The sequence below is a fragment of the Ammospiza caudacuta genome, chromosome 2, assembly GCF_027887145.1.
Source record: "Ammospiza caudacuta isolate bAmmCau1 chromosome 2, bAmmCau1.pri, whole genome shotgun sequence".
NCBI classification, from domain to species: Eukaryota; Metazoa; Chordata; class Aves; order Passeriformes; family Passerellidae; genus Ammospiza; species Ammospiza caudacuta.
The window spans coordinates 26,662,870-26,805,075 of record NC_080594.1 but is presented as its reverse complement, the minus strand read 5'-3'; the positions used below and the strand labels follow the sequence as shown (position 1 = coordinate 26,805,075).

The following is a 142,206-nucleotide window of genomic DNA, read 5'->3' as shown; positions in this document are numbered from 1 at the left end:
CAAAGAAAAGAAAAAAAAGGAGGTGGACAAAGTGAAAGTCTCTCCAAGTTTTCCAGGGAAAAGCATAAGCACATCAGTAATTAGGACATTAAAGAACAAACAGTAGCAGGGTCCCATGTAGCACTGGCTGGGAAATAATCTAGGCAAGACAGTCACTGGTACTGGCCAATCTCCAGTGCCTCTGGGTTACAAAATAATTCACAAGATTCTTCAAAAGCTCCTTGCCAAACTGGAGTTTCTTAAATCCAAGAAGTGCCTCTGGCAAGACAGTTTCTCCTGGAAGTAGCCAGCATCCACACAGCTTCTGTTTCTTAGCACATTTTAAATTAAAACAATGGATTAATCTCATTAAGGAGAAATGACAAGATCTCCTTCACAAGTGGTCTCAAAGCATAGAGAAATTCTCTATTCTAGTGTCAGGGTGAGAACTGAGGAAACCCTACAGTGCAGCTCCAGATCAGATGCACCACCCATGCAGGGTTGGTGTGTCAGGGTAAAGACTAAGGACAGTAGTAAAAATGGTGATATAAGACTTCTTCAGAGTCCTTTATCCCACCCCATGTATATGATACATGACACGGAGAGGAAAGGGAGAATATAAAATGTATGGAAAAGAGTACATGGCTGAGGCAAGATATATTCACCAAAACCATGCTTCCTTGAGGTAAAGGAAATTGTGGTCCATGGTGTAAAGGACAGTAGTCATGCTTTGCTCAGTCCCTGTAGGGAAGAGCAAATCTTTGTAAAGTTAGCCCTTTAAGTTTACAAATAAATTCAAGTCTGGATGAAAAGATAGAACAAGTATCTTTTAAGGCACAAGGTCTAGGCTCAAAGTAGAACATGTTCTCTCAGTCAGTAAAGAGCAGATATCTGACAATTTGCAGACATGCCAGTGAGACCTTATGACACCATGATCCTCCTGTTTGGGAGAGAGGCTTAGTGGGGACAAAAGGAAGCCACTGTCCCAGCTATGCTGAGCAGCCAGGCAGAAGCAACAAACATGACACATTCTGAAGCACAACAAAGGGCCTTAGAAAGATGCTGTGCCTCCCACCACAAAACTCCCAGGGGACTGGATCAGATGACCTCCAGAGGCCTCTTCCAATCTAAATTATTCTATTGTCTTGTGACTTTACAACTCCATGAACATTGGAACATGCACCAGCATTCTACAGATTGGGCTCATAGCAGTGCCACTGCACTTAATCAGGAGAACTGGTATCTCTCTTTAAAGACTGGAATACACTGTTTACTTTAAAAACCTGCTGTTTCTACTAGAATGTTTTCAACAAACCCAGCCATTGGGTTCGTTGGCCCAACCTTTTATTGCTGTTTATTTGCTCAATCAAAAGCAGCCGTGCCAACCTAAATAGTAGAAAAACTAGGAGGAGTCCAATGGGAATCTTAGTTCTTCCCGTACTGACATTAAATGACTATGCTTCTTCCACTGTGGGAACTTCCTCTGTCCTGCAAGAAAAAATAAAAGATTCAGGAACAAGGAAGGATGAAAGAAAATCCTATGTCTTCCTACCTGCTCTGAGCACCATAACAGAAACCATTTATACATATACACCTTCCAGCTGGAACTAGAATTGCTCTTCCCTCCACAACACAGAAAGGAAAATGGTAATGTGCAACATACAGCCCCTCAAAATACTCCCACTTGGTAAAATTCTGCATATGTGTGATAAGGGACACTTAACATTTTTTGATTTAAAAGAATCTTCATTTTTTTTCAGGAGGAATACACTGTCTAATTTGGAGATTAGCAATTGGATATGAAGCTTTTCAGACTTAGGTTGCTACCTGAAGTATAATCCCAGTGCAAACTGACAAGAAGAGCTGTGAACAGTAGCTGTTGACTGCCCACAAAAGGTATGTTCAATTCTTAGGAGTCCAAACAAAGGAGTCATCCTCTCCACCTCACCTACAGAATGACACATTTTTCATCCATGCCACCCATGACCTCAAAGCTTATTTCATGTAGCTTTATGGATGTTTTCCCATATGTGCCATATTAAAAATATCATGCACATTTTAAAAGAAATCACAAGTAAACCAGCACCAGAGATGGTTATAGAGGGATGGATGCTGCTGCCTAGTCTGGAAGTGCTTTCTCCCCAGTCAGCACCATAACAGCTATTTTAACACCAATATATACACAGGTTCCCAAAAGCCTCTGGATGGGGACAGGAATATAACATGTCACCCTGTAGGGGACTTAATTTATTTCAGAATCACAGAATCGTAGCGTGGCTTGGGTTGGAAGGGACCTTAAAGATCACCTAGTTCCAATTCCCCCACCCTGGGCAGGGACTCCTTCCACTAGGCCAGGTTGCTCAGGGCCCCATCCAGCTTGGCATGAACACTCCCAGGGATTTGACTTTTTACTTTGCCCCTAAACGCACTACATGCAGGCAGTGCCTGTCAAAAGGCAGCCAGGACAGCCTGGGTACTCAGCAGCCTCTTCAGAACCATGCTGTGCAGAGCTCCTTGCTCCTTCACCTCTGTTTGAAAGACAACAGGCCACAGAGAGTAGAAAACATTCCCTCTCACTCCCTAAACTCCACCTTTTCCCTCAGATGGGAAAGCACAAAGGCAGCTGACTCACTGAGCGGGTCCCTGCGCTGCCTTTGTGCTTCTTGTCCTGAGCTGGGATGATTTCTAGAGAGCGGTAACTGGGCGGTTTCTCTTCTGGCCACTCCCGGGACCTGCGGTTCCTCCGCCTGCGGTTTGACACCGGCACCCGGACGTGCTCTTCTGAGGAGCTCCACGAGCCCCTGCGAGACGAGGGCGGGGAGTAGCTGTGCCGCCTCTGGCCAGAGTAATTGCTCCTCCCAGCATGGTGCTCGTACTCTCGCCTTGCCCCGGGCTCCTGCCTCCCACCACGATGGTGGCCGGAGCGCTCCTTGGTCTCCTCTGGATAGAAACTGCTGCTGCCCTTGCCCCTCTCAGCCTGGCGTGGGGGTGACACATCCCATCTGGAGTGCTGGGGCCTGCCACTGTAGCCCCCTGCCCTCTGCCTCTGAGGATGATCCTCTCGCTGCCTGTCCCAGGGCTCCTGACTGTAGCTGGAATGAGAATCCCCACTGGAAGGCAAGGGCCACCTCCGGTTTTCCCTTCTGTCCTCTGCAGCAGAGTCCCAGAGCCTGGGGGTGCGGGCAGCTCTTTGTGGCCGTGAGGAGCTGCTGCTCCCATGGATGGAGGAGATGTGGTCGGCAAGAGGAGGGGGCACGATGTCGGAGCCCAGCGAGGACAGCAGGCTGGGCTGCACAGCCTGCCGCTGCTGGGAGGGCGGCCGCAGCTGGGACATGTTCAGGTTCTGGATTTCAGACTCCAGATAGTCCAAAACACCGTTGTTATGGGAAAGCTGGGCTTGTGGCTGCACCAGTGGAAGACTGTTCTGCAGAGATACATCTAAGGATAAAAAGACAGGAGAACACAGCAAGTCAACAGCAAACACTGAAGAGAAGGCCCTTCTGCACTCATGATCCTGGCTGAATTGCTTCTCCTCTGCTCCACCTCACTGCAAGAACTGCACAAGTCTCAGGCACTACAACCAGCACATCCAGACCACATGAGGTATGGTGCAAAGAGTAGTAACTAATAAACTGCAGCATGACCTAACATGTTTTAGGCAGTACAGAGGTAAGAAGTCCAGCATACCTGGAAATATAGTCTGAGTGTTTAGAGGAACAATTTTTTCCTACAGGCTACAGAAACCGTATTTTATTTACAAATAATCAGAGAAAGACCATAGTGTTTCCTTTTGCATTTCATTGAACTGGGAGAAATACTGCAAAAATAAGAAAATTTTTATATGTATGCACACATACATACACATACATACAGATATAAGCAACAAATGGAGAAGAAAATTCTTCCTGGTTCATTAAAGAGTCCTTCATTTTTTGCTGCATGCAGGCTAGATCTGTTGCACAGAAGGCAGTTTGCCCTTAATCATTTGAAGACTAGACATTTGATAAGAACTCAAACAAATTGCACCTCACTTGTCCTGTCAGTTTTGGCTATAAGGAGTTGACCGTGACCAGCACAGCAGAACAAAGAGACAGTACCCTCCTCTGCCACACAAAGCAAGATAAGCTGGGTATATTTACCCTGCAGTCACTGGGGTGTAGCACAGATACACCTTAGTTAGTGTTAAACTGATCCACCCAGCACTGAGCCCAGCAAGACACTTAAGATGACAGGCTGGTTTTACGTACCCAGACAAGTTTATGGTGCGCTGCAGATGCGGCACAGCTGTCATTCTAGGACACGCAGTCATGCTAGGTACATCTCTCTCTCTTTTCTTGTAGAGAGGCTAAAGCCTCAACTTCCCAAAGAAGTTACTTGTTTCTCACCCTGATTTCTCTCTGAAATGATGCCCATGGCCTCACCTTGTTGCAGCAGGGGGTTCAGCTGGTAAGAGGAAAGTTTTGAGTTCCTGTCACCAGCTCCATAGAACATGTTGTGTGATAACCAAGGTGCAAGTGCCTGAGCCCGCTTCATGAACTGGTGCCGTTCCAGCACTGCAAAAGAAAAAGAAAGCTTACAGCACCCCTCCACAGGGCACAGCTTGCAGATCACACACCACTTTGCTTCAAAGGCTGTAGCCTTTGGATACAGGAAGTTCACAAAATTAAAATCTCTCTCTGCCCCATGATGAAGGTAAAACAGAGCATAGGGAATTCCAATACAAAGTTGTACATCTTCAAAAAAGTACCTAAAATAGAAGAAAGGCTTTAATGCCCAACATTCTGATTCCAGTCGTAGCAACTGGGAAACAAATAACAGTATGATTAAGTATGCAGCACACAATAAGTTAAAACTTCTACTTGCCTTGTCATTACAGAGTAGAGCTGCAGAAAGATGGGAAACAATGTTTCATACATCAAGACATGCAACAGTTTTCTTTCTCTCGAAATTCTTTCAGCTCATCACTGGTCCTTTCCCCGTTTGGCTTTGATTTCCCAGTAAATGAGACCTTTCCTTGCCACCATTATGTGGATTCTGTCCAGATCATATTTTCCACTCTACACTTCATCATTTTCTCTCTGTTTCACAAAGAGGGCACTCAGAGGTGCACTGTCCAGCTTTCCCTTTCTAGTCTTTTGACCACTCTTCTTGTCACTCCATAATTTACCTCAGAATGACTGCTAAAATTAAAACCTCTAAGACAGTATGGTCAAAGGGGTGAACAAACTAAATTTCCTGCTTTCAACAGCAATGTCCAGGGTGCCAAAAGAGCAAACAGTGGAAATTTCTCTCTTTCACAGAGTTTCCACCCCTACTAACTCCAGACATCTATTTGTGGGGTTAGATTCCAATTTCACTTCCCTTTTTTCATCATTTCTATCTCACCTCAACACAAACAAATAACTAATAAACTGCTCACTTGCCCTCAGAGCATAGCTCATTGCTGCTTCTCTTGGGGGAATACCTAAAAACATCTTAAAGAAACTTATTTCTTTTACCACAATCAATCAAAACTTAAGTTTACAAGCAAGTAAATTCTGCAAGTCCCTGATCTTACAAAGTCTGGTTTGTCTGTTATTACTGGCTGTAGCTTTTTTGCAACAGTGCCTTAAAAGGCTGGCTGATGAAATTAAAAGCTATTGGAGGGAAAGAGACTAGGGATAGACAGACAGGTTGACTGCATAAGATTTACTTCTTTAAGAAACCAGGCTACAGCTAAGCTCCAATTAATTCTGTCCCCTGGGTTCACTGCAGTAGGCAGCATTTAGACTGCACAATCTTTGGGACTGAGCCCTCCACTCTAGGTAGCACTCCAGTTATTAAACATAACCTTCAGCTGTTTAACTGGACTTATCCAGAGCACCACTTGCAGCAAAAGGACTGACCATGCCCCTCAACACATCCTTCCTTTTCTCCAGTTTTTCCAGCTCCACTTAATTCTCTACTGCAATCTCCCTCACTCTCCCCAGTCCGGCTTCAACCAGAGGGAACTACAAAGCTGGAAGGTTCAGGAGTTTTAATCCTAATAATCTGGTATCCTCAAAGTTGTGTGGTCTGAGGTAGGAGCCTCCAAGAACTTTATGTCAAACTTGATTTTTTTTTTTTTTTTGTCCCAAGGGATATCCTTCCAGTTTACATTTCAAATTTAGAGGATGAGAGAAAGAATACGAAGAAGTGGGATAAACAGAAGGGGAAGGCCTTATCTCTCCCTCTCCTATTCTTCTAATACCCTAGAGCCTGTTGAGTGTGTGTCCTGGGGTTTTGACCTTGGTCTTTGCCTGAGGAGTAAGAGACCCAGCACCTGTGGGCACACCTGCTTAGCATTCTCCCTCTTAAGGTAGGAAGGCTGTCACTAGGACCAAAGTCATCCTCTCCCTGTCATTTCCTGATTTCTCCCTACAGCTGAACAAATCTGGAATTAGCCCTGGTCTTCCTTCACTACCATCAGCCCTTCTTCCTTCCCCAGATACTTTGTCTTCCAATTTTAATCCAATATATACTCTGATTTCCCATTTTCAAAACAGAAGTCACAGATCTTTTTGAAGTGAACGTATTTATCTGAGGAAGGTCAGATTCACCCTAATTCCAAAACTCCTACCCTGCTTTGTCAGAAAGTTGTGTTGCTCCCTCCATTTACTCTGTTGGAAAAATCTGTTCTCCATCTTTGACAGACTTTAACAGCTGCTGGACCAAGTATAAGAATAAAATATTTTGCAACTTAGTGATACACAGGTGCAAGTATATCCTATTTTCCCCTGATTCATTACTGGAAGAAGTCCACAGCAGAAAAGGAACAAATAGGAACAGAAGGAGGTCGTAGGTATATTTACTCTGATGGGCTTTTCTCAGAGATTTCCACAGGGAATGTAATTGGCTTGCTTCTGGGCATTTCTAATAGTTCTGTATATCAATCCTGAATTACTCAAACAATGCACTCCTTTTATCGCTCACTTCAAACCCATGCTCGTTAATGGCGTGATTCACAGCACCCAGGATTATCCTGCGCCTGCCTCACTGGCACCTGTGACTGTTCAGGAGATCCACGCTGTCCTCTAGTGGCCAACGGCGGGGAAGGAAGCACCCATACTCACCCTGTGATCCTACACAGGTGAGGATTTCTGCCTTTTCTTCAGCTGCGTGGAATGTCATTCCTCAGCACTGTTTTTAAGATTCCCCTGTCATTCCTCAGCACTGTTTTTAAGATTCCCCTGAGTCTATCTTCTTGTGGTTTTTTAAGGCCTTCAGTTCATTTCTTGGAGTGCAAAAAAGTAAGTAAGAGGCAGGAAGAAGGAAAGAGAAGCAGTTTAGCAGTATTAGCAGAGAGGAGCAGGCACGTGGATCCTTTGCCAAGTGGATTCAGAGGGCAGGCAGCTTGGATGGAAATCACAGACAGAATCCAGCATCCAGTCAAGGAGGCTGGACCTCTCTGTACCTTCTCTCATGAACATGGAGAGGTTTAGAAACCCTGCAAGAATTCCTCCTCTTTAGCAGGAGGAAATAACAGCAGCAGTCTGGAGTGAGCTATAATCTGCAGCACAGAAAAACAGAAAAGAGTTCATGCAAACTCTGAATCTCTTTTTTGCTGAGAACTAGGAATTCTGGAGGTGTGAGTCTTTCATCTCCATCACCTCTCTCCCCCTTCACAGAAATTGATTTTTCTGCCAGATTTCCATAGCCTTCTCAACACTACACATTTTACATGACAACCTGTAAGGCCTCCAATGTTTAGTTTTTCAGTTTTAGCAACAGAAGGGATGTTCTGCTCACTCTTTGCAAGGGCTAAGCAAATTAAGCTTAAATCTAAAACCCTCACAGTTTACTAACACCCAAGCTAAAATAGCTGTTTTGAGGGTAAAGGTAAATATGAATCAGAGATCCTTGTTCATAAATCCTCTCCTTGTAGCATCTGGGAAAGAACCTGGGGATTTCAATGATAAATAAACATTTGTTGCATTTTGTTACTGTCAGACTGTATAAGCTTCAGGGTGACTAGTCTACTAGTTGCTAACCAAGTTTCAGTTACAGCAATGCAGAGATTATATGAAATTAACAGCCAAAATTCAATCTGTATTCTTACTAAATTCTTACTAAAAGAACAGAGTCTGGCTTCAGAAACTTTATTACTGATAAAAGCAAAGACAAGAAAATTTCTTTTGACCCTCAAAACTTCAGAATGCACTTGCAAGGCTGACCAGCAAGAGAAACCATCTTTCTCCACCTTCTTCTCACTTCCTTCTCCAAAGAAAACCAAACCAAACCTTTTTCTAGTAGAAGGAACAGCTCTGAAGAAACATACAGATAAAAAATTTCCAATTTTTATGTAATTTTTCTCAGAGCAACATACTTGAAAGAAAGACTAGATTGGAGACTAGTACCAAGGTATTTTCTTGCCTTTCTCACATGCACAGGCATATGAACCACAAGACAGGAAAGAAAGTCCTGAACTACTCAGGCAAGGGAACTGATTGTGCTCTGGATGGTGAGACAAGCTGGTAACAAGGTGTGAGTGGGGAGAAACTTCTGATAGTTGGACACAGAGGAGCAAGATAGATTCCATCTATCTGAGATCCCCTCCTCGAATTTCAGATTAGCCGGTCTTGGAGGTCACACTGGCCAAAGAAATGTCTCAGTTTATATGGATGCTAAACAAAAGAAAGGAAGTGGAGCTCAGCAAGCTCCCAGCCAAGCTTTTGTCTTGACAGAAGCTATAAATGGATGCACATTTGCTTGAACCTCACCTTTCTGATTACAGCAGCACCGTGTTGGACAGCAGCCACACTGGATGTGGCAGCAGCAATACTGGGGGCAGCACTGGCACCAGCAGATACCGATCAGCAGAAGGAGGAGGAGACCACCGAGAACGATGAGGAGTACTGTGAGCCAGTCTGGGGGAAAAAAAGAGAGAAAAAGGATTGTTCCTGATGCATCTGACCATGGTAGCTTACTGAGCACCTCTCCACTGCTGGAGATGTCTTGGGGTGGAGGAGAACAGGAGGAGATATCTTGGTAACAAAGCACAGGCACTTACGGAGAACAATCAGCTTAACTTCTTTGTCCGCATCACCTGAGGTATCTCCTTGTGCTTCCACGCTGCAGTAGTACATACCATGGTCCCACCACATGACCTCACTGATGACAAGGTCTGCTCCTGTGGGAGAGGGACCAAGAGATCAGTGGGCTCTTTGTGACTGAGAGACACTACTTTCAGGCTCCTCCTAAAAAGAGCCCTCTGCCTGCTGGAGACAGAGTACTGCATCCCCCCTCTTCCCAAGCATAGCCATTCACCTTCAAACTATCTCATTTCAGTCCACTGAGAACTCCTACAAACAGCATTTACTGCCAGTCCATGTTTTCTGTGTTGCTGGAAGCCAACCCTACTGGTCTTGGAACACAGATCACTGTCCCTCTTAGGTCAGCAATCCCAACGGCTCTTCTGGTGGAGCAATATCTAGTGCTCCATGGACAGCAGGGAGCATATAACACACCTGGACAATTATGCAGTACTTGGAAGAATGAACTGTTTTCTAGCCTCTGAGCTCCTCAGCTGTTGTGCTCTTCAGCAAAATGCTCTGGCATCCTCAGCTGAGCCTTAGGTTGTAGTACCTCCAAACATCCACAGGCCAGCTGGGAACAGGGCCCTTCTTATTCAATTTCCATATGCAGTATATAAGCTACAGATTACACTAGCCATGTATATGCTTCTCTTCACGTAGCAGACCCAGATACTGGATAATTCCTGAGTTCACTGCCTGCCTGGGAGGTCACTCACGGTTCTGAATGGTGATCTTTCGCTGCTGGTAGTCAGTGCCCAGCACAGGATCCTTCTGCCCGTATTTCTGGATGACAATGCGCACCTTCCGCTGGCTGTCATTGCAGTCGTCTGAGGGGTCCTGGCCAAGGGCTAAACCAGCCTGGTATGCTACAAACACACATCATCAGAGATGGCAAAAGTTATTTCAAAATGGCAATTTATATCTTCTTGTGAGCAGTAGAGAAATTCTTGAGTACATTGTGTGCAATTGCTTTAGTTTAGCAAAACAAACCATGGCTTCAAACCAGAAAGTTGCTTTGGAGTACTCAAAAACAAACAGAGGTAGAGCCACAGGAATGGCAGAGATTTTGAGAATGCAGGAGCTGCAGAGGAGATGCCTCCTGTACTCACAACTGAAAGAACAACAGTAGAAAGAAGCTAATGGTGGTAGCCTGGAAGGCAGCTCCCAGTATGAAGCTGAAAAGAAAAAGTCAAAAAAAGTCATAAAACCAGGAGTACTAGAACTAAAACAAAAGGGTGTTTATCTACCAAGCAAAATCTCCACACATACATGAACTGCTCTGTGGATTGTCTCCCTTTCCCTCCTGTATCCCATTACATGTTGTGGAGCTCATGAAGACAGAAAACAATCCATCACCTGATTCCAGCTAAGGATTAAATGTAAAGATGCACAAGAGAATTAATGGAGAGCTAGAGGCAATTTCTATACAATACTGTTCTGACAGACTCACATCATAAACCAACATTGAATTTCCAAGTATTTAGGATCTGAGATTTGGGGAAATGGCTGATTCAGTTCAGCATTTTCTGTAAAGAGCTCACAGTGAAGAGAGATGAGGGTAAAGCTTGTCAAAGGCTCTTTCACTGCTATACGTAAAATGGAGTATGAAGTCCCTTTTGGGGACTATTAGCTTGAGCCTGGGCCTAAAGCACTCACATTCTTCTGGGATCAGCTGAGCCAGGCACCCACTTGCTTGTGAACTAGGCTCTAGAGCAGTTGGAAACGTGCCTACCCAACCCATCCAGACTGCATAAAAGAGAGTTTGGGCACAGTATCCACTGTGAGCTCAGCTCTAAGTGTACGGTTATGCTATGGCTGGCTAGCTAAACATTCTGCAGGGTTTACAAACAATAGAACAGAGCAGAATAGTTCAGTTGGCAGGGATGTAAAAAGGTTATCTAGTCCAAATGTCTGATCACTTTAGGATTGACTAAAATATTAAGTAGTATACTACTGATGCAGTATTGAGCCATTCCCACACATCTGTCACTGGATACTAGGGAGAGGAGAGCAGCACCTCCCTGTTCACTTCCTCTTCTCAAGGAGCTGTAGAGAGCAATGAGGTCACCCCTCAGTCTCCTTTTTCCTGAACTAGACAAGCCCAAAGTTCTTAGCTGCTCCTCACCAGATGTGTCTTCCAGATATTTTATCAGCTTTGTTCCCCTCCTCTGGATGCATTCAAGTACCTTATTATCCTTAAATCCTGGGACCCAGAATCACGTACAATACTCCAGCTGAGGCCACACCAACACTAAACATAGAGGGATTACCACCATTTTGGACCAAGTAGTTATCCTGGGATACAGTTTGTGTACCATATTAAACCCCCTTGAATTAAGCTGCCTGCACCAGAACATCTGCACATGAAGTGCTCCCACCACTACTAAATGCTATTGCTTAGAAGTCTTCATGCCCTTCAAAATGCACGTGTTTCTTCTATTTCCTAAAATCAGTAACATCTGGTCACAGGTATGCAGCTCCAACCACAGGACCCCCATGGAATCCTAAAGCCCACCTGTTGCAGGCCCTTGTGGTTGACTTGTGTCAACCACAGCTGAACTGTCCTGTATTCTGACTTGATGACAAGGAGGACAAAAGAGCTGCTTTGGTTGGGATTTCTGTCATCTCATAAGGCCTTGACATTTCAAAGGAAATCATAGATATGACCTGCATTTCCTTGGAATGCAGGGAAATGTCACAACCCGGTTTTTGCATAGGAAGGGGTCACTGTGAAAAACCTGTACTACCCCAGCAAGTCTACCTTCCACTTTCTTCCCACTTGAAGGAGGATTCCTTGCAAGATGAGCCTAACACTTACAGGCTGAGTAGTAGTCAAAGATGGGGTCCTTGCAGAAGGATTTGAAGCGCCAGGTCACCACCACATCCTGCAGCTGTGCCGAGGTGGTGTAGTCACACTTGAGGATGACAGTGGCAAATAAGGTGGTGTAACGCTCGACATCCTGCACTGTCACCAGGAGTGAGAGGCACCCTGCAAACAAGAACACAGGAGGCTGTCAGCTCTCAGACTCCTCAGGCCTCCCATCACAGTATCTGCACCAGAGCAATGAGCCAAGTACATCTCCTTTGGCCCCATGCAGGACCTGCACCTACCAACCTCCCAGTGCCTCTGGTGAAGTCATCCAGGGTTACAAACCCTGGTTGGAACAGGAGCCCCATCTTCCCCTGACAGAAGAAAGCTTCATTGGCCCTCTTTACACACTGAATTATTTTCTCCAAAGCACAAGTAGCCATTGTGCAGCACATCACTCAGTGTTCTCCTTCTACATAGGGAAAACTGTCCCAGAAGCACATGGGATGGGACCTCCTTGGCTTTTAATCCTAATCAGAAAACTTCTGCAGTGCCTTATGTTTGTATAAACACCAAATGAATTTTATCAAGGTCTTGCTCAGACACTCATCAAATGTTATCTAGTGGTGACCAGGATTAAGACAATACAACTTTCAGGCTGTAGCACTGCAGTTAATTGTTTATTGCCACTTCAGAACAGTACACATCAATTACTCCCTTTTTCCCTTTTAAATAAAGCTATCATTATGTATTCATTACAACAACCTCCACAGCACTTTCCATCCAAGCAGCTGAACATACTCAGTGAGGATTTGCAAAGTTTCTCATAAGTTATGCTGCAGTTCAGCTATACTCCAGAAACATCTCTATCTTATTTAAACTTTGATAGTACAGTAAGTTGTGCTTGTCATTAACAATAGCAAAGTTATCACCACTTGCCTTTGATAAAGGAATACAAACAGTGCAGGGCAAGTGTGGGATGCCCTGTTTGGAATACATGCCAGAGAACCAGGCAGGGACTGCAGTGCTGTACTAGTTGCTTCTTAATTGTGGAAAACGACAACAAGAAAAGGCAGGAAGGAAAGTGAGATGCTTGAAGGTACCAACTGTACAGGTCTCCATGAACCAACACTTGATTTTTATCATATATTCAAAGATTTTCCCTCTAGTCCATGTTTTCAGGATGAGAGTAAGACAACAAGTTGCTACTGCTATGTAGTAACATCTGGAACACAACTGCAAACATCACTCTTTGTCAAGCATCTTTCAGTGTCCTTTTAGGCTGCCACCTCCACTCTTCATTCCAGGCAAATATGAGCTCACACAATTTCCACACTGTGGAAAAGATGCTGCAGAGGTGCATGCTGCCTCAGCAAGTCATTCTGCAGTAGGGTATTGCCAATGCAGCACTTGCTCAGCTTCTGGTTTGAAATGGGACTCCTTGTCAGCCAACTGAAAGCACAAGCAGAGCAAACTCATTTGCCTTAAGAATACCACACAAACACGGGCAAAGCCAGGGACACCCCTGAATCCAAGGCTTTTCTGAAAAATAAGATATACACACATGCACTTAAACACAGAGCAGCAGATGTACAAACCTTTGATAAACGAAATTTTTACAATGCTGTAGCACTGCAAGGTCCAGACTGCTGACAGGTAGTTACAGTTGCTCTTATTCAAAAGCTCTGTAGTTCTACTCATCTTGTTTCAGCTTTCACAGTGAAATAGCTGACTCTGGGGTCTTAATGAAGAAAATCACAAGAAACCAATTCAAACTCTCAAGATTGGCAAAACCGTGATTTGAGTGTCAATTAAATGAAACCCATATGAATTCTGACTTGTCAAGGCTCATGGGAACAGAGCTTTCCATGGATTTTCTACAACAGCATCTCTCCAGTAAGAATAAGACACTCAAAATCACTGTGTGCTTTTTACCAACAAGACCCACATCTCTTTACGGAAGGGATGCTTTCTCATTACCTCTGTTCTGCAAAACAGCCAGAGTTGAAGGGTAAGTTCCTTATTTTCTAAAGAGGCTGAAAATCTACTGTTCCTCTCGAGCTGTTGCTGCATGTTCAATGTTTCTCATTAACCTCCTCCAAGAAAATGAAAAAGTTGTGAAACTGAGGCTGGGTCCTAAATGTGGACTGCACTACTCCACTGCAGGACAGTATCTTTCTTGTCTTAGTTGGAAAGAATAAATACAGACACCACCAACCTAGTAAGTTTTGGCTACATCTATGGCTTTGCAATGAAGACACGAAGCTCTGGAGCCAGTGCAGCCCAGTTTTGGCTAGAGCATCTCCCAGGAACACAGCTGTCAAGCAAGACAATAAACAAGCATACCCTCCATACTTTTTTGCTTCCTTCAGTGGCTCTCCGTGAAAAAAATTAACTTTAAAGCCATATCATCAGCCAAGACCCAGGCATCCAAGAAGCCAAATGGCTGCTTTATTTCCAAGGGTAAGTCAGAAGCCATCAGGCAACCCGCAAAGCTTGGCAGAGTGAACACTGCTGGCTGAAGGCTGCCCGTGGGCAGCGAGGGGAGCTCCTGCAGGTGCCCAGCAGGTGCAGCAGCACTGCAGCTACCCCAGAAATCCCCAACAGGCTGAGGCTCCTGAGCCAGCAGCAAAAGCTCGGCTGGGCGTTTGCGAGAGGCCAAAGGGGATCCCCCCATGTCCGAGCCCAGCGCCCAGGCCCCAGCCGAGCTGGCCGCACGCGACCGATACTGGAGGCTGCCAGGAAGCAGGAGGCCACTTCCTCCTAGGAGAGGTCAGCCGCACCTTTGGGGAGCGAAACTGTCTCCGCACGGCTTCCCGCCGAGCTCGGGAGAGCCCCGCGGGCGGGAAAAGGCACCGCGGGGGAACAGCGTCAGGCCGGACCGAGCTGCCCTTTCCCCTCACCGCGGGGCGGCCGCCGCTCCCCCGACCCCGCGCCACCTTAACCCCGGGCGAAACCCGAGGGCGCCTCCCGAGTCCCGGCCCCTGCGCCGCGGGGGTGACCCGGGGCAGGGCGGGCCGCGGTTCCGGAGGGGGCCGTGAGCCCCGGGCCGCACTCACCGGCCGGCAGCCAGGCCAGCAGCAGCGCCCACCGGCAGCGCCCGCGCGGGGCCATGGCGCGCTCTCGTCCTCCTCCTCCTCCTCCTCCTCCTCCGCCCGGGGACGTCGCACCCACTGTCCCTCCCCTTCCGTGGCACCTGTCCCTGGGCTGGGCGCTGCCGCCGGCTGCAGTCCCCTCCCTCTGTACCTGCACCCTCCGCCGGAACGCCAGACAAAATACCAGCCGGCAGTTTCAAGAACTGCTTTTAATATACATATACATATGCATATACATATACATATATATAATATATAAATAAAATGAAAAATATATATTTCAAAACATGCATTTATTGCATCAAAATTAAAGTGTATATATATATATATATATATTCTGAACACACAGGTGTATGGGAAGTTAGCCGAGCTGTGCCTTCCCGGGCCAGTGCGCCCCAAGCGAAGGGCGCATGGGAGCGCATGCTGAAGACTGCGGGCAGGAAGAATGTCTGGGGAATTCACGGAATGACAGAATCGGTTCGGTTGGAAAAGTTGGAAAACACCTCCGAGATCCTCCTGGCCAACCTGTGACCTAACACCGCAATGTCAACTAGAAGCACTGAGTGCTTCGTCCAGTCTTTCCTTAAACACCTCTGGGGACAGTGACCCCATCGCCTCTCTGGGCAGCCCATTCCAATATCTGATCATCCCTTTTGTGAAGAAATTCTTCCTAATGTCCAACCTAAACCTTCTCTGGCGCAGCTCAAGACTGTCTCCTCTAGATCTGTCACTAATTTAATTTTCCCGCTGAGTGCTGAAAGGACCGCAACCGTGGCCAAAGCAGAGGTTACTTTAAAGAAAAAAACCGAACAACCCGAAGTAAAACAACCACCAGCCCCTGCAATTGGCCCGGTAGCGCCGCCGACCCGCCCGCTGGCTCCGCTCCCGGGGCGCTGCGCCGCCGCCGCCGTTGCCTGGAGACGGGAGCGCGGCCGCTCCGGGGCCAGGTACGGGGGGCTGTGGGGAGGCCGCGGCCGCTCCGGGGCCAGGTACGGGGGCTGTGGGGAGGCCGCGGCCGCTCCGGGGCCAGGTACGGGGGCTGTGGGGAGGCCGCGGCCGCTCCGGGGCCAGGTACCGGGGCTGTGGGGAGGCCGCGGCCGCTCTGGGCACAGCCGCCCCCGGCGGGCCCGCGGGTGCCGTGGGTTGTTGCCGGTAGCCCCGCTCCTCAGGGCCCCCTCTGTTCCCGCACTCTCCCCAGGGCCCCGCTGAGGCTCCCTCCCCTGAGCCCCGCGGAGCACCTGGTGTCCTTTGCCTGCCCTCTGCTATCCCCGCTAAACAGCAAGGAATGTCCCACAACAGGGATAGACCGTCCCGTACTTCATCTGAAATGTGGGACTTGTTGGGTTTTCTTCGCCATCTGTGAGGCAGTTAATTTTATTGCCTGTTGCATTTGTGGTAATCCTCTCATACTCATTTTTATGATTTTTTTTTAAACGCTGTAAGTTAATCAGTAACTAGTGATGTCACCTGCTGTTATTTCTGCTTAGTAGAAACCTGGTAACCTTTATTCACGGGACAGCTTTAATAGACTTGAAACTTTTGCTTGCATGTGTCAGAGCTAGGATACCTGGATCATACAGAGGGCTACTTTAGGTGTAAGATTGTAAATTTGAGTTAGATTTATTTCTCCTATGAAATAGGAAAATACTTTGCATGTGTACAACATAGTAATAGTGAGGAGAACAATAGCAGGGCTCCAGTCCATCTCTTTTTTTCTTTCTGATGTGAAAGAAAGGAGACAATGGGGCTATGATAAAGCTAACATGTCTAAATCCTGCTTTATCCTTGCTGTCTTGGTCTCTGACTAGTAAATAATTTATATACTTAACTGCTGTGAGAATTGATACTTTTTGTTATTCTCCTTGCTCTCAAGTCTTCAACATGTTGTAAGAGCAGCCATATTCTCTAGTACTTTTTATTTTTTTCCATGGGATCTTGGGTTGATTACCTAAACTGGCTTTTATTACTAATTTTCTAGTGCTGATGGATAATGATATACAGACAGCACTAGTTTCCATGCCTGATTTACACTTGGATATTTTTCTTTCTGTATATAAACACTATAAGACTTTAATTTTCTTTTTTTTTTTAAATGAAATTAAGTTTTACAAGACTCTCCTGTTTGCCCATTTTGCACTCATCAGCAGCCCAGTAAATTGCTGATGTACTCTGATGTGGGCTGGAGGCAAAAATGAGTGCTGAGAGAGATGTTTGATGGTCTGCTGTTTTTCAAAAACAGATGAAAGATTAAAAAAAAAGTGCTGAGGAGACCATGGTTGAAAGTGAGTTAAAAAAACAGGACTTGGCAGATGGGAAGAGACCTGGCACATCCAAAGCAGAGCTAGACTCGAAGAAGAAGTCTTACCCTAGGAGAGATGATCAGTATGGCGTTCCTCGTGGCAGACATCCCCCAGAAAACCCAAAAGCTGCAGCTGTGTTTTAGATCAGTGCTACCCCCAGGTCAGGGAGAGCAAAGAGTGCAGCCTGGAAGGCTCACAGTGCAGTGCTAGGAGGAGTCAGGATTGGCAGTCCTGGGACAAACTGAGTTCCTTCATGTGGAATGAAAACAGCTAAAGAAATAACAATCTCTGCTGAAAGAAAGACCAAGTGTCTTTTCATTTTTATCTTTTCTTTTTTTTTAATCCAAAGCCCACCAATGGGTAAAGCTTTTCTACAAAAAAATTAACACATTTTGAAAGGAAACATAAAATCTAGCAGAAGTAGCACAATGTAGAGATAATTTTTTAATCTCTTGCTTATTGCTGGTACTAATAGCATTGCAGTTTTATTCTGCAGTAATAGTTCCCTATTTCTACACAAATTGAATTAGTGGTCATAACTTACGATCACTCTTCTGTGGATGTAAAAGCTGATAGGTGATGTCATTTAAGCACACTGAAGCAGTTCATGATGGGGAGAGACACCTTAAAATAATTGTTAGATATGTTCTGTTTTCTAAAGTAAAACTGTAGGCTGCATTTTGATAATTATTTAGTTTCTTGTATTTTATGCAGTTGAAGTGTCAGTCACAAGGTTTATGATGGCAAGAACTGCATTTATGAGGTCTACACATTTAAACACCTTTTTTTCTGGAAAGAAGAAAAGTGTAGGATGACAAAATAGAAAGAAAGTGGTGTCATCTCACTGAATTTGTTTATGTGTTAGCAAATAAAAAAACCATTTGATTTAATTATGCTGTATTTTGAATAAATGAGACAATTATCTGAGATGAGAAATGACTTAATGTCCAAATTTACTGAGAAATTTTGAGAGGCTTCCATATATAAAGATTTTGTTTGGCAGCAAAATTGACAAAAAACCATTTTAGCTTTGAAATAACTGAAGTTATATGCCTGAATGAACACATTTCTCCATTCTGTGGCTTTTGAGAACATAGCTAAGAAAAGGGCAGTTTGAAAGAAAATGAAACTTTGCTGAAATTCCCAGCTTGTAGCACTTCCACTGAAACAAGGATAACCTGAATTCAGTCCTTACTGGGAATAAGTTCCTGAGTTCTTGGAAATGATGAAACTGACGTGGATCTGGTACAGTATTTCAAGTCAGTGTCTTGATTTACCAGGACCCGGAGGAAAATGTACTGCCCTGGTCAGGCATTGGCAGAAAAATTATGATTGCTGTTTTTTTTTTTTCTCACTAGACTTATCACACCAGTTCTACTTGTCATTATCTCAGTTTTCAGTACCAAAAGGCTTAAATCTTTCTGATTTAGGAAATCTGTTGTAAAAAAAACCTGCCAATTCCCCCCAGGAAAATAAAATCAACATTCAGAGAAATGCATGCCTTTGTCATGGTGAGCCTGCACAAGAGTTTTCAGGATCAGCCAACTCATGAAAGTCAGAATCTGCAGCCAAAGTAGACAAAGTTATCCCCTTGAGCCTCTTCTGAGTCCTTAAATTCAGAATTTGCTTTGGTGCTTGAATGCCATCACAAAAGTGTGCACAGTGGGCATTGCAGTATCTTTCTTTAACTAGAACCCAGATATCAATGCAAGTGGAAATGTTCATATCCTCTTTCAGCCTAAAGCATTTTCCAGATAGGAATTAATTTATACTGAAAACTATGATAGTCTTAATTTTTAGAAGATAAATGATTGCTAATTAGTTACAATAATTTGAAATTTTATAGCTCTTTTCTCTGTGGGTATCAAAACACTTTGCTAAGATGGGTAAGTATTATTATCTAATTTTTCACAGGAGATAACTGAGACAGCCAGAGGTAAAATGGCTGATACAAACTGTGCACATCATTATTGGGTTTGGAATTAGAATTCAGGTCTCTGAACACTCCACTATCTATTTATGCAAATAGTCTATAACTATTTCTTCAACTTCAGTGATATCAGTTGTGTTACCCCATTAAAAACTCATGAATTTCATTTAAATATATTGAGATGTATTGCAATTGTTTTCATTTGTTTTCTAAATGTAAAACTTTCTGCTTGTCTGTTTTCAAGTTTTTCTCACCACTCCTAAAGGATAAAATCTCATTCATAATTCTTATGTGAAATTATGCAGGAAAGTCAGATTACAGAAGACGCTCAGGACTCTTGGATGAAGATTGGCCATAGAACAACAAGAATGACATATCTGAAATATTTCTTTGTCCTCTTTGTCCTTCTCATGGGTGGCATTTTGTTAAGACACTTTGCATTTCCTGAAATATTGGAAAAGCCTGAAATTCCTCAAAATATTTTTTCCAAATGGATTCTGACCAAGAGCTGGGAACAGGAAATGCATTTTTAGGGACTTAGTGGTATCAAATCATGATAACAAATGAAGAGGTATTTGCTTGCATCCTGCTCATATTTCTTATTCTGAGTATTCATGTTTCTTTATATACAACTTCTCAATTTTCTGATTTTGGATAGTTTTTTTCATGCTGTAATATTGATGCAAAGTTGCTCCAATGTGCATTTTGAGGTGTTTCATTTGAAAATGGAGAACACATATGAAATCAAAAGGCAGAATAAATTTAAAGTAAGAGCAATGCTTATGCTTTTTTGCTTCTTTTTGAGACTTTTATAAAAATGGTCAATGTGTGTGGTTTTTATATGACAAATGTGGACCTTTTCCACTTCAGAGGAAAATAGTAACTAGTGAAAAATGTAGCACCCTGAAAAAGATGATCTGAAAGATAAAAATCATACAGGGGAGGGGTGTTATTAAATAGTTTAATTAAAAAAATGGTACTAACTTTTAGATTTGTTTTCTATTATCATCAAATGTTTTGAAGAAAGTGCTTTTTTTCCTCAAGGATTCATCTCTCTTGTTTTTCCATTCAAGATATTAGGTGATCTCAGAATGTCTATCTCCAGATATTTTTGTGAAGTCCGTCACAAAGGTGAAGGAATAGCCTTGTTGTCTCAAAAGCAGATCTCATCCCAGTGTATTAAAGAGAACCTCAACACATTTAAATCATGTCAGTTCCCACCATTATACAGTGTTTAGATGAAAGTCTTGCTGCAGCAATTTATTCAGATCCTGGAGTCCTAAAACCTCAGCCAATGAATTCACTCTACTAAGTAGGACATATCTTTAGGTTATCCATATTTGTATACAGGCAGAAGACAAAGAGCATCTTTGGGAATCTCAAAGCATTTGAGAGGAAATGAGAATGGTCTAAATGGCAAATAAAAGCAACAATACTAAAGGTTTGTCTTTACCACTGCCAGGGAGAGAGAACATCCACCTTTTCCAATGGAACAGGAACCAGCACAAGATGCAGAGGCAGAACTCAGTGGTGAGCATTTCCCTGTTATGTCCTGATTTCTGTACTGAACCTACAGTAACTTCTGGTTTCTTCCACCATTCTTCCACCACCCCTTTCTTACTTCAACTCCAGTTCCTGCTCTTGGTGTTTCCAAATTTTATTTTCACTCTAGTCATAGTGATGGTCTGGACCAAGCCATGTGCCTGCTGTTCCTGCTGTGCCTCAGCTCTCAAAGTCCCTTCCCTGAAAATTTTTGCTGCTTAGACCTGTCTCTGTAGCTAATACTGAAATCAGGTTTTTAACTCCACCAGACTCTTTCAGTCAGAAGCCAGTATTTTTCTTTTTAACATATTTTTCATCTTGAAATGGCTGTCCAGTGTCTATTTGAATTGACCTGCATGTCATCTAACACACTAGATCGAGGTAGCATGAATAACAAATCCACTTTGGAAGGATTTTTTGATGCATTGCTGCATTACTTTTGGCATTTGTTTGATCTTCCTCTTACACCTTTTTTCTGTTATAGGAGGTTTGTTTCTTTCCTTCCCCAAAGTTTTAAATTACTGGTTTTTGGAAGCAAACTTCTCCTGACACTTAGTGCTAAGCATCAGGAAGTCTGTTGTTGGGCAGAGGAGGTTCTTTTACTACTACAGAACTAAATATTTATTTAATATGGCATGTATGAGCAAATTAGTCAAAGGAATTCATACCTAAGAGAGTGATACCAATTATACTTTGCAAAAGAAAACAAAACTAGTGTTTCAAGTGAATCACCAACTGCAGAGGAACAGGAGGAAGAAGGGGAGCAAGTGGAATTGGACATTGAGAGCATTGCTGAGGATGGGTGTTCACTGAGGAGATGGTGGTACAAACATAAAACCCCCTGTATGTTCTAGTTTTCATTGTTTTTACAGTTGTTATTAGCAACAGCCTAACAACCTCAGACTGTATTCATTTACAGTGATTGAGTATTTCTGCTCCCTGTCAGTTGGCTTAACTTTGCTCCTTGCTTGGCTGGTCTCTGCCCCCTTTGCTTGTTTCTCATGGCCCACCTAGGAGAGAAAACAGTCAGGATAGCATGCAGTGCTTACAAAATAGATTTAACCTGAGATAACCAACTGGAGACTTCTTTTAGCAAGTGCTAATGACTAGTTGGAAGTCAATTGACAGTAATTGTGCATTGCAATCCAGTGAGGAGCTACACTGGATCACACATTGGCAGTTTGCTTTCTTGAGGACAGGGGTGTCTTCTGGTGGTCCATTGTAAGTGGTTTAAATAATTGTTTTGTGTAACAAAACAATGTGCATTCAATAGCTAGAGAAAACAGACACTTTAAAATTTGTTTGGTTTCTAAAGTGGAGACCTAAATATCAAACAAACCTCAACTGAACTGCTTTAGTAAGTATTAAAGTTTTAAAACCAGTATTTTTCAAACAAATTTTTTTTTTTGTTTAAATCCTTCAGTTTTGAATATTTACAGTAAAGTTTTTAAAAGCCTGAGGGAGTGTTTGTTGCAGTGTTCCAGTACAAGTAGTTGCTAAGACATGGAACCCTTGTTTTGAGCTATGAAGTATTGATTGCTTTATCAAAGGGGGTAAAGAGTTGTGACTCCTTCCCTTTTTATGGTCAGGTGCAAATATCAGCAACTAACCCAAAACATATGGTGAATATGAATTTCTGTTATGTTCTCACTTCTGAGGTGCAGAAGCCAAATTGGAAAAACAAGATAATACTCAAGTATCTTCAAAACCAGAAAAAAGTCCTGCGGAGGTAAAAAAGAAAATAAATGAAAACTTCTTCTACACGTATGAAGATGTATATTCAGGACCATATGTCACTAATGACACTGAGATATCCACCAACCTTCTTGTTTTTAAGTATCCTTTCTGTTGAGCTTGGGCGAATTCAAAGCTAATGATATTTAATTCTCAAAATTGTATTGGTCGAATTTGGAGTAGCCTATGTGGCATTAGCGGGATACCTTTGGTTGAGACACAGGTAAAAATCCTGGCCAGTTATGGTCCTGAGTGAATTTAATCTTAAGTATTGTCTTGACCTCATAAAGATTTCTTACTGGGCATAGTGCTTCCTGTCATAAGTACTCCTGTAGAACTAGATCATGGAGAAGCTAATGTGAGCAGGCACAAGACTGGCATAACAATACACCCTGCAAAACTCTCCCTTTCTCTGTAGCCACACTGGTGTTCCCCAGGAAGCTGAGGGGAGAGCAGAAGAGCTCCTGTATACCTCATAAAGGAGAAGTGGGGAAAGAACCAGGTAGATTTGTATTCTGGTGCTCGGGAGATCTAAACTCATAGAATGAAGGAAGTGGTGCCCATCAGTTAAGAGCTGCAATAAGCTCTTGGGTAGGTATGGTCAAGTAGGGTAGGATATGATGTGTGACTTTTTGTTTATGCTGGTGGTTTTCTCTGCAGACACAGTTCAGTTGCTATTGAAGACTGCTATTCCCTTTTTTACATCTGCCTGTAAACAAGAAGTGAGTTTGAAAACTTGCTTGATCTTTGTATAACAGTTCCTGGTAATCTGATGCACATCTTTTACATTTCATTTGAAAAGAGAACACAGATAAAATATGAATTCCTTACAGCCCCAAATGATCAGAAGCAAGAGGTGTACCCACAGTGGAGGTGAAAAGATGGGCTATGAACTTCAGAAAGCCTTTACTTGTGCCTTCCTTTCAGTTATAGAGTCAAGATATATTTTACTCTCACTGTATACTGAAGAAAATTATCTCCTGCCATCAGGCTTAGTCACTAGTTTCAGTATTCCCATTTCAGTTTCAGTTAAAGCATTTCTATCCACTTAGTAAACTGTCTAGAAAACCAGTGTCTAATCTTTTCCTTATTGGACGGTTCCCAGACATTCTTTTGGATATGACTGTACCAGACCTGTAAACCTGATGGTAATGGATAGAGATACTGTAGGTTATGTAGCAGGCAACCAGGTGATCCTCCAGAGCCTGAGTACTAAGCATCAGAAACACATCCGGAGCAGCTGTGGCGGTGGCATTGGGTTTATCACAGTATGGCTTTTGTTTCTTGTTTAAAAACTTTAGTCACTTCCTAGGGAGAAAATGTTTGCTTGGTTATGGTTGCCAGGTATGGGAGACTTCTATAGTTGCACTTTAATATACATAAGAAAGTACATGGTATTGATTAAAGGAATGTGTGGATCATGCAGCATGGGCTTCTCATCCCATCTATATAATTGGCAGAGAACAAGTATCTGCACACCTTAGTCCCAGGCTCAGCTACCTAAAAGGACTGACAAGTCCAGCTGGGATTATTTTTACATTCTTATTTAAATCTTTTGGCTCATAGCAATTCTTTTATTTTTTCAACACTTCATTGGTCCTAATCAAAACTGATACTAATATAGAGTCCTACTTGCAATTAAAATTTAGAAAATCAAGCTCCCAGACAAATAAAGAGAAAAAGTGTCTGGTTTCACTCTAATAAATTTATCAAAAGCTTGAAGTATCAAGTTCTGTCTCTGAAGTACCTTACCATGTGAAAGCTCTGCTATCTCTGTTTTATTGCACATGAGCAAGGCTTTCAGCTCCAGACTGGTAGTCCTGCTTCATCATAAGCAGCCTTTTCTGGGGAATCAGTGTACATATTTAGACCTTCAGAGTAGTGTCATTCAGGATAGCTCTTCTGCAGCTGTCTGCTAAAGTAGATGGCTGCTGACACAAATGCTGCTATGGAAAGATTAGCTAGTGGGTTGAGTGAGGTAGGAATCGTAAAAGGATGGATCACAAAGTAGATTGTTTTACCATTTGTGATGATTCCACAGTATATGTGGGATATACCATTTTGTGTGCATAGTGGCTTCACTCTGATATTGAGCCATAGATTGACAGTTGTTCAGAATAAACACACAGAAAAATGCAATCTAGTATTTATGGCAGTATGTTTTGACTAATGAGTGGGTGAATACAATAACTCAGTAACTATCAGGATAAAGACAAAGGTGTTATTACAGCATGCAACAAGACTTCTGCTTTTTCAAGGCACACCCTAGTAAGGAGTACTTTGCAGTAGGAGAAAAAGGAAAGAAGCCAAACATTGTCATCTACACATATCCTTTGGTGAGGCCCTACAGAATACTGAAAGGTAGTGTAAAACGTTCTATTTTTGTTTTATACAGATGGACTAGTGTTTAAAGATCCCAGCAGATGGAGTAGTGGATCATTTTTAGTTTAGAAGGAAATAGAATCTTCTGGTCCTTCACAGCAAAAATAGAAAACATTCGTTTCAAGTTTTTATTGCATGGGAAGAAACTTCTATTTGATAGAGATAGCCAACCTAAAGCCATTACCTATTGAATAAAAAAATGATTTCAGTGAATGTTGAGCTCCTTCTGAGTAGATTTTTGTGTTGTTTCTACCTCTTTCCTGTGCATGTGTTTTGGGTCTTGTACATTTCTTTAGGTGGAACAGAGGTAGCTTATGTTTTTGGTGATTTCAACCGTACTGGCTCTTTGCTGGCCAGTGTTGGGAGCAGCCCTGACTACATGTTGACCATCTGGGACTGGACACAAGAGGAGACTCTGTTGAGGTCAAAAGCTTTTGCACAGGATGTTTACAAGGTCATGTTTTCTGCTGAGAATGAAGAGCATCTGACTACAGGTGGATTAGGACACATCAAGTAGGTTTGCTGTTTAGGATTAATACATAACACCTCTGCAGTCATAATACATAGTAGATGATTAACAAGAATGTATCATTAGCAATCGTACCAATGAGGAATGCTATTTTACCTGGCCCTTACAATTACAAAAATTAGGATTTTCAAATTCTTCAGCAAGTCAAACAAGTCTTTCAATATCTTTGCTGTCCAAATAGGATGATGCTTGATGTTAAATGTCAGTACCTCTGGCTCCATTCTTCAAATTTCAACAAGCACTGGGAAGTAATGAAAAATTCTTAATGTATGTATGTCTTCTAGCTGGTAACATAGGATATTTACCATATTTACCTTCTGTGCCTTCTTTCTTTCTTTCTGTGCTTTCTTTCTGTCTTTGATTTTTGAGCTCATCTGTTCCTTGGGCAGCCATTGGAGCTGGTTGCCAAGTCATGGATCAGAAACCCTCTGATCACACCAAAAGCCTACAAAAGATGTTTCCATACATTCCCCTCCCTGCTTAGTTCATGGCTTCTTTTATAAAACAGGGTCAAACACCCAACGACTTTAAACTTTCTTTCTGTGTTCTGTGCTTAGCCAGTACTCAAATGTTAACACAGCAGAATCTTATGCTATGAGTGGGATTCTGTTGTAATAAAAATGATATCTTTAAAATGATAATGCATCTTAAGTTTCTTTGTATTTTAATGGGGAAATCAGATAAAAATCTGAGATTTGCTTTATAATTTGGTTGCAAGGTGGGTCTGAAATAGCAAATTATTTATTTAGACACAGAACAAGTGTAGTTTAGAAATCTGACTAAACAAAATCTCTTATAAACTTTCTTTTGAGCTGAAATACTACAAATAACCTCTGATACAGATTTTATTACATGATAAACATGACCTTTCACCCAAATGTGGACTCAAATTACAGTTTCCAACAGTCATCTTAAAAGTAATGTCTCCTGCACACACAGGAGACACTAACATTTAAGATAAAGCCTTTGCCTCAGTGAGATTTTATAGTAGAGTTTAATTCCACAAGAGGACTTGGATGACATTTAATGAAGTCCTTAGAGCCTTGGGTTTACAAAACTGAGCATTATACACCCCACAGCAAAGATAAAATAGATATTCCTAAGTATGTGTATGAGCCGGAAAGATGTAGATGTGGATTTTACACTTCTTAATTTTTAATAGTAGTTTAATCTTCATTCTGCTTATTCCAAATCCTTTTCCTGGCTTTTTCGTAGGAGTGGGATAGGGAAATGTTTGTGTAGATGTAAAGCTTTATGTCATTTTCAAAAAAACAACCCCAAGTTCTCCTGCAAAAAGGAGTAATACATGAGTAAGGCATGCCTGGTAAGAGTACTGCAATGTCTAAGAGCAATTGAACAGTGTTTAGGAAATCTTGTATCAGTGGGGGGTGTTTTTTTCTGTACTCAGGTTCTGGAAGATGGCTCTCACATTAACTGGTCTCAAGTTGCAAGGAGCTTTGGGCAGGTTTGGGAAAACAGCAGTGTCTGACATTATAGGTTTTGTGGAGCTGCCTGATGGGAAGGTAAGTGAGAAAAAGTGGCCAAATGCAAAAATATTATGTACCCTTTTAGGCTTTGATATAAAGTCTGCTTTGTAAGTTAGAGAGTTACTATTTGCTTAAAAATGTTTTTAATCAGGCCCGTGATGCACTGTTCTGAAAAGAAAATATTGCCATCAATTTGCCCAAAATCCCAGTCTTGCTTTGTAATAATTGGAAAATAGTTAGTGTTGTAATTCCCAGAATAAAGATCTGGGTTGGCTTAGGGCAGAGTGTCTTCTAATGTGAAAACATTAGTGTACAGAAATACAAAGAGACTGTTGGTCCCAATCTTCACCAATTTCAGTGCATGCAAATTATGTCACATTGCTAAATAGTTGAACCTCCTCACCCTTTACATCTTCTCTTGCAAATGTCTGTACTTTGCCACTGCTTTGATGCTTTCATGGAAGGAAGCCACAAATGTTGATTGGGTTCTTGCCTGCTTCTGCACAATTACATGCAGGTACTTACATACTTATCTTCATTTGCATTGAAGGTTGTCTCAGGAACTGAGTGGGGCAATTTGCTGCTTTGGGAAGGTGGCCTCATTAAAGTAGAGCTCTGTCAAGTTGGACACAAGCCTTGTCATGAGGGCCCTATCAGCCAGTTAATTTTTGATGAAGGAGACCTTTACTCTGTTGGAAAAGATGGTGTCATTCGGGTGAGTTTTTCTTTTGCTCTGCCTTTAGGTGTGCACATGTATGGTCAGCAGGTAAGTATTATGTATTTCCTTTACCAGATTTTTGGAGGATAGTTTATTTCCAAAAATTATTTGGTATAACGAAGAAAATAAGAGCACATCTCCACAGTATATGTGTTTGAACTGGATAGCATGGCATGCAGTTTTCCTTGTTTAATAGTAATAAATAAATCAGCTTTTACTTTAGTAAATCAAAACAATCTTCAGTGGTTTTCTAACAGCTTTGTTCCTGACTACATTCTAGCATTGTATAACTTCCAGGCCTATTAACATGTGGTGTTATCTAAAAGATAAAAAACAAGCTACAGGAATATTTGAGATTAATTTTCTGCATGTTTAAAAGCTCAGATTATTAATGTTAAAATAACACAGTAATTAACTAGAATCTCAAAGATACATGTCCTAAAATGGCAGAAAATTAAAGAAAAAGCATCCTGAAGTTAACAAATAATTCTATAAATTAAGGTCAAAATGTTTTCCTTATGCATCACACCACTTTCTGATCTCACCTGTCAATGATCAAGAATTTTGCAATCTTATTTCCCTGTTCTTTAAGGGAGAACATGATATGTCTTCTGGTGATGTGTGGAATGGCCAGCATAATCAATGGTATACTGACCTATAGACAGTGGAGGGTTACAAACACTGTTGTTGTTGTATTTTACAGGTTGGTGTTTTCCCTTAGGAAAATTCACTTGATTATAAGCGTGCTAACTGATGTGGTGTCCTTATCGTACAGAGCCGAACATGGAAGGGTTAGACTTCCCATTACTGTGTGCTGCCTCAGTATGAGCCATGCTGAGTGCCCACAGATACCATTTATTCTGCATAGTTCTGAAGTTGCCATGTACAGCTCTGCTAGTGTCAGGGCTGAATTGAAGCTCCAGTCACTGTTCTAGTTATGTTCAAAGCAGTGATTTTGCTTTCTTAAAATTTTGATTTTCCATCTTTATTGTGTATGAAAACCACCTGGTCTTATAAAAAAAGCTTTTTTTTTCTTCTTTTTTTAATGCTTCCAATGCCATGAAGATGTGGAACTTTGAGATAGTAGATACTGCTGATCCTGTGGATGACACAGGGTTAGTGGAGATGGAGCCTATGAATGAACTTTGGCTTGGCAAGAATGTCAGCCTGAATTTCATTACAAAAATTCATGACCAGGGACAGTCCTTCTGGTTGGCTCAGGTAAGACACACTCAGGTACATGCATCTCTGTGGAGAAGCACAAAATGAGGAACATGCTGGTAAGTAATAGTAGGAGTCTATTTACAAATCAGAGTGTTTCTTTTTAGTAGAATTCAGTCTTCTAGATATATAGAAAATATTCTTCTTATCTACCTACCTACCTACCAACAGGTTTGTTGTTTTTTTGTTTTTTTGGTTTTTTTTAAACACAGAAACAGGCTTCCTAGAGAGGTTGTTTAAGTTCCAATCCTGTCAATGTTTAAGAGGCATATATAGAGGACTTTAATAATATAGTTTAAATTTTGGTCAGGCCTGAAGTGATCAGGCAATTGGATGAGATAATCCTTGCAGGTCCCTTCCAATTGTATTATGTTATGTTATGCTGTGCTGTGTTTTTACTGTATAGTAATGTGTGAGACTCTAGCATAAGAATAGGAGAATGCCAAAAAGTATTGTCAAGTTCTATTACCTTAAAGTGATGAAAGGGATTCTTAAGACCAACATAATTGCATTTAGTAATTTTTGTTTCACAGTGATAATCATTAAGGACTTTTTAAGAAGTCACCATGTGCACTTTTATTTCCAAATTGAGTCTGAAAATATTCAATTAATGTGTTTTTTTCTTCAGGATACAAGTGGATCAATATGGAAGCTGGATTTGACTTTTTCAAATATGGTAATCTTGTTTTTTATTTCTTCTGATTTCTTCAGTTCATTTGCAATAGGAACCATGTCCTATGACATCCTGTAACTATAATGGTTCCATCGGGAATGAAATTTGTGTTTTGTGAAGTTGTATGGTAGAAACTTGTAGCATTGAAACAGATATTTTATTTCCTAAAGTTTTCAAACATAATTGATTGTAATGATTGTGCAGGATGGTAAAGAGAAATTTGATTTTTGATTCCTGAAATTTCAGCTGCCAAATTCAAGTTACTTTAAAGGAGTTTAATTCTGTAAACTGGTAATGAAAGCTGCATGGATGCAAGAAATGAGTTCAAGGAGTGTTGCTATTTTCTCTATAGACAGGTGTTAAAACTAATCCTTACTGTAGTCTTTAAATGACAGAAAGAACTAGAAAAAAATAAGAAGAAGATGAAACACATTTGAAGGGTTTTATCCTACTAATAACTAGTGTTACTGCTGGGGATGTTTTTCATGGAGAAATAGATGAGAGAGGTGAAAAAGTGGTATTTAATTTTTGCTCTGGAACATAATAAAGTTAATAGGAACAATCCCTTGTGGGGAATAGAATTCTAACGTGAAAAGTAAAATATGTTCCAAGAATTTTACGGTGAATAAAATACACATACTATACAAACTAATTGTATTTAATGTAAAAAAAAAAATGTTGCAAAGTCTGTAATGTCTTGGATGATTAAATTATTTCCCAGGCAGCATAAGCTCAAACTGGTGAGCACAAGTGTAAAATGCAGCATAATTTCTCTTCTGTTTTGCACCGCAGAGCCATGACCCAGAGCGTGTGTGTACCTTCCACTCTGGGGGGATTGAGGCCATCGGTGTCTCTCCCTTTACATGCCTGATGGCCACCACAGCTCTTGACCGTGAGTGCACTGTTCCTTTCCTCTCATGCCACTGCCATTATTGGTTTTGAAGGGCAATGATGCTTGGTTTGGAGCTACTGTGTTTTGTTTTTGTGCTTTTGCTATTGCAAAGTCACTGTACATCCAATTGTTATTCCTGGGATCAGTTCTTTAATAGTTAAGGCAAACCATGAATGTTTTGAAACAATACTTTAAGACTCCTTCATCCTAAAAGCCTGGGATTGTAGCAATGGAAGTTTTTAATGAGAAACTTCATGAATTGTTTGTTCTGAAGGAATGGCTGGAAAGGTGAGACATCTGGTGTGAGTAACAGTACTTGTATTCAGTGCTGGGTTTAATAAGTTTTGGGATTTTTATCTTGTAAGGAATTACATGCACCTGCAGCATTGTGTAAGCCATTGCAAATATTAATGTTTGTGTCTTTCTTAGAAAATGCAATACCTATTATGCTCTCATGAACAGATAACAAGCAATTACAGACATATTCACTTAACTTGTATAGATGTTGCTGTTTAGGCCTCTCAATGTTAGCTTTATTGTGCTTTGAAAGAAGAACTACTGGCCAGAACACTAACAATGTCATTTACACTGTTCAGAAAACATTACAAGGTCTTTTAATTAAATTCTTGTCAGTACTGTCTTGTAATTCGTCTGCATTATGCAATGCAGATATTCTTCTAGCCTGAGGACTAACTCCTACCAGTTGAGCAAACTACGTTTCACATAAATGCTAGTTGGAAGGGAATTTTATGCAATCAGTATGTGTGCCTATGAATCTGGTTATTTTCCTCTAATGAAATCGGATCTTTTGTGGACAGTCTCCTATGTTTTCTTCCCTAGGCAGTTCTAAATAGTAGCCTATCATCTTTTCCTATTTTGTCAGTACAGATTTTCCGTAGAGTATGCCACAATTCTGTGCTCACTTGAAAATTACATGTAGATTGTCAGCCTGGGACTTCTTATTACAACCCTCAGCCTCAAAAACTCTTTGTTCTGTATAAGTTGAAGAGTGAAGAAATCATGTATTTTGTTCATGAGCACCATGTTAGCTATGGTGCTCTGTAACCATCAGTCATCTTTCATGCCAACATTTTGTTACTCAAAAGAGAAAACATACATTTAATCCAGATTTTAATTCAAATAAATAGACATTTCTCCATAAATCCTAACATGTAAGTGACATTGCAAGAAATAAATTCTTACTGTCTCCTTTCCACACAGGGACAGTGCGCATCTATGATTTCAGCAGCAACAGCCAACTGAGCTTAATCAAGTTTAAACAGGGAGGAACAGCGCTGGCATGGGCACCGGCTATTGTGAGTGTTTCCTAGCCTCTTAGGCAAAAATTCATCAAGGAGCCTATGAGCCTGCCAGCATCCAGGAAGCTGCTCAGCAAACAAGACATTAGAGCTCACTTGTTAGGCCATGGTGAAATTCACTGTAGCAGGATAGATAAGTTTGTGGGGTAGTATGTTTGTATACAGTATGGGAACAGTTTAACTTTACTATGGGTTTTCATAAATTTTCCTTCCTAAAATTTTAAAATCAGATTTCTGTGTGCAGTATGGGAAGTAGTCTGAGTTTTTAGACTAACAGCTTCTATTTAACCCACACAGAGCAAATGTCAATTAACATGAGTTAGTTAACACATTTTGAAATGACAGCCCAGACAAATCACAAACATTTGGAGATAAATCATTAAAAACTGTTGCCAGAACTGATCATTTGTGGAATGTGGAGTCTATCACTTGTAGGCATATTTGCTAATTTTAATTAGTGTCTAGTCATGTTCTTGAGAAAACATAGCAACCTGGTGGATTAATAACAAGCAAATTTAGGAGGCAAATAATTGAATGTTCAAAGTGAGGGTTCCACTGGGAGAGTGCCTTCATTTTATAAAAGTTATTATTTCATAAAAATGTAATTCTGGCCATGCAGGCTTTCAGAGATGCTGTTAAGTGGTTACCTGTACCTTCAGGAGGCAAGATGTCTGCCACAATAAATTGTACAGCATCACAAAACTGACTCAGTTCAGTTTTATGAAAGTTATTACTTGACACAATCTGAAAAACAAAAGGCACTTAGTCTATCCAGCTGCATTTAAAATTGCATTAGGTACTTGGTCACAATTTAAAAAGTGCAAATGTATTTTAAAATCTCTGCTATTAATCTAAGAAAACTTAGTCCAACGTACTTTGAAGCGTCTGTATACCATAATCTCCTCATAGGCAAGCTAGCAGTGTCTTTGTTAGATAAGTGAATAGTGACAAGTCAGCTCATAATCGCCTTCAAAACATTACCACGTATGCCAAAATATCAGCTAAATCCACAAGTCCAGCTATATCCAACTATATCCAGCTAAAACACAGGCCTGTCTCTGCTAAGCTTTATCACAGTTCAAGCCTCTCTTAATTGTTAGCAATTGGCTTACCTACAGGACTTACAGTAAGGACTCCTCCTTTCCATCTCAAGTGGCATTCCCTGTTGACTGCTGTACTTTCTATGGACTCAGCCAGACCCAAGCCTGTTCCCCGACCTCTTAAAAAATCATACTTACGTTTGGTGCCCCATATTATATTCAGGGAAACATAATTCTTTGGTTTGAGTTTCAGCTCTTTTGCTTAAGAAGCTACTGATATATCTTTATGTCAGTATGAATTACCTCTTCCTCTGACATTACAACCACATTCTCATTAACATCTTCAGTTCCAGTGACATGTTATCACTAAAAAAAACTAAAACACAATCCAACCCAAAAATAGGCCCTAGTCCTCTCTCTTCCTTTGTGATATCATATTACAGATGATAAATGACATTTCCCATGTATGCAATATTCTTTGTGCTTTAGCAACACTTCCACATAAGGTGAGTTTAAAGGTAAACAACAGAGCATAATATGGATTATTCTTTGAAGCTCTCAGATGTACGCTGTGATTTTTTTCTTTGTTTCACTTAAAGGTAAGTCCTGAGGGAGGTCTGATTGCTGTGGGGTTTGAAGATGGTGTTGTCCGCATGATTGAAGTTTATGATCCCACACTGCTGCCCGGTCATGAAGGACAGGCCAATGAGATTGCAGAGATAAATCTGAAACAAGTTTTCAAACCTCATGCTGCTGCAGTCACAGCCCTGGCATATGAACCAAAGGGATATGTGTTTGCCACAGGGGTATGTATCATGCAGTTTGGTTGGTTTTATTAAGCCACAAATGTAGAGCCTTTAAAAGGAGATAAGGTACAAGTTTGTTTACTGACAATGCAGTTTTACTTCTGTTGCTGCTGTTGATTGCTTGCTGTAGTTCTCTGTGCAGGGAGAAGGATCTGTTTGCACTCACACCTGTTTTTCTGAAGGAAAGCAACCATGCAATTCACACAATTAATTTTGTGAATTACTGGACTGTTTAGTGTGAATTCTGTATTCCCTTTGAAAATGGATTTGGTTCATTTGGTTCAGGAATTAGTTTACTAGGATCTTGGAATTAGTAACAGCAAGTCCGTTGGTAAACCACATTGGCAGCAATCCAGCTGCTACCCAGCACTGCTTGGCCTTGCCACAGGGTCGGTCAGTCATTATGCCTGGTGGTCTTTGAGATGGTTTCCAGTTAATGTGGTGTCTCTTTTTAAAAGCTTGTCCTTAGCCATGATCAGTTTGCATTTGCAGTTACACATTCCTTAAGCTGAATTCCCATGCATTTAATTTAGTGTAGGATTTAAGGTAAAATGAATCATATTGTGTGCCAGTTTTTGAACTTCTTGTTATCTGGGGAAATCAGCTTGTGCTGCCTTATCTGAAAAATCAGGCCTGAGCCTGATATTTAAAGGAGCTCTTGGGGCAATGGGCAGAATGCACATGGCAGGTAATGCCAAAGGAGGCCATTAAGAGATATGGGTGCAACATGTTTCTTGGAATAGTGTGGGCAGGGTTTTTATGTCCTCCCAGTAATCATCATGGAAATCCAGTCCTAAATCTCCCCTGTTTAAACACAAAAGAATGGAAGTGTGTGCCTATGTCATAAAGTACTTAGAGTCTTTTGAATTTTTGGTCAGCTGTGATTCAGTCATCATCTTTGCTTGTTTGTTTTTCCTCAGAGTAAAGACAAAACAGTTTTCTTTTTTGCTGTTAAGAATGAATACAGGCCTATTGGATTCATCTGTGTCCCTGGGCCTGTACAGGCATTACAGTGGTCTCCACCTTCTCATGTGAGTAACACATATTTGTTTTCTTTCCTTCCCAGCAGTGTTAACATATAATTTTAAAAAGAATTTCCAATCAAAATGGATGAAGATCCACGACTCTAGTCATGTCCTCTATAGACAATACAAATAATGTTTAGCTCCTTTGTTCTTCATGCTGCTGCAGCATGACAGAAGGTTCTGTATAGCGAAATCTCTGGTTCGGTCACTATGGACATATTTTGGGCTTTGGATAATGCAAACGACAAGGTTTTGGTATGCTTTTTGAGCCCTTGACTTGAGGAAACAATCTTATTCCTTAGCTTTTGGAAGAACTGATTCTCTTTGTCAAAAAGTTATTTGGGCATTACTGTCTGTGACTCTTGCCCCTATTAAAACAGGCTTTTGAAAAGCTTTTTGACATTAAGAAAGATTTTGGATCTTGAAATTCACATTCTGTGTTTGAAATGTGTCAGGACACACCAATGTAGGTTTTTGCTAATATTTAAAAGTGTTCTAGGGTTAGGATAACATTTTAAATTTTATTTGGTCCAGTAACCTTATTTAGAGGAGAGACTATTAATTATTTTTAAATTCTAGCAAGATACATTTTGCAGGTGCATAGTGGCAAAGTGTGGTTATTTCCACTTCTAAAAGCTGGCAAAATAAGTCTTGTTGGTATGAATTCTGTCTTACTGCAGAAACAACAGATCTTGATCTGACAGTTGCATTTTGAGTCCTTTCCTTAAAGACAAGGTACTTCTCCTTACTAAAAAAAGCACCTGTTGTGTCTTGGGTGTTAGATTCTGCCTGAGTAAGTTTCTCTACCAGTATCTGGCCTCCATTGCTAGATAAGAACATTTGCTTAACACAGTGCCAGCATCTGAGTGTCACACCTCTTCTTTTTTTTTGGTTTGTTTTAAAGAAGCACTGGTTATTAAATACATTACATTTAATGAATGCATTTTTAAACTGAGATCCTATGGACACAGGAACCATATCATACCTAGTTAGGGTTTCCATAGCAACTCTAAAATGTCCTCTTTGCACATTTTTAATGATAGGTCAGATGAAATAAGCCTCTCTCTCTTTTCTCCAGTTAGCTTATGAAAATTGAAACTAAATACAAACTTTTCTTTTAAAAACTCAAAACACTGAATAATTATTACCTTCACCTCACCTATTCTTCCTAACTTCCCATTTTAAAGGACTTGTGAGGTGCCAACAAAAAACAAACTGTAAGGTAAGTAGCATTTGGCAAGACTTTGAGCCAAGTTTTGATGATATAAAGGATTTATTAGTATGGAAATATGAAATTATCAACCAAAAACCTACTATGTCATGGGTCAAATCCATCTTTTAATTTAACCAAATTTCCAAAAGATCATCATACTGCTTTCAAGCTAAGCAGTGTCAGAATTTCAGCTGGTTTGAACACAGCAAGTATTTCCTCAATTCCTTAGCTTTGCCTAGCATAAAAGAAGCTCACTGACTTCTGATGTCCATTTAAAAGTGTACATAGAAATAAGAGCACGGTAAGTGTGGCTGGAGTTTGGCTTTATGCCTATGCATCTGCCTAACCAACTCTTCCTCCCGTTTGTCTCGATTCCATTTATACATCTGCCCCATTCTTTGTGTTTTTGTACAGGACAAGAGCACGCTGCTCATTCTTTGTGAGAATGGCTTTGCTGTCCAGGTTCCTGCCCCTCACCATGGGAAGCTGTATACAGTGACCACCTATCACATAGTAGACCTGCCAACACAGTACTTCCATTTTTATAGTGTTAAATCCCAAATCAAGGTAAAAAACTCTCCTGTGGCAGAATTTCATCTTCTTTATTGTGCCAGGTGACCAAACTACACAGAAGAGTTTCTAGTCCCTGTATGTCATCACAGGGTTTTTGCTAAGCTCCTTGAAAAGGAGTGGCAGGTGAAAGCCATTTGTGGCTTGAAATTACAAGTTGTTTTTGGTTTATTCAAACCTACATGATACTGAAAGCATGATGTGAATTTTGATTATAATTAGAAGACAGCATTAGAGAAAGTGAAAGGTAGTGCATTAGTTCTCAAAATATTTTAATTTTGGTAATTTTGACAAAAAGCACTGTTTCTTGTGGCTGATATTCACCCTATAGGAAATTTCTTTCAACAGTTATTAAACTGCCAGGTAGTCACCTTGAAGCAAATATGAAACATCTCTTTTTTCGTTTTAGCAGTGTTTCTGGCTTTTAAAAAATCTTTTACGTTTAAAGGTGTGCATTTAATTTCTGAATGGTACTTAGTATTTAAAAAGATTGTGTGGGGCCAAAGGAAAAGAGTTATGTCAAGTCACAGCTACAGTTAGTTTTGTGAAACTAAAAAACAAGCTGATGTTAGACTCAGAAGGAGAACTCCAGTGAGCAGGCTCTCAGTTCCATACTCAATCCACTACAATGCAACAGCCTCTCTCGTTCTGTTCTTAACCTGTGATTTCTCTGCCTTCTCTGTTAACTGCTCCTATATTACTGAAGGTCAGGCAAAGCTTCATTTTGTCTTATAATTTGGAGGAAGTCAGCATGCAGGAGCAAGATCTCTAGATGCTTTTTCACAGCAATACCTGTAAGAATGATCACAAAGCATGCATGAGAAAGGAAAGATTAAAATAATATGTATTGAGTTTTGTTGGTTTTCTTGATTGTTTGTTTTTTGGTTGGTTTTCTTTTTGTTTTTTAGTCAAATTAGAAGAATAATGTTGAGAAACAATCACTAAAAATAAAAAATGTTTCTACAGAGAAAAAGAATATTAATGGCTCTCTTTTTACTTTGTAATTAGATAAATAATTAATAAGTTACAAAAAGGATGTTCTAATGCAAGGAAAGATTTCTCCCAGTAAGGGTGGTGATAAAAAAAGTAATTTTTATTATTCCTATCTCTAGAACAGGAGATTTTTTAAAAGGTATATTAGACAAAGATCAGCTGATAATATTTAAGGCCTTGCTGGTTCAGCTATCTAATATCTTCTTAGGAAGCTATTGTTTTAGAGAATGTTTGGTATTTGTTTATGCTGTAGTAGGCTTGGATGGAAGAGAATTTTGAAGGTTTGATAAATCTTTCCTTCATTGTTCAGAAGTTAAGTCAGTTACAGCTTCTCTCCTTTGCTCCATACCAATCATGCACTAGAACTTATTCGAGTTCAGCTTTCCAGTTCTTTTCTTTCTCCAGGGCAGGCAGGGGACAAGACTTAGGATTTCTGCAGGAGTAAGCATAGTGGTGAAGATTTGGAATAATCTCTCTGAAGAAATGTTGAAATCTACTTGTCATTCAAAATTATTTCTGTTTCAAAGGAGCAAGAGTAGATACTTCAGAGGAGGGAAAGGGGGGAATTTCACTGGCGAGTCCCATGAAGTCTGGTTGATCTCTGCTAAGTTGACAGGAGATTTCTGTAGATATTTTGTATGTATAATGCCAGGACCACCTTGGATTTCATGTATGAGACTCCTTCAGTCAGTGATGTGTGGAGTGCCTTGGTTTCATGTCTTGGTGTTTCTCTGCTTGTTGTAATAGCTGAAAGACGAGATTGCTCGGAGAGAGAAAGAAAAGGAAGAGAAGGAGAAGGCAAGGCTTGAATGGATAAAGCAGCAAAAGGAGCTGGGAATTGAGGTAGAAGAAACTAAAGAGGAAGAAGCTGAAGAGGAGCCATTGCCACCTGTCTACATACCAGAGGAGCCCAGTCCCATCCTCTGTGGCTTTTATTCAGCACCTGGAAAATTTTGGCTTTCCTTGGTAAATCAGTTTTTACTTCGTATTGATTGGGTTGCATGATATGACATCCTTTCCCTTTGAAACCTGTCATCCCTAGGACATCCAATTCCTTTCATCCTTGACTGGTTTCACTGGTTTTTGTGAAGTATACCAGTAGTGTCACTCTGATTCAGATTGTTTGGTTAATATCCAGTAGGTGCCCTTCTTGGTGGTGGCTGAATGGGCACAAAGACTGAGCTGTTCCCTCACAAGCAGAAGGTAGAATTTTAGCATAGTGGTAGAATGGCTTTTAATGCCAGAGATCATGACAGACTTCTGTCTGTGGATAAATAGGGTCTCTAGGTGTTTGGAGGTAGCATTTTCTAACCTATCACAGGTCCTTAAGAAAGGAAGAATTATTCTGAAATTTGCATTTTACGGGTCAGTTGCTTCAGTTCTCTTTTGTCACTATTTCCTTATGGTCCTTCTCTTCTTCAGGGTGGATACGACTCAGGGTTTCTCTATCATTGCGAATTCTCACATGGTGGCGAAGAAGACCCTGAGAAGAGGAAGGATGAACCTTTTGAAGTGATTCCTATGAAGAACACTGAGAACAATCCCATTCACCGAATCTCCTTCTGGTAAAATACTGTAATGTAAGAAATAGCTCTGGGATAAAGCTTGATGAAATTTAACTTGGAAGGGGGAGTGTATGCTCCTTTGTCCCTTTTCAATTGTGGCTCAACTCTAGTATACACGAACTCTCTCTGATTTTCCTGGTACTGAGTTTCACTTAAAATTCCTAATGGACATAGCTGAGCCATGTGTCTGATAGAATAATTTTAAAAGACCTTCAAAGAAGAAAAAGTGGGATTTCTAAGTAAGTACGGACTAGAACTCAACCACCCTACATTGTAGAACTCTAGGAGAACCCTTAGAAGTCCCTGCATATAGTGATCAACAGAACAGCAGTTCTTTATCATAGTTAACAAAGAGAATTAGAACATGGAGCAGTCAGTCTATCCCTCTAGTGCTAAGAATATAGGCTTCTCAGGACATTCTGTGAACTGTATGAATGGAAAGGCTGGATTCTTTTCAGACTCCCAATATTAGGTTCTCTGTAAGAATATGCATGTTCTGCATCAAAAGGAGGCAGGTTTAATTCAGGGTTTAATCTACTGCTGGCTGTATTCACCACCATCTGTACTAAATGGGGAGCAAGGGCTAAAAATCTGCTTTTCTCGTTTTTAACTTTGTGTCTGCTACACTGCCCAGCTCAGGGCTAAGAGTAGTTCTAAGATACATAGCAAGTGCAGCCAATTAGCTGCAAAACACTTCATAGTAGAATCACACATATTTTAAATGGTCCAAATACTTTGCTTTCAGCTTCCAGACTTGGGAAAGTGATTTCTATTAAACGAGATCAGCTCTTTTAATATTTTGAGCTTGCTTGTTAGAAGTTGCTGCTATTACTCTTTCTTGTTGTTTATTTACCAGTACCCAGCCCCCGCTGATGCTCTGTGGGATGCAGGATGGCTCCCTGCGTGCCTATCCTCTCAAGGAGAAAGGCATCTCTGAGGGTGCCCTCAAGGACTACTGGTACCTGAATGTGCACGACAACGATAATGGGCAGATCCGGGGGATCTGTTGTAGCCATGATGATGGGTGTCTGATAACCTGTGGTGGAGATGGAAACATTTTTACATTTGACCTCTTGTCAGAGGAAGAGGTTCCCAAAGAGCTAAAAGTCATGATCCCCCCTCCTAGGGTAAGTTGGTACCCTCTTTCACTGAATTAGGCCTATTTGGAATGAAACAATCCAGATGGGCAAACGTGGTTCAATTATTTTCTTAAAGATCTTTCACAGCAAAAGCTGAAGTTTCCCCAACTCTTTAGAAGAATAGCTCTTGCAAAATGTTCCCTAATAAATTTGCTCTGGGACTGCATTCTTCCTTCTCAGTGTTTTGTGTTTTTCTCCAAATAAACATAGTATGTCTTATTCATGCGTAATATTCTGCCAGTGCTTTCCCACTCAAAGGTGTAGTCATGCATATTCCTGGAATTAAAAATTGCAAGGATTTCTCATACTTCATACCTTTCTTGGGTTTAATTCCAGTAAAGTATGATTCTGCTCTGGATGGGGATTCTAGAAATGCTATTGGAGAATATCATATATGTACTTTCTCCATACATCTAGTACCATTCATCTAAAATTCACAATGGATTTTTTTACATTTGCAAAAGAGCACAACATGATGCTGATGCTGTTGCTCTTTCACTCTTGGGCAGCATTAGTAGTAATGAATTTACAGGTGTCCTGCACTCACTGCAGAACTGATCATCTTTAGCACATTTAAACGGATGACACTGGAAGTCAGAAGCAGTTCTACTGATAATGCACAGGAAGAGGGATGTCAACTAAAATGTTCAGACTTCATTGAATTTTTAAAAAGTCTTAAGAGTGTCTGAATTAAATAAACATAACTTGAAAGAAGCAGTGAGACCTGTTGAGTAAAGAAATGCCATTGTGCACAATAAATGTTACAGTGGCCATATATTCAATAGCGTTAAAAAATCTTGAAAGTGTCAACATAAAACAAATTAAACTTTTAAATATGTTTTAGTACTGGTTAGTAACTACATTTTGAAGGATGCTTGGCAACGGAGACAGAGGAAATTGTGATTTTGGTAATTCAGCTAAATTGTTATGGCACTGAGAATAGAGCCAGAGTTACTTTCTATAAGTGAATGATTAGAACCTTTGATATCAGAGCCTTACTAACTCCAATATTACAATAAGTTATTAATATACAATTATAAGCATATGTTCAGATTTATAGTTTTAAATATGTAAGTAGCTCTATATAAAGACCTTTATGGTCAGTTCTGTTGTTCAGGCTAACAACATTTCTTAATGAACATTCTAATAGAGTTTTTCCTTTTCAAAGTATATCTTCATTAAGTATCTGTTCTAGTTTTAAGTCATGTGAAAGATTTAAAAAATTCTATCTTCATTAAACTTAATGAGATTCTTAGAGAATCAAATACAAATCATCTGAAATAATTGAGTTAAATTACAGATCAATTAAGTACAGCTAAATTGTTGGGTGATAGTCCCCCCTCTTTTGTCAGAGAATGATTGCCTAGGGAAATAAGGCTTGTGCTACTGCAATGTCCATCCATCTGCCATTCTTCACAGCTAATAATTGTGAATCCATTATGCAATCAGCAAAAGCCAACCAGACTAATTACAGAAGTAACTTGGAATTAGCCCGTGACACACTGACTCTTGTCAATGTGGCTGTGAGGGGAGACAAGAGAACTGGGCTGGGAGGTAGAGAACCAAAGATGGTATGGGACAGAGTGAACTTAGGACAAGCAATGATGTAATGATTTATGCCACTGGGGAGGTTATAGGATTTGTGTTCTCTGTCCCTAATGTTTCATTAGTTCTTTTTACATATAAACCAACTTCATTGCTTTTTCTGCTTGAAACATTACAACATAATATTTAAGGCCAGATAGTAATATTGAAAATGAAGATTTCCTTTGTTTTTATGAGAGGTGGTGAAAGCTCTGTCTTAATCTTTATAAAAGCTGAACTATAACTGCTTGTTTAAAGACAAGACAATGTTTTTATTCCAGAGAGGTCTTGAGAAGGAGAAGGCTACTGAAGACATTAAGGATCCTGATGCCTACAAGTAAGAGATGCATAGATAATGATGAAAAGGATTTTCAAGTGTTGGTAGCTCTTTTCACATGTATTTCTTTTTGCCTACAAAGAAGAGGGACAAATTGATCAACCCAAAATTTGGGTCATTTATTTGTGAAACACACAGTTTTTTCATGCTTTCTCTCCATTTCATCTATTTTTCTCTGGAAGTAATTCAAATATCATACTATAAGGCAGTTAACTTCATACTACAGAGACAGCAAAAAGTCAAAGCCCCTTGATGTTAAGAGTGTGTAAATATACAGGAAGATTATTCCTTTTTAAGTTACCTTAAGAACCATTGAGTTCACTGGGAATTTAAGACTATCAAGGAAATCTAAAAGGTCGTATAAACTGTAACCTTTCCACTCTTGCATTGAGATAACATCATTTCCTTTTTATGCATTTTCAGTATTGAGGAATACAAGCAGAAAGAGGAGCATGAACGGAAAATGAAGGAAGCTGAAGAAAAGAAAAATAAGAAAAGAGAGGAGTTAAGTGCACTGAGACAAGACTTTGTTTTGCTCCTTCAAAAGAATCAGGAGTTGCCCAAGCACATGCAGTTGCACAGAGAGGTACACCTGGCTTTTATTAGGATCATTTACATTTACAGGCACCTTCTAAAATGTTGCTACATACCATGTTGGGGCCAAAGATGTCCAATGCTTTGGATTAAGGTAGTTTAAAGAATATATAAATTGATGGACTTCTGAATCACAGCTGAATCACAGCTGATTATTTGTGCCAATCAAGAAGCACAGGAAAATAATTTGGTTCTCTGTGGAGATAGCTTCTGAAATAAAGGATAGTGTTGATGTGCATGCAACTAAGGAACCTAGGTAAAAATATTTATTATGAAGATCTAGTAGCCAAAATAATGCGATGCTGGGTTTTCTGTCTTCCTGCAGGAGTTTGAGATGGACCGTAGGATCTTTGAAGAGCTGGACAGGCAGACACTACAGAGAATCCAGTTAGTGCAAAAGCAGCTGGCTTGGGAGCACGAGAAACAATTCATTGGACTTCAGAAACTACAAAAACAGTAATTACCTCTTTTCTTCTGACCTTCCATGGGGTTAATTGTCTATGAAGTTGTACCTCCCACAAGAAAAAAGAATGTGATTTTTTTTCTCTCTCTCTCATATAATCAGTATTTAATCTGTTCTGTTATGATTCTGTTCTTATTTAAGAATCTTACTTATTCTTGGAACATACGCAAGAGTATATGTTCATATTTATTTGTAATTACTTCTATTGAATCTTTGGTAAAAATGCAGATAGTCAAATGAAGGAAATTACTTCATTTGGATTCACTTCTGTATGAAGAAAGCTGGTTGAGACTATTTGCCTGGGGTTTTGCCAGTAAGTTCAATAAGAACCAAGAACTCTTACTGAAGTGTTGAAAAACAACCTGGGAAATGACTGCCTGTTTTTAAGAGATGTTGTGTGTCTGTCAGGTATTTTAATGTCATTGCTAACACAATGTTCTCTATACAATTTGAAGTTACAAAACAAACTTTCTCAAGAACAAAAGTTTAGGCATGAGGTCCATTTTGAGTTGGTTTTCATAGATCTAGGTAAGAGCAAAACATTAATTAATAAAATAAACACACAATTAAAAAACCACCTTAGGCACACAGAGTATGTAACTGGGAAAAAAGATAGAATAAGCATGTTTTTGACAAGTCCTTAGTGGAAGATGAAAATTACTCTCATGAAGAACCTGGTATAAGTTTCAATATTGGGAAAAGTCTTCATGTGTTTATTCTTGATCATCTCCATTCTTAGATTGCATAAAAGCCAGTAGATAGTGTCATATGTCATCCTGCTATGCAATTACTTACTGACTTGTGGATTTATATGTAAGGATTGCATGTGCAATAAGTAAACTACACTATTCATGCCCTTTTGGTCAAGGTAAAATGGTATGTTGTGCCCACTGACATCAGACAGTTTTGTCTAATTTGTGATTCCAGGTTTCAGGACTCTCTGGAATTTACTCTCACTGTTCATGCTATTCAAAGCAATCATCAGATTTCGACCTACAGCCTTCTAACAGTGTCTGAGAAATACGCCCAAGATAAGAAACAGGAGGACAGCAAGGGGGCAGTACATAAAGAGAAGTGGACAGGACTTAAAGAGGCAGAACAAGCAGAAGAGGAGATCTCCAGAGAGACAAGCCCCGTGCACAGAGGTAATGATAACCATTTAAATATTTCAGTAATAGGGTTTCTGTCTTTCAACTCAGTTTGTATTCCTGAGTCCAAGTTAAAAATACACATGTAAGTGCAGGTAAAGAAATATAGCTGTAATGTGTTTTTTTAATACCTACGTACAAATAACACTCAAACATAGTTTTCCATGTTTAGATCAATCTCAGCAATTGTCTGTCAGCTGCGTGGGTAGAATGTGACTAAAAGTCAGTCAAAGAACCCGAATACTTACAAAACATCCACTACAATGGAACTAATTTACATCAGTTCTACAGGAGCTGTCGGAGGGAGTTTCCAGTGGCTGGAACTGTGCTGCATGGTATTACATTTTCACATGGTTATATCTTGTTTCAGGAAGTGTAGCTTTTGAGAATGAGGCTGAAAGGCTGAAGACACCAGACGTCCAAAAGCCAACCACGCGTTATATAGAAAGCAGACGTCAGAAAATCAGAAGGCTTATTGAGAAATATGATGCACTGAAAGCCAAGATCATGAAGAGGAGGGCAGAATGGCATGAATTGTGAGTCTTGAACTGGACTCTGTTCCCTTTTAGTTCTGCTTCTTGTTTGAGGTCTAGTAATGCCATTTAGGTGTCATATGGCACTATAATCTCCCTGCTTAGGTTTTTATATTCCTAAGGGTTGTAATTAAAACAGATGAGTTTGCATGTATTTCCAAGTCTCGAGAGAGCATTAGAACATATTTAGTTTCTATGGTTCCTGTAAAATATTATCAAATTTGAATCCAGCTCGGTAGCTGTATTTTCAGATAGGGAGTAAAATGTGTCTAAATTGCTCATGACTGAGGGACACCTACACCGTTACAGTCAACTCAAAGTGAATCCTGCCAGCCCCTCATGGAGCAGACACTGTAACAGCTGGGTTAGGTCAGCAGTCTTAGCGTCTCAGCCTTCATGGGAGTGTTTGTGATATGTCATCATGCTCCACACTGGTCTTTATCTTGAGCAGCAAGAAAAGGGGACAGGACATCTTTCACAGAATCATAGTTCCTTCCTGAGTTGGAAGGGACCCACAAGGACCATCAAAGGCCAACTCCTGTCCTTGCATGTGGCAGCCTCAAGGGTCACACCCTGTGCCTGAGGGTATTGTCCAAACACCCCTTGAAGTCTGTCAGGCTCGGTGCTGTGACCACTTCCCTGGGAGGGCTTTTCCAGTGTCCAACCACCCTCTGAGTGAAGAACCTTTTCCAAATATCTAACCTAAGCCTTATCTTTGAATGACCACTTTTTCAAGGCTGGGTTAGATGGGGCTTTGAGTGACCTGGTCTAGTGGAAGGTGCCCCTGTCCATGTCAGGGGCACTGGAACGAGATGATCTTTAGGGTCCCTTATAACCCAAACCATTCTATGCTCATGGAAGTACAAAAGTTCTTCCTTAGGAGATGAATGGCAGGGAATAGGACCAATGTAGAGTCAGAATACAAAGCTTTTAAGGTTATTGAGTGTTTACCAATGTAGAGTGGGATCAGGTATTCTGTGCTACAGACTGGTAGATTGTTGATGTGTGGCTCCCTGATAGCAGCATGTGCTCACTGAACCCAGAACTCAGTCTGAGTGTGAAGGTTTAAATTTTCCCATGGCAGAGCTGTTTAAGAGTTCTTAGGGGGGAAAAAATATCTGGGATTTTCATTTAAATGTGCCAGGATATTCTTTCCAAAGCAGCCATTCTTTTCTGAAAGAGATGTTATCAGTCTTTCACCTCCCAAACTTTGCTGCACAAGTAAGAGGGTATGAAGTGACTGTTCATTTGTATGTTTTCTGTCTTGAAGTTCAGCTTTATTTTGTACCTACCAGATATAAGAGCAAACCTAGACATAGCCATGAGAATTCCAAAGATGCTGAGGACATCAAAGAAGCACGGGAGACTATAGGATGTTACAGGCTGAAGAGTGCCACTAACTACACACTCACTGAAGATGAGCGTATAAACACTGAAAAGAAGATGATGCAGCTTGCAATCCTGGAAGACTTGGTATGTAAAACTGTATATAGCCCCATTTTTTGAGAGGAAGTGAGGATAGTGTATTAATCACTGAAGAAATTTTTTTAAAGGAATTGAAAGTGAGTGTGGGAATAGGCCTTGAAGGACAGATGGCTGTTTTGAGTAAGCTTTAGTTACAAATCAGCCCTTTTCTTGTGAACTGTCTTGTGTTTCAGCAAACCCAAAACGGAATCATTCCAGAAAGAGAATTTACCTTTACTTGTGTTTCAGCAGGAACATCTGTCTCTTTTAATTACAAGTCTTATAATCTAGTAAAAACACTGAGCTAAATAACCCGTGCCATGAAATACCTTTACAAAAACAGGGATGTGAGCAAGGACAAGTGTTCTGGTGTGGCCTCTGTATTTGCACTTTGGCAGTTGCTGCTCCTGGAATTGGAATCTTCCTGAGAAACCAGGTTTTTTGTACCCACCTTGCTATGGTGGAACTCCTACAGTAACCACGCATCTTTCAACCTTGAAGACACAATAAGTTCAAATGTTGTGCAGTATCTTTGTTGCTTTCCCTGTGATTTTCCCCCCTATCCTTCTCATAGGAATAGTTTTTAATTGTATTTGGCTGGAGTGCAAAAGAGTGATACTGGATAACTTTGACAGCAAGGCCTAAGCATTACAGAAGCAATGCCACAGTCTCAGGGGATTTGTTTGATTATTTTAGTCTCATTCTGTAGTTCTGATGCTGTCAGATAGCCAGTGATTAACCCAATTCATTAGAGCAAACAAAGGGAATAGTTCTTGTCATAAATTCTGGGTTTATACAGATGAGGAATTCCAGTTGCTTCAGGTGGATGGTGTGTTATTTTCTTCTATAAAGATCAGAGAAGTTTCTCCCAAGAATATTAATGATGATAGATCAAATAGATCGATTTATATAGATATATATATATATTGATATAGATCTATATTGATATAGATCTAATGATAATAGATCACAATTATTATTTTAGTAAAAAGAGTCAACTAATAGAGTGTCCCATTATCACAGAATGTTTAATAATCCTAATGTTAGCCTTCCTGAGTTGGGTAAGACTGCTTCCTGTGGTGGAGAATCCTACTAAAATAGTTTTTCCTTTGCAGATCCATAAGACGAAAGTGAATATGAACAAAGAGATTGTGTCTTTGAGGGATCTCAAGGTTTCTACTATTGATGAAATCAAAAGTTTAGTGAAGGAAGTCAAATCCATACAGGCAAACTTAGATGTATCAGAACATCTTCCTATTCCCCCGATCCCTCAGTTACACCCAGATGAGGTTCCTGAAAAGATAGTTGAGTGCAGCAGTGACGTCCTCCTAAAGTTCAAAGAGGAGCAGGAGGCCAAGGCAGAGCTGGAGGAGCCGCTGGAAGGATGTGCCTCGTTCCGCGCATTTAGGCACGTGTTTTTAAAAACTCCTCCTGTGGAAGAGGGCGATGCCATGGTACAGACTGGAGATGCATCAGCTGTGGTCACAGGGAAGCAGGAGGCTTATGAGATGGAGAAAGCAGAGCCAACAGAAATGGAACTGGAAATTTTAATGAGAGAGAAGATAAAAAATCTGTACTTGCAGGAGACCTTGATTAAAAAGGTAGGAAATTGAAAGTTATTTTTGTCAGATTAAAAAATCCCACTGGTTCATAAATGAAACCAAAACCCCTTCAGTCTCAGGATTGCCGCTAGTCTTGCCTTTCTGGAGTCCCATAAAATGCTAACTATTGCAAATTTACAGTGGAAATCAATATAAATCCATAACTATAACCTGTGTTCTGACTATTATCACTTGAAAGATATCTTAGATTTCTTACTGATTGTGACATGAAGCTGTGATCTTAGTGGCCAAAAAAAAGGGGAAAAAAAAGAAAAGTAAAATGTTAGACATAACTTGAAAAATTACAGAGTTAAAAAGCAGCATCACTACAACTTTGTAGATTCATGTTCTCAGCTCTTCAATAACTGTAGTCTCAACTTTTTGGTCTAAAAATTACTTTGTAGGATTAGAAAAGGTACAAAAGAGAGTAACCAAAATGCTTAGTCATGGAAAAGATTCTTTATAAGGTACATCTAAGTGGATAATGTATCTTTGGCCTGCAAAAAAGGCAACTGAAATGGTTTTAGAGATGTGATAAAATTCTGAATAGCATAGAAAAGGAGAGTAGGAATCATGTCCTAAAAGAAGGAGAGATATCAAATGAAATGGTTACATAGAAAGGTTGAAGCATGCAAGTGAAAATAGTTTTCCTGTCCAACAATTAGCTAAGCTTTGGAGCTCAGCGCTAGAACATGGGGGAAGCTATAATTTGATAGTGTGGAAAAAAATCCATTCAAAGCTGTTGAACACAAGTATACTGCTTCAAGCTTAGGATGCACCTAAGTCAGAGTTTAAGAGAGCTGTATAGCAGAGGTATGCCACTGTTCACTTGTTTGCTCCATTTCTTAGCATCTCTCCTCTAATATCTGCTACTGGGAGTTGATTCTTTGGTCTGCCTCAACACAGACACCCTTGTGTTTATGTGTATGAAGGTTATGAGGGAATACCCAAATTCTGCTGTGAACATCACACACCTGTAAGTTAATGTTAGCAGCTGCTAGTACTTATTTTGCTGTAAATGTCTAAGTGAAGAGCTGGCAGCTGTTTCAAAAGAAGTCTGTCAAGACAGAAGAGTTATTTATTGATGGATCTGGGATTGTTATATAAACTACTGTAAACTGCAGACTACTCCAAAACATTCTCTGAAGACTAGAATACTTCAGGGATGGAGGGGATGCAGTGAAAGATTCCTGTGAAGCCCTGGTGATTCTTTTACTATTATGCTGAGAACAAAGCCAAAGACTTGGGATTAACTTTGTGTTTCAAAGTGCATCGTTACTCTCTAGGAAATAGCATTTCTGAGTTGTTGGTTTGGCAGAGAGAATTTTTCCCTTCTGCTCCCTTCTCTAGCTTTGCATGTTTAACTGCACTGGAAATACTTTTCCTGTTCCTGATTTCACACTACTTTGCTCCAGATCAACACACTGGTGATCAACTTCGATGCTGAACTCCGCCTTTTGCGGCACAAGAAACTGAAGATGGATGTGCAGATGAAAAGTGCTGATCTGCGCTGCATCACATGCTGCGAAGAGCTGCTTATCCTGAAGAAACTTGAGATACATGAGGACCTTCTTGAGGAGCAAATTTGTGCCATCATCAATAAACAGGAGGACATACATGTAAGTAGATCACATGTAACATTAATTTAAATTTAACAGTACCATTAGTGCATGGCTTGAAACAAAAGTAAACCATAAACTAAATGGTGACATCCCTTGGCTTTGTTTTAGCACCAATCCAGTGACTAGTGCTAAATTTTGAAAAACAAAAAACTCTTGATGATCAGCCTAATAGGATGTTCACTTCTGATGTCGCCCTGTTTTTTAAGTTTTTCTAAGCCTTCTGATGTTTACATTCTTGTAATGAACTTTCTTGTACACTTTATGTAAATAACTTACTGTTTCGCATTCTTTTACGGAGGAAAAGAAATTTGATAGACTGTTAGTTTATCCAGTCTCATTGGAGAGTGATAGTGTCACTGTCACCCTCCAATCCGCTGTCACTTTTAGAAATCTATAAATGTTGGAGTCAAAAATTAAAAGTCTTTTTTTGCCTTGGAAAATCCAGTGTCCCCATCTGTTTCGTGTCCTAAAGTGACATTCTAACTTCCAATACTTAATTTTTTAATAATCTTAACATCTGTATTTTAATAGATCCTTCATGGTATGTCATAAGTGACTAATCACATCCTTTAAGAACATATTCCTAGGAGATGCTTGATTGAACCATGGGTTTAATCAAGAGAGACAGACAAGTTTTGCATTTCCAGATCTTCACAGATGCATCCTATATAGGTACACATGAGCTGTACCTTTTAACTGAAATAGGTTTTTGTTTGTTTAGTCAAAATTGAAGAGCTGCCTTGCACAAATGGAGGATAGAAAGTCTGAGATTGTAATGCTGGAGGAACGTGAGAAAGCTCTTTATGCCAGCTTCGAAGCATCCCTTGGAGAAAACAATGAATTTGCTGATGTTCTGACAGATATTTTAAAGAAGGAAGTTGTGTATGTGGAAAAAGAAGAAGTAAGAAGAAAAGCAGGTTGGAGATTTTGTTCTTTTTGCTTTATGGATTTGTTATACATATTTCCGTGTGGTCAAGTACGTCTCTCGGTCTAGCTGGAGCCCTGAGCTGGAGCCCTGAGTACACACAACACTCCAGTCAGTTCAAAAGCCCGTAGGTCAAATCTACCCAGATTTGTTTATAGACTGACAATGTCTTCTGTGGCTGTCATCTTGAATGATAACTATGATGTAATTCTATGAATGATAACTATGATGCAGTTGGTCTGATAACAGCTCCTGCAATTTACATCCTGTAAGTCAATACTGAGGACTGGTAATTGGTAAGAGGAAGAGGCACAGCTTTAAATAGGTGCTTTCCATGCTTTATCAATGGGAGCTATGGATAAGTGATTAGTCTGTCACATTTGTGGCATTCTGCTTTAATCTGTCCATTGACTAATGAGAGATCATAAACCTAATCTGCAATCATCTATTACTCACAGGACTAAACCTATTACAAAAGGATTTCATTCATCTTAGTGACTCAGTTTTAAGCTGTTAAAGCTAGGCAGTCCTACTGAGCTAAAATACTTGTGCTCTCTCTGACATGGCTTTTGATTTCCAGTGGGACGTGATTAGCAAAAAGTGCAGGCAATGGTGATGTTTTATGACAGATTTGTGCTTCCATATTCTGCTTGGTTGATTAATCTCTCTGGTAGAATGCTAAACCCACGCTGTTCAAGTTCCTAACACCTATAAAGAGAGAAAATATGTTGAAGATAAGTCCCAAAAACATGGGCTGCATCTGTGCCTGTACCACTACTAGGTGATCTCTCTCTCTCTCTCTTGCACTTTCCCTTTCCCTTTTTTCTTTTTCCTTTCTGTGAAAACATCACATCAGATCAAAGCAATAGGCACAAGGGGCCTGGATTCACATATTACCAGAGTGATCTTTCATGGGTTGCTGGGCTTGTGTTCACCAGCACATTGGCATAATGCATGGCTGGTGAGTCTGGAGCATTTTGCAAGCCAGTGCCTGTTTCTTTCAGGTGAACAAAATGAGAATGAAGAGGAGGATGATGAAAAGCCTGACTTAAAGACTGATGAAGAAAATGGTGTATCTGAACGCATAGTCTTTGATGACTCAGTTTGCCCAGAAGGTACCTAAGCTGTTATTTCCTTGTCTTGTTGTTTAGCTTTAGGGGCAGCATCATGTGTTTGGAAAGAAAACACAGATTTTTAAAATTATTCACTGCATGGTAAAGTCATGAAGGGGTGGAATTTGTGTACCCCTTCTGTGTGCAGCATTTTTCCCTGGGAAACTTTGGTCAAGACAATAAAACTGCTGGTAGTGTAGACTACCCTAATTGAAAAAGTTTGGAAAAATAAAACTTAGCTAAGCACTAAGAATTAATTCTTTTGGGTAAACAGCATTCATGGCTGTTATCTGGAGAGAAAAGTTTCCTTTTTGGATTGGAGCAGTGGCATGGCTGTGCTCTCTGGAAACCAGCTGCGTGGCCTGGCTGGATCCCTCTCTGTTCAGGGAAATTCTGAGGGGATCCTCATACTGGTAATTGAAGCTCTTTGTTACCACCTCGTGGATTTATGCAGCAATTGCCTGTTGCTAGGCTGCTCTGAAAAGTGAGTAGCTTTACTTTGCAGAATCCTCTTCATTTGTGCATTCAAAAAAGGCAGGCAATCTTTCTCTCTCCTTTTCTTTTGTACAAGCTTAACTAATTCAGATTTTTTTTTTTTTTAATCTTTGAGTGATGTGTCAATGACCGTGCATCAGCACTGCTTCATTTTCAAGTTCTAACTTACCAACAATTTGCCTTCCCTTTTTTTAAAATTGGATTTTAAAATCATTTCCACAGATTGAATTTTTTATTAACTCCTTGTTCATCGCATTTTTCAATGGAATGTTGGGAAGAAATAAAGATTTTTATTTCTTGCTTAAAACGTCCAAATTGCTAATTTAATAGGGTAATTGCCTGTTGCATTAGTACCTTCATACATTCCCTTTATGTGGAATTTTTTTTGCCTTTATTGGGCTCTCTTTTTTATTATTATGCCTGCTGATTTGGGCATAATTATGCATTTGCTAAGCATTACTGAAATCACAGTATTAGATAGAAATTCACATATCTTCCTTACCATGACACAGGTTCCATGAAATACAGTTTTGTTTACAAGTAGAGCTATAAATGATCCCTACAGCAAGTTCATAATTTATAGTGAAGGGGGCTATGGAGAAACAACTATGTGCGCACATAATTGAAGATTTTACTGCAACACATATTAACTACTGGAACTGCATTGCTTACAAAAGCTCATTTTTGAGCACTTGCCTTTAATGCTGGCTTTGATGCATTTAATCTGACTTCTGGAAACAAGATGCCTTGACTGAATGTAAAGAAGAAAAAGATCCATCCAAGACAGTCACCCGTTCACGGAGGCACGTGGCCCATGGGTTTATGTTTAAGGAAGCTCTAGGGAACCAAACCCATGGTGTTATTATGGGCAATGCTGGGAATGTGCACAGCAGGAGAAGGTACCAGCTCTAATCAGTAATTCCAGAGTAGTCACAGTGAAAGTAAGCTCTTCTTTGACCCTTTCCCTCTCAGGCTGCAGTGAGGATCTCTTTCTGAACACCATCCAGCTCCGGCAGCAGCGCATAGGCATTGAGAAAGCTTTACAAGAGGAGAAGAAAGCTGCTGCTGACCTCAAAAAGGAATATAATGCCTTGGCCATAAAGGTATTTTAGTGTTTTCTCAGAAAACATCAGCATGTTCAATGTAGTGCTAGTGATTAGTGCTGGTCTAAGACTTAAAAACAGAACCGTAACTCTCCAAGAGGCCTCCATTTGGGAAGAGGTATCTGTGGAAGCACAGAGGCAGGAGGCAGCTCAACATGGGTCACCTGGAAAGGGTAAATCTAGTTGGTCCAACCTTAGCTTTCATGGGGCTGGATCCAGGCTTTAGATCAGTTCCTTCCCAGCTGTCTAACCTCATGCAGCAGCAGGAACTGGGTTCTCTGGTTCTGATGAAACACATGGTGTGGTCTGGCCTATCCTCTGTGTGTGTGTACAGGAACAGAGATTGAAGAATACTTACCCTAACACAAATCCAGGTTAAAATAAATGCATAAAAATTCTATTCTTCCATCTATTTCTTTTGCTTTTAGTTATTTTCCGTTGCTCTTTGTCACAGGTAACCACTGAATAAACTTTTGGTACAAATTTTCCATTTTGCCTTTTTGAACTCTTGCATTCATTAAGAAATTTGATTTCTACTCATTAAAAAATATCTTATTTTGAAGGGTTATCTGGAAGAGAGGGGGTGCTACCGAAATAGCATTGTGCAAGTCTTGAGCTTTTTTTGTCTCAAAAATGTTCCATCAAGCATGCTTAACATACAACATTTTTTTAGTTTTTAAAAGCTTTCCTAAGTGCCAGCTGCCACATATTCACCCTGGGGCATGACATTTGAGTCTGAATTGTTTCTTTCTCATGCAGAATCAATAAGCATTTCCAGGCATAACACAATAAAAATTATCTTGCAGGCTCTGTAGATGTACAAGTGTTTTAGATGCTAAACAAAGCAGCTGTCTCTTGATACATACAGAGCAGCTCTAAGGGGACATTCACAAGTGTACACCTGTGCAGAGGTATTCAGGTTAGAATTTTGCTTGAATATATGTAGACAATCCTTGGGTTTGCCTATGAAACTCGCCTATTATATGTAGTTTTAAAAAACCCCACATTTTATATACTTTTTTCCCCTTTGGATCAGGAACTCTAACAGAACCTTGTTGCCTTGTGTATTCTAAGTATCACAGGATTTTGTTTGTCCACAATTTGTCTTTCTGCAGGCAAAAGAAATAGAAACCAGTCTGGACAGAAAAAACAGGGAACTGGAGGCCTTTCAGTGGGAAAAGCTGCACAAACTGAATGAGCTGGATGTAGTTGTGCCTTTGAGACTCCATCAGGTAATTCAAGATGCTGTGCATCTGCATGTGCAGAGTAGCCTGTGTACAACTAAACAACAGTATTACTGTTCTTTGGGGCTCTTAGTTCCTGATTCACTATGGTCTCCTGGGAAGGAGATGCCATTAACTGAACTTCATGCTGCTATTTCCTCTAGAATTCCCTTTTTTTTCCCTTCTCCTGTAATGACAGAAATGAGGTAAGGACAGGCAGGCTGGCCTATAGCTGAAATGTGCATAGTCTTCAAGTGCTGTATAGGTTTGGCATGGTATTCTCTTTCAGGTCCATAATTACTGATATTCATTCTCTTGGGGGAAAAAAAATGAAACACCTCCCCAGAAAAACAAATCAAAAAATCCCCCAAAAGTATTGAAATTAATGGGAATTCTGCCCAGTTCAATAATGCCAGATTGGTACAATGCATTCATTCACACAATTCCCTGGTCTAAAAAAAGAGTTGTGCCCATGCCCACCCCACTCATTAACTCTCTATTGCTCACACATTTTATATGAAGAGACATCTCCATCGCCCTTAAGAAGTAAAGCCAGCCTTGCTTATTTCTGGCTGCTTTTGCAGGTGCAGTGCTTGGATGATGGGGAGATGCCCCGTGATTTCTCCCAGACTTTAGTATTTACCAATCAGTCCTTGCAGTACCTGAAAAAGAGAATTGTGGACCTACGTAATGAAAAGATAATGCAAAGGGAGATCCATAAGAAGGCCAAGGAGCAACATAAGCAGCTTATCCAGGACAAAAAGGAGATGGAGATGGAGATTCAAGGTGAGTAACAAAGACTGAACAATACAGCATTGCTAATATTCCTTCTGTCCCTCTCACTGGCTGTGGGTAACTCACAGCATCTGGCTCTATACTTGCATGGATGTCACAGAGAATAATTGAAGAAAATAGAACAGATCAAGTAGACTGTTTTGATGGAGTAGTGGTTTTCCAGCATTGCAGAGTCATCAGGCTGTGCCAGTTTGGGAACTTAGTATAAGTAGAGCTGACTAGGATGAGACACTGGAAGTCTGGACACATGTTTGCTATTTCTGCTTGTAAACCAGAACTCCTAGGACAAAAGTAGTTTCTCCAAAGATACATAAGCTTTTTCTGGTAATTTCCTCCCCTTTGGAACATCTGAAGAAGGAAACAAGGCCTATTCAAAACAGTTTCCCAAGAGGCAAACCCAAAGTTGTGTCTAGCACCACCAGACCTGCAAAGGCCCTATACAGCCTATGGTGTGAGAGTGGTTTAGTGACCACACTAAACCGGGGACCGGCTTAGTGACCACACAGGCATCATCATGGGCAAGGACAAATGGCATGACTCAGCTGTGAGCTCTGTGTGGTTTTATGTGAATTATTTATTACAGAGCAAATACCAAAGGGCTCAGACAAAAAGCTGAGATAAGGCAGAAATTCTTGTAAACCAATGAATGACAGTGCTGCCATTTGTGCCCATGTCCCTCTGTTAGGACTGGAGGAGAGGTGCAATAATCTGATGATGGAGAAGTTTGGTCGGCTGGTTGATTTTGAAGCAGTTCAAGTACACTCTGTTAATATACCTAGGGAGCAGATGAAAGTGAGAATAATGGAGAAAGAGTACGAGCATTTTGTGGAGCTCAAAGAATGGGAGGTAAGTAGCAGGAAGAGGAAGAAGACACATGTGTTGTGATGATCTGTTAAGGCTTCGTTTTCCTGGGGACTGAAAAGTTACACTAAAATCTTTTGTCAACTTGCTCATATTTGATTTTTTTTCACTTATCCTTAATAGACCATAGTGTTCAACTCCGATTTCCCATCATCATTGCTACCTCTGCTCCAGTTGCTGGTGCACATCCTATTTTTCATGGAGGTAGTTGATCTCTCTGTTTTGCTTTCCTCAAACACATTCCCTACATGAAGCTCTTGCAGAGTGCTTTTCTCTGGTTCTCAGGTGGCATTCAGCACCTCCTGCTTTCTCTTACTGCCTTTGGTGAGAGACTTTGAGTACAGGGCAGGCTCTGGCTCATGCCTGGGGTGCCAACCTGTGCAGTCTGAAAAGTTCATGTCTTCTTTTGGTGGGGCCTAAGGCTCAGCTGCTGTGGTGCAAGCAGGCAACACACTTATGCTGCCTTTACAGAAGGGCACAGGAGGGTACAGAAATACTATGTACCTAATAGCTTTCTTTTCCTTACACTTTTGCCTAACTGCTTTACTTACTTAGGCATTTGTAATTTAGATATATTAAAAACAAAAAGATGACATGGCACTAAAGGTACTGTGCGTCAGATCCTGCCTGGTGGTGTGGCAGGATCAGTCTGTTGTTTACCTGTGACATTTACATTGTGCCTAGAACTTCTTCCCCACTCCACACTTTTTGTCCTCTCTCCTCCCAGATTGACTTTTTACATCTTTCTAGGAAAAAATTGTGGTCCTGCAGCATCAGCTAGCGAAGCTGACAAGGGAAAACACCAGCAAGCTGCACCAGCTGAACAGGTTTTGCCATGAAAAGCATCAGCTTGAAACTGAGCTGGAATCACTGACAACTGGTCAGGTGAGCCTTGTAGCCACTGCAGTGCTTGCAGGTTTGGGACTGTTCAGAAATGGGTAAGTGATCATGTGGCCCTCCCCACCTCCCCAGTCTCACATCCTGCTCTGCAGTCAGCAGTTTGCGCTAGGAGTGGGACAGGCTGAATGGCTGCTCCTTACCTTACCATCTCTGCAATTGCTTACTTTGCTGCTTTCTAAGACTGAAACAAACTAATTTCTAATTAAAATATGCCTTGAAGGAATTAAAAGAATATTCCTTTGTTACATGGAAACAGTCATATTACAATCATGTAACAGCATTACAATGAGAACAATGGATTTATTGCTCTGTACCAGGAAGGAAGTCTAAGTTAGTGAACCTTCAGTCTTTCACATAGTTCTGACTAAAGTGGGGAAAAGTCATGGGTATGTCCTGGTTCTTGGCAAGCTTCACTTTCCCTATTTGAAATAAATTTCCACTGTTAATTCTCCATGTTTTCTAGGAGCCATTATTTTCCTCTCAATTTTTTTTAATCTGCAGGGTGGAGAATTTGAGGGCACCCGAAGTGCTGACATCAAAGAGACAGCCCGGCTGGAGTCACGGCTCATGCACATGACTTGTGAGGTGGCCCTTCTGAGAGAGGAAGTCAGCCAGGGCAGAGTAGATGAGATGTGAAAGAACTTGCTTTCCTTAGCAGAAAAGGTGGGTGCCTCTTTCTACAAGCTTTAGCACAAGACTCTGAGATTCAAACTCCCTGTTCAGAAATAGTAACTAACAATCCAAGTCACCCTTAAAATTAACTGTGGCAGCAGTCATGCCTGGAAGTGCAAAATTAATTGTTTTGGCTATCCAGGGGTTTAGTTGTAAAGAGTTACATGTGTTTTTTTAATCAAAATATGACTGTAACAACATATTTGGAATAAAAAATAGCAAATAAAACTACTAAATACTGTTATCAGTTCATTGCAGAGGGTTGCACTGGACAAGGTGTGCTGTGTGTGTCCATGTGTGTGGATTATGTCTGTGTCTATCTTCAAACAAGTGGCTGTGGGAAGCTGGTTTGAAGTTTCCTTGGGGCAAATATTTATTCCCAAAGATGGTAAAAGAAATCTGCCTCAAGCAAGCAGTTGTTACTGTTGAGCAGCAGTGGCCCTGCTCTGCCAACTGAGCTGGTTAGTCCAGGGACACACTACTGGCCAGGAGAAAGCAAAGGGGCCTTTCTCCTCAGGGAAGGACATGGCATTTACTGGCAGGAGGAGGGTGTAACAATGGAAAGTCAGCCCATAATTCCACTGGCTTGCAGCCGCCTGATCCGTCAGAGGGCCAAGCTCTGTGTTTCCAGGTATTGCTCTTTTTTGCCTCTCTCATTTGGTGTGGTGGCAGTATGTGATCATTTACAGCATTTACCCTGCCTGATTGTGAAACTTTCCTTCATCCCCAGGCTGGAGGGGTTGTGTTCTTCCCATGCAAGGCTCCTGAGATCCTAATTTTTAATTGAATAAATTAAAAAACCTCCAGCTGCTCTTGCTGTTCCTCCCCATTTCCCACCTCTTGCCACAGGTCTTTGTGTCTCTGTCTGGTGTACACTCAGCAGGCGTCCAGCCATATCCCAGCCAGGCACAAGAACTTCCTGCTGATCCCAGCACAAGTGTGTGAATGGTGCTTGTGCAGCCTACCCTTACAGGGGGTCCCTGCTGAGGAATGCACCTGGTGCTGGGAGCTCTTGTGCAGCTGCAGGTTGTGCCCTGGGAGGTAGGAAATGGCTGGAGCCCAGGCGAGGGGCTGTCTGGCACCAATCCCTTGCCTAACAAAGGGCAAGGACATACAGTGCCAGCTGGGTAGCCACATTCCTAGAGAGTCAGCTGGAGACAGGGAACAAGACCCCAGACTCAGCATCACCAGTGTCTATCTGGAAAACTCCAACTGCAGGAAAATGTCACCTTTCCCCAGATGTCCTGCTTGCTGTATGTCTGCAAGTGAAAAAGAAAGGGCTCGTTCTGTGTGAGGTATCAGCTTAGAGCCAGGCACAGCAAAGACTAAAGCCTTTATTTTAGATGTTAAAGTGTGGATTTGTCTTTACAGATAAGCAGCTGCAGATGGCGTGTATGTGAAAGGTTGTTTAAGTTGATTAGGCAGAGTGCATAACTCCAGTCCATTCACAGGAGCATGTTCCTGGAACAAACTTTTCCTGTGGGGGAAAGGAAAAGACCTTTTGGGCAGCATTATTTGCTGTGAAACCCTCGCTGCAAGAGGATGCTGGCAGCTCTGTTTGGACCCATGTCCTGCAGTGTCCCTTGTCCAGCTGTTTCCATTGTATGCTCTGATGGTGCCACTGGGAGCTGCTGCCTTGTTTCCTGGGTCCTCCTGTGACCTTGCTGAGGATGCCTTCTGTCTCCATAGCATTATAAAAGGCACATATACATCTATATACAAGTGCATAAATATATAAATAGAGGTGTTATACAAAAATAAATACCCTTTCTCTTTTTCTCTTTAGAATAAGTCTTTTGCAAAAGGCAGCTTGGTCCCTAGCTGGTGGGAGGATGAGTCTCTAAGGGTCTCAGTGGTGGAGGGCTGCTGTTCAGATGTCTTGGTAGCTCCTGACCCAAAGATGTGATCACTGGATTCTGGGCATGGAGATCTCCTCTGGACTGGCAGCAGTCTAGTCTTTCTACCTCTTCAACTGGAACTAGCCCTAAGCAGCAAGGGCTTCCTGAGGGGGAAAGGAGCAAGAAATTATTACAATGCACACTGGAAAGAGACATGCAGTGGGAGGTTTCACGTCAACAGTTCACTTTATGAGGAGGGGTACTCTGATCAAAGAGGAAGATCTGCATTCTGAAAGTCTGTGTGGGAATTTGTTGCCATGATCACACAAAACAAGTTTGATCTGCACTACAGGGGTGGATTAGGTCCTAGGGAGATTGATTCATATCACTTGAATACAAGCCATCAGAAAGGCTCTGCATGGAGATTTCCCCTCAAGAGCAGCCTAAAATGATGAGATGAAGGAGGCATGGAGTTTCCCAAACCACTGACCTTGGTGGAAGAGGGTATCCCGTCGAGCATCCAGGCTAGGCCCTCCCACTTTGCTTCCTATCACTGGATGGTGGAGGCCAACAAAGTGCTCTTGAAGGTGAGGACAATCATCTTGTGGCTGAAGAAGCTGGTGAGTGGAGTCATCTGGGAGACTGTAGAGGAAAGAGTTGTCTTCTGTTCTGGAACTGGACAATCTGGGGAAGCAGGCAAAGAGGTTTAGTGCTGTTTACAGATCTTTCCTCCTTGAAAGATCTAACTCATGTGTTACAGCCAGTTCATCAATGCTGTGACACAGAACATTCCTAAATGAAGGGAAGAGCAGAAAATGGGATGTGCCAGTGGTATGGGAATGAGGTGATGTGAGACCTGGTATCCATGACCCAAGAGCTGGCGAATGCCACAGGAGCTGAGAGGAATAGTGCCTCACACAGGAGGGAGCACGATAATGAAGGATGTCTGAACAGTGAGACAGAAAGCACTCACTTTGTGTGAGGGCAGATTCTGGGGCAGCTGTTTATCAGCATCAATCACAGATGTTTGCTTCTCTCATCCTGCTTTTCAGTTTCCCACTTAGAAACAGGAGGAGGAAAAGGGGACAGAGGGGAGTAGGTCTTGGCCACCTCTACAATTAAATTATTCCTTCCTGAAATCCTAAGAGGAATGAGTTGTGTGAAGAGAATTTAGACCAAGGTGTCCTAGTTCTGGAGCATGGATTTGTTTCTCAAGAGCTGGGACAGACAGGAGTGTATTGATGGCAGGCCTCTGTAAGGATGTAGTTTTATGGGTCCCAGTAGATTGTTCCACCCTCTCTCTCCACAGGCCAGAACTCACCTGGAGGGCTGGTAGTCTTGCTGGGCACTCCCATTCTGCAGCACTCCTGCCTGCAGCAAGGCATTGGTCTCCTCATGTGACTGGAAGGAGAGAAGGATTCTTAGCAGAGCACTGGCACACAGCAGCATTAAGAGGCACATGCTGATCTGTGAGTCAGAGCCCTGGGGCAGACCACTAAAGCTCTTAAGCAGAAGGCAGAAAAAGCTGAAACTGTTTCTTTTGTTACTGAGGGCAGCGAAACTGAGCACTGAAAAACTCATTTTACACTTACTGCTGAATGAGTGGGAGATAAGCAATTTATCATCTCAGCTCTGGCACTGCCTCTTACCCTTTTACAGACAGAGTCCTCAGCATAGTCAGTCCCTGTGAGCTTTGCTCAGGGGACAGGAACTGTTCCCATAAGAGTTGCCTTTCCTCACTGCCTCCTCCTGCCTTAAGAGGCACCTGGCCCAAGAAACCACCCCTTCATCTGTGTTTTGGAGTGCTTCCTGTTCCCCCTGTGTCTCAGACTTCACTACAAAGGGGAAATCTCTTTTGGGAAACCAGCCTTGCCACTTCTACATGCTGCAAAGTCTGCCACCACGCCTGGAGAAGCCCTCTCACTGCAAGTGTGGCCTCCAGCTCATGACAAACCAGCTCTTGATTCCAGGTGTGGACTCACCTGTGGCATTTCATCGGGGCTGTAATCTCGGGGCTTGGTGCTTGCGTACCCCACTCCTGCAGAGGTGCAGATGCCATTCAGATGTGCCCTGCTGGCATAGGGCTGCCCATTGGCAAAGGGATGTCCATTGGCACGAGGAGCAGAGATGCCTCTCAGAGGCACCATGGTGTACTGGCAGGATGACACCAGCAGCCCAGCTCCTGGGAAGCCCATGTCAATGGTTTGCTCTGTAGAGGGAAGGAAAAGAAAGTCTGAGGCAAAAATTAGAGGTAAAGTCAAGCTTGTTGAAGCTCAGCATGTATAGGGTTAGGCTGTCCTATCAGGCAGCTATTTTGGCATCCAAAGCACTCTTGGAGATAAATGGTGAAAAGGAGCCCTTCCCCCTAGTCCCAGAGGTTCCTTGCAACAAGGCAAGCAGGACAAGGGACAAACAGTGGCCTTTGTCTTTATGGGGTTCCACAGGACATCTGAGACTTGCCCTCTGTCCATCCCTTCCCTGCTTCCCACAACTCCCTCACATTTTGGGTATTTGATGCAACTACACCCCGGGTGAGATTTAATCCACAGGCAAACCATATCAGCCCCCAAGGAACAAGGCTTACTCTGCTTGGACCAAGCTCTCCAAAGGCAAAAGGGGATGAAAGCCACAATGAGGAGGACGATGGATCCCAGCACAACGCCTACAATCAAGTACGGCAAGTCGCTGGAACGGGCCACCATGGCTCCTGTCCCCAGGCCACCGTGCCCACCACTGAGTGGGGGACGCTGCTGAGGGGGCACTGGGGAGGGGGGAAGACGACCTGGCTGACCAAGAGACTTCCGAGCTGTGGAAGGAAGAGAGAACGTCAGAGACATGGCAGAGAGCACAGCAGTGCAGGGATGTTAATGCTGCTGTGGAGCGGCCAGACTTCTATGGTGGCTTTAAAGAAGCACTGCTGGATGACAGGAATACTAGGCTGATTGCTTGGCCCACGGCTCTGCCAGGTCTTCTGATGGACTGCTCAAGAAAAAGCAAATCCAAAATAGCTTCTCCAAAGCACACACTTGGACTTAATGCTGTTCCTGTCATGACTGCTTTGAAGACAACATGGGGCCTGCTCCTAGTGCAACATGGAATTCAGCACAGCAAGGGAAAGTGAACCCTTCTGCTTCCAGTCACCACCCATGTGATAGGCAAACAAAAGCTAACTGCTGCTCTGAGGGACAGCAATGGACTGTGCCCAAGGGATGAGCACAGACTGGGCACACTGATCAACTCTTCAGTGCTGCCTCCACCACTTCACTGGACCTTGGGTAATGTACTGTCAGGCAGGGATGGTTCCTGCCCTGCTGTGCTCTGACAGCTGCAGCAGGGAAGGCAGCAGCTGTGCTCCCAGAGCTGCCCTGGGAATCCACTTACCTTTGGTTTCACAGATCATCACGTTGCTGAACTCACTTTCACCTCCCTCATTGAAGCACTGCATCTTAATGTCATACGAGGTCTCTGGCTGCAGGTGACTGATGGAGTGCCAGTAGCGATCTCCTGAAGAGGAAAAAACCACATGGAGCTCTGAACTTCCTCAGGGAACAGACGGTTGGCCCAGCTCTGCAGCAGGGCCTGGTAAAGCAGCCTGGACAGCCACTGCCTTTTGTGCACAGCGTTCTTTTGGCTGTGCTGTCTTCCAGCAGGGACCAGTGGCGGGCCCAGTCTCTCTATGTCTCCTACCTTCCACCACGTCCTTCTTGTAGTCACTGTCATTGTCACTGTCAGTGGGGCGGTAGTAGATGTAAAATCCATGGATGGGAGTGTTGTTGTTGCTGGCTGGCATGTACTGCAGAGAATGGGAAGGAGAGCAGAAATTAGCAGAGATGTCCATGCTCGTATTGTACTAGGTGAGGAGCAGCTGGGATAAATGGGATGGGACAGGAAAATAACTTAGCAGAGGGACCTTCCTTGTGTTGCCATTGGTTTGCACAATGAGTGCTTCCCTACAAAAGCTCAGTGCTAATTGCTACTCTCAAGCTTTGCTTCTCTCAGGTAACAGACAAGCTGTGAATCTGGGCCTGTCACTCCAGGCAACCAGTGCTCTGCTCCCTCTCAGCAGCCTCAGACAATGATTCAAGAGAAAAAAATTCCTGAACAACAGTGACTCAGCTGGGCATGAGCAAGCACACCATCATCTTGACTTCAGCAGGCTCATGGCTTCCAGAGAAACTGGGTCTTGCCATGAACTGGTCACTGCAGGAGCTTTGTGTTTCTGAAGTCAGCTCTCTTCCTCCCCCACACGCAGGGCAGTACTGTCCCAGCTCCGTGTGCTCTTGCTGTCTTTCACCCAGTGCTTTACCAGCTACTATTTGAGTTTAAATGAACAGCAGTGCCCATCCTGCCTTATGGCAATTTGTGGCTAGAAGCAGCTAGGAGAGAAGAGCAGTGCATCCCTCTGAATAAGCTCTAAGCTGTTGAAAACACTCAGATATGGTCTTGTTATCCAAAAGATCCTACCCACTCCTAAAAGATTATCAACATTTAGGATTGTTACATAGCAAATGAGAGCGAAGGACATATCTGCTGGAAAATACCAGGAGAGAGGAGGTGTTAATGGAGCAAGCAGCTGCCCCATGCATTTTTCAACTGTGCTTATTGAACAAAATGGTTGAGACCCCACAGTTATCCATTGAAATCTTCCTGTATACAACGTGGATTCAGATTGAAAGGGTTTCCTAGGCTCTGTGACTTCCCGCCCTTTTATGTGTCCCAAGGCCAGTCCTCCTTTGGCGGACACAGCTGTTGGATCTCAGATCCATTTGTGCTGGTGACAAGCCCCAGTGTGGTAACCTGGAGGATGTGTAAGCTGTGCAAGGAGCACCCACACACCTGGTTCTTGCCCCTGCAGCGCTCTCCACCCCCAGGAGCCTTACCATCCACTTGAGCATGATGGTGGTCTCGTTGATGGCGTCCGTGAAGGTGATGTAGGGCCCGGCCACGGGGCGCTCATAGGCGCGGTTACTGTACCCGGACACCACGTACGGCCGAGACGCCGCGCTGGGCTCGCTCTCTCCCAGGATGTTCAGCGCCCGGACACGGAACTTATAGGATGTGCCTGTGGGGAAAATAGGAAATGAAGCGGTTGCAGGGACTGGAGTTTTCCAAGATCTCTACTGTCAGCATGACCCTGACTGTGAAGAGAGGCTACATCTCCAGAAAGCAGAGAGCCTACAGCAAGTTTGCTGTGGAAGTACATACACTGAATGGCCACATTTCAGCCATGTTCTAGATGCAGCCTGCTTTTATTTACCTTCCCCAATTCCTGTCTGGATGGTCCAAAGGTCAGACAGCAGTTTTGGAAGGTGTGCAGGGAGTTAAGAAATGCCTGATAGGATATCCTGGCCTGAAAGCAGGTATGAAAACATCATCTTCTTCCTCTACTCCATGGGAATTAAGTACATAAACATCAGTTCAAAACTCAAACCCTATGTAATTTTTACTCAAACTTAATTTTACTGATCTTTAGTTTGGGGTAGTTATGTTCCCCTTCTAAGCTGTTCAGCTCCGTGATGAAATCTTTTCTCATGTGAAGTGCAACAGGATTTGTGTGCCCATCTGTCTTGCCTGTAACTAAGGAAAGTTCTGTCCTGTCTTGTAAAAGGCAAAAGCATATGCCTTTAGTAACTGTATCCTGTAATACAGAAAAACATGCCTAAGCCTCCCTGAGGGAGGTCAAACCTATGCTGGTCTCTGCAGCTGGAGAAATTGGAGAAGCATCTGCAGCCTTTTCCCCATGCACCTAGGGCAGGAGTCAGGGAAGCTTTGTTTTGCTCACACATGCCAGGGCTGAGCAGGACGTGACAGATCGTTAACCATCCTACAGGGACCCTGCAGCCTTCCTACAGACCTCCAGGAAGCAGGGAGGAGAGCACCTGCCTACCTTTCTCCAGGCCTGGGATTTCCACAGAGAGGCGAGAGGGAGGAATGTCACTGGTGGCCAGGACCCAGTCTCCCAACTTTTTCAATTTCTTATACTCCACGCGGAAAGACTGGATGGGGAACCCGCCATTGCCACGGGGGATCCAGGTCACGTACACAGATGTCTCGGAGGCCATGGAGATGGTTGGACGGTCCGGTGCCTCTGGAGCTGCAAGGGACCCAGAAGGACATCAGGACGTGAAACATGTTCTGCTCACCCTGTCTGGAGGATCCTATGGCTCAGTGGTATGCAGGTGAAGGACTACCTACACTGCACCCAGCCAATTGCTCTGCAATTCCTGAATGCTCTTCATTAGAGCTGGCACCCCCAAACTCTCAGGCCTTTCAGTTTGTGCCCACAAGCACCTTTTACTCCTGCTTACATCTTGCTGCTTTTCCACTCCTGGCTCAAGTGGGATGACACAAAGTTTCAGGTGTGATCACCCATCATGGGAGGGAAAGCAGTGTGAGAGGTGGATGCAGGGCTGGAGACAGCGCAAAAAGCCTGGGTGATGTGGAAGCAGTGAGCAGGGGGAGACTGATGCAGGGACAACCAAGTGTAGGAGACAGAAACAGAAGAGATTGAGAAGGAACAGCTGAGAAGGAAAAAAGGAAAAGTTCTGAACTGTGGAAATGCAATTTGACAGGAAAACAATCAAAAGATGGGAGGAAAACAGATGAATGGAGCTAAAGATATGAAAATAAAGACAACAAATGAATAAGTATGGGGGAGATTGAAGGATGGGACCTCACAGGATTAGGATTGAAGGAGAGAATTTCACAGAAATGATAAAGGCAATAGTCATGATACAGACAAGGTGGGAAACAAGAAATTAGATTGACAAGTAGGGATCTGATGTTTCTCCAGTGCAGCAAGATACCCAAATGGAGCACTCTGCACCTGTAGAATGGGAACTAATTGCCCCTAGCCAGGGCTTGGCTGAGAGAGGAGGATGCCAGGACATGCAGGATGGAACTTGGTCCCCGTTCCTCCCTCACACTCCTTCAGCACCCACTGGTGCAGTGCAGTTTGTTGCTCCTGTGCCTCACACATTCACAGATTCCAAGACAGGGCTTTCTAAACCCTCTGTGTGGAACTCAGAAAAAGGCAGAAAGTTGCTGAGACGTCCTTGCATTAAAGGTGGGGCCAGGCAGTGGGATTTGCCTGCGCTCCAGGACTTGCTGTCTGCCAAGGCCAGTAGCAGGGGTGTCCAAGAAGGACCTCTCCTTGCCAGAAGCTAGAAACCACTCATCCAGCACTGCACTCTTGATTTACCCGGCGGAGACTTCAACCCCAACATGCCTGGCCACTGCCACCCACAAGAGACCCAGCACCCCCCACCCTCCCAGGTGCCAGTTCAGGGAGGGCCTTACGGGACAGACGGCTGTTGTCGGCCTGGTTGCTGCTTTGCATGCTCGTGCCCGGGTCATCCCTCTGGATCTGCTGCTCTTTGCTGGCAACAATCTCTGGTTTTGGGCGCCGGCCTGTGCAGAAAGGAGAGGTGGCATCAGTAACAGAGAGATACACTCAGAATTAACTTTTGCTGTGATGAGGAAAGCAAATGTTCCCAGACAGGATGTGGAGGTAGGTACTTCCTGGACTCTAACAGCCCTAGGGGCTTGAAGCACTCAGCCTGCTGGCAAGAACAAAAGCTAAAGGGGCAGACTTGTTAATAATACCCCTCAAATTTAATTTTCTACAACTTTTAATTGTCTTTCTTGAAATGTTGCTAGATTTCTGTCTCCAGGCAGAGGATGAATTAAACAATCTCTTGACATTTATGCAAGACACATTTTCTACAGTTCTGCAGGTGTTCAACTGAGACACCAAGGCAAGAAGGGACTTATTCCAACTCACACAGAGGATGGGTTAGAATTTTCCCCATCCTACCCTTCCACTTTCCCTTCTGACAGTTGCTCTAAGCTGAGGACAGATGGGTTTCCAGAGCAGAAACACTCCCATTGTCCAAAGGCTGGTGCTTTGTGCCTCAGGGCTGGGACAGGATGTTTCAGAGGGCCACTCCCTGACTCAGAGCGAAAGGGACCCCAGGGAAGGTCTGTCCCTTACCGGTGCGGAAGGTCACCATGGCTGTCTGTCCCTCGCCAGCACAGTTGTGAGCAGCCATCTCCACCTCGTAGAGGCTGCCAGGGTCCAGCCTGGTGAGGGTCAGGCGGTGCTGCGAGGCTGGGACATCCCTCACAGCCCAGCTGTCCGAGGCGTTGGTGACCTGCTGAGAGACCAATGCAGGTGCTGCAGAGCTTGGGGCAGGCTGAGCTTCTTGTGGGCACTGAGCTCAGAAACTTTATTAGTAAGTTGTGTACCAACCACATCTCCTTTCTCGTCCTTCTTGGCAAAGGAAGGAGATGTTTCCAGCCTGATTTTACAAAGCAATTCAGGTATAAGCAGGACAAGTCACCCAAGCCCCAGAGTGTTTTCTTGACCCCAGGGTTCAGTCAGCCCTGTTCTATCCTCTGGTTCCCTTTGATACCACCATTTACACACTCTATGTGTGCAAATCTCCAGAGCAGAAGCGGCCCCCAAAATGCAGCATCAGCCACAGGATTGAGCTGCTTTAGGAACCAAATCTCTCCTGCAGCCCAGCTGCTGAGCTGCTCATTTAGACACTGGCCATTTCTGTGGGATGAGGTACCCAGACACAACTTTGTTTTAATGAGTTTTATCGAGCCTCACCCCTGCTACTTTGGGGCTGAAATGAAGAACCATAATGCTAGAGCAAAGGTTTCTGCAGGGAAGAGACTGCATGGCCATAGCCCTCAGAAAAGCTTGGAAACACGGGGTTTTTTTTGTGATACCCTAGTGCCCCATGCAGAGGGGGAGGGAAGGTGGAACCTTCCTCCTGCTCCCCAGCTGCAAAGATAATATTTTTGCAGGCAAACAGGCAGGACACTGAAGTGACCCGGTGCCAAAAGGAGAATTAGTAATGCAGGCAATGCAACAGAACGGAAATGCCAAGACTCTGCTGTATCATTCATCTTCCCCAAGCGTTTGACACTGACTGATTAATGCCTGCCTTGTTTTATTTTTATTCCTGAGCCTGCAAAGTTGTGAGGCCAAGGAGGGGAGCCCTAAAGGCTGCTAATATCCAGAAAAGGGAAAGAGAAATTCTTAATAAACAAAAATAAGGGCTGCATGGCATCTGACTGCTTGCAGGCTGCTGAGAGTTTGGGGCAGTGTAGGAACAGGGTAAAAAGAGACATTCACAGACATTTTCTAGAGAAGAAGCAGAACCTTGCCCAGCACAAATGCAGGTCTCCTGTCAGTAGGTCTAACTTTCTTTACAGCTGTCTTCCACACAAAGAGCCTTTTCTTTTGTTGCTAAATTGATTCCTTCCCTCTCCACACACATGCTTTTCCAGCCAGAAATGTCAAAACCAGATCATTACATAACTTGATCCTAAGAATCTTGGATAGAAAGGGACTCTTTTAAAACACGTTTAAGGGTTATTGGGACTAATTCCTTCCCACACAATCCTTAAGCATCCCAAGAAAGAGTCTCCAGCTGAGAATTTGGACTACACTGAAAACATATTACTGCAAACTGCAGTGACCCATGGTAACCTTCACTGCGCAACAGCCCCTTCCAGGTGAAGCGCTGAAAAACAAATCAAATATGGACAAACTCCAAGGCTGCAAGTTAAGACTGCAAGCAGAATTGGTAGTTACATGATACACCACTGGAGAATAGATCTCTCCTTGGCAGATAACCAGAGCCAATAGTCTGGGGATGCTTTTGGCAACTTTGTTTTTTATTTAAGCTTGCCCTATTGTGTTCCTGTGCTGGCCTCTTCTCCCTTTGTTTTAAAGGGCTCTTTATAGAGATGGTTAGCTGAAATCTTCATCTTAATTTTTTTTTAGAAAGAAATCAAGGATTGTAACAGTCTTTTATTACACTATATTTTCACAAAAGCAAAAAATTCCAGGAAAATGGATACATACACTCACATGTACATGAAAACAGTGCCTTGCAGTGGGTGGTAATCCCAAACACGCAATCTGGCATGTTTTTGGAAATACTCAAACCCTCTGGGGTTTGAGGCAAAACCTGCCTCTTTACTGCAACTCCCTGGCTACCCAAAAGGAAAGAAAAGCAGCAGACAAAAAAATTCAAGCCTCTTTTTCCCACTTATCCCCAGCAAAATGGATGAGATACTTTAGAACTCAAAACCAGAATTTTTCCCTCAACAATGCTTCACCTTTTAAAGAAACTGCTGGGGTACAGCTGTGCCTGCACTGTGCCTGTGGTGCCATGACACATCCTAGAGGGAGGAGCCCATGGGCTCCAGCAGGACTTGGCCGTGCACCATGTGCTCACACTGTGCCACCTGCAAGCAATGCACACCATAATGCACTGCTTCCAGCTACAACAATAAATCTGGGGGATAAGGACCTTCCCAGAGGATTCAGCACGGCTATGCTATGACAGTTCTCTGCTGGCTCCTCACACTCACTGAGCATGGGCACTTCAGTGCTGCTGAGCAGGGCAGCCACATGCAGCAGAGAGGCTGCTGCTCTGTGTCCTGCAGCCCGTTCAAGGCAGAGGTGCTCCAGTGGCTTGTGCCAAGACAAGTCACTGTGCAGAACAAGTCACTGTGCAACCTGCCCTCAAGGCTTCCTACCTGTGCAAACACACAACTGGGAATTGGGCATGGAAGCTACTGGGAAGTGTGTGCATGTGCCTTCTGCATTCATAGGCAGGCAGGCACTGCCACTGGGCTCTTTGTGGATAGCTCAGCAAACCTCCTGTCACAGCCTGTATCCATCACACCTCAGCAGGCTGAGGCTGCAGCTCAGGAGGTCCCACTAACCAGTGCCACCAGTGAGCGATGGGTGCCCCTGCCCACAAAGCATGAAACACGTGGTGAGGCCACCACCCCACCCAAGGAATGGTGCAGAGGGAAGATGGGAGCAGGGCAAAACAGGGATACCTTGCGATGCTTCACCACATAATAGAGGATGGGGGCTCTGCTGTCAGGCCGGGGTCTCCACACCAGGTCATAGCTGTCTGTCTTGGATGTCCGTGGAGAACTGAGGATGATGGGAGCTTCGGCTGGAGTCACCAGCCCCTTGTTGGCTGCACACTGTGGAGATGCTGCTAGAGGGGTTGTCCCAGGCTTTGGCAGTCCAGCTGTATCCAAGGGCAGCTTTAAGTCACTGTCCCTGGAAGGTGGTGTTGGAGGTTGAGCTGAGTCCAGCTGGGCATCTTGCCCAGGGTTGAGTGGAGCTCCTGGAAGACAAGGTGTCACAGCAGGGTAAACACCTATCCCAGTATGTGTTTAAGGCACAGCTGTGAGCCCCTTGTGCGGTGCTGCCTGCTGTACCACTCAAAAAGGTATTGGCAACAATCCCTCCTTCCCCTGCTATAAACCACAGAGTTCTCTGTCTCTCTGCAGTTCTTCGGGTAAGTTGAACTGTGTAAGTTCAACAGGGTCCAAGGAATCGGGTAGTGCCTCTCCTACTCCAGGTAAATTCAGTTTTTAAGCTCTTGCTCAGTGCAAGTTCAGAGACAGAGCTAAGCCATGGGGTGAGGCACTACACCTAGATGTCTTGTGTCTCTTGTGTAGAGATCACCCAAATGTGCACTCATAGCCCCACCCTTAGAAGCAAAACTAGTGTCACGTGTTCCCACAGAAAGATATGGAGACCTCAGGCAGAGAAGCGCCTGCAGCGCAGGTTAAATAGGAAGCAGGGGCAACACCCCAACTTCCTTCCCGTGTCTTTGTCCTGTCTGTCGGGCTGTGACTGAATGGCCATGGTTTTGGGGAGAGGGGCTTACCCGGGCCGGCTGTCCTCAGCTGCACCATGGCTTGGGCGCTGCCCACCTCGTTCTCAGCCATGCACTGGTAGATGCCCTCGTCCTCGGGCCCCACGCTGAGCAGCCGCAGTGCCCGGCGCGACAGCCGCAGCCGGTGGCTGCCCGACAGCGGCACCGCATTGCGCAGCCACATCACCGAGGGCTGCGGGTTCCCTCGCACCTTGCACGTGAACTTGGCACTCTGGCCCCAGGGAATGATCTCCTGGGATAGCTCCATGGTGACCTCCGGGGGTTCTGTGTGAGGAACAAACACAGACAGCTGAGCACCACTTGGCTGGGAGCATGGCACAGTCATGGCTTTGCACTTTCCTCTCTGACAGGGATGAGAGCAGAGTGATTGTTTCCCACCCTAAAGTCCCACTACTCCCTTTGTGGGGGCCCACATGGGTCTGCTTCAGTGCCCCTCCCCTTCAGCATCCACATAAGCTGCAAAGGGAGGTAGCCCAAGGCCATCTGCCCTCTCACATGACATCAGACGAGTGCCATTTTTCTGAGCTGAAATGCTACTTTGCGAAGACTGTGCTTGTGCCACAACACCACATTGGCACCTGATGAAATGCAATCTGTGAAACATAGGCTTAATCTCCCTAAAAATTGTGAGACAGGGAAGTTATGTGTGGTAGAAATATCTGAGGTGTAGTATCCCTTACGTTTTCCACTCCACATAGAGCTTCCCTACAAAGAACAAAAAACAGAACAAAACAAAGACACTCCAGTGTCTTCCTTATGCCAATGTCAAATATTGCTAAAAAGCAATCAGGCTTCCACTAGAAAGTATTAGAACAAAAGCAGTGCCACAAATGACAGGATAAGAGCTTCTGCAGAGGAAAGAAGGATCCATCATCTTCAGCCCATGGTGGGAGCCAAGAAGGAGGAACTACAGCCCTGAAGAAAGAATTAGTCTGGTCTCCCGGAAACTGGAACCACAAGTAGGGGTTTGCATTACATTGTGGTTTGTCCAGGGAGAAGAGTGCTTCAGCGCTAGTATCTTCCCCTAGAAGAAGATGAGATGTCCAAGTCCTTCCTGAAACAATGGCTCCAGCAGCACTCACCGAACACCTGCACGTTGTAGAAGATGAACGCGGCGCCGGCCTCCCCAACGCCATTGTCAGCGGTGCAGCTGTAGGTGCCCGAGTCCTCCTCGCTCGTGGGGTCGATCAGGAGGTTGCTGAGCAGGAAGCGCGTCTTGTTGTAGGCGGAGACGCCAGAGCCATCCTTGGCCCAGGTGACCCGCGGCGGGGGGATCCCACTGGCCACGCACTCCAGGATCAGGCTCTGGCCCTTGGTGACAATGATGGTCTGAGCCTCAGGAGGGTAAATTATCCGGGCTGCTTCCGCTGTGGAGCCTGGGGAGGAGAGATGGAGAAAGGAGGTGCGTGGGAAAGAAGGCGGATGGTGGGAGGGCATCCTGTGCAGTGGGTAAGTAGGGACAATGGTAGGGCAGGCTGTTTTCCTCTGCTGGGATGGTAAATGGCAATGCAGGACCAGAGGGACATTCTGTAAGGGTTCTCTGCACACACCAAAGCCACTTTGCCAAAGGGCTAAGGGCCTTTGCCCGCCTACCACCAAGAACCAATCCTAAGGAAGCATGGCAACCCCAGGGCTGCATACACATACTCCAGGAGCAGCCCTTGGGGCCTTCTGCTGCTGGAAAGGAGTTTTCTCAGCAACTGATAATGGTTCACACAGAAAGCCAGCTGTACCAGACAGCCCCCAGAGCTGGAGATGTGCGGTGAAGGGAGAATGGCTTACGTCTCACACGGAGCCTCTCACTGGAGACTGAAGTTTTCACCTCCTGTGTCACGGGGTTGTAGGCAGCACATTTATAAGTCCCCTCATCCTCCTGGCTGGCATTAACGATCTGAAGGTTTCCAGATGGCATAATAAGATAATTGTCTAGAGAGAGAGAAGAGAAAGTGGCACATGATCACAAGATATACTCCTGTCCAGCCTTCTGGAACACATGCAGTGTCCTGAAGAAAAGGTGGACAAGGGGGAAAGAAAAAACCATGATGTCCCAGGAAGCATGGACATCAGGGAGATCATGCCAGGGACCCTGAAGTAACTTGTGTTCAGACAGGTGGCAAAGGGACAAGGAGGCAGCAGGTAGACATAGCTACTGCTGGTAAGGAAGGGTGAAACTGAGGGTCCTGTTGGGACAGACCTCTGTGCGCTCACCTCGGGAGGCCTCCAGCCACTCCTGCTTCACACTGTAGCGGACCTGAGCCTTGGGATGACTTTCGGGCAGGTCGCAGGCAATCACGGCTGTGTTCCCTTCATCCACCTCGATCACATGCTGGCCGTCAAACTTGAAATCTTTGAGATCTGCAAAGAGAGCAGAAGACAAGGCATCTCAGTGGCTGGCTAAACATCTCAGCATCAGCTCCTGCTCTCCCCATGAAGTCGGGGCTGTTTCCTCGTGGTGCCGGCAGAGGACTGCTGTGACCCCAGCAGCTAGGGAAACTGGCTTCCTTTCACGACTCCCCCTCCCTGCCCCCGCTTTATTCCTACAAAATGAGTAACTTAAAACACAACTTCTGAAGAAACTGCCTGCTCCAGGGCTGGGAAACTGGGTGTGAAAAATCCTGGCCTGAGAGTAAAAAATAAGCCAACTTACTGTAGCACTGAAGGGCAGCCAAAAATGGTCCTTCTGCCGCCTGCTACTTCACACATGGCTGCTGTCCTGCTACTGAGAAGCTGACTTTGTAGTCATAACTCAGGAAGTCCAGCCTGCTTCAAGGGTGTACAGATGCCAGGTGGGAGGAAGTGTGTGATGCTCCCTGAGCTCCTCCCACACCTGAGAAATCAGCATCTCTGTTCCAGGCACTCTTGCTCCAATCAAATATCTTGCAGCTGGAAGTTGGTTAACCACACATGTGCCCAAGCTCCAGTTAATAGAACAGGGACTTGCAAGGAAAACCAGCTCCTCCTCAACATGGCACAGCTGCTCCTTCCCTAAAGCAGCTGTGAAAACCCTGTCCCACCACATCCCTCTGCCCATGCTGTGATGGGAGTTCCCACCCTGGCTGGGCTGATGTGGGTAGCAGGACTGGAAGCAGAGGAACTAAGAAGAAGGGGTACCTAACTTTTTGTTTTCTTTTCCCTGTTTTTTTAAAGCAGGAGGACAGGACTGCAGCAAAACCCCATGGATCTGGAAGGGCAGGGAGTATGCCAACCTGGCCCCAACAAACTTTTCAGAGAGAAAACTGGTTTCCATTCTCTCTGGGCGTGATGGCAAATCTTGCGGACGCACTGCAAGCTTGAAGTTTGTCTCAGACACCTGTGCTGTGAGGGAGGAGGTTTTGTCCCTCGTGCATTTTTACAATGCTGTACACCAGCCCAGGTGTTTTCACCCCTAGTGAAAACAGCACATCCCGCAGTTGGTTGTTGTCACAGGTGACAGGTCACGCTGTCATATCAAGGCTCAGGTTGGTGCCTCTTCCCTTCCCAGGATCAAGGGCTAACAGATCTCCTGAATGGCATGCCACTAATTCTGGATCAGACCCCAGTCTAATGCAGTGTATTGCATTCTGCAGCCAGGGCACAGCCTCGTGCTGTCGACAGCTCCCTCGGCCCCAGAACCCATCCCAGGACGTGGCAGCCGTGCCCTCGGGCAGTTTGGGGCCGGGGGCAGCAGGAGGGCTGGCGGCGGGCGGGCGGCAGGCAGCCTCCCTTGGCAGCCCCAGCCAGCAGAAAAATGCGGGGCTTGTTCTCTGGGAAATGCAGCAGCGCTCCAAGAGCAAAAGACAACTCTGGCTCCAAGCTTCTCCCACCCACAGTCATGGAAAAGTGACATGAAATTTCTCAAGCAGACTTTCTGATTAAAGCAAGATCCTTTATGGAGTTTAAATAAAAACCAGCTCTCTTGGCAAGGCATCGAGAAAGCCTCCCCGAGCGCGGTGCGGAGGGGCTGTCGGGTGGCTGCTGGGGGAGCCAGCGGTCCCAGGCCCAGATCTGAGGGGAGGAGAGGAGGTTGAAAAGAAAAGGGGAGGTTTTGCAATGTCATAAAAATGATTTGCAATGAACATGCTTAATACTTCTGGAATTTCTTGGCATTGTTCAATTAAAAAAAATAATAAAAAGAAGGGATACGGGTGAACTTCAGAAATGTGATTAATCCTTTAAGACAAGCTGAGGAGGGGAGCCATGTTTCCATTGGATATTAAAGCCAGATGAAAGTTAACTCTTAACTTGTGAAAAGCTGGCAGCGCCTCACGCTCCCCCTCCAACAAAAGTTACTGCTAGGGCAGGGAACGATGATGGATATTTTCTCCTCTTTGCTTTTTATATTTGATCAAGGAATAAAACAGTGAGAGCCACAGAAATGGAAAGAGGTGGAGAAGTGGCGAAAGCCCAGGGTCTGCCTGCCCACACTGCGCATGTTTTGCCGATCAACAAAATATAAACGAGCATCAGGAAAATTAATGTGCGCCTTGGTGGTCTGGATTCATCACAGCCAAATTAAGATTTTGGAGCCAAGGCACAGGCTCCAGCAATGCTGGCAGGGATCTGCACACACACACTTACACGAGCACGTGTACGTGCACACATACCCTGAGGAGAAGAAGGGGTCCAAGAGCCTGGAAAAAGAGCAAACCCAAGGGCCTGGCATAGCAGAGCCGTCTTGAAGATGGAAAATGATGACCCTGTGCCAGGGCACCCCTTGGGGTGGCTGTGGGCTGGGCAGACATGGGGGCCTCTCCCAGGCAGCCCCCAGATGGTGGCTCGGCCCACATCTCACAGCTGTGCGTGGTGTAGCCCCACAGTGGGGAGCTGCAGCTCTTCCTGGCTTCCCCTCAAGCCCAGAAGTGAGGGACAAGGGGTGAAACTGTAGACAATGGGGGAAAGAACAGAGGAAAGGAAGGGATCCTGGGGTGGCTGGGGGAGCAAGAACCAGGTGCCTTTGGAGAAGCAGAGTGAAGCTGGCAGGGGAGAGGGGAAAAATAGCAGAACTGGGACAAACTACTTTCTCATATGCCAAGTGTACGAGCTTCCTGCCAAACTACTCTCCTAAATTCCTGCTTCCCCACAGAGAACAAGACTGGTTGACTTGCCAGTGGATTCTGACCACAGGCAATCTCAACTGCCCCGCTCACCACTGGTATGGGCATGTAGAGCCATCCTTTAGGGCCAATGGGTCAGCCAGAGCTGGTGAGGGGTGGTCAGGGTCACCCCTGTCCTCCTCTGTGCATGGGACAAGCTCCCCCACACATCCTGTTGCATTTGGCCCCAGCACAGCAAAACAGAGGGCACAGTGCCAAGCTCGGACAACCAGCTTCATCCTGGGGGGTTCAAACAAGCTGCCTCTGAGTTGTGGGGGGACCATGCATGTCCCCCACCAGCAGGGAGGGCTGGAGGACAGGATCCATGCCAGGGGGATATGCAGCACTTGCCCCTTCAGCTGCGCAGTCAGTGGCAGCCAGGCCCCACATCTAACATGCAATTTGCACTGGAGTCTAACAACCACTGCAGCTGGGAGAAACCACATCCCCTCTCACTGGCTGGGTTTTCCTTCTCACATGGCAGCACCCAGCGTGCCAGCCCATGTTCTTGTCCTTAAAAGACACGCCTGACCACAGTGAAGCAAATCCTCATCTCCCAGCCATTGTCCGGGAGGTGCTGCGGACAGACAGACTGAGCAGTGCCAATCCCAGCCGTGCTGGGACAAGAGGGCTTTTCCCTCCCCTTTTTTTGTTTAGGAGGGAGTGCAATCAAAGGACATTGCTCATGTCCTTCTGCAGCCAGCTCTGAGGCATGATGGGGTGAACTGGGGTGCAGCTCTGCAGCCAACTGTGCTGCTGTCACTGGGGAGGGAAACCAGCTGAGTCCCAGGGCTGGGGGCCAAGCAACGAGGCAGGCAAGACAGAGCTGATTAAATGAATGGGAGACCATAAATAAATCTGGAGAAGAAGCAAAAGTAAATGAAATGATGGCCCCAAGGTAAAAGGTTTCCCTGACATAGGGAAGAGTGAAAGAGCAAAGGGAGGGAAGGGGAATAGGCAGGAATAGGGTCCTCCAGCTTGGGGGCAGGCACCTTCCAGTGTTCCCCCCTCAGCTGTGAGAGCAGCCTAGGGCTATGGCTCTCACTCCCCATCCAGCCAGCACCACAGGAGCCTGGGCACTGGTGCTGTCATCACCAGATTCCTCCCACCATGCTGAGACAGGCACAGCCCCACAGACTCTAGCCTACTGATACCCACCCCAGCTCATCACCCCTGCCCTGGGCCATCTCACTCCTCATGCCGCAGCTCTGATGGTTCACAAAACTCCACCTGTGTTTTTCTTCTCTCCCCTCCTCACATCGCCTCTGCCCCTGGGACCAGAGCTCCCGTGCCTGCTCTGCATATGCTTTTCCAACAGGCAGCTATCCTCTTCCATCCCTCCCTCCCTCCCTCCCTCCCTCTGGGGAGTATCTGCCAAGAGGCCCTAGCGGAGGAAAATGAATGGGGCTGTCTTCAGAAAGCAGCTGCAAGTTCCTGGGGGATGCCCAGCCTGACCCCGTGCAAGGTCACTGCCCACAAGCTCCACATGGTGAGGCCCAGCTTCCCACACGTGCTGCCACAAGGCCGAGGACTGACCTCACCCATGGCACTGATGGAGGGAACAGGGCAATGAGCCACCCCTGCCCACTGCATTCCTGGGACACAGGTACCTGCAACCCCACACCCCCGGCCACAGGGACACTGGAACAGGTGGAGTTCTTTTACTGCACCCCTCATCTATTTTTCTGCTTTGTTTTCAAATATCATGTCTATCCAGCTCAGGCTTGCTGCTGTGTTTGATGCCCTGATCTTCTAAGCATATAGATGAGTTCTGGGAGTTACACAGCCCTCGCTACCTCTGCTCATCAGCCTTGCTCCAGCCCTGCACTTCAGTAGCCCCTGTGAGCTCCATGAAGAGCTCCTGACCTTCCAAGCCTGTGGCTGTTACAGAACCAGCCCTCAGCACTACGTAAAAGTCCATGGTGGAATCACTCAGCCCCACCAGAGCCCACTGCAGCTGTGCCTTTTACATACAGCACCTCTGCCCAGGAGAGGGGCTGGGGCAGGGCTTTCTGGCAGGATGGCAACTTTGCCACCTAGAATCAGGCACAGAAAACATTTCTTCTTTGCAGCTTTCATTCATACCAAGGCTTAAAGCCTGGTTTGGAAAACCAGGGATACTCCTGTTTTATCCATACAAGCTGTCCCAGACTGCAGTGCTGCCCTGGGGCCTGCAGGGCTGATCTTGCGCACCACAATCAGGCCAGCACCGATCAGTAGGTGTGACCTGCACTGACATGCCATGGGCTGCCAAGGTGCTCCAACTGCTGTGGAGCTCCAGTTCATCTCTAACTGGACTTAGTGGTGCCCAAGTAATGCCTGAAGTGCTGCTCCCATTGTCACTTTGTGAAATCTTTCCCTTCTGCAAATCCCTCCTGCCTCTACCTCTTGGATAACAACAGTTATTTTATCTCTGCTGGAGAAATTAAGTGCAAGTTTCAACCAGCACTCTGAGCCAGGGGGAAGACAGATGGCCTCAGCATCACTCTCATTGGCTCAGATGAGAGAAGGAGGTGTGAGTCCCAGGGCTACACCGTGGCTGCCAGCACTGCAGTGATGGCTATCTGCTTGCTGATTGTCAGCAAAGCACAGCAGGCCCCAGGGCACCGGGCACACAGGGCCTGGGGCATTCCAGACTCCTTCCTTCAAACAAGGCCCAAAGAAAGGAGGGGAAATAGCCTCAAAGTTGGCCAGACAACTTTACCTACACTCCTCAAAACTTAGCAAGTCACTTCTTCCAATGACTCCAGGTCCTCTTCCAAAATAAACCCAAGCCTTGAAAATGTTTCCATCGCCCTCCTTCCCCCCACCGCTTTCATTCACACATTCCAGTTTCACTTTCCCCTTGCCACCCCAAAATAATTTTTGGATGGAACTAAGACTTTCAGAGGGTTTTCTTTCAGCCCTGAAGGTTATCTGGAGGAGATTTATCAACTGCAAGCAGACCTGCCAGGGGCTTTCCCCACACCACGGTCACCACTGAATCAGCTCTGAGCAAGGTCCTATAGAGGAAGTCTGGAGCAGGACAGAAAGCCTGGGCCACAGCTGCTACCACAGCTTTCAAACTCAGTCCCACCACCAAGTGGTGCTCCCTGTTCTTGCAGAGCAACACCACTGCTGCAAGCAGACTCCAGCTCATGAACATGAGACTGGTTATTTGAACCTCTCCACACCTTCAGTCCCACACCTTCACTGGGATGCCCTATCTCTCTTCACTCACTGACTGCTATATCTTCCCCATCTGGGTGCTCTCTATCACCTGAGGCTATCCAGGTGTGTGGGATGCAGCCTCTGCCATCCCCAGCTACCCCTGAGGATGATGGACCCGTGCAGCACAGCACAGCACAGGGGTTTTCCACAATGGATTAGCTGCTTGATCATCCAGCCTCTGGCTCCAGTTTTGTGAGCTCCACTGAGTGGTGTTCCTGACTTCCTCCCAGAATTGCGTTTGCCATGACAGGGACACAGCAATGGCCAAGTCCTTCTCTTTTGCACACACTAGGCAAAGGTGATTTGGCTCCTGGAGAGGGCTCATGCACTACTCAGAGGCTTTGATTCATCCTGAAGAAATTATGGGGCCTTCTGGTGCCTTAGGACCTGTCCCCCATTCTCTGCTAAAGCAGTCAGATAGGTCAGACATACTTTTCCCAGGAGACAGAGCTGGTGGTAGCAGGCTGGGACGCGAGTGGAAAAAAAAAAAGGGGGATCAGCTAAGCAGGAGCTGATCAGGCTGAGGAGTTGTGCACACCCTGCTCTCCTAAATTCAAATCATGCCCTTGGTAATCCCATCCACCTCTCCCCTCCTCTCCTTCTCTCTATCAGGCCACCAGCACACACAGCCCCCTTTCTGCTCTGGAATGTGTTCTCCGAAACTTAATCTCAGCATGGGGCTCAGGCCAAATCCCCCAACAGATTCGGCCCCGTGACAACTCCCCCCCTCCCACCCTGCTTCAGAGCTCAGCAACTCTCTCCTTGCTTTCCCTGGCCTCCTCCTCCCACCCTGTCTGGCCTAAACATTTCACTCCTGATTAATGTAACAGTGACAAGCCAATAGTTCTTGGCTTTAAAGCAAAGCCAGGCCCCACTTTGCACAAACATCTTCACATCTTCATTTTCTTAAGACTTAGCCCCAAACTCCCTTTTGCTGGGAAAGATGAAGCCCTTTCTACACTCAGGGACTGTCACTGCAAGGCAATGGCAGCCTCCTCTGCACACACTTGCTCCACCAAACACTGTGTGGATTTCTGAGAAGGTGGGGCTCTCCACTGCTCTTTCGCACATGCATCCAGATACAATCCCTTCTGCCCAAATACATACAATATCTGGCCAAAACCAGCTGCTTGTAAGAAAAATTGCCCACCTAAGACACCTCTGGCCATGCACACGTCTCCCAGTGCCAGAAGGCAGCAGTGAGGAGCATGTAAGCTCAGGAATAGGAGCAAAGTCCCTTGCTCAGAGTTGTGTCTCAAGAAGGCAGTAAAACTTAGCACATACTGACCCTGTGTGGGCATCAGCCCCAGCAGCAGTTGGGCCATCAGCTCCAGCAGGTACTACTTACAAACTCCATCAGTAAGTCAGGAACCAGAGGAGGCAGCCTAACTGACAGGAAACCAAACCCCACAGCTCAGGCATTCCCTGGTCTTGCAAGAACTTCTCCCTGAAGGACAGATCTGCAGCCTATCACGTAGGAGGAAGATAGCTTGGGTCAGACTGGGCCACACCATGTCAGCCAGTCCATGCCAAAAATGTTACAAAAGGGCCTCTGCCAAAGGAGTCATCCCTTGATGGCAGCACGAGCAAGCAAGAATGGATGAGCTCTCAAGACGTGTGAGCGATGGCCCAAGCAAGGCAGAGGTGCCAGAGAACTGAAGCTACTCACTGGCTAAGGTCACCACTGCAGGGACACTGGCAATGACTCCTTCAGGCACACGAGCGATGCACTGGTAGCGCCCCACGGTGCGGTTGGTGAGAGCCGTGATGCTGAGCTTCCCTCGCTCCACGTGGATTCCCAGCACCTCGTCTGAGCCAGCCAGCTCCTTCCCGTTCAGTCTCCAGGTGAGGTTCACTCGGGGGGGGTCCACCACACACCCCAGGCTGACTGGGCCTCCAAGCTTTTGGACAATAGAGGCAGGTTGCACTGTGACCTGCAGAGATTCACCTGCACAGAGGGAAAAAATGGGAATAAGAAAGCTCTGTGAGACTCAGCAATAAAATGGACAGAGGAAAAAGCTGCAGTGCTGTACTATTTGCATTCCAAATGGCCTTTCCTTGTGTTGCACCATCCCCTGGAGTCCTCATACACCCACCCTAATTTTTAGAGATGAACCTCAGCCCATTTCTTCCTGGCACCGTCTGAGAGAAATGTTCGACTCCAAATGTATCCTCCTCTGGAACAGAGTTTGAACCTAGACCTTTGGTCAAGGCTACTCAGGGAACAGCAGAGAGAGGAAACCTCTTTGTCTGTGAGGCATGGCTACGCTAAACAGCACTGAGGCAAAGCAGAATGGGTAAGAAAAGACACTCACTCAGTTTGGCAAAACAGCTGGCAGCCACAAGCACGAGGCAAGGGACGGGGGACATGGGCCTCTTCCTTCCACGTGTCATTGCCATCCCATGTGCTGTGACCTGGGCTGCCCAGGGAAGGGTCCCATAAGCTTCTGCAGGGGATGCAATGGATTTGTGGCAGTGGATTCCTGTGGATGACAAGAGAGACAGGATGGATGAAACCCTCAGGCTTCCCTCTGCTTGGCAGCCCTGCCTGGCTTCTCTACCAACATCCCTAAACTGCCAGATCACCAAGCCAGTGGCCTGAGGAGACTACAGATGCTGATGCAATCATTTCTCTTCTCTAGGCTCTCCCCCAGGCACAGCTGGGAGTCTCCCAAGACATCCCATCCTAAGTACACAGGCACACACAAACACACAGACTCCTGCCCCATTTTGTACTTGGCACAGTGATTGACAGTGATGCACACCGGGCAATCTTCAGGAGCAAAACACAAACATTTCCAACAAAGTGTCACTGAAGCTATCCACTGAGTGTTGCTGCCACTTCTTGTTTATGTCTGGAATATATTCTATTTTGAACACTAAAGTAAATGAGCAGTACGAGTCCACCCTAACTAAGAGACTCAACCTATGAAAATAGTTCAGATTAATGGTTCTGCCTGAAACACACCACCTATTTTAACTCTATACAAACCACCAGGTTCATACTTGAAAGTGTCAACTAGCCCCAAGAAACCAGAAATGTAAGGCCACCTGTCACAACCCAGGTTGCTGTGAAGAGCTGCACACTGCAGCAGCTGCTTTGGAGACCCATGAAGGAACACTAAAGCAGACAAGCCAGATCAGGGGGACTAAAGACCTCAGCAGTGGCCCCAAGAGACACCTCAGATGTCAGACTGAGTTCATCTTTAATCAAAGGCAATAGGCTGAAGTCAAGAGGAGATTTCCCTCTACTGGCATCACAATGCAGCCATAGGATTTTGAGCTCTCTTCAGCTGCAGCACAAAGACAACCTGCAAGCCTTAGGGCACTGCAGAATTGCTCCCATGGCATGTCTAGAGGGAAGAAGCCCAAGACCAAACCCAAAGCAGCCATGGCAGCCAGCCCAAAGAGCAGTTACACTGTCTGCTCCCCCTGCAGCAAACAGCTCATTAGCCACAATCACCATCCTCAGGAGCACCTGACTCTGCAGGGTGGTATTTCCTACTTCCACCATGGTCACTGCTTGAGCTATCACCTGTTTGAGCATGTGTTCTCCATACCAATCTCAGTCAAAAAAGGGCACAAGCTCCTTCAAGCATAACCCCCAAAATTAAACCTCCTAACTCCTGAAGTAAGGACTGACACATACTCCCCCTGAGATGCCTGGTGAGTTGTTCAAGGCAATGCTGATTACTGCTAGCAAGGAAACCACACATATTTGGGGAAATATCACCAAGCTACTCTCAAATTACTTTGTTTGGCTTTTGGTGACAGCAAAGGTGCAGAAGTGCTGCATAGGGCAATGTCCATGGCCAGCATGCTGGGATGCACATTGTAACAGCAAGAACCCAGCAGGCTGGCTTGCATGCCTCTCTGCAAACTGGGATGTCCCTCTGACAGCCTCACAAGCTGTCCCTTTCCCCCCCACCACATCCCAGAGCTCTGCTTGAAGGAGAAGTCATGGAAGAGACACATAAAGTTGAAAAGAGGAAAGATAAACCTCCTCAGAGCTGGTGATTTCAAAAGGAAGAAACATCAAGCAAAGCAACATGCTGCTGGAGTTTGGAAAGGCCACAAAGAGCATCTTTACATGGCCCTTTGCAGGCCAGTATGAATCCAGGGCACTGGCTGGCCCAAGGCAGCTCTTTACAGGAGTTACAGAAACATGGGTACAGTGGCTGTGAGGCCAAGATGACAAGCCCTACTGAGAGGCAGAATAAATTAAGTCAAGCTTGGCATGGCCCAATGTGGCTTGCAGGCATCCAGGAGCATGGATGGAGTTCAGACATTGGACATATCCTGAAGGCATCCAGAGAGAACCTAGGCCATACTCCAGCTACTGCAGGCCACAGCCCCGTTACATGTGGAAATCCCTGTGGGGAAACTCCAGTGCCAGAGACAAGACAGCAACTTCCCTCCCACACACCTCATCCTTCTTGGTGTTCACTCTCCTCACCTGAGAAGAGTCTCAAAATTTCCCCCACCAACCAGCACATAGTGACTTGACAGCTCCAAGTCAATCAGGATACTTTAGTTGACTGACTTGGAGACCCATCTGAGTTGCTCAAGTTTATTTCTCCATGTAAGACAGCCACCAAAGCACCCTTTATTATGCCACAGCCACCACGGGGAGTCCCCACTGATGGTGGCTGTAAAAGTGCCCTGGGTCTGTCCATACCACAACATGCAGTGTTGACACCACTGCTGATGCACAGGTTATGGTCATACTAATTACACTCATCTGGAAAAGACTTTGAGGTAGTTCAGGCTTAAAAACACCTCACACCCTAACGTTTACTGGAGATTGAAAGCCTTTCACTGATGCAGAAGAAACATTTTGGGGTAGGACTTACTGTCTGGCTCCTCAGCATTGGAAGCCTATGGAGCAAAGCTGACTCATTCCCCCTATCTGGATGGGTTTGGCAGCAGGATGGAAAAATGCTGGATGGAAAGGAGTTGCTCCCTAGAGCGCAGGCTGAGGGAGGGGGTAGGCAAAGATATTCCCAACCAGACCTCCCAGCAGCTCTGCGTTGCACAGATCCTCCGGCCAGAAGGGCAAAGCCAAAGGCACAGCACTGTGCATGAGACCCCTCGTGAGCTAGGACCACCCAGGCACATGGATGCAGTGACTGAACTGGCTGCCCCCAGGTCTGTGAAAAGATGAAGAGCAATAGGTGGGGAGAAAAAAAAAGGGGAGCTCAAAAAATTTGGCCACAGCGCTAGGCAGATTGAACAGTATTGAGCAGAGAATGAGGAGAGAAGGTGTGTTGCAGCAAGTGTATGCATGGTACCTCCCCAAACCTCCAGGCAAGAGTACAAGCTCTAAATAGGGACATGTGGCCATTTCTTTCACAGCTGAGTGAAGTACAAAAAGTAAATGGCCAGCATAAAAATAATGAGGAAAATGAATGAAAACATCTATTCCAAAAGAACTATTAGGATCTGGGGCCAGATTTTGAAATTCTCAGCTTTTACAATTGAAGCCAGATTTTCAAAAGCATTCAGTTCTTGACATGCTGAGCACTCCTGAATAGGCAACCAACTTACTTCGATGCCTAAATGGAAGCTGACCTCTTTTGAAAATGCAGTCCTTAAGCACGCTGCAATAATGCAAAGCAAGGAACTTTATTAATCAGACAGCTTTCGATCTGCCTCGTGTCCTGCCAGCAGCACCAGAGTGGACTGCAGTGGGAAAGAAGGCAGAGGTGGGAAGTGGAGGAGACCCCAGGCACCCCAGCTGACTTCCCAGAGGCTGCACCAGGGGCTGCAGGGCTGCTGCATGCCAGGGTCCTGCTCTGCTGCCTCCTCTCCCCAAGGCAGGTTCCTTGTGAAGTGCCCCTGGCTGCAGCACTTCTGCAGCCACCAAGAACACCACTCCTGACAGCTCCTGCTTAATTGCTATCTAGGAAAAGAAAGAGTTAAAGTAATTTAAAGAGATTCGAGATGGAGGGAAAACAAAAAAAATTGTTTGTTTATTTATTTTAAATTCTTTCCTGCCAGGTTAAAATAACAATTTCCTGTCGGTGGAGCTCTAAGTCCCTTTCAGACAGCCCAGTAAATCAAAAGAGGGGCCATTAAGAGAACAAAATTAACGAGAGCTTAATCAGTTAAGGAGGGGCGGTGGGGGTGTAAAATCTGTCGGCTCAGCTTCCCACCACACACCTAAGGCCAGCGAGGCCCCTGCCTGCAGCCCCAGCTGTGCCACGGCGGCGGAGGGCACGGCAAAGGCGGCGGAGCGAGAAAGGAAAACCAGAGGTGAGGGTATAAAAGGGAAGAAAGGCCCGCGCCTGCGCGGGGGGGTGACAGATCTCGAAAGGAAAAAGGGACTTGAATTAAGCACAGGCCGCAGGAGAGGTGTTTGCTGATTAGAAACTGAAGGTTTTACTGAGGAAATGCAGCTCACAGCCCCAAGCCCCCTCCTGCTTAACAAGGGCCAGCCAAGCAGCCCTTGTTACTGCCACATTGCCGGTAATTTACAAGGCTCCCAAATAGGAACCAGCCCGTGCTCCAGCTCCGGGGCAGCATCCCGAAGCACACATCCCAGGCACGGATGGTGGAAGGCTGCGGGAATGCCCAGGCAGGCCGGGAGCTGTGTGGAGGCACCGACGCACACGGCAGCGGGTGGGGTTGTGTCACTCACACGGACCTTGGGAACTCCTTCCTGCAAGGCAGGAACTGCGGGAAGGGGCAAGGACTGCTCTGCACCCAGGGAAAGGCTGCAGCAACTTCAGTCCCGCTACCAGCTGGGGACACCCTGGGTGATGCTGGAGAATTCACTGCAGCTGCTCTGTTTCCAGCAGGTCAAGTAGGGACAGTGAAACTCCCAGCTCTCTCATACATTGAGACCTCAGCTTTTCAGAAAAAGCAATGTCTTACACAGTATTATGAGCCAATTTTACTTGTAATCATTACTTTTTAATACAACACAGTAGTTTTTTCCTGCCTAAAGCAAAAACCACTGGAAAAAAAAAAACACGTGAAAAAGAAAAGGGCAACAGCACCCCTTTGTTTTACAAATTGAGGAATCTTGAGGGCTAGAAGAGGAAGCCAACCTGGCCCAAGGTTATCCAGTAAAGCAGTGGCAAGTGGGGCTGGAAATCAAAAGCTCTCTGATAGGAACCTCCATCCTATCAAGCAAGCTGTTCTTGGATGCTAAATGCTTTCCATCCCCTCTGAAAAATCCCACTGTACAACTGTATAATCCTCGAGGTGCAAAAATACTGTCCAGGTGACATCTTTGAGCAGAGCAGCTGCAAAGTCCCTGCAGGATTCCTGGGCATGGACAGCGATCTGGACATCCCTGACTGCTTCTCCCTGACCCATCAAACAGTAACATCCCACAGGGCAAAATTAACCTCTACCCAACCCCTGTCCCCATTTCAAAGTATTAATTTCACACAGATAAGTTAGGCTCATTTTCTCTGAAAGGATTTGGGAAAAGGACAGGTTGGTGGAGGACAGAAGCTCCTCTCCCACAGCATATCATGGGCAGCTGATGGGGATGGGTGTGCAGATGCCATAGGGAGTGGCAGGATCTCAAATGGGAAAAAGCTGGGATCAAGAGTGGGCAGAAAGGCAGAAACCAATATTATACTGCTATGTTTGAAGTCAAGGAGGTAGCACGGTGTTTGTGGAAACAGGGATAAAAGCTTGCCTGTTTTTCCCTCTTGTAGCACTGAGAGCTGATTTCAGAGTGCATTAGCTCTTTTAACGTAGCCCTTGACTAACTGTATGAGAGGGTTGCCTTCTCCCTTTTCTAAAGTGATTAGGCAAAAAGACTCTCTCAGCAGTTGCTTGTGAGCTCAGAGAGTCCATCAAAAAGCCACAACAGAGAAAGCCTGGGATAAATTCATGCTCATACTCAGAAAGAAAATATCCAGAATAAAACCTGGCATGGCGAAACCACTAGAGATCAGTGAGTTTGCCTAAAAACTGCAACTGGGTGACCCTAAAAAGAATCACAGTTTTAATTCAAGCAAGTCCTGAGAAACAGACACCTCTTTAAAAAATAAAGTAAACTTGCAGGGAAAACATCTCTTTTCCTTGAACAGAACTGCTCATGCAAACCAAACCAGCAACAAACCAAACATGCAAACATCTTTGTAACTTTTTTTGTCTTCCTCAAGATGAAGCTACTTCCCTGAGCAGTTTCTTTCCATAACAGCCTGCAGCATCACCAGGGAGAGGACTGGGCATGCTGGCTTTGAATTAGCAACAGGATGCAAAGCCTTCTCATAGCCTGTCTGACTTTTGCTCATATCCCTGAGGACCCAAGGCCTGCAGTTTCTGGCAGCTCTCCATCCAACAGCTCCTCTGAACTGAGCGCCACTTTCCAGCTGGCATTGATCAGGCTGACTTTGCTGAGACCCAGCAAACCCCTTCAGGTTGGCATTTCATCAGCCAGCAAGCGTGAGGCTGCCTGAAGAAGAAATGCCACCCTCACACCTGCCACAGGCTCCCCAGTGTCCCCACAGCAGTGGCACCGCCGTGGGTGAGGCTCACCTTGGGCACTGCCTGTGGCATGGTGGTCCCAGGGTGGCAGGACCTGCCAGCTGGGACAGCTCTAGTGCGGGCAGGCCACGGATGCAAGGATGGCCTTGCCCCACAGGTACACGTCCTTTTTTCCACAGTTACCGGGAGAGGAGCCCTGTGCTAAAACAGAGTATACACACTGGCTTTTGCTGCCCCTTGGCGTGCCCTGAAAGCAGCTCCAGTCCTTGAAAAGACAAGGCTAAAGCGTAAGAAAAAAAGAAAATCCACCTCCTTTCTTCAATATCATGCTCCCCCCATGCCCTAGACACTTAATTTCCCTCTTTCACCCCCCCCCCCCCGGCTTCCCCCTCCATTCTGAGTAAATTCAATTTGACAACCCTGCTAATTGGATAAACGCTGCTCCCTACGCTCCTTTAAGGCTGCCCGCTTTTCTCTCCTTGTTTTTGGAGGGCGATTGTGGCTGTTCTTTAACATGAATTCCATCTGCTTTATTTCTCCTCTGCCCATTCAAGACACCTCCTGAATATGTATGAGGGGCTGCGCCCCCCCACCCCTTTTCTCCTCCATCCCACCTCCCTCCCTCATCACCCCCCCACCGCTCTCCCTGCCCTCTCCCATTGCCCGGGACAATAACCCCCCAAATGCCCCCTTCTCCCACCCGGGCCCTTTTTGCTTTAGATAAACACAGGCAGTGTCAAGTGTGAGGAGGGGGGGGGAAGGATGGGGTTCAACTGCCAGTCAAGCCCCGGGCCCTCAATGAAGCCCGGAGGCCTACCCTAATCTGCTGCATGCTTGCCATATGGGAGCTGTGTTGCCCTGGGAAACACTAACAGGCAGAACGGAGCTTAATAGAGTCCATATTCATTGTAATGCAGTGAAATGGCTCGAGGGACTATTGCCCCTTGGGTCTGTTTTCATTCTTCTGTTCCCCCTCTTTCTTTTCTCTCTCTCTCTCTTTTTTTTTTTTTTTAATAAATTTTTTTCCTCCCCTCCTTCTCCCCCTCCTTTTTTTTCCTTCTGTTTTGGTTTTTTTTTTTTCCTCCTTCTTTCTTCCTTTCAAAAGGACGAAGTCCCTGGAGAGCTCTAATCTGGAGAGGCTGGGGGCTCCCCGAAGGGCTGGCCAGCCGATGGGGCAGGAACGGGAAGGGGGAAGGGAGAGGGTGGAGGTGGTTAGGGAGGCGAAGGAGAGGTGGAGGGCAAGAGGAAAGTAGTAACTAATAAGCATGCAGCCGGCCAGCTGTCAAGATGCTGACAATACTGCTCCGGGTGCAAAGAGCCCGACAGGCAGCGCTGGCACGGAGCTGGCGCAGGGTCCTCCCGGGAAGCGCCGGCCTCCCCTAAGGGCCGCCCCGAACGCGGCACAAGCGGCAAAGAGAAAAAAAAAAAAAAAAAAAAAAAAAAAAAAAAAAAAAAAAAAAAAAGAGAAGGGCGCAGATGGAGCGTGCTGCACAGCCTCTTCAGAAACAAAGTGCACCTAGGAAACAGATGTTGTTGCTGCAACAAGCCTGGAACTACTGGCTGCTCTCTGGCTCCTTCTCCCAAGTGTGTGCCGGGAGAAAGGGGCCCTGGAGCAGCTGCCAGGGCTGCCCCCGTGCCTGGGACAGGCTGTGTCTCCAATCAAAACCTTTCAGTCCAGAATCACTCCCAAACTGGGAGAGCTGCCACAGTTTTACAGCAACTTTTCCTCAGCACTCTCCATCCTTCTCATTCTGGATCCACCTGCAGACTCTCCCGCCTCGCAGCTAAGGTCCCAATTTAGGGAGTGGAGGAATCCTGAAAGGGGTGTACATCTGCAGCACTTACAGAAGGGCCCAGGCCCTGCATTCAGGAGCTTGATTTTCAAATGGCACAGAACCAGCAGAATTGCTGCTATCAAGATCATGCGAGATCAAGGCCCCACAGAGGTGCAGCTCAACCTACTCTCTTGCCAAGGCTGGTGTCAGGAAAAAAGGGTCAGGATCCCCTTGAAAACCACATCAATGTAGTAACACACTTGTGTTGAGTTATTTGCTCTGGAGTGTTTTCAGTTTTCCTCACAACTGCGATAAACTCAGCTGATGTGCAGCAACAAAGTCTTCCTTTTTTGAGGCTTTGCTATGGAACAACACTGAATCTTCATTTTAAGAAATATTTCAGAGGAGGCAGCAGGAAAGGGGTCACCCACTGATACCTGTATGATGTGAAAACACACCTTCAGTCTCAGAAGAAAGGGATTTAGCGCACTGTATTGCTTGCCTGAAGCATTCTCTCTTGCCACATCAAAACAACAATTGCTTTATCATTCCATCACAACTAAAGCTGGAGATCAGTGTCAATGCAGTCAGATGCTGTACTAAACACAGAAGAACAATTCCATGTCCTCTAGACTTCACACCATTGGGTAGAAGAGTTAGTTATTTTAGGATGCTTGATACAAGCACTAAAAAAAAAATTATCTGTGCATACCTTTTTGCTCTTTGGACAAAGAGGAAAAGCATGTAATAGAGAGAGCTGGGAATAAGTGAGAATGTACATCTGGACAAGAAAAGCCCAGAGAATGGCTCTGCTGGCAACTGATGCAGTGGGACCCACAGGATGGGTGGCGAGTGCCAACTGATGCAGCTGGCTCTGGTCTGGGCTCCACCACTCTGAATCCTAACACCAACATGAGCTGGGCCTCAGGTTGTTCCCTCCCAGTCAGCAGCTGCAGTGGAGGAGGGTGCAGGGAGCAATGGGCAGTTCCCACCAGGAGCTGTCATCACACAGGCACAGATGTGCCTGTGGGTAGTTTAAATTACTCAGGGCACTGCTTTTGTTTTTCCCTTCTCATCCTCTGCAAACAAAAAAACCCCAAACTTTGAAATCTGATGTTGAGATTCTAATTGCCTCTTGGGTTAGGGAGAGGTCAGAGAGAAGGCAGGCCTGGCAGATGTAGGGGAAGTGATGCCGGGCAAAAGCCCTCAGAGATACTAAAGGGAAGTGTGGAATAAAGATGACAGAAAATAAAGCGCAGGAAAATTAAATTTAGATTACAGGGTCAAGAAAGAAGAAACAGAGGAGTTGGATTTTGGCAGATTTCCTCATGTTGCATTTGTTCCCACTGCTTCAGGGCAAGGACATGGCAATGCCATAGCTCACTCGCCAGATGCATATCCAGGCTCAAGTCCTTTTCCTGGTTTCCTCTGAGCAGGGGCTGTCACCTCACACCATCACCTCTCAAACAATTCTCTCTCCCCAACTGATACTCTTCCACTTAATTTAAATGTGGTCTGCTTGGAATAGCAGGAAAACCACTTCTGCTCTCCACCAGAAACCCCTTGCAGTTCTGAGACAAAAGCTTAAGACTTCTGCAGCATGCCCTGGTCTCAGTGAAACAGCATTTTTCCATCGAGAATTCCATGGAAAAATGGACATCTAAATGTCCAAAATGGACATTTAGAGACATCCCCATCACCACCATAAAGAGAAACTGCCTTCTTGCACTCCTTTCAGGATGCTCTTATCCAAAGCTGTTTTCACTCTCCATCACTTCCCCAGCAGCTCTTGAATTCTCACTCCCTGGCTACAGGACATCAAGATGTTGACCAGAACAATCATTTTGCCACTGATGACGCAGCAACGCTAAAAAACCCCAAACCCTAGGCTACCTAATATCACCCTCTGGCCTCCCTGCAGCCAGAGCAGTGGCCAAGAATGGGAAGGAAGGCAACAAATCATGGCAAAGGTGGGACATGGAGCTGCCCTGAAAAGACCTATCTCTATTTTATTGTTTCTGTCACGTGATAGGGTCAAGCTTGCAACAGGACAGACAATAAATATCCCAGCATCCATTCATGCTGGTAGCCACCAGCTGAAACACTCCTCTTTCTGTATAACATGAACCAAAGCACAGAGGAGTGGGGGACAAACCCCACCAGTCAGCATCTGCATGGAGCACAGCAAGAGTGCTCGGGGAGCAAGCACATTTCAGTGTCTATCAGCTATGGCCACCTGCAAAATGAGACTCAGAAGCTCTTGTTCGCAGAATAGATCACAAGCCAGACACAGCAGCTATGGACACTTTTTAAGAGCAGCCCACATCTTCATATGCCTAAATATGGGGTACCTTTAAATGTCAAACTAAAAAAAAAAAAAAAAAAAAAAAAAAAAAATCCAAATAATCTTTGTCTAGGAACAATAGAAAAATCTTGTCCATGTCCAATTAGAAACAGTAATAGAGCGAAACAAATACATGAATAAAAAAAAAAACCAAACCACAAACCAGAAAAGTTCACAGAAACTGCCAGTGACACTGTTAAGCTCTCCTTGGGGGAAGCTGCTATGGGGAAATTTTCCTGTTGGCAGAGCAGAGACTTGGGTAGCTTTCCTAGGCTCTGAACCTTCTTCCAGTATGTACTTGAAGAGCAAGGGTGCCTACAACTGCTGCAGCAAAAACTAGCCAAGCTTATCATAAACCTAAGCCAGTGGCACAGGAGAAATACCTGCTAAAACAACACATCCCCTGGATTATAACAGAGGACTTGATTCTACTGCCACCAAAATCAGCCTGATCTTTGCCATGACTTCAATGGGAGCAGGCCCAGAAACTGCATTAACAAGCACAAGGCTAGTTTAACACAGTTGACATCAAAATCCAGAAGAGCACACAAAAGAGACAGGACAAAGTACTTGCCAGTAACGTCAATACAAAGTTTAATCCCCAGATGGCTGGCTTTAGAGACATCCCCATCACCACCATAAAGAGAAACTGCCTTCTAGTTTGCACTCCTTTCAGCAATGACTTGTTGCTGGGATGCAAAAGAGCATAAGCCCATTTTTCTTGCCCTTTGAAGATGGTATTTAAAAGTTGGGGATTTTTTTTTCTTTCCTAAATTTGAGAATAAATGGGAGTTTTTACTCTCCATAGCTGTCACTAAATTGCTTTTCACTAACAATAATAATTTTCGTTATGGGAGCAGGTCAAGAGCCTCTAGAACTCTCTGCTGGGACAAATTTCCACTGGAAGACATGTCACTACTCCAAAAAACACAAGAGGAAGCTCAAGGCTAGCAAAACAAAGGGACAGAAATGACCATAGCAAATGCTCTGGCTTGTGCGAAATGCCTAAGGTGGGGTGCAGGGATCAGCACCGAGTGCCAGAACCCAGATGGGCTGAGCCAGAGCCCTACTTTGTGCCATGATCAGCAGCTGCCACGCTGCTCCAAAACCCCATGGGGCCAACCCTGAGGTGAAAAATCATGTGGGACACACTCACAGTGGGGTCTAAGGATGGGTTACAGATTTCCCCTCTCCCCAGAGATGAAGAGGAGAGGGCTGCATTGTTTAGGCTTTTTTAAAGGTTGTGTTTGCATGTGATTTGCCCCATTTATCAGCACAACAATAAACACGCCTCTCCAAAAATGACAGTCCTGTTGAGGACAGTGAGCCAAACACGGCAGGAGATGAAGCAAGAGCTCAGGTCGCCCTGCAGATGGGCAGGGCTGCCATAAGGTTTCTCTCTGTCGGCAAGGGGATGCTCCATGACAAAAGGATGGCAAAACGCTGCTGCCTCCGAGCCTGGGAAGGGAGACTCACCTGCTTGTGTCCCAGCCAGCTCCTAGGACACACCAGTGAGTGCCACAGCCAGGCTTGACAAGCAGCAGCGGCGGCTCTGAGGACCGGGCACAGCACAGACCTGCCCCTGGCTCCCCACTTGTCACCGCTGCCTGTTCACACTCGAACCCACGCCAGAAGCACCAGATCAGAGCCCAAGGCCCCTCCCCAGGCCTTTCACACAACAAGCATCAGCAGCAATTCCAGCTGTAAAGTTTGCTTTCCTTGACACACAGTTTACTTTCTCCATTCCCCCGCATCCCACCCCTGCCACTTACCCCTCACTCCAAAAAGGCTCTCTCAAACAGGCTTAAGCTTTAAACAAATAAGGGCTTGGCAAGCAGCAGCCTGCTCCCGTTTCCCTCCCCACCAGCCCTGCTCTCCCCCCGCTGCCTCCACCTCTGAGCCGTGGCGCAAGCGGAGCTGGCGAGCGCCGTGCAGGCACAGAAAACAAACACGTGGAGCAGAGCCAGCTGTGAAGTTGGATTTGGCATACGCTGTTTGCAGAATGAATAAAAGCACATGAGAGAAGAGGGAGTGGGAGAAGGGGACAGACTGGGGAGCCGGGGGTGCCCTGGGCTCAAGCGGAGAGCACGACTCCAGGACAAAGCCCTGGCACACGCCTGCTGCAGGGTCCTGTGCCCTGCGTGGAACTGGAGGGGGGGGACAGTCCGACAGGCACATTCCCTGAGCTGTTTGGCATCACACTTCCACACCCCTTCCCTAGCAAGCTGAACCGTTTTTGCATGTGCTTGCCCTCCCTCCTGGGCAAAAATTAGTGTGTTCTGATGCAACATGTGAAAAATAAATGCACTTTTACCCCCCGGGGCATGCAATTCTCCCCCTTTCTTTCTTTCTTAGGGTTTCTATTTCCATTGCACATTATGCTGCAGGGCCCCACAGCACAGGAAACCCTGACCCAACTGCCCCATCACCTCGGCTGAGATTACATATGTTGAAGGTCCACATTTACATTAATCCCTCTCCCAACTGTCCCTTTCTGGAAGGGTTTCAGACAAAATATCCCTCCTCTTAAACCCAAGCTCCCAGGAGATGTTAGCTCGGGTATTATTTATTATTCTGCCTTCATCTGTCTGGTCTAGCCATGGGAATGGCACTGGAAGGCTTTAGGAATAGATCACCTGTGGCCTTACATCAACACTGGACCCATGCAGGTTTTCCTCCCTCTCCCAATCACCTCCAAGCAAAATGAAACACAAACGTATGCACTCTGCCTGGTTTGGGGCAGAATCCAGTGATTTGACATGGTTTGCTTGTGGTTTCCACCCAAAACCATAAACCAGCCCAGGTTTGCTTGGAAGGTCCTCAGCTGTGTTTGGAGGCTGTAAGAAAAGCAGCAGTGTCCTACCTGGTCTTGGACCCTGTTCAAAACAGGCCAGCAGCTGGATGGATTAACAGCCCAGCCTGACCACCCAGACACCTGCAGACTTGTTTTCACAAGTCTCATTACCACCCCTGAAACACAGTAAGGACTTTACCCTCTCCAGGCCAGCCGTGAACACTTGTCCCTCAGCATCACTCCAAACCACCAAACTGACAACAAGAGACAGTATTGGGATAGTTTTCTTCCTGAGAACTACATTATGGACCCCTGATCACAGGCAAGGAAGGTAGCTACCCTGGAGAAATATTGCAACTGCTTTTTTGTTTTGGGGTGGAATTTACTGAGACACCTAATACAGCCATGGATCACTGCAAATAAAGCATTGCTCAAAATCAATCACCCCACTCTGATCTCTCTCCCTTTTGGAGGCAAATTAGCAAGACAGAGATGGATAGAAACTCATAGTCTTGGAGGTTATGATGCCACGTTTCTGGAATTGCCTCCTCTATTGGACAAAATATACCCCTCCCCTGTCTCTCAGATTTCCAGGCTGCAAGAACGGAAACAGCAAACTCCAGCTGGTACAAGCAGTAACGAGATGAACATGAGTCAGATAATTTCAGATTCTCATAGAAAGGTGCTAGACAGGTATGTAGTGTTATTATCTCTACTGCTTCCTGGTAGCCCCAGGATTTTTGGATTAGTAAAGTACAGATGTCAGCATCTTGGGGATGCTGCCTCAGTAACTGAACCAAACAGGGAGCGGCATGCTGATTGCAACAAGGGAAAAATATGAATTTGCAGCGCACACAAAATATTGTGGTTAAGGGAGACAAGATACCACTGACAACAGGATAATTCATTGGGGTTTGTCAGACTAAACTTTCTGAAATCAGAGACTTAGGGAAAGTGTTTGTCAAGCAAACATTCAAACATCCAGCTGCCAAGAACTAAGTAAACAGAGAAGGAGAAGTAGCAGAGCCAATGTGGCACCATTTGCAAATACCCCATGATCATCAGTCACAGGCCAACTGAGCCCATCAGCAAGCACTAGTGAAGCCAACGGGATGAACTACTGCAGGAAGACCCACCACCAGGGTGGACAAACAATGAGAAATTCACACCTTCAAAATGTTTTCATCTAGAATAGGATTTGCAGAACTGGGCAGGTGTAAGTACAGCAGTCTGTGTGGTTCAGTGGACACCTTCCTGCACCACACACAGGCAACTACCTGGGCACATGAAATAAAGACAAGGTCCAGGCTGAAAGTAGTCCTCCAAGACAGTGAGCAATACCCAACAGCTCTGGTCCCATGCATTTTAGTCCCACTTCACCTGAAAGCCTGCAGTGGCATTTACTGTACTTATGAGGAGCCAGAAACCAGGGCGAAAGATCTGAGGGCAAACCAGCTGATCCCAGCCCTGAAGCCAAGGGTGCCTAGTGGCACTGGGCAAGTGAGGGGAAACACTGGTCTCTGCTTCCCACCTAAGTGCCTATCCATCAGTCAGGCCTTCACTCCCATGGTTCACAAGACTGCTGGAGGGGCACCTGGATAACTTAAGGGATCCAAGAAAATGGATGAAAAATACACAAGTTTAGACATGCTGTGCAGTAAGACACACGTGGAATTTCCAACCAGGTCTGCTGACCTCTCTGGGAAAGCATTCAAGATTGAACATGTCAAAAACAAAGCTGAAACCCATCACAGGCAATCCTACAAACGTACCTTTTGTCTACATGCCCCTATTCTTCTATACCTCGTCCCAACAATAACACCAGAGTGACATTATATTAATTTCCTATAGATCAGACCTCTCTTGGCTGTCTGAAAGAAGAGTAACAGACACAGGGCATGCTTCAAGGCCAGCACTGGATGCATCACTTTTCTATGAGTCACTGGCCATGGATGCACCAACAGTAGTGATGGTAAAACCATTCCTTGGCATGTTTGTGGCCACCTGCATTCTGCACAAGTGATCAAAAACTCTCATGCTGCAAAGGTGCTGGGAAGTTTGTGGTTCTGCAGCCCAAAATTACTGACACCTTTGTACCTAGACTGTGTTTGTGTGCAGGAGGTTCACAGGGGGGTTAGGAAAGCTGTCCTCCTCCTAGCTGAAGAAGGACTGAGAGAGATCAAAGGACCCAGAGAGGCTGCTGGTTCCAAAGAAAAAGAGGCTTGCAGGTTTAGTTGTGACGAACAGTGACTCTCTCTGAGTTGACACAAAGGGATTTGATGCATTTGATGCATACAGCATTGGTTCACTCCAGCTCTGAGGGAAGAGGGTGGCCTTCCACAGGAGAACTCCATCCAGATTTAAAAGGCTGAACCTCCATACTAAGAAACAGTCCAGTACCACAGACAAAAACCTTGAGGTTTTATTCATCAGGAGATAAATGACCTCCTCTAGAGTCCTGACATAAATGCTCCAAATATTTATAACCTGGAAGAGATATTAATAAAGAGGCAGAGTTGCTTTAACTTTCCCTTCTCTGCTCCCCTCCTGTATTCTCACCCTCAATTTGCTACTGTGCAGCAGTCCTTGGGCAGTTAAATCAGCAGCCTACACAATGCAGTATTTAAAGCCCAAGAAGCTATAAACATGGCAGAAAATACATGCCTACAGAGGTTTTCCGCCCTCCATACCCTCCAAACTTTCAATTTTCTCACATGGGAGACTGGCTTAAAACAGACAGGAGGAGCCAGTGCTATGACCAGCCAGTGGTCCCCAGCACAGCCACAAGCTACCTGGGGCTTGCTGCTGCTGCAGTCCCAGCAGTACAGGGCTGCTTTGGTCACAGGACAAGGTGTTTCCCAAGTATCATGAGGCAAAAGTGCTCCCTGTCCTGCAATGGGAATGGCTCAAGCAGAGTTCAGCACCATCCCAAATCCAACCAGGTGCTTCTGGCAGGGCAGGAGGTGGCACAGCAGTCCTAACCCCTGTAAGGAACATGCTGATCTCATTTTTTCAACCACAATGGCACTGGTGTTGGACTCTCACTCATAAACAAGTGCAGACTGCTCATCCACTCCTTAGGGTTTCCAACAGGAGAAAAAGAACCTCAGACCACTGACAGCATTTAGTCACAACAGTAGACTTTGGTTTGAGATCATTCACATCACCTGGGCCACATAGCACAACACCATTCCACTTTTGGTCCGTGCCTTTGCTGTTTCCCTTGATGGCAGAAGCGGGTGAACAAAGGGTTAACCTGGTACAGCCTCAAAAATCACTCCTTGCTTTCTGAAGCAAGAAGATCTTTGGCAGGGTCCCCATCTGGGAAATGACATCCCGTCCCCCCCTCGCGTCCCCCTGAACTCAGAACAAAGCACTGCACTGCCCAACATGCTCCTCCACTGTTTTCATCTTGCTCCAAATGCTTCTTGCGTTTCAACTTCTGCCAAAAAGAAATGCATAAAAAAATATAAAAAAGGCATGTGTGGGGCAGGGGAGAGGAAACAGACAGAGAGTAGAGGGAAGTCATTAAAACCAAATCTTGATTACCTACCAGTGGTGGAAAAAGGAAACAGGGGAGAGGAGATTTTTCTGTTGAGATATGCTTTTTGAAGCTGAAACCAGTAGGCACAGAGGAGACAAGACTTCTCCACACAATCCTCCACCTGGGACCAAAATTAACATGCTTTGCCTTTCCAGTCTACCATGTGCCACACCATCATCATCAGAGGAGGAGGAGGCATCTGCTTCCTCAAAACAATTTCTGCCAATCACCACACACATTTTTTACTACTCTCACAGCTGTAGCTCTCACAGAGTTCCTGCGCCCAGCACTGAGCCCTGCTGGCACAGGACCGGAGGACACAGCACAGCTGGCCTGCCATTTCCACCTTGATATCAAATACAAAGGTTTGGCCATTGCAAAGCTATAGGAAATCCTAGGGGAAATGAGCCTGGAGAAGATGGCTTGTGCATGCTTTGTGGAGAGGCTGGATGGGCCAAATGAAGAGTCCCAGACTGGCTCTGTCTCCCAAAAAGACAGACAGAAAAAATAATTTTAAAAAACCACATTGGCCAAAGAAGCATTTAAAAGCAAAACAAAAAACCCAGTCTGGTTTGTAGTCTGTAACAGCTGAACCCAGGGACACGCAGAGCATGCTTTTTGTTCCTTCAGTACAAAAGCCCTTGGTTTCCCTTCCTCCTCATTCCAGCATTTCCCCATTGGGGGTGTCAGAGACAGTTCAAGGCCTCCCAGTACTTCAGACAAAACTGGGTCTTGCTGCCCTGAGAACAAGTGACTGGGATCTAAGAGAACTGGGGAGATCTGAGGAGCTGAAGAGCTGCAAAGGCTAAACCTGCTGCCCCTGGAGGATGGCCAAATGGTCAACATCCCCATGACCTGCCACAGGCCAGTGCTTCCCTCCAGGATTTGGCTTCCCAAGGTGTGACTTCAGCTTGCAGGCTGCATGGCCAGGCCACTTGGATTCCCCAGGACTTGCTTGTGCTACAGCTGGTGCTCTGCAGCATGTCAAAGAGAGGGAGAGATTAACTCCTTTTTTAAGTATCTCATTACTGTTATATTTTTAAACACAGCTGGGTGAAAATTTTTTAGGAGAGCCATAAATAAATAAATACTTTCAGGTAATTTCCTGCAATCTAAAAATTTTACTGACTGGTCTGGCCTTTATCAGATTATGTTCCCTCTACAGTATGCATAAACTCCACTTGCTTCTGCTTTCTCTCCTGTAAGGACCAAATCCATTGAAATATCTATAAAATATCAAGATTTCAATGCCTGTACTGTTTGATATTGCAACAACCACCCTCCTGACCAGCACAGCAGTCACATATTCATTGTTGTCCCACCTGATGATTTTTAATTTTCCCTGCAATCAGAGATGTCACCTGCCAGGACCCTAAGATCCAGACATTAAAAATTTATTTCCTAAACCTGTCTGCAAAACACTTCTTTTCCTGCTCTTAGGAGAGAGATGACAGAACACAATCGGTTGGGAATCTAATGTCTCTGATAAGCTTTCCTCTTTCACAGATCATCCTGCTACAATGCCTACATGATAGCTAGCTTGGTTTAGAAAGCAGTTTCTACAGCTGAGGACAACAGTCAAAATCACCATCTGTCATGACATCCTACATAAAATAAATAAGAAAGACAACACCACCCACTACCTCCTATTAGCAGACTGTTAAGGAAAGCAAACAATCACCCACTTCTGAAGAAGCCCAAGACAGGAGGAGCATTTCTCTTCCAGTCGGTCCCTGCCTGACTGTGGCAGACAAAGCCTGTTTAGTAGTGTCTGTACGAGAAGCTGCTGTTACATAAATAGCAAATGAAGTTCAGCTGAGAAGAGGTGCCCCAAGCGTGAGGCTTTGCACATGGAGCAGAGGAAATGCTTGCTCCAGAAAGGCTGCCTTTCTACAGTACTTCTCATTTTAACAGGATGGTTCCCATTTAAACCCTCTTCAATCCTGAAAGAGATGGCTTGGAGCTCCCAGCCTCCTTACCCAAATGCTAACCCACTCCTTGTAGCCCAAAAAAGGAAATAAATTCATGAACAAATCATTTCCAGTACTTTTTTTCCAGGCTATTGTTATGTGACTGCATTTGGAAGTAAGAGAGAAAAAAAACAAATACATGACTGTGGTCAGAGTCTGGCCTAGAACACGGGAAGGAAAAAAAGAAACCTCAAACCCCAAACCCAATCCTTGTTTTTTATGTTTAGTCATTTCTGGAGAAAACTGTAAGCAGTAAAAGACCAGGAATAAACACTGACACCAGCTCCTGGGCTTTGGGGTTGACAACAGGAGATTCTAATCTATTCTTCCATCTATCAATGCATTCTGCTCAGCCTAAAACATTTTTAAAACCTAAGTCTAATATGCTAGTAATCTAATTGAAGAAGTCTAACTTGCCTTCTGCTGCAAAGGACTAAGAAGCTTTTGTGTTGTGAATTGCTTTATCATTTTAGAATGCCTCTTCAATGCAGAAATCACCTTTGCTTGAGAGGTTTTAGCAAACGTTTCACAGGAAAGATCAGATGGCCTTCTCCAAAGACTCACCCAAGCAGTGTTCTGGGAGGACACAGAAAGCCCCTGACATTCGATTGCCTACAGGAAATATAAATCTAGAATTCTTTGGATTTTCCAAAAATCCTTATATTACCATCCAGTAAAGGAACATAAGGAGTGTTAGATTCCTTTATTGTACAGAGACTCCTTTAAGAACGCAGGTGCTCAGCAAAAGCCATCCTCTGCCTCAAGGACATTTATCTGTAATTGCTTACAGGGACTGTCAACGCCTTTTTTGAGAAGGGAAATCTGTGACTGTCCCACAGCACTAAACACCACCAGAAAAACCTTTCACTGTTCAATGCAAAGCCATATGTAGATCAGCTCAGGCAGTACCTACCCTCCAAATTACATTAAATACTTGCAGTTGCTGCAGACCACAAGTGCATTATTAGAAGTGGGAAGGAACAAGGTCTTTCCCTCTAGCAACTGTGAAAACTCACCTATCTAAGGAAAATACAATCTCAGAAATACCATTAGGGAAATCATTCACCATTTCTTAACTTGGAAAATACAATAAACTCTTCCAGGAAGAAGAGCACTCAGTTTTGTGAAAACGCTGCTCCATAATTTTAGAATCCAGTTGTGCAGCTGGCACACTCTGCCCTGGGATGGGTAAAACAAGCTGTTTCATATAGTCACATCCGCAACGTGCTGCAGGATTTAATAGTTCCTCATGAAAGAGATAAGCTATATAAACATAAAATGTTAAAATGGGACAGAAAGCAGCTTCAAGAATTCTCTCTGCAAGCACAACACGGAAACAATTATAATTTCCCTCTGCCTTTATTGCCAGCTGAAGTTTTTCTGTTTCTTCACTTTACTTTGCCGATAACAAACATCTGTTGGGAGCATCCTGCCCCGTGCAAGAGAGGAACACATCCATTGCAGCCTTTGGGGCTCTGTACTCAAGCAAAGCCTCTGGGGATCCTCCTCCGTAACAGCCCCAGAAAAACCTCTGCTGGTCTTACCTCTTGACTACAAAATTCTCCCATGGAAAATTAGTCTTTTTTTTTGCAGCATACAAGTAGTTCAAGTAGTTAAGGAGACCTTCAGAAAAAATATGATGAGCTCTAGGAGAGATGATCTCTTGAGATCCCCCATATATGTCGAAGGATCTTATTTTAGGGTCTTCCTTCCCAGCTCTTGCCTGCTACCAGCTTTTACTCACATATTTCTTAGTCAAAAAGCTCTAGAAGCCCAAATCACCAGGCTCCAAGATAAAGCTGACCATCTGTGGCTCATTAACAGCTTTTGATCCTTTTTGGCCTGGTTCCTACACGCCCCTTGCAGATGCTGGCAGCTCAGCACATGCCATGTCCGCTGCTTCCCTGGCTGCCTGTAAGGAGGCTGGTCAGCATAAAACCCTCCTAGCCCGCAAAGTGCTGTGAGATCAGAAATGCTGCTGGGGACTTCAAAATGTTGCCTTTGAACCCTCGAGCCCCAATCCACCAGCTGAAGGGAAAGAAGGGAAGGAGAGACGTGGATCTCACTTTGAGGACGGCGTTTCTCCAGAATAACCCGTGGGGAGGCAGCAGCCAGCCTGTGTCTGCAGGCAGCCACCGTGCCCAGGCAAGGGCTCCCGGGCCCGCTCCGACATGCAGCGTGCGGCGCTTGCCCCGGCTCGGCGAGGCCTGGGAGCATCTCTGCAGCAGCGGGCTGGTGCCTGGGGAGGCACCCCTGGTTGTTCCTTATCAGCCTTCCCCAAAACAAGTAAGGGCAGGGGCACACAGGATATGGCCCAACAAGCCTTTCTCAGCCCCAGCAACTGCTGCTGGCAGCACTGGGACTTCAGGCAGAGAAGGGGAAATTAAAGACAGAAAACAGGGAGAAAAGGGGGTGCAAGGACCTGGCAGAGGCACCTACATCCTTTGGGAGGCAGCATGCACGCAGGGAACAGGGCCACGCTAGAATCCTCAGCTGCAATCCTGTTCTCCCTTCTCACTGCAAGGTCTGAGGCAAAACTGAAAGGGGGCTGTGTGCTGGGAGAGAGAAAGAGATTATACACAGTAAGCATGAGGAGGGATGGGTGGCACAAACCCATTTTAATGCCTTTTCCATCCCATGCCCTGTCTAATTCAGCTGGACAGCAGTGAAGGCAGCAGCTATGTTAGGGCCTCTTCGCAGTCTTTCAGGCACAGGGAGTGTCCTGGGATCAACAGAGAAGAAAAAACTGTAACTGTGCAGCTGTCTGACATCTCCCACCACTCTTCCACTCCCAAGGCACTGACTGCAAGGGCACAAACACCTCATCTGAGATCTCCTCTGTAATTCAATTATTTAGCTTGCAGAGAGCAGATCAAAACACTTGCCAAATGGAGGAGTCCTGCTACAGATAGGCTCCTCTTCCTGGAGAGTAGAGCAAAGAGTCATCCCTTCACTTAGACACAAAGAGCCCTTGGCAACAGTGCCATTAAAAACAGTATGTTTCAAAGCATTCCTCTGAGCAAGAAGCCTCTGACTGCAGTTCAGGCTGTTAATCAGACAGTAGAAAGGCATGGCCATGAGCAGTCCCCCAAGACAGTTTGCCTGCAGCTTTTTGCAAATGGATACCAGAAGAGAATGCATCTGAATCCCCACCCGCTCACCCAAACAGTGCTCTAAGTCAGACAAGAAAGGAGGGGGGAAAGAACCTGCTCAGGTTTCACTGAAGCAATCCTATCCTCTTTGAGAGAGTTCCCAGTTAATGCATCAAGCCAAGTTTTGCTCATGTCCTGCCACTGGGGTCCACACAGTTGCTCCCTACTGGGCTGCCTGTGCCTGTAGGGGTCAGATTAGCACTCAAGTACCCCTGTATGTCCCCAGACATGGGCTCAGTGTGCTCAGGAAGAGCAGCTCTTTAGCAGCAGTAACCCTGCTGTCCCTCCCTGCTGCTCCTGCACCTCCTTACAGTGTAAGGTACCTCTTTGCTGACCTGAACATCTCCTCTTGCACCTGGGCACAATACAAGCCATGGACTTGGCCTTAGCAGCATCTGTTAGAGCTTATTCTTGGCTTGTGCACTGCAAGGCAATGCCTTCAGAGCAGGAGAAGCACAGTCCCAGAGCCCCTGTGGAAAGAAGGCACACAGTATTTATGTAATGGTATGGTTTAACTTGAGATTGCACGTTGCACTGTTATTAAACTGGCACTCTCCTCTTCCAGCTACCTTTCAAAGCACGATGCCACAACTGAAAACTGGCTGACAGGAAAGAATTAAAGACATGACTGGCTCCTTTTCTTTCCCTTCAGCCACAAGCTCTTGCTGTCCACCTGCAGCTCCCCAGCCCCGCAAGACACGCTGCCTGCCCCAATGTAAGGCATGCACAGCAGCAGGATGGAACCAACACCACCTGCAGTGCCAAGTGCCCCTTGGGAAATCACTCCCTGGAGCACATGCAGCCACTGATGTGAGCTGAAAGCTAAGGAAGATGAGACTCTGCTATGACAACCCAGCTTCAAGGCGGACAACTTTCAGTCAAGGTTTAATGACACTGGACTTTGACTCTTCTGAGCAGGGCACAATAGAAGATGCAACATGAGACTGACTATCAGGCATGGTGGGGTCTGTACTTAGCTGCAGTCCTGACCTGCCCAGTCACTCCAAGGTACATGTGTCCTTTCATGCTCTATTTTTATCTCCTCTTTCACATCTGCCTCACTGTTTTGAATGGGAACGTAGGAACAGTCTCCCGCTACCAGTTAACATAGTATCTGTCATAGCTGTGTCCCAACCTTGGTTAAAACTTGTAGACACAACTGTAATACAAACAGTAATTTAGGTTATGGAATATGGTGATGGGGGAAGATGGCATAGCAGGCCTTTCCCAGGCTTTAATCCAGAGAGCCAAGAAACCTGTACTTCAGTGCTAAAACTATGCTAAAACTGGGTTATACTCACATTTTTGTGGCTGATGAAATTTGCACTTGTTTGCTTGGTCACTAGTTTGGGAAATTTTTTTTAAGGTAGCTCTTTCAAGTGGCTCAGAGGTTAGGGATGTCCAAAGCTATCCCCAGGAGATTATAGAGTCAGGCATCAATGATAAACACAGCCTGCCACTCGCTCTTGATGTTGGCGTCTTTGTGCTCCTTCTCCCTTCTCCCCAAACCTGCAGCCCAGGCAATTGTGAGAAAAACAGGACAACTGTATATTTAGCAACTATGTTCCTGCCTAAATTGCTACATGATGTAAGTAGTAGACCCTTCCTTCCAGAAAAGACCACAGGCTTCATGATGCCATCAGCAGGATCCCATAGTCTGTATTGCACATTTCCCCACCAGGCAAGCACAGCCAGCTCTAGTGGAAGCTGGAGTAGACTGGTTCCTTGCTGTAGCCATGTAAACCAGATCATTCGTCCCTAAGGCTTCCTGAAACTGGCTCCCTATCTCCCTACCAAGAGGTGGCTAGGGTCAGCAAACACACCCAGGCTCCAGCAGCTCCAGCTCTGTACCTTGGTACTGACCTCCCTTTCTCAGCATCCATCATCCAACTAATGGGCTGCATGGTCATCTGGCATAGTTGATCATGATCCCAAGCCCTTCTTCCTCTCTGCTGCCTGGGCAGACACCTCTGACAGGATCTGGAGCTGGGGTGACAATAGCTGAACTACTCTTGCAGCATTTACAGCACTTCAGGCACCCAGAGCAGCAAGGTCCTCAATGCCAACCAGTCCTTGTGTGGCCCTGGACTCTTTCTCTATGGCATTACAAAGGTGCTCAGGCATAAGCTGGCACAGAACCAGGAGCTCAGCTCCTCATCTGCTGCAAAGTAGAGATCTTTTCCCTTCAGGCCAGTCCCAGACACCCCAAGGGTAGTCGGAGTGACAAAAGGTGATGATGGATACATTTAAAGCAGCTGGCGTTACCTCTCTGAGAAGCTCTTCATGCACCAGCTTCTCCCAGGCTTGTCTCACCCTACAAGCCTCCAGCTGCAGAAATTCCTGACAGCTACAAGCCTGATACCCTGCTTGGCCAGCTGAGGGGTATGGAAGCCCCAGAGGGACTCAAGAGCCAGTAGATATCAAGCCCTCCTCCTGCAAGGGTCCCACAGCTCTGCTGTGGTCTGGCTAGCCATGCCCAGGAGAAGTTAGTAATGAGGTGTTCCTCACTGGATACAAACCCCATTGCAACTGGTTAACTGGGGCCATCTTGTTCTCTTTCTGCCCAGATAACTCTGGCTTAGAAACTTCAAGTGCTTGCAAGCCTGGATATGTGCCTGAATAGCCACTAACAAAACAGGGTGCCTTCCATGCAGGACTACGTGGTCAGGGCAAATCTGGGCAGCTGTTACACTGGTGACAGTGGGACCATCCCATAAACCCACCACTTTTCAGACCCTGTACTGAAAAGTGAAGAGGGGGAGCTGATCTCAATGCACAAATCCCATTGACTCCTCACTGTATCATCAAAGTCGGCCCAGGTGTTTTTGAAATATCCCACCCAGCATGTTTCTGAAAACATCTCTTGACACTGAAACTCAAACCCAACCCTTCAATCTGACAGTGCTTGGGTTTGTCGAACAAGCAGCTTTCTTCTGGAAAAATAAAACACAAAAATTATATGCCCATCACCATTCAGGGTTTCCAAAGAAATCTCACACTGACAGCAGCAGGCTCTAAAGAAGCTGGACCAGACAGTTCTTTTTACCACCCACGGTCAACAAATAGCAGGAATCTTCCTGCTCCAGCAGGGACTGCCATCCAGAGAAGTGCTGGAGCAATGAAAATGCTCTCCACATCAGCTACAGCTCAAGGAGCAACTTGGGACAGAAGGCACCAGAATAAATTTCTTCAACATCCAGAACACTATTGGCTTCCAAATAATTGTCTATTTGTGTGCGTGCATGCACAAGAATCCTCGCTCCATGGTCTGTCTTTGTGCCAGCATACTCCCAGCACTGCGACTCTCTAGGGACAAGGCCCATACTTGTATTCAATCTTGGCTTTGGCTCCCAAACACTAAGGTTTCAGATTATGTTTTAAAAAACATTTTCTCTGGCAACTGGGCTGTTAATGGATGTGATGTTTTTGCTCTCGCCTCCTCCCCACCTTTAAAAGCTTGGCACTAAAGGGCTTCTTTGAAGATAAGGCCAAATTTTCAATTTAAGGGGAGGAACTTCATAAAGTAGATTTGAAGGGATGGAGAGGAGGAGGGGAAAAATAAGAAAAACAACCAACCCTGGAGCCACTTAGCCTGTTGAGATGTACAGTGCACAGCACATAGGATTACAATGGCCTCTCTGTACCACCACTGGCTGGAGCCAGAAGTTGGCTGCAGCTGCACTGCTGCTACCTACGCCAGGCTCCCCGAGGGTCACGCTCAGAGAGGGCCTTTGCTGTAGCTGCACACCAGCCTGCCCTCTAAAGCAAAAGCATCCTGCACTCCCTACAGAGCCCCCATCCACCCAGCAAGCAGGGGCACACGTCCCAAAGGCAACCACAGGAGCCGCCCACTAGGCTGTCAGTGCCGCAGGAGGCTCTCTGCTGAAACCAACTGTGCTCCTCATCCAAGGGGTTTTGGAGGGCCAGCAAATCTATGGTCTCTCTTGATCTCCAGCAGATCTATCCTCAACACCACAAGGAGGCAGGGAAGTGCCATTTAGTTTTGCAGGTGGAGAGCTGAGGCAAAGAACAACTTGCCCCAGCTTGGGGGGAATCTGTGGCGTAGAGGAGAATCAAACGCAGCTGCCCTCACGTCCCAGGCTTGCACCCTAAAACATGGGCATCACTAAGCAAGGTGGCTGCTCTCCCTAAAATTACCAGGATAAATTACAGTGACATTACCAGAAGAAGCTGAATTTTGCAAATAAATGCTGTATTCCAGGCCAATGTATCCATATTTGAGGTGTATTTCTCAAAAGACTACCTCACTATGTTTGTATTACCACAGGCCTTCTAAATCACACTAAACTCAATACATTAATTCACTGGGATCTGTCTAACCTGTCCTTCTGTCAACTAAAAAGAAAATAAAAAGTAACCTCATTCTGTATTTGAAAGGTGACAACACAGTTCTGACAGGAATCTTTACACCCTTTTCCCCTACACTCATGATTTAAAGAACAGCAGAAGGACATATATCTGAAGGCAGACTGATGCACAGTCTTCAGATATACAAGCTTGTTCAGACTCGCTGACATTACAACCAGTGAACACATCCCTGCACTTGGCAGGGCCCTGGGTCTATGGCTGTGCATGAAAGTACAACCTGCTAGCTAATCTCTCTGCCAGACTGGACCTGAGAGAGCTGAAATGGTATTGCTGCTGCAGGCCTTGGGGTGAAAACATTTACTGCCTTTGCCAGGCACAGAAGTTAATGAAAAATGATCGCTTTCCAAAACACCATCTGGCTTTCACACACACATCTAGAGACACCACAGCCCAAAACCTCTGCAAACTTGACAATGGTGGGTTTCCATAGGGGCAACATGTTGGACTTTGCCCAGCGAGCCTCCAACACTCTGCAAAGGCACAAGGCACAGTCACCATCCTCACATCTAATGGCTGCTCTGGGAAGATGACTGGACACAGGGCAGCAGCCTCTCAAGAGCAGCAGAGCAAAAAGCAAGTCTGGCTCTCACCTCTGTGCTGGCACACTGCCCACAAGGAGGGCAAAGAAGCTCGAGCACGTCCCACACGCTCCCTGATGCACATTTCTCTCCATCAATGCCACCAGAGCCAAAACAAATTGGCACTGCCTCTTACTCAAGAGCTCCTACAACACACAGCAGCGCTCAGAGCCCCACACAGGCACCCAGTCCAGGTGCTCCGCTACCAACCCCATCAGGCTCCCATCCCAGAGCTGAGTCTCCCATCCCATTTGTCCTTTTGCAGGGAAGAGAGGCCATTTTAACAAAAGGAGCATGTAACATCCTGAGGGCAGGGATCTGTTTAAGCAGGGAGCAACAGCTTAAGAAAGTTCTGCAGCGCCTGCAGCAGCTCTGGGACTGTGTAAGCACCAAGTGGTTTCTTTTCCCGGCAATAAATATCCTTCTGAGCTTTTCAGCCAACTTGCTTCCACTGCATCCATACTCCTTTTGTCTTAGCTTCCCATGGACACTCAGACAGCTGTGTTGCTGGAGCACACGCTCCTGTGGAGAGATTTTAGAAGACTTACACACAAATATGCATACAAAGCAAATTTTGAAAGCTTCCCTTTCTGCAAGCATTCCTTCCAGAGAACCGGCTTCAAGCACTGTGTTCAGCCAGTGAAGCAGCAGTTATGATGTCGTATGATTTGGAGCCAAGGGGAACTAAACCCAGCATCAGGAAACAGAAAAAGAAGCATGCAATACCTTGCATTGAACAATTTCCCAAAGTACATTTAGAAACCTGAAGGAAGATATTCACCCCCATTCCACCTAAGGACCTGCAATTCATTTAGTCATTATTCACCTTAAATTGTTCTTGTGGCCTAGGAACTGGAATACATAACAACCTCTTAAACTGAGACTGACCACAGGAGCACCAGAACACACAGCAGCAGGTTTTTTCCCTCAGGATGTTTTCAGTCTAACCAGAAACAGGAAGTCTCCGAAGATTTTGCAAGAGAACTTTTTCTTTGTGGGATATCCCATCCTAGCTGTAGAATTCACACTGCAGATTTTTAGCCTGGGAGGTAATGGTTTAGAGCAAGAGATCTGCAAGCCTTGGTCTATAACATGCCAGTATTAATATACCAAAGTCACCTCTGCACATTAAAGAAGTCCAAGGGAAATGTACCTCACATCTCTGAGGCACTCGGCATCAGATATTAAAATGAACAACCCACCATTATTTACTGCCAAAGGAACTTCTGTTAACCTCGAGTTACCTCAGCCTACTGCTGCTGCAACACCTTGCAGGCTGAGTGACTAAACTGAGTCCAGCTAGCTGAGCTCAAGTCTCTGAAAACCCACCTGCCGGCCAACCTGGGCTAAAACAACCAGCATGGTCCCCAGCACACCTTTCCCTGTTAGTGCTCCCCTGCTCCATGAGGCAGACAAGGTGGGGTGCTGGGAGACAGCTTGCCTTTGCCTGGGAAAAGAGTGATTTTGGAGGCACAGGGCCTCTCCAGCCCTGTGCTAGTCCTGAGGAGGCCCAGCACAACAGAGAGGGTAATCCCCATGCACCCGAGTTCTGTCCTGAGAGACATTAGAATAGGTACAGGTCAGCTGGCAAGAGCCAACACAGAGAGTAATACCTGCCCCCCATCCCAGTGCTCAACCCATCAGCACAGGGCCCAGTTCCATTTTCTGCACGGGAACAGTAAGGCACAGAGCTGTGGAGAAAGTTCAAGCTCATAATAGGGCATGTTGTGCATGGGCTGAAGACCCAGCCCAAACACCTCCACTTCCCAACACAAGCTTCCAACTGCAGTGCCTTTCCTATCCTGTCACCCATGCTCCCTCCCACAGCCCAGGCAGAAGAAGCAATATTTGGTTTTTTCCTATGCTTGTTATCAAATTGCAAGGTTTCTGTGCTCCTAAGGGCATGTGGTTCAGAAATAGGCCAGGAAACATTGGCAGGTAGATCTGGCGAGTGTTTCACTAACAATCACAAGACACTACAAAAAATCAGGTCTGCCCTAAATGAATAACTTTTCTCAGCTCAGGAAAGGCACTTTCTCCACTGCAGCACTGGGGAGTGTGGGGACAAAGCAGGCTGCTTGCTTCATAGCCCCACCCGTGATGCTCCTTGCTCGGCAGGAGGCCCCAGCTGGCTCCAAAGAAGCAATTCTGCTGGCCCTTGTAAGCCAGGAGGAGCTGTACCAGCATCATGAAGGTACTGCAGGGCTGCCAGTTTGGTTCTGAAGATTTGGAGGGATCTGTGTGCTGGTAGTTTTGAGGGCACAGCAGAATTGCATGCAGTGAAGTGAGCAATGATTCACCTGTCCTTCAATGGAGCAAACCTCCAAGCCAGGAGTCTCCCACTCTGAGGGCTGGAAAGACCTCTGCAAATACCAGACACTGGGTTTCACTTTGCAGTCTCAAAGAACCTCTCGCTCTGTGCTTCTGTATCATGTCAGTAGAAGGCACAGAAAAGCTGCTTTCTTCAGACTGCAGGGATACACAGAACTCATACAACTTAAATGTTGGTTTGGAGCACACACATGCAGAATCATGCAGCTCCAATGCTTCTCTGTTGTGTCAAGCAGAGAAGAAATGTGTAGATTCTTGTGCTGGGATATCTCTCAAATAAAGGTCCTGTTGGTGTGTGTGTGTGTGTGTGTGTGTGTGTGAGTGGGAGAAAACTGACCCTGCCTTTCCCAGCTGCACAGAACCTCTGTGCACTGCTCATATGAACCTGCCTCACATTCCCCAGCAGGAAGCAGGGAGGACTGCACTGTGTCTGACTTCAACCCTCACAGTAAACACCTACTGGGACCTCTTCTGCTTGGTATATGCAGGATGAGTCCCTGTATCTGAAGGGGAGAATTAAGAAAAGGACCTGGAACAAAACTCCATTCATTTCTTGTAAGAGAATATCATGCACCCAGCAGGAAGCTCACAGCCCTTCCTAATTGTCCTACTTACTTCAGAAGATCCCCACATGACTCCTAGCAGCATAGGAATTTATTTCACCTTCATTTCTTTAGGTCACTTAAATAAACAGAACGAATCTTCACTGAAAACCCATGATGTGTTTCTGCTGAAATCCTTCCCCACGACACGAACCTCAATATTCAATCCATTAATTCAAAGTGTCTACCATATAAGTACATAGGCATAAATATGGAGGAACCCTCCTCTTAATCGCAGGCACACTAAGTCAGTTAGTTTCAAAACATACTAAGATAAAATTCTACTTACAAAACGCCCACATTCTTCTAATATTTTCCATGGTAGCTTTTTGGCCAATGGGAAAAGAAATTGTAACAGATTTTAGCAGATTGCAAATGGACATATCAAAAAGACACTCCGGCAACAACTGAAATTGTAGAAATGTAGAGATGTAGAAATTAAGAGAATTGGGCACCAAGAAAAACATTTAAGACATGCTGGGAATTACATGCTGGTCTCTGAGTGTGTGTATGGATTCCTGTTATCCCACTCACATAATGCTGCAGAGAGGTCAAGAGAGTTTCTTTAAAACAAGCAAGGACAAAAAAGACCATCTTTAATAGATGTGAACTGCCTTTCACACAATGCCAGTGAAATAACACCTGGGGTACCAGAATCAGTTGGGGAAATGCCCAAACACAGATTTGTATTAAGTACCTTCTGCCAGTTGAGGGTACTGGTTAAAGTCTATTATTTTCCAAAGTATCTCCAGAGCACTTGAAAAAGTCTTGTTTGGACATAGCTACAAATTGAGCATCTCACTTTCTCCCCAACACGTTTTCTATTTACAGGCACCATCCAGACAATCTGCCAAAGTTGCAGTCCAAGCAAGGAGGCACGCGTGCACAAAACCCACAACATCCCACTGCTGGGCAGAAAATTACTTCCCCTGACCCAAATCACTCCTCATCCTTGCACCAGCGTTAAGAACTCTACGGTCACGGAAGAGGACAAAAATTCTAACAGAGTACCCACTCCCGCTTTTCTCTGCTGCAGCAACAGCCCCTTCACAGAGCACAAATCGAAATGCCTTCGCATCTGCCAGAGACAGCTCTTGTCTGTAAACTCCCAGCAGCTTTTGACAAGAGTTGGAGCAATGGAGGATGGATCTGCGCCTTACTTTGCACAGCTTCTCCTTCTCCCTCACTGCTCACCGTGCCTCCTCGCCCAGCCGGCAGCGAGGACGGGGCAAGGTCGTGGACCAGGCTGCCGGGGAAGTTCCAGGGAGCCCGGGAGGGTGTACGTGCCCTGGGCCCTCCATTAGTTCTGGCCGAGCCGCCGACGAGGAAGAGCTGGAGGGAAACATCCGAGCCCCCACATCTCACCTGCCTGCGCCAAAACAAGCGCCCGGTGGGGGCCAGCGGGTCTCCACTACTCCCTTGTCACGTATCCTACATCCCTGGGCAGACCCCCTTCCTTACATCTCCACACCAACTTCCCAAACTCTGCCGCTGCCTGAAGATGGATGGGGTGAAAGCCCTGTGCCCCATCGCCCGCCACCACCGTGCGTCCTCCCAAGCCCCTCGCCAGGGCCACCAGGCCCGGGCCCCCTTCTCTTTCACTCACCGCGGTCTCCAGTGGAGCAGGCGGGGGGAAACACAAAGATGCCCCAAACGAAGGGAAGCAACAAAGAGGCTTAACTCCAGGAGCTGGGAACTTCCAGGCCGGATCTGCGGGGAATTCACTACACACACACACACACGCACGCACACACACACAGAAAGGAAAAAAAAAAGGAGCGAGAGAGAAAAAGAGGGGGGAAAGCCTGTTTTGGGGGGAAGGGGAAAGTGAGGGGGCCCTTGGTTTGAGGGTGGTGGTTGTGCTTTTTCTGCTGGTTGGCGCTGGGGATGGGGGGCCGCGCTGAGCTCAGGCGCGGCGGGAGGAGGAGGAGGAGAAGGAGGAGGAGGAGGAGGGAAGAGGCGCCGGGATGCGGGAAGCCAGACCCTCCATACGGGAGACGGCTTTTGGATGACTGAACTCCCAAACAATTCCCTGCTCTGGCTACTCCTGCCCCAAGAGCCTCCCTCCTTCCCCTCCCCCTGAGGAGGAGGGAAGAAGAGGAGGAGCCAGAGAAGGGAGAAAACTCCAAGCAAAGCCCCTTCCCCGAAGCTGGGCAGCGGCCGGGCCCCGTTCCCCTCCAGCACCATCCCCGTCCCCCCAGCACCGCGAACCGGGAGCCGCGTGCCCCCAGGGCCCTTCCCGCCGCCCCACGCTCCCGGGCCAGCGGAAGCGGCGAAGTTGGGACGAACAGTTTGTTGTGGGCGGGGGAGGCGGCCCCGCCGGCCCGGGGCGCGGGGCGAGGGCTGCGGGGCCCGGCCGCGGGGCTCCCGGGCTGGCAGCGCCCGCTGCAGCGGCGCCGGCGCCTCACGGAGCCCCCCGGCCGCCCCTCATGGGCGCCCCATCCTCGGCGGTCATCGCCTGTAATAAATACCAAAAGGATGAAAAGGGCTTTTCTTCCAGCCATCCCTTCCTAGCAGGTGCTTGCTGTTACAGAAAGTGTCTCGGATACAAATTTTCAGGAAAAGCAGTGCCACCGCTCCCTGAGATTAAACCCCATCACTTCCTCCTCACTGCATCTCCCTGCACCAAAGAGTGAACTTATGCCCCAAAACTTAAGTTCACCCAGAGGTGCAGGGAAATCTTTGGTCTTTCAAGGCCCTTCAGTAAAGATTATCTTGAAACAAATCTGTCACTGAAAGGTCAGGATAGGTTTCTCATGTTTTTGCCATGTACAGAAGAACACAGATGGCAAACATGATCTGTAGTTTCTAAATGTGAAGTCTTTCAGTCTTCAAAGAAGAAGGTGAAAGAGTTGAAGTTTTTAATCATGTCATCATTGAGTTTCAGTGTTATTCTTGGTTAGTGGCACTTTAGAAGAGTTCTGATCTCCCACCTTACTCATTTCTCATAAGAATGATGCAAAGGATTTAATATTTTTTCTATTTATATTTGGGGTTCTTACTTCCTTGGTTTATTGCACGGGTACTGAAAAGATTAAAACTGATTTTTCTGAAGGATTTTTTGTGTTCCAAGGGAGTGTGTGAAGGTGGCTTCTTCAAATTTCATTTCAGTGGGTAAGCTTATGAGGTTGAACACAAAGACTTAGGTTGAACACAAACTTCCTTCCTCTGAAATGTTAACTTTGCTCTCTAATTATCTTTTAAAGTATTGTTTCCAAGGTTCCAAGTTTTTTCCTTATATTGCTCAGTAACACACTCCTCAGGTGCTAAATCCATATGTAGACACCTCACTAAGTGGCCTAATTTTTACAAGTGCTAAGACCTCTAGCACCTGCCTTGTCTGAAAAATGCTGGTTTCCTAATTTAAAGCAGTCATAAACTCTCCTAAATTAAAGCAGGAATTGAATTAGCCCTGAGTAGTTTTAGGCTTACAGAGGTAGGAAGAAAAAGGTGAGGGAGCAGAATTAGAGCTACCATGTGCAAAGAAGTGCCCCAGGGTTTGTTAAACAGTATGAAATGAAAGATTGCAGCCCTGCAGGATTACATTCCCTGTTTATCCCTGGGGCTGAGGGAATAGATGGATGCAGCAGTGCCCTTCATATACTGTTTTTCTCATCTGCCTCCCAAAAGAAATGCCTTGGGACACAGCAGGGTGCTGGTTTGTGCAGCCACATCCCCTTGGCATCCCTGGACAAGGCAGTGGCAGTCCTGCTCTCAGGAAGCTCTGTTGCTGCTCTGCTGGGAGTGCCTGCTCTAGGCATTTGTTTCAAACTCACTGCCAGCACTGACTTCTGGATGCCCCTGGCCTGTCTGCAGCTCAAAGTAGTGTGAAAACCAAAACCCCCTCATTAACCCCAGTTCCTCAGGCATAAGGAAACTTTTACTCTGGGCACTGACCAAGCACAGCCCATGGCTGGGGGGTAGAGGTGTCCCATTTCCTTCTGGAGATGCCAGAGCGCCCTGATCCTTGGCTACCAATTTGCCCATATTGGCCCTGTCCCTCTCTGATCCCAGACAAAATTCCCACTGCTGCTGCTGTCGGATGCAAAGGCTTCTCCTTGGGGCTGCTGAAACTCCAGCTGTTTGATATTGTGAGGAGCAAGGCAGGGGGCACAGAGGGACTCCGCATGAAAGGGCGAGCTCAAAGGAAACCGGACCCTGGCATGTCGGCGTGATACTCAGTGGGTAACAGGCTCAGTTAAATTTGCTCATTCAGCCAGCTAAAAGGGAGAGTTTTCTCATCTGTCCTGCTATGTTTAATTCATCCACACATGCCTCCCAATTACAGCAGGAGTAATAAACAGAAAGGGATGTTGGGGGTGGGGGAAGCCAGCCAGTCCCTAGCCACCAACCCTAAGTGCCCTGAAAAAATGTCAGCTGCACACTGCTGGGGTTTGCTGCCCTGGGAGCTGCTCTTCAGCCGCTCTGACTCTGAGTCCTTTGGAATTTTAGCCTAGATTCAAACCTGAGTTGTGTTGTTTTGTCTATTTTTCTCCAGAAATGTGCATTGCAGGAGGTGTGTTGCAGAGTGCTGCTTTAGGCGTACCATGTCTGCCGCCTGAGTTAGGCAAAACTGCCAGTAAAAATCACCATGGTATGCCTGCCTCCACGGAGCCTCCCAGGCTCACCACCAGGTTCCTCCAGCTCTGCATTTTTGCAAAAATGAAAACTTGATGGGGTGAATTGCACTGTGAGGCAAAGGCAAGATGAATAAAATGCTCCATCATAGAGTGAGTTCAAAGCTGTCTGGCCATGTTGTGATAAATTCAAGATAAGTTTGTGGAAGGATGGATGAGGAATTGATGACTAGCTCAGTTCCAGGAGTGGCCATGGTCCAAAGTGACCAGAAAGTCATCTTGTGTAATGTGTAGAGGAGAGGGGAAAGACTCACATGATGCAGGGTTGTGAATGGGAAGCCCCCTGTTCAAAGGAGTTTCAGCATGAGTTTTACTTTGTTTACCCTCTTGTAAAGCTATTTGTTACTTTGATAATCCATAGGAAACGGGATCATTTCTCTACAGCATGTCAAATTAAATAAACAAATAAAACCTTGTTTGGCTGGTGAGAAGCTTAGAAAGTGTATTTGTATAGGGATTCAGGAACTAAGCATCTTTCAGGATCAGAAGATTAAGAAAGAAATCAGAGAAACAAAGGGGGAAGTGATTCAGCCATCAGAACTTAGACAAATTAAAGAGGGGGGTGGGATGAAAGGACAAGAGATATGCCTGCCTATATTAGGAAATCTCTGCTGGTGTAAACTAAACCAACTTGATGTCAGTTTAGTTTTACCACTAGGGTCCAATTCAGGGACATAGACTTGGTTGTGACAAGCTAATCCTGATGTCAGACAGATATATCATATGTTCACTGGTGTTTCTTTTATTTCAGAATATATACGTTACCCCTCATGCATCAACACAAGCACACACAAGGGATAACATATGTATTTTGAAATAAAATCGCAGTGAACCAGTGCTAGCTTCTCCCTCTGAGAGAGGGGTTGGCAGCAAGGTAGTTTTATTAGTACTGTCCCTGCTTCCAACATAATAAAAACAATACAAAAGAAACACAGCCCCACAAAGGTATCACTCTCTTTTCTTGCAGTGATACATATATTGGTATAAAGCATATTATATATTGGTTTAAAATGTGTTATATATGGGTACAGCTGTGCCTGTTCTATGCCACATACCCACAGGGGATGTTGTAAAGAACTACTATTCTGTTTGTAGTCAGGTCATTAATAGGAAATACTTGGAGAGTTAGTGGGCTCCCAAGTCTATGAGGAGATTTGGTTCAGGTCCATTTGTTTCCTTGTCTTAAAATGTTCAAGGATCAGCAGTCAGAGAGATCCTCTTGTGTTTGGCAAATGTTTTACAACGGAATATTTTGAGTGGAGGACGGGGTCTTTAAGAAAATGCTTTGTTAATGAGAAATTATCAAAGGCAATTGGTAAAACTGTTTGCTTCAGTAAGATCAGACAATGCCCTAAATAAACAGCCTTTCCCCCCACCCCTCTAGAATCCTGCTTTCCTTCCTCAGAACTTAGCAACTCCTCTTTTACAGTTTAAGACTTCTCTTGCAGTGAAAGCCAATATAACCACTTTTGTGATCATGACCACACACCTCACTGCCAGTGCTGGCTGTGGGAAGTCCTGAGACTGAACACAAGAGAACCATGATGAACCTGCTGTGTGCAGAAAGATGTAGGACATGCCCTCCTGCCTTTTGGTTCACTGCCAAAATCCATCTCAGAATGATAAGAAATGCTCCCCTGATGGACAGGATGTAAAACCAAGACCATGTATGTCATGTTTTGCAGTGACAATGTTGCTCTGTGCTGTTAAATAGGTGTTGTATTTTATCCAGAGACACTGATATTTCAGTGGCAGGCAAGCTTATTGTCATCCTTGAGCAGGAAATTATTTGGAAACTTTTGAATGCATGTACAGTGGATAGACAGGATGGGGTGCTATAAAGTAGTTCACCTTTCCAAGTGGAGGTAGGAACTTCGGCAGTAGGTGCTGCAAATAGAACTTTCATGGGTGAAAAGCATTAGATAGAATGAATCATTTCAAGTGAGTGTTATGAATCTCAAATTAGAGGAAAGATGTATATAATGTTTTAGCATATGCATTCAAATTATATATATGTAATAAAGTTGCGGCATTACCAGCTCTTTAAGAATCAGTTTGGGGTTTTTTTTTAGTGTGTGTGCAACCCATTTAGCTGGAAATCATGGCAGAGTGTGAGATGTTTTAGTGGAGTTGGCTTAGTTGGCTTTGACTGATCCTTTCCCCCGGTATCCATTTCTAGCTTTGTAGAAGTGTGTTGGAAAAAGCAGGTTTTTTTCTTCTCATGTGAGATTCGTTTTCTCTGTGGAGACTATGCAGGGAGACCTGGTACTACAGTAGTTGATGGGAATCCTATTCTCATCAGTACAGACTCCGCTGGTTTAGGTTTTCACACTTTTTATGATTCCCTAATCTGTAGTAGGTTGGTGCAAGTTTACAGACAACAACAGTGAAGATGAGAAGGCATCTTAAAGGTGTTCCAGGTTAATGCTGAAGACTGAAAAGATCCCTTTAGGTTGAGTGTAGTCCCTGGATAATTATATCTGCAGGAAATAGCTACCTGTCATGTCTGTCAGCAAGGGAGCTTACCTTTCAAGGCACACAGATCTCCCTTTACATCACATTCTCTCTTTGTTGTTGTCCATTTATTCACCTATTGTTCACCTATAATCTCTCTTCCCTTACCACTTTCCCACACACCTGTTGCCTTTCCATCTTTCTTTTTCATTGCTTAAGGCTTGTGCTCACCCTGTGCTCTGCAGCAGCCCTCAAATAAGTCCTTAACGTCAGGAAGTGAAAAGGCTGGGGTTCCTCAGTCTCCCAGGCCCCCTCTAGCCCTGCATCTGTCCCTGTGCCCCCCAACATCTCCCCCCGCCCCCCAGTCCGTCGCCCACATCCTGAGCATGAAAGCCAGCCAGATTAATCCGGCACAGAGCACATTGTGTGTGAGTCATGACAGGCTCACTAAGGCGTGCAGTGCTGATAAAAGGCAGCTCTGATGGGCTCTGTCAGGGATCCCAGAGAAACAGCGTGGAAAAAATCTGCTAACCCACATCCCAGCCTGGCAGCCAGGGCCTGGAGACAGCCAGGCACTGAAGGGAGCGCGGGGAAGCCTTGCACCACTGGCAGGTCCCACTGTGGGCGCAGTCCGTGGGGAAGCCCCCAGTCCCAGGTGTGAGCTGGTGCTTTCTGGAGTCATCCAAGAGCTCATGAAGTCAGAGGAGGGCTGATGCAAGCCTCTAGGTTGTGAGGATGCATCCTGGGATAACCTCTCTCTGCCCAGCTGACCGTCTGACCAAAGGACAGTCCTAACTTCCAATGTCAGAGGTGTCACTCTCCTTAAACCTACCTTCCCCTGCTCTGCCCCAGTGGCTAGCCCTGCTAGGGGAGCCTGAAGGAGACTGCTCCTGTCTGACTTGGAGAACATGTCTCTCAAAACAGTGTTATTTTACCAAGCTGTACTTTCCCATTATTTGTTCCTTATTTTTCATATGACCCTTTAATATCATCTTCCTCAGTACCTTCAACTCTCTGGTGTTAAGCCTTGCAGACACTCACAGATGTTTGAGTGATTATGAGTCCCTCTCCTTTTGGTCAGCCAGGCTACGCATCGCCTATCTGCAGTATCCTCTTCATACTCTCCTCTCTTCTTGTGTATGGTGTCCACTGAATGCCATCACCCTACTGCAATCTGGAGACTCAGGCAAAGGCAAAAAGAGAGAGATGGTCTTACAGCTTTGTGCCTCTGGGCATATATGCCCTGTCTTTTCATTAGGCTGTGCACAAATACACTTCTACTGCATTTTTAAGACCAGGATAGGAGAGCACCTACCAATCATTTCTTTGAAACTTTAGGAGTTTCTTCAAAACTTTAGGAGTTTTCTTTGAAACTTTAGGATTCTCTTAGAATCATGGTTGATACCAAGGCCATGGTGCTTAGGAATTTACAGCCTCTGAGAACAAGGGTTAGGTGAACTTTTAAAAGTTATATAACTTAGTGTTTCTGGTCCTTTTTTAATCCAAATAACAAACTAACCTTTCAGGGAGGAAAAAAGAAATCCACACATTCTTTTGTGGCGTGATACAATGCAGCAGCCAGTGGTTATAGGCAAATAAAAATCAGGCAAAGCTTTGAAATTCTTCATTTTTCATTTCTACCAGCTGCTTTTATTTGTCACCCTTTCATTTGACTGCATGTGTTAGATATTGCATGAGGCATGACTGTATGGGTGGGAATTTGGAGAAGGATGCTGTAATCCACTTGCAGACTGCCTTCTGAAGTCTTGCAAGACACCAGTGCTCAAAATACTCCCATTCTAGTCTGCCTGCTGTGTGCCAGACCATGCTAACCCAAAGCCCATTTAATCCCCCTTTCTGACTGATGTAAGCCATACCTAGAAGCATCTTGTGGAAGGCAGAACACTTGGCTTAGGGAATGGATGTCAGCTGTAATCTTTTCTCTACAATTTAAATTTTACTGTTGTATACTTCTTTCCATTACTTCTGATTCTAATATTTTTGGACCACCCCTGCTTAGCATTTGCAGGTCTTTAATCCTCTCTGTTGTCAGACAGATAAACTGGGTCTGGGCCCAATTCTCCCTCAGCTAGCTGAGTGTAAATGTCTCTGAATTCACACCAGCTAGATGCAATGTAACATGAGAAGTGTGTGAGGCCCTTTATTCTGTCAGCCTCCCCTCATAAATCAGCTCTCACACCAGCACCTGAAGTCATTTTCTCAAGACCAAAGAAAGCATGCATGGAGAAGGTTTTCTCAAGAGCTTAGGGAGATCAAATGGTCTCAGAAGGTTTGCTGTTCCCTGCAGTGCTGCAGGCAGCTCAGGCAGGGTTGCGTGGCTCAATGTGAGCTCAGCATGGCTCAACACCAGGAGGGCTCATGGAAGGAGGACATGAAGCCACCAGAGAAACCATAGTTGTGCCTACTTGTTACAGTATGATCCTAGCCAAAGAGCCATGGATAACCCTGTTTCTGTTTCATCTCAGCTGAATACAGAGCCAGTTCATCTGCCCAAGAGGTTTCAATTTATACTAGCTTTTTGGTAGTGAAACTTTCCCATGAGACTGAACTGCTAAGCAGCTTTTTTTGGTCGCCCTTTCTACAGTGTCTCCTGTGTGAGCTGGAACAAGAATGAAATTCCCTCCCATCCCAGTGTCTTGTGCAGCTCCTTGCCTGTGTCTCATGATGAGAGGGACCAAGCCAGTAGGTCCCAGGCAGCTCTTACAGTGTCTGAGATATGAGCCAAATAGTTGTCCCAGCACGGTACTGGGACAAAATACGACTCAAAATACACGACACCAGGAAGCACAAAAATTGCTGAGTGTGGTTATGCCATGGTGAATACACCATGTCCCTCACTGCCACTGCCACTCAGCATGTCCTTGTCCACTCTCCTTTCCCACACAGGGACAGTGCTCTCCCTGGCACAAGAGCAAGAGAAGAGGCTGGAGACAAATCTCTTTGTGCTTTCAGAGGTATGATGTCTACAGGGTTGGTCATACTGCATCCCAAAAATGGGAGAAATGGAGGAGATAGAGCCAGATAGAGGTACCAACACATGAGGTAGGGCAAATGGCAGTTCTGATAGAGCAAAATCACCTTTTGCTGCTGTTCCTTAGAGGTGTGTTTCTTGTGGGGTACTTCACATTTTCTAATCTGGCACCAAATTCTTCTTTCTAGAGTGCCTCTAAAGACTTTTGCCAACTGAAAGCCAGACCCAGACCCCTGCCTCCTGCTGAAGTGCTGCCAACTACTTCTCAGAGCAAGTCTTCCAATAGATAGGTGGCTTGGCTCCTTGTATAGGAAATACAACATTGGTGTAAAACACAGGACAGCTTCGCCAGTTTAGTCCTTGATACCATCATTATACTCACTCCAAAAATAAATACATCTTTAACCAAGAGATATTGATGTCAAAGAATATATATTTTTAAAAATAATATATTTGGGGAAAATCAGAAGCTACCTTGCTTTTGAAAGACACGTTTGGCTGGTGTCCTTAACCTGCCAGAGTTGTGATTTTCTAAGGACCCTGAAGGAGATTAATTCCCTCTTTGAAGCTCAGTGGGATTTGGGGGGTGGGGTGTGTGATTCTTCTCTCCCTTGAATATTCAGACAAGTACTCCTAAGACATCTCTCTTTTTCTTGTCACTCTTTGCCCTGTTTGTTTGTTTTTTGCACTTCTCGCAGCCCGTACAAGGCAAACAGACCAGTCTATTGTTGGTGTGCATCTCTTTCACTGCAAGATTTGTTTATGTCTTAGCACAGTGATGCAATATTTGGGTTGTACGCTTCAAGGGGAAATGTTTATAGAACTAAAAAAATATTTCCATTTGATTTGTTTATAGGAAGTTTTTTCTTGTGGTCTTGAGTTTTGAAAAGGCCTTTGCATGTTTTCTTTTCCGCCTCCCCCACTCCCCCTCTGTGGATTTGAAGTTTGGTGCCAAATTCAGTCATGATAATGCCATGACTGACTCTTTAGGTATTTCTACCATGCTCAGCACTACACCACTGGAGTTTCTTCATCCTGGCCTCCTAGATCTCAACAGTGTTATCCTTCTTACACGCTGAGGTTCCCAAAGCTTCTCGGCAGGGCTGAGGGTTTTCAGCCCCACAGCCCAACAACTCCTTTCCTGAGTTATCTCTGACCTGGGCCAGCCCTCAGCCAGGGCAGGCTACACTTACAGGGGAGAGTTGTAAGAGTTAAATGGGAACATTGCTTAGAAGGAAAAACAAAAGAGTAATAGGAAAGGCATCTTTGTGTGACCGAGGCTTAACCGAAACCAGGCCTTCTCCCTCTGCCTCAGCCAGGAAAACAAGAGAGGACGTGCAGGCAGCCACCGGCAGAGCGTGCACGGCTGTCCTCCTCTGCCTCCAAGGGTGGAGGCAAGGCACAGTTACTCACAGCCAGAGGGGGGGCAGACACTTGCTCATGTGGCACCTCCAGGGCACTGGCACGGATGCACTTCCCAACACCCTTGCACTCACACCCTTTATTGCACATCCGCTGCCCCTTTCTGCCTCTCTCCCATCTAGTGCAGTGTTTGTCACCCAGAGGAGGCTCCCCCATGCTGTTGTACACTGTCCTCCAAGCATTGTGCATCTGCTCTTTGAGAAACACCAAGTACCACTGGGCTGCCTTCTTGTCACACTGGGTCAGTGAACAAGGATGCTGAAAGGATGAATGCCATGTTTCTTCCATCCCTGACTTTGGCCACAGCTTGCAAGGAAGAAGCATAGATGGGGCGGGAGGATGCGCAGGCTTTCTCTCATGCCTTGCAATTTTGCCTCTTTGTACAAAAACCAGAGAGAACACTCACATGATCCTTCCAGCTACTGTCCTTCCAACTTAACCCAGCATCATCTGTTGCTGGTCCCCATTCTCTTGGTAGAATAAACCATCACCACCTTTACCTTGTACCTACCGGGGTAACCAGCAGAGAACAGAGAAGGTAATAACATGTGCCCAACTCTTTGAACCAACAAATTTCATCAGCCCTCAACAAGGCACTCCCCCACCTATGTTACCACAGTTTCAGGACTGGAAATCTTCAGGACATGACTGGCCCTGGTGCCCAGGTGCAGCTCACTTTCCAGGAGCTCATTAACTAGCAGAGCCTCACAGACCATCGTCTGGCAACAGCCGGTGTAGGAAAAATTACTGTTAGAGATGTTTCCAGCTACTTCCAGCTGCTGCCTGCACAGAAATAACATGAGATCACTGGCTCAGAGGAAGCCTTGGCTTCCCCAGCCCCTGGCCATCAGCAGGTGGTCCCGGGCAGTGGAATGGCCTGTGCGTGCTCTGGCAAGGGGGACCTGGCATGTGGGCATGGGCATCATACACAGATGAATAAATAAAAGCCAGCCCCCTTGCTTTGCTGGCTGAGGAGTTCCCATGCAAGAGCTGACTGGGATCGGTGTTTGGTTTTCCCCTGGAATGCTCCCAGTTCAACACACACTGTTTCATGCCAGCCACCTGCTGCCAGCAGCCCTGTCTCCCTCAGGGTCCTATGTCCCAGCAGACTGCTCAGTCACCACAGAGGGATCCAGGACAGCCCCCAAGTGCCCCACTCCCACCCTGCCTTCTCCCCCAAACTGAGATCCATCAGAAAGGAAAAGTGAAGGTAATGAACAGGCTGGCTTTGTTTCTCTCATTCTGACAGTCACCTTTTCTAATGGTCAGTAATACTGGAATCCCTCAGAGACATGTTGTGTGACAGTATTGTTGTGCCTGTGAAAGAGCAGGACCTTTCTGGCCGCACTTTGAGTATGTTTATTCTGTCCTGTTGTTTGGGACTGAGATTACTTAAGAGTCACAGCCTCCTGTGCATCCATGCACCCAAGCTGTAACCTGGAGCAAGCTGGCAAGAGAGCAGGGGATGCCTTGGGTCTTTGCAGAGAGCAATGCCAAGGTTTTCCTAAAAGATATCTATAATGCTGGGTGAAAAAAACAGAGGCAAATATATTTTGTACAGAATCTTGATGAGAACTATTTTATCTGGGGACTGTGTTGACCACACAAACAGGCCATGATAACTAATACCTGGTAGCCTATCTTGGCTCTTCACACATAAGACAGACACTACATTATTGTGTTATTTTCATGATCTGGGAGCCAGATGAAAGGCAAAGTAGATCAAGTCCACTTACAGATACCATAATCACAAGCCTTTGTTTGTGAGGGAAAACCAGGAGGGATATCACCCACAAGCTGTGGCTAAGTGCATACCTTCATGCCATCTCGGTACCTTCTGGATATGATAACCACATCCTCGAGGAGGGAAGGTCTACGGGTCACACCAGCTTGGTACAGTAACCGTGTCCCCCACAGATGGTTATTGCACGTGCTCATGCATTGCTGTTGGATGTTTGATGGTTGTTCCTAGGAGTGGTAGAAATAGCTTATTTATTCTGTTTGGCATCTATATCCATTCCCTCTTCTCCTCCCAACCCATAACCCCCTCCCCCAAACGCCAAGCTAATGCCTTCCAGATGAGGTGCTAGAAGCTGCTAATTGCACCCGGATCCGTCCTGATTTGTGCTTCAGTCAGCAAGGCACCTCGCTAATGGATCTGAGACTTGGCAGAGGGCCTGGGACCAGTGTCAAAGGAAATGGATGAGAGGGAAGGAGAGAGCAGGAGGGCTAGAGGAAGAGCAGGGAGACCCAGAAAGGAAAACGATCCCTCCTTCTCACAGCAAGGGTCCGAATACTGATAAGGGCTTGTGGCTGTCCCCCGAGGTGGTGTGTGGGATGGAGGCGGCAGAGGCATGTTGCCTTCTCCTGTCAGAGAGCCCACGCCTGTGCTGGGGCACTGCTCCCTGCTCCTAGGGGAAGGCTGAAGGGCAGCAAGGCACACCTGGGCCTTATCACTTCCCAGACTGGTCAGGGATTGAGCTCTCCTGATGGGAAGCTGGGACACGAGAGCTGGGAGCCAGCTGGGGGCTGCGGCTGAGCCGTGGCTCTCTGTTGATCCAGAGCATCTGTCTCACATCCCTGGTGGGTTCCAGGAGAAGAGGAGCCAGCTGGAGTGATTGGATGTGGATCAGAGGTGGAGAGGAGAGAAAAGAGGGAAGGGGGTTGGGGAGATTGATAGCAGGAAGGATAAGAAAAGAAAGAGGCTTGAAGAGGAAAGAGACTAGTAGGTACCACAAATGGAAAAAGCAAGAGACAGAAGAGAAAAGGCAAGAAGGAGATGTGAAGGCTGGAGAATAAGGAGATGGTGTATAACATGTTTTCTTTTGCTCCTGTACAGCTTGCAAGAGCCACACTGTGGGCTGGGGAGGCTGTGCTAGCAGCCAGACAGGGCTGCAGCCTCTCTGAGAGCCCCAAAGGGAACTGTGCATGCTGTCCTGCATGGAGCCCCGGGACCTCCCTGTAGAGCCTCAGGGATGGAAAACTTCCTATCAACACATAAATGTCTAGGGACTATTCCTCAATGTCTCACCAGGCTTAACTGCCTGAGGACAGGTCTGTTTCTGGATGACACCAACACAAAGAGATTTTGCTTCAGCATTTCAGCCTGGGCCTGAGAACTAGGTTGTTGCTAAGTCCTTGGGAGTTAGCTTAAGGGTGGCATGAAGAAATCTCCTTTCTGTGTGCTAGAGAGCCCCAGAGAACTGGGAGTGGTTCCTGGTCTATTTTGAGATACCTCTCCAGCACTAAATCCAGAGTCTTTCCCAAATGGAGTTTATTACACTCACTTTACTGGTGGAGAAAAGTGAAGTAACATTGCCTCGGGTTTCACAAAGAATCCAGGTCCCACCTAGGAGACAACTTGTGGTTGTCAGTCGGGGGTACCTGCTCTGTTGGACCATGAAGGTCTAGCATGAAGAACCAGCAGAGCCATGAAGTTGTCAGAGAGGAAGGAAGGTTCAAGAGCAGAACTGCACCAGACATAAACCCACACCAGTGATCGGGATAGATGGGCACTTGGTCTCAACAAGTCCCCTTCACTGAAGAAAAAACCTCCAAAACCAGGGAACGCTGGGGTGGAAGGAAGCCTGCAGCTGCCAGGAGGGCCCTGGAGGTGTATTTCAGCATTAAGTAATCATCATGATAATCCTGGGAAAGATGCTCCAGGTGGAAAGGTGCCAAGCTGAAAGCAGAAACAGGACAACCAGAAGCAACCAACTGCAATGGGAATCCAGTTGGTTGGAACTGGTAAGACACTGTGCTAAAATGCCTTTGGCTCTGAGTCCCATTTTCATCAACTTTGCAATTCTTGGCAAAGATGGGAGGGAGTTTCCACTAGACTGTGATTCATTTAATGAAATTTGATCATGGCCAGCAGGGGAGGGAAGTAGACAGACTGACAGAGAGACAGTGTACTTTGAGAAGAGGAGGCAAGACTGTCAGGCCTCTGCAGAAAGGGCAGAAAGAGACCTGTTCTGTCTGATAGGAATCTTGGTGGGCAATCTTATGGGGGAAGGGGTAAGGAAGTAGAAGAGCAAACTAATTACAGACATTGTGTGTGCTTGGATGGGCCTACAGACTGATTAGCTCATGTCTCCAAAGCACTTGGAGATGGAAACCAGTTAATTATCCTTATTAATTTTTCCCCTTTTGTGCTTCTAGTTATTTTTGGAGACCATTTTAAGCACAATGCACCACCCAGGTGTTACACCAAAACCCATTGGAATTCCCTATTTGTCTTTCCCTTTCCTTACACAAAGGACAAAACAGTCCCAATGAGAGTGATTCCTTCCTCCTGAAATAAGGACAAATAAAGAAAAGAAGGAAAAAAAAAAAGAAAGAAAAATATAATATCCCATGCTGGCATGCCCAAATCACTCACACTAGCCTGTTTCTGTGCCTCTGGGGGACCAAAGGCAAGGGGGGTGCCTGTCTCTGAACTCATCAGTGCATGGGGAACTGTCAGGTCAGTACCCAGATGCACAGGAAACAAAAGTATACTTGCTCTGCAGCTTGTTGCAGAACAGTTAGGACTTAGATTTAGCTTCTTTCCAATATTCTTGTTGTGAATGTCCACCAAAGAACACTGGGAAAACCCTTGTGAACATCCTGATGCCATTTCTGATAACAGAAGCATTTAAGGCTTCAGGAGTGCAATAGAAGTTATTTTTGGGGGAAACCACAGAAAAATCTGGCCTTTAATTCAATCTGCCACCTACTTCCCTTGTTCCCAGATGGAGGGCATGGCCACTGGATGACACGTGAGCTGTTACCCTCTCACATCTGTGACTTTTTGGTTGCTTGGAGAATGGAGAAAGAACCCTCAAAATGCTTAGATGGGAATGAGGACACTTAGGGATGGAGGATTTGGGGGCAGACCATGCTTCTGCGTCTGCAGTTGATGTGCAGGCAAAGCAGTGGCAGCACGCAGCAGCCTGTGCCCCAGGAGATGGGCACACAGCCTGATGTGCCTCTGGATCCATGTGGGATGGGCACACAGCCTGATGTGTCTCTGGGTCCATGTGGGATGGGCACACAGCCTGATGTGTCTCTGGGTCCATGTGGGATGGGCACACAGCCTGATGTGTCTCTGGGTCCATGTGGGATGGGCACACAGCCTGATGTGTCTCTGGGTCCATGTGGGATGGGCATGCCCAGCCCCACGGCCCGCAGTGCTCCTTGCTGGCTCTGCGTGTCCAAATGCTGCCTCAGCCCATGGCTGCTTTGCTTCAGGGCATGGGGGTCATGCAGTGCTGTTCTGGACTTTAGGTGCTGCCCTTCTGGGGCTTCCTAGGCAGCTCTGCAAGAAGTTCCCCAAGAAAATCTTGGCTAGGTTTGGCTTTGGAGAAATGCCTGGCCTTTTTCTTCCCCTCCTTCCAATTTCTTGCTGCCTGGGGTCCAGGCACACCCTGGACAACCAGGTGGGAAGCCACAGTCCAAGAAGTGGAGAATTAACAGGTTTTCAGCACTATGCCAAAGCATTAAGTGCTGGGAAACCAGACCGTGTGCACCACATTAAAATAAAGGGAGAGCTGAAGACTTCCAGGCCATGGCAGGTTTGATCCGGCTTGTTTATTTTTTGGCAGGAGGGACCGAGTGAGGCCACAGCAGGAACTGAGCATGTGCTGTATGTGCCAGAGAGAGCACATCTCCTCCAAGTCAGCTGCATTCTGCCTGCTTGCACACGTGGCCCATCAGTCCCATTATGGTGCTGCCTTTGCCTGGTGGGCTGAAGGCAGGAACCAGGTCCATGGCAACGTGATTTATGAATCCTCTCTGAGGTCCCATCTTCTTCCTCCTCCTCTTCCTTTTGGGGACTTGGGGATTTGGTTGTTTTGGGGGTTGTTTTTTTAAAATAAAGAGCACTTGAAGTTCATTTAAGGCAGAACCCCTTGATTTACTGTGCTTTGGTTTCAGAAACAAAATACTTTAGTGGGGGGAAGAAGCCATTTAAGCTTTAGAGTATTTTTTCTCTGTTACACCTCAGCCTCTCTTTAACGTGCTGTGGTACAACACAAGCACTTCTCTGGCACTGAGAAGGAACCAAATCAGTTTGGGCCACAGGTGCTATGTCAGAATCACATTTTCTCAAGCAGGGAGTCAATCCATCAAGAGAGAAATCACTCTGCTGTGCTGCTTCTATACAAAATATATCTGCTGAAACCTTGGAACCCAGCAAAGTCAAAACAGGATTTTCACCAAGATAAAAGAAATGGTGTTTCAGATCTACAGAACAGAACTGAATGAAACTGAAGGACAGCTGTCAGTAAGGGAAAATTAGGAACATGGCTGAGTTCTCATACTTAGAAGAGCGAAAACTGATTGGGTTTTTTTTCCCTGAATTCCAGGTTTGGCTTAACTGAAATGTAGACCTATTTGTTTCTTTCTACTGCAGCATATCCTAGCCTAAAAATCTGTCATCTGCACTTGGCACACTTTTTATAAGTGAGAAATGAAGTGATCAGGTACACACTAAATTATGAATAAAGCACACTCACACTCAGGTAATTTATTTGGGCCTCTCAATATCATGTTCACAGGAATTCTGAATGTGCAGGAAAGCATCACTGACGAAACCTACGTGGACCTCTTGCACTGTAAGAAAACCAGATAACAAAACCTTCTCCTAAGCCCATCCAGTGATGCAGCTCAGGGTGCCTCACTATGCTGGGAAATCAGAGACCCAACTTCAACAGCTAGTGCCACCAAATGAGTCAAAACCTCAAGAGTGACACCTCAAGAGTAGGGATAACTGTAGGGATAAAGAGTAACTTTATCCCTACAGTTCTTGGAGCAAGTCTTGCATGCTTTACCAAGAGCATGCATGACAGCTTCAGTGCAGAGTGGGGCTGCTGGCTCCTAAGTGGTGTCAAAATACTGCCATGAGGCACTACTTTACTTAGCATTCAAGGGTCAAAACCAGAATCCATTGGGAAAAACAGTTTGTGCCTCTAATAATCCCCACACTCAGGCTTTCTTTGCCACTGGGACACCCTCAAAAACTGGAGTGCTGCGCAGGACCTTATTTAGAACACAGGTGATGGAGAATGGTTTCCACTTCTCACCATTTGCACTGGAAAGAGAAATGTTGAGAGGGGATGCTGACAAAGGCTAGCAGCATGGTCAGGAGAAGAGAGTGCATATCGGGAGGCAGGAGACAGTTGATTTATTTTGCCCAGTGAAATGCAGACTGAGAATGGATATGATTGTTCTTGGTAAACACATCAGAGGGATAAGCAGAGGGAGGGAGCAGAGCTATTTAAGCCTTGGAACAATGTTGGCGCTAGAACAAGTGGGCATGCTCCAGCCAGGAATAATTTGAGACTGGAAATAAGAAGAATGGTTTAAGCCTCAGAGCTGTCAAGTTCTGGAAGAGTCTACTAATTGGGGTAGTGGGAGAATCTTAAAACTTATTAGGATTGTTTGGATCTTCACATTTGTGTGGAAGATTGCACGATGTGATTGCTGACAATAGCAAGGGCCAAGACATGGTAAAATAGGCAATCCCTTCCAGCACTACCTCCCTACTGTGAAGCACTTGGGATTGATTTGTTTCTCATGTGTCCATGTTAAGGCAGGAGAGCTGCAGGAGCCTCTGCCATCCAGCCCTGCAGGGAGTTTGTTGGCATGCCAGTTGCAAGCAAGGAGATGAGGACACTTTCTCAGATGGCTGAAGATGATATGAGGTTGCTACTAATGAGCTGTGAGGAGAAACGTGTCTCTTGTCCCAGGAGAAAGATTGCAGGCATCACACCAGGCCACAGCCAGGCAGCAGGGCGGAAACAAACAGCATAGGGAAAGAGTTGAAATTCCAGAGGACAAAACCAAGTGTAGGCATTTTCTCATTAGAGAGCAGGGGGCTTCATGTGTTCTTTGTCTTTTCAAAAGCAACAGAGGTTGAACAACAACCAGGGAAAATTTACGTAACCCATTCTGTCATTTGGAGCTGAGGCAGCTCTGCAACAAGCCCTGGGATCAGCTGTGCCATTTAGGCCATGAGTCAGTCTCAGAAAAACCACGGGCTTATGCAGTCTTATACAATTTTCTCTTCTTAAGGAGCCCTTCTTTGTCTACTAACCACCCAAATCCATAGTCCTCTTTGTTGGATCCTACTGCTCCTTTCAGCGTCTCCCAATGGAAACTGGAAGTTTCCACAGTGCTGGAAGCCTGTGGCAAACTTTGGCAATCTGACGTGGCCCACCCCACGCAGGATCTGAGGTGTGGAGCGAGGTGGCTCCTGCCCTGTGGGAGGCCCCAGAATGCAGGAGCTCCACAGGAACAAGTGACAGCTCTGGGAATTAATCACAGGCAAGGAGGAATCACCTAGCAAGTAGCTTCCTCAGGCTTGAAATCACTTGTCTGTGCTTGGCATGAATGAGAGAACTTGCTGGCCAAAAGAATCACTGTGCAAGGCAGAGGGGTAACACTGGGGTGCCCTGGGAAAGACTGAGAGATATTTCTTCTCTTGCACTGGGAAAGCTTTACCTCTCAGCCCCATTGTGTTTCCCAGGACTGTGTCTCCAAGCTCTCAGGCTTACATGTGTTAAACTCAGTGGTCTTACGTGTGGCAGCTCAGGAGAGAGGGTGCTGACAAACTGTTCAGCAAAGTAATTCCTCTTAGCCTCCAAAACCAGTGGCATCTGGGCAAAATGGGAATGCCACAGCTCTCAGCCTCTCACTGCAGGTAACCCAACCCAATTTAAATCCTGGCCTGCCTTAGTTGCAGCCAAGCAGATGGAGGGGCTCGTGCTCAGAAAACAGCACCTTTCTCATCCTTGGCGACCCCACCTGAGACAGAGGGGAATTGAAAATCTGAGCAATATTTCAGTGTGTGTGTGCAAGAAAGAATAAATGCTACAGCAGCTGGTTAATGAGCATGGTAAGATTGAGTTCTAAGTTCCCTTCCTTTAGTTCACTACATGCACACATGCAAATTCCCTCCCTTCTCCTTAGGAAACTGAAAGAAAGGAAAAGCAATAATAAAATATTTCAGATGAGAGAGAAAGAATTCTCCACGATTGAAAACATTTAATGGGAACCAGCTGCCTGAGCATGACCAAAGGCTGATCCTGCTGGGGATTTGTTGACAGTGTCACTTTCCATAGGTACCTGCTGAGGAAAAGGGAGGGATGCTCAGGAGACAGCGCAGAGGAGGAGGAAGGTGAAGGAATGTGCTACATAGTGTTTTACCTCCACACAACCCCCCTCTCCCGTTTTCCTTATTTTTCAAGAGACTCTCCAAGCTCTTGGAGAAGAGCCATGACAGGACAAAACAAGAAAGCATGAGTGAGTGTGATGTGAGCATGTGGGTGGCTGTATCTGAGCAAAAGAGGGTGGGTGGAAGAAAGCAAAGAGGAGCCCAAAAGTTCAGTGCATGAAACAAAAGCTAAGGCTAGCTCTCTGCTCCCCTTCCTGTTCTTCCTTGCAACCAGACAGCTGCAATTAAGATGTAACTGATACACCCCGAGCTGGTCCCTCGTGCTGGTGCTCCCTCACCTCCTCTGTGCCTGTCTGCCCACGGTGGCAACAATGCCAGGCATGAACCCAGCTGTGCAGGGCTGCTGTGTGGCTACCAAACCCGGCCAGAGCAGCCCGCAGGACAGGGAATTTTAATGGTGTGAAATATGGGTTGCTTCCAAGTTTCCCATTCTCCCGTGAGGCATAACTGTCTGCATGGACCTGCCCATGCTGCCATGTATGTGTTCATGAGGTGGTGGGACCTGACTCATGTCCTGCTCTGTCTGTGGCCCCAGCCCCTCTGGAAAGAGCCCTTACTCCTGCAGAACCTGGTGCACCACTTGCAACCGGCCCAGGGCCCTGATGTTGATCCACGCCCATCATTCAGGGTCCCACTTTTTGAAGGATACTCTTAGCCCTGTTCCTGTACCCAGGGATATTCACTCCCTGTTCAAAGCTACATAGATCAACATCAGGAAAGATTGTCAGCTTGGCCCCTGAACAGTAACACTTGTGTAGATGAGGGCTTCAAGCGTACAGAACGATGGAGCAAATATTTACACATTGAAAAGCATAATATGAATTGGTGATATACTCTGAGGTAAATACTGGTATGGAAACATAGTGCTTCGTTGGGCCACCTAGCAATTCTTTATATGAAAGTCATCTTTCAACTAGAAGAGGTAGGTCCTGCTGGCAATGTTTTTGTCCAGCTTTTCCAGGTCTCTGTACTCTGTTTTCCATGATTTTGTTCACAGTCTTCAATGGAGTTGTACGTCTTAAGAGCTTCCTCAAATGTCATGAACCAGAATGCCCCCTTCCCCCAAAATCAGGAGTTACAACCATCATGACACATTGTGCACTCCACTATACATACTTTAATCAAGTGGGTTTGTGTCGACTTTTGAGCTGCAAGGATTTATACTTTCCCACCACAGGAGAAAGTCCCAGTCCCAGATATTTTACTGGTTCAAACAGGCAAGAGCAGTTGGGGGAAATGTCAATGGAGTCACTGCATGCACTGTATGTTCTGCTCTCTGAACACCTGAGATGCCAGTGTTTAACAAGACAGTGCCCACAGACCCTGCTCCCCTCCAGGAGGGCTCTGGCACCTCCATGATATTTTGTCAGTGTGATGGTAGAGGAGGTAATGCAAACCCCATCATAGCTGACACTTTGACACAGACTGTAAGATCTCAGCACAGCTGTAGCTGGCGACAGCACTACCTGTTGCAGAGATCTGAGGAGAAGACATTGTAACAGTCTGGGGCTGAGAAGAGGGAATGTGCTAGCAAGCTGTGGCATGGATCTGATTTTCCATTCAATAACCCCATGGTAACTCAAGAAGATGGTAAATTGCAACTGCAACAGCTCACTAGCAGCCTAACATTTCCTCATGGTGCTCCTGAGGTGTGGAAAGATCTCTGCAGAGTGAGGCCCATGAAGGGGGGAAGTGTGCAGCAAAAGTTTTGGAAAATTGCCCTGCAGCCTGCTTTGCCATTACCCTTCCTCTCAGCAGTGTGCAACCCCCTTCTTTTCAGTTCAGCGCACTCGTGCGTGTAGGGACCCACAGCCATGGGGGCAGGAGCTGCTCCTTCTTCACCTATAACTTCATCTGCTGCTTTTCTTTCCAAAGGAAACTGCAATTAAACCCCAGGCTCCAGTGCAAGAAGAGTTACCAGGCTTGGCTGTCCCTCCCCGTGGGCAATGTAGCCTGAGCGCCAGGCTCTTGCCATGGAGTCCCTGCTGCTCCCCAGGACTGAGTGGGACCACTGCCAGTTTACATTAGCAGCCAAGTGGCCATCTGGTACAAAGGCAAAATATGATTATTATGTTTAGGTGCACGCAGTCTTTGATGCAGTGCCCAAAGGTAACAATAAAGTATTATTAAGTTTTTTCAATTATGTGGATTGTGACAATACTGTGACAAGGCTGTTGGAAACAACCTTCAAAATGAGGTGTGGGAGGCTAGCAACACCCAGCCACATGTTGCTTCTTAATCCTAGCCCCACTGACATCCATGAAACTTCAGCTGGTGTAAGGGATATGTGCCACAGCTGCTGAGGATGCCGGTTGCTACCCCAGGGCAGCCTCAGTAAGGGGCTTTCAGCAGAATTCAGGGGAAGAGGACCCTGTCCTTAGCAAGCCCATGTTGCTGCCCTGCACATCGGCCTCAAGCAAGTCTTGCCTCCTCCTCGCACCTCAGTTTCCCCCTCCTGGAGGCAGCCATGGATCAGTTCCTCCCACATGCTGCCAACCATCCTCCCTCTCTCTGCTTCCTTCCTAACCTCCCTCCCTTTTTAATCGGGATTTGTATGTGGGTTTCCAGGCTTCCTGGCTGTCCCGTCTCCTCTTTCTCCTGCACCGCTTTGATGTTAATTGTCTCCAGGGCTGGAGCGCTCCTTGGCTGATTAAGTCCAAGAGTCCTCCCTGGTTTTGTTGACCCATGAATGGGGGCCTCTTCAGTGCTCAGTGGAGTGCGGGCTCATTGCCCCTCCTCCTCCCCCCCATTCGGTTTGATGGATTAATCGTGCTGTGTAAAGGAAAGTGGGGTGGGAGGGGAAACTGAAGCAGCAGGAAAGGGGGGGAATGAGGACGGGAGAAAGAGAGCAAGAAAGAGAAGGACCTTCAGCAAATGCTCGACTGCCCCTGCTTAAAATAACACCGTTTATTTAAGCAGGTCAGGCACACAATGGCTTGAGAGGGGCTGCTACTCAGATCATGGGACCCTGCGTACACTGAGTAAGAGGCTGGAGAGGGTGTTAGCCAAACTCTGAAAGCTACTCTGTTCTTACCCGATGTCTCCATCTCCCCCCAACAAACACACACACGCACACACACACACACACACACACACACACACACACACACACACACACACTTGCACCTCCTCCTTTCCTTCTCCCTCCCCTTCAAACACTGGAGTCCTTTGCCTTTTTGGCAGTGGCACAGCTCAGAGCCAGGAATGGAGGGGCTCTGAGAGAAAAAGGGGACTCCAGCCACCGCCCTGGACCTGCTATCCTGGCATGCAGCCAGGAGAGGAGAGGCTGCTGGCCCCATGGAGTGGCCTTCCCACAAGAGTCTGCGGTGAAACAGATGCCAGCATTTCAGAAAGACTTGTCCCTCAGACCCAGATGCCTCTGCTGCCTTGCTGAGAGCCTAACTGCTCCTGCTGAGGCAGGGTATCTGCAAAGCTTTTGGTAGAAAAACATGCCTCCTGCTCCTTTTCAAGAAAATAATTGGTTTCATTCAGAGGTGAGATTTGAGTAGCTGGGGCAAAAGTAGCGGTGTCAGTGTCAGCTGACTGAGCGGTCTGCTGACTGTGTTAGACTTGGTCTTTGCTCCATCAGGGATATAGTACACCTCTCCATTATCCCGCTGCTGGGCTGCCCACAATGCAGCCATGCTCATGGCCTGCAGCATCCCTTGCTGTAGCAGTCCTTTGCCTCTTTATTCTGTCCCATCTAGGGATGTCTCAGCCCCTTCTCACCAGGGATGTCTCTCCTCTCCAGGGATCAGGAGGCAAAGGGAGCCCCACAAGTGTCCTGGCCCAGACTGTCTGCATTGCCACTTGCAAATTGCTCTGGTCTCCAAGCCTGGCCAATGCTAGCAGCCTCCTTCCCCTGAGCAAGACTGACCCAGTCCCAAATACGTGTACCGGAAATCCCAGAGTGGATGCCTCTCCTTCCCCACCTCCCCCTGCTCCAGCCTCCCATGCTGCTCCCATCCATAACAAATGCAGAGTCAGGCTCAGGAAATGAAAAGGCTCTTCCCAAGAGGGACCTGTGCAATTTTCCAGCCTCTCCCTCCGCTGCCACTTCCCCTTCTCCATCCCCCTGCCCCAGTTTTCCCTGGCTGATGGCAGCAAAGGGCCGTTGGTGTTGGCAGGGTGCTGCCGGCTGCCTGGCAAGCTCTCCCAGACAGCCTGCCAGGCTTTTCAGGGCTCATTCTCACTTTCCAGAGGCTGGAAGTGCAGAGCAGGAGACAGGCTGCCTTGGCAGCCTCACTGTTTCCAAACATTGAAAGGCAGAGAGAGAAAAGTCTGCTTCTCCCAGCTCACCAAAGCCACCACCACCATGGATGCTGGCCAAGTCCACCTAAAAATAATCGTGGTGCTACCGGACACACTTTCTTCTCGGGGACAGAGCAGGACAATGCACCCCAGGGCACCAGGGATGGAGCAGAGCAGGGCGGAAGGAAAACTTGGGGCTTTTTCCTCCATCTCCCCTCTCACCAAATAAAGCTGCCTGTGTTGTCCTAGCAGTGCTAGTCAATAGTGACCAGGGACTTCTCAGTTTGTTTTCACAAGAGGGTTCCAACCAGTACAGCTCAGAATAGCTGCAAATTGTCTTTTCCCAGTTGGGAATGCCTTGCTTCCTGTTGTGCTCTCATGTGTGAAAGACAGCGTGGCTGGCATTGTGCTATAGGTGACCCTACAGCCCAGGGCTGCAGTTGCCTGAAGGTAAGATCTTCCTCACCTCTAACTCCACCTCCAGGACATGTGGGATCTGCTGGGATTGCCTCTCACTCCAGCAGCTGTGATCGCAATTGGTCCACCCAGATGTGATTGCAGCACATAATTAACAAGTGGACTAAGGAGAAAATGAAAAGTGTGTGACTGGCACAAGCATGATTTTGGCCTCTTGGGAAACGTGTCTCACTAGCTGTGCTTCAACACAGGTGCTTTTCTTCATCAGCCCCTGGGCAATCACGCTGATGCCTCCCAGATCAGCATGCCGTGTCCTTCCCACACTCCCACGTCCGCTACTTCAGTACAGCCATCAAGTCTGCCTTTGGAAGCAAGACTGGGGCTCCCCTCCAAGTGCAATCCAGATGCACCTGGTGTAATGCAGATATCCTCTCTTTGTAAAGATACCTGCCACGTGTTTCTGCTTGAAACAGAAGTGAGGAGAGATGTAAAAGCAGATATGTGATCTGGGGCACTCTCTTCCTTCTTGTTGTGGCCAAGACGTGTCCTGGTCCCAGCTGGAGGGTCAGCACAGACAAAATATCCAAGTTCCCCTCTTGGCTGGAGGGCGAGGGTAGCTGGAAAAGCAAAGATGTATTTTACCAGCAGGAAAAGGCAAAGTCCTGAATGTTTCCATAGTCTGGAAGAGGCTTCAGCAGCCCAGGCTGTTGGTGAAGCTGTAACACACCTTCCCTCCAGCCCATGCACTCACTAAGTGTTTCTTGGTGGGGGAAAGCTGATCAAAGCCAAAGGCTGAACAACAATGTCTGCTAAGTCTGACAGATATGCTGTGACACTTTACTCCCATAAAAATAGGGAAGAACTAAGCAAGAGGTTGGGTGTTTCTTATCCCTGCAGAAAAGGCTCCTTTTCTTTAAGTCAAAATAATTCAGCAAAATTGATGTCAGTTTGCTAAATGTTTCAGGTGACCCAAAGTTTTGGCGTTAGGCACAAAAAATCCTACTCCAAGAAAACGGTTTCAGCTGAAATAATTTTCCTTGCTCTAAACCTCTAAACCTAGAGAGTTTTGGCTTTTTTTTTTTTTTTTTTTATTTTTTTTGTGGGAGGAAGAGAAGAGTGTTTAAAAAGGGTTTGGCACAGTAAATCTCAGTCCCAGCAGATACATACTTGTTTGTCTATTTACAGTCAGGACAATCCAAACCCTTTAGCAGATGTAACTGAGTTGACATGAACATGAATTTAGGAAACAATATGAACCATCATTTGTAAGAAAGGCTTGGAGGCAAAATCCAAGTAATTGATCTAGTAAATCCATCAAGACATTATTATGGGGTATTTGTCACCTCAGAAAAATTCAAGATCCCTTGCTTACATGGCTGCACCTACTTTTGAGGCAGAGCTTTGGACATTCATGCTTCAAATGTCAATGTGTAAGCTAAGTCAGACATTATTTGGCATTTCTTCTCCTTCCAAGGTATTTCAAAGAGTATTTGCCAGATCTCTGAGAAACTGCTAAGTGTTGAAGCTGCAGTGAATGATGTTTTAATTTGGTCTGAGGGCTTGAAAGAACATCTTGAAAGACTTAGAAAAGAGAGTATGAGAAAGAGACTTAAAACTGAGCTATAAAAAAACCCCTGTATCTGATGTAATAAGTTATTTAAATGAGGCATAAATTGAGCAAAGATGGTGCAACTGGTAATGTGCATAAAATGTTGAAATGTTTAGCTCTGCAAAACAGAGTGTATTTGTGACAATTTATGGAGATGATAAGCTGGTTTTGACAAAATTAATTCCAAATGCTCAGGGCGGGTCTGATTTTGCAAGGTAGTGAGCATTTATTTTTTTTTCCTCTCATCCAGAGCAACACTTAAACACATGCTTGGTCGTGCTGACTTGGCTTGTTTGCTTCTGGGGTGGGATGCTACACAACACAACACCCAGAAAAGGTCATTTCTTGATGACATGATGACATGTCCCCTTGTAATGGGGACCTAAGGAGTGTGTCAGGGAGCCCTCCTTTCACTCACCTTCCATCTCTGCTCCACGGGTATAAAAAAGGCACAGGTTTCTTTGTATTTTTAATATTTTTTAATTCTTTTCCACAGCAGCTTTGGAAATCAAACATCTGCTGGTGAGGAGGTTTGCTGGGATGCCGTTCTGGAGGGGATCAGCAGCAGGATGCAGAACGGAGTGGACCAAGTCACAAAGGGGCCGTGGCAGCAGGGAGGCTGGCATGGCTGGAGGGGCACCTCGCACACATGGGCACAGCTGGGCTGGCTCTGTGTGCTCATGCACAGCCTGGGCATCCGAGAGGGAAAGGGAATTGGGAAAGCCTGGCTGAGACCAGGCTGCTGCTGCCCTCCCCAAGGCAAACCATCACAGCCTCCCTCACGCTGACAATGCCAAATATAGAGCACAGAACACACGGAGTGTCCCACTGCCACTGCTGCCGCCTCCTCCTCCCCAGCTCAGGGCTGGGGTGGCTCCTGCCTTGTCACAGTCCCCAGAGGTTACTTTTCATATAAAATCAAGTACACGTACATATGATTGCTAGGAAGAAAAACAACTTTCACGAATGAGCCTGCAGAAAAGGAGAAAAACCATCCCAAAGAAATCCTCATTCCTTATAGATTACTTCTAGTGCAGGCACGCACTAGGGCAAGAGAGTGTTTGAGAGGAGACAAGGTATCCCTAACAGGAGGGACTCCTCCCTCGACCCAGGTTTTCCTGAACTTGTTTTCCTCCAAGCAGCACATCACAAAGCCATCTTCTCCCTCTTCCCCTCCTCCCTGGCCCAGGTTGTAAAATAATGAGTTTCTTGTTATTCTTGTTATTGCTGAATGGCAGAGGTCTGGAGCCCTGTGAAGGGAAGGGGGCAGCCTAATTAGGGAAACGAGAGCCATCCTTAATGAGCACTCCTGACTAGGTGGGGATTTAAAGAAAAAGGAGGGGGCAGGGGGGAAAGAGGTCAATTTGTACAGCTTTCTCTTCCTTACCCCCAGCTCCCACCCCTGCCCTCCCCTCCTCCCTGTAAACCTACCGCAGTTTGGGGTCTGAATGTGGGGGCTTCTCTGTATAATTTTTGGTTATTAAACTATATTTTCCTGTTTTGCCTGACTTAATAGGGGGTTGATTTCATTTCACTTCCTTTGCTAATTTTCTCCTGTGAAGGTATGTCAAGTGTTTGACTGTTCCCATTCCTGGACCTTTTGGTGTCCTTGGGGGTGCTCTGGAATCCCTTCTGGTTGATATCTCATCAACAGGGTGGTGCCTGAGCAGAAATGACAGACAGTGGTACCAAAACCTTCCAGCAATCCCCAGAATGGTCTGCTGGGTGTGCAAAACCTACTACATCTGAGCATTGAATTGCTCCACATTCATGCTCCACCAATGTGGTTCCACTTGCTGTTCCTCTGGACAGTGCAGACAGTATTGATGCCCCACCTTTATTAGTGAAAACTGGGCTGTACTTGCACGTGTGGGCGCAGCAGATGCAGCTTTGCACTAGATTTGTCACGGGTGGGTGTCTTTGTCACTAGGCACCATGCCACCGGGGCAGAGAGCACAGCCTGGCCATCAACACTTGAGATGTCCTACGTGTAGGTCTGGTACCCTATAATTCAGTGCTAGTTGCTTGCTACATTCTCCCTTAGTAGGAAAAAGCCTCCTGAGTTCCCCTGAGTTCATCCCTTCCTATATGTACATTGGCAGGAGCTGAAAGCCTCGTGTGTGGAAATTCAGTTGCAGAAACTTTCTCATTCCACACCCAACTTCTTGGATTTCTGTCCTGTTCTGCTTTCCCTCGCTCTGCCTGAGCTGTAACCAAACGCCCCCGCTCTCCGTGAGGCTTCAGCTCTGGAGCCCCCGGTGCTGCATCTCCCCGTCTGTCCAAGGACACGGCAGATAGAGCAGGCTGCCAGGCACACCCCACCTCAGCGAATGGCCAGGGGTGTCTCCCAGGGCCTGATGCTCAGAGGGGCCCTGGCAGGGGCTGGGGACACACAGGGATGGCTGGGTTTCTCTTTGCCAGCCTTGTCCTCCTGAGCATGCCCCGAGTCGGTGTTAGGCTGTCACCTCCAGCAACTCCTGTGATGTTATTTGCAAAGATCTGTCAGAATCCGTGCCCAGTTAAATCATCACATGCTGAAATGCTTAAACAGGCTTCCAAGGAGTAAGCTTGCAGCCAGAAGCGTGGGAGGAACGTAGTCTGACAGAAAGGAAATAAGCAGGGAACATTTTACCCATAAAAGCACTTTGCTTTCTCTTTGCTTCATAAATCAGCTTTCTCTGATCTCATCCAAAAAAAGGCAGTTAATTCCCCACTTCTCCCTGCCTGGGAGATGTATTCTTTTCTGTATTTGGATCTTGCTTCAGAGAAATTAAGAGACCTAATTGTTTCCACTGCTCCTTCCAAAATCAAGGAACACAATAACATCAGAACGAAGGCCCTGGGCCACACCTCCCAAGGTGCCAGGCTCTTTCCTTTGGGAGCCAGTGCTCTCCCCACCTGCAAGAGCCAGGTCTCCCGCAGGGGTCCCTGAACCTGGGGACATTCTTGTCAGCACCCAGCACCTGGCACCGAAACCTCTGGCCTAAGCATCATTGCCAAAGGCCAGGTAGAGCCAGATGAGGAGTGATCACCTCACCAGTGACTTCTTTTTGGGAAGAAGTCACTAAGGGTATTCTTGCTGCCTGCAGTGGAACAGGTCAGGCAGATAATTATTCACCAGCAGGAGTAAAAGATTTAACCAGCCAGCAGTGCATGGCCCCAGAGTAAAGACCTGTGCACAGCCATGCAGATTCCCTTCGTGTACTGAGCACATTGCATTCCTCCAAGCCTACCAGAAATGTGGCCTTTTATCACACCCATTTCTCTTCTCTGTTTATAGCTTGAGGACGCCAGAGCCCCTCTGGACTATACTTTGAACTAATTTAGCTGGTTTTTTTTGTGCGTGAATTCCTTGGATTACCAAGAAAGTCTTGGCACAAGGGCCAGTTCCTTTCTCTTCCTGCCCTGACATGCAGGCTTGCTGGTACTCTCTCCTAGCAGAAATGACCACACATCTCCAAAGCAGATGGCCTTGACTTTACGGCTGCTTCTGATGACCAAATCAGAACAGAAAAAACAGAGTAAATTTGACTTCCATTGCTGGGTATAGAAGATGTGCTCAGCTTGCACTCCTGTTATTCTATTGATTCATGCTTTCTCTGCCTTGCCAGAGGCGCTATACCCTATGCATTTCTTGGTTATTCTATAGGAAAGCAAAATAATTCTAAGAAAATGTGGGGAGAGAAGGGACAGGAGCATTTCTGAAGCAGTGGTGTTTCACAGGGAACCTGTAAAAACCACTGGCATTAGATGAGCACCACCAAAGAAGTGAAAGGCTGAATTGCAAGCTGAAGGAATTGTGCCTCTGGAAGGTCTTGAAATAAATACATCCCTTCCTCAAGCTGTTCCCCAAGAGCTGTCTGACTGGAGGTCTGCCTCTTTACATTTCATCTAAGTCAAATACACTCAACTGGTGCCAAATTATGGCAGGGGACAGCATGCCCGTAAGTGTCCAAGAACATGCAGCTGTCCCTCAGGAGGT

The 142,206-nt window shown here is 45.6% G+C and overlaps 3 protein-coding genes across 3 annotated transcripts; 1 reads left to right on the top strand and 2 right to left on the bottom strand.

The window, feature by feature from the left end:
- Nucleotides 1-980: 980 nt before the first annotated feature.
- On the bottom strand, nt 981-14,955 carry ILDR1 (immunoglobulin like domain containing receptor 1). Its single transcript, XM_058800244.1, has 8 exons — nt 14,901-14,955; nt 11,851-12,021; nt 9,749-9,898; nt 9,008-9,127; nt 8,718-8,864; nt 4,401-4,532; nt 2,612-3,417; nt 981-1,467 (listed from the first exon to the last, which is right to left on the bottom strand). The coding sequence occupies exons 1-8, from the start codon at nt 14,953-14,955 to the stop codon at nt 1,426-1,428; spliced, it is 1,623 nt and encodes a 540-aa protein (XP_058656227.1). The 3' UTR covers nt 981-1,425.
- A 5,698-nt stretch (nt 14,956-20,653) lies between these two features.
- Nucleotides 20,654-57,609, top strand: CFAP44 (cilia and flagella associated protein 44). The gene is made up of 33 exons (XM_058800026.1): nt 20,654-20,696; nt 22,367-22,544; nt 23,548-23,710; nt 24,701-24,803; nt 25,121-25,337; nt 26,762-26,876; nt 27,391-27,555; nt 28,624-28,779; nt 29,408-29,455; nt 30,245-30,344; nt 31,566-31,660; nt 33,303-33,509; nt 34,430-34,540; nt 36,162-36,314; nt 38,058-38,276; nt 38,733-38,875; nt 39,732-40,002; nt 41,880-41,935; nt 42,359-42,521; nt 42,855-42,985; nt 43,920-44,137; nt 44,511-44,676; nt 45,969-46,146; nt 47,253-47,738; nt 49,154-49,357; nt 50,082-50,277; nt 51,290-51,400; nt 52,865-52,995; nt 54,111-54,227; nt 54,803-55,004; nt 55,699-55,859; nt 56,625-56,759; nt 57,276-57,609. The coding sequence occupies exons 1-33, from the start codon at nt 20,654-20,656 to the stop codon at nt 57,408-57,410; spliced, it is 5,277 nt and encodes a 1,758-aa protein (XP_058656009.1). The 3' UTR covers nt 57,411-57,609.
- A 1,179-nt stretch (nt 57,610-58,788) lies between these two features.
- Nucleotides 58,789-113,058, bottom strand: BOC (BOC cell adhesion associated, oncogene regulated). Its single transcript, XM_058825300.1, has 19 exons — nt 112,832-113,058; nt 81,611-81,778; nt 80,965-81,243; nt 73,222-73,368; nt 72,796-72,939; nt 72,096-72,389; nt 71,005-71,277; nt 70,157-70,455; nt 67,278-67,437; nt 66,584-66,694; nt 65,172-65,378; nt 64,165-64,346; nt 62,972-63,077; nt 62,666-62,788; nt 61,869-62,090; nt 61,267-61,493; nt 60,606-60,685; nt 59,775-59,968; nt 58,789-59,448 (listed from the first exon to the last, which is right to left on the bottom strand). Exons 2-19 carry the CDS (start codon nt 81,693-81,695, stop codon nt 59,264-59,266), a joined length of 3,318 nt encoding a protein of 1,105 aa, XP_058681283.1. The 5' UTR covers nt 81,696-81,778; nt 112,832-113,058; the 3' UTR covers nt 58,789-59,263.
- Nucleotides 113,059-142,206: the final 29,148 nt, after the last annotated feature.

Bases quoted from the DNA above. Each gene is read 5' to 3' on its own strand.
- ILDR1 (XM_058800244.1), bottom strand. From the start codon at position 14,955: ATGGCCCCGCGCGGGCGCTGCCGGTGGGCGCTGCTGCTGGCCTGGCTG. The intron at 12,022-14,900 runs GTGAGTGCGGCC...TCTTGTTTGCAG, and splicing joins GCTGGCCTGGCTGCCGGCCG to GGTGCCTCTCACTCCTGGTG. The intron at 8,865-9,007 runs GTAAGTGCCTGT...TTTTTCCCCCAG, and splicing joins AGTTAAGCTGATTGTTCTCC to ACTGGCTCACAGTACTCCTC.
- CFAP44 (XM_058800026.1), top strand. From the start codon at position 20,654: ATGGAACAGGAACCAGCACAAGATGCAGAGGCAGAACTCAGTG. The intron at 20,697-22,366 runs GTGAGCATTTCC...CTCACTTCTGAG, and splicing joins TGCAGAGGCAGAACTCAGTG to GTGCAGAAGCCAAATTGGAA. The intron at 38,277-38,732 runs GTAAATCAGTTT...TCTCTTCTTCAG, and splicing joins GAAAATTTTGGCTTTCCTTG to GGTGGATACGACTCAGGGTT.
- BOC (XM_058825300.1), bottom strand. From the start codon at position 81,695: ATGGCAATGACACGTGGAAGGAAGAGGCCCATGTCCCCCGTCCCTTGC. The intron at 81,244-81,610 runs GTGAGTGTCTTT...CCCTCTGTGCAG, and splicing joins CAGCTGTTTTGCCAAACTGA to GTGAATCTCTGCAGGTCACA. The intron at 62,091-62,665 runs GTAAGTGGATTC...TTCCTTCCACAG, and splicing joins GATGATCTGTGAAACCAAAG to CTCGGAAGTCTCTTGGTCAG.